Raw genomic sequence first — 133,735 nt, forward strand, 5'->3', positions numbered from 1 at the left:
TTACATTGGATCACTTCCATCATGGAAGGGGCAGCATTTTGTCCTTAGTGGAATAGACACTTAGTGTGGATATGGATTTGTCTTTCCTGCATGTAATGCTTCTGCCAAAACCACCAACCAATGACCTATAAAACGCCTTATCCACAGTCATGGTATTCCACAAAGCACTGCTACTGACCAAGAAAATCATTTCACAAGCCAAAGAAGTATGTCAGTGGGCTAATGTTCATGGAATTCACTGGTCTTACAATGTTCTTCAACATCCTGAAGCAGCTGGCTTGATAGAATGGTGGGATTGTCATTTGAAGATACAGTTACAGTGACAGCTAAGTGACAGTACCTTGCAGGGCTGGGACAAGGTTCTCAGGAAGGTTATGGATGCTCTGAATCAGTGTCCAATATGTGATAGTTTTTCTTATTGGCAAAATATATAGGTCTAGGAATCAAGGGGTGGAAATGGGAATGGCACCACTCCACATTACCCCTAGTGACCCACTAGCAAAATTTTTACTTTCTGTTCCTGTGACTTTATGCTTTGTTGACTTGGAGGTCTTAGTTCCAGAGGGAAGGATACTTCCACCAAGAGATAAAACAATGATTTCATTGACCTGAAAGTTACGATTGCAATCCAGCTACTTTGGGCTCCTCATGCCTCTGAGTCAACAGACCAAGAAGGAAGTTATGATATTGCCTAGGGTGACTAATCCAGACTGCCAAGGGGAAATTGGACTACTACTCCACAATAGAGGTAGAGAACAGTACCTCTGGAATACAGAAGATCCCTTAGGGTGTCTCTTAGTACTACCATGCTGATATGGTTTGGCTGTGTCACCACCCAAATCTCATCTTGAATTCCCACATGTTATGGGAGGGACCCAGTGGGAGGTAAGTGAATCATGGGGCAAGTCTTTCCCATGCTGTTCTCATGATAGTGAATAAGTCTCATGAGATCTGATGGTTTTGAAAAGAGAAATTCTGCTGCACAAGCTCTCTTTGCCTGCTGCCATCCATGTAAGACATGACTTGCTCCTCCTTGCCTTCTGCCATGATTGTAAGGCTTCCCCAGCCATGTGGAACTGTAAGTCCAATTAAACCTCTTTCTTTTGTAAATTGCCCAGTCTTAGGTATGTCTTTATCAGCAGCATGAAAACAGAATACAATAAATTAGTACCCGTAGAGCGGGGCATTGCTGAAAATATACCCAAAAATGTGGAAGCTACTTTAGAACTGGGTAACAAGCTGAGGTTGGAACAGTTTGGAGGACTCAGAAGAAGATAGGAAAATGTGGGAAAGCCTGGGACTCCCTAGAGACTTGTTGAATGGCTTTGGCCAAAATTCTGATAATGATATGGACAATGAAATCCAGGCTGAGGTGGTCTCAGATGGAGATGAACTTGTTGGGAACTGGAGCAAAGGTGACTCTTATGTTTTAGCAAAGAGACTGGTGGCATTTTGCCTCTGCCCTAGAGATTGGTGGAACTTTGAGCTTGAGAGAGATGATTTAGGGTATCTGATGAAAGAAATTTCTTTTTTTTTTTTTCAGACGGAGTCTAGCTCTGTTGCCCAGGTTGGAGTGCAGTGGCGCAATCTCGGCTTGCTGCCAGCTCCGCCTCCCGGGTTCACACCATTGTCCTGCCTCAGCCTCCAAGTAGCTGGGACTACAGACGCCCGCCACCATGCCCGGTTAATTTTTTGTATTTTTAGTAGAGACAGGGTTTCAGCGTGTTAGCCAGGATGGTCTCGATCTCCTGACCTTGTGATCCACCCGCCTCGGCCTCCCAAAGTGCTGGGATTACAGGCGTGAGCCACTGCGCCCAGCCGATGGAAGAAATTTCTAGGCAACAAAGCATTCAAGAGGTGAGTTGGGTACTGTTAAAGGCATTCAATTTTAAAAGGTAAACACAGCATAAAAGTTCTAAAAATTTGCAGCCTAACAATGCGATAGAAAAGAAAATCCCATTTTCTGAGGAGAAATTCAAGCCAGCTGCAGAGATTTGCATAATTAATGAGGAGCCGAATGTTTATCCCCAAGATAGTGGGGAAAATATCTTCAGGGAATGTTAGAGGTCTTCATGACAGCCCCTTCCATCCCAGGCTCAGAGGCCTAGGAGGAAAAGATGGTTTCGTGGGCCAGACCCAGAGTTCCCATGCTGTGTGCAGCCTAGGGACTTGGTGCCCTGCGTTCCAGCCACTCCAGCCACGGCTGAAAGTGGCCAATGTAGAGCTTGGGCTGTGGCTTCAGAGGTTGTAAGCCCCAAGCCTTGGCACAGCTACCCAAATAATACAAATTGAGGGAAACCCTTTTCTTTCCCAACTATACCTACTTTATAAGATTGTCGGAAGACTTAAGTTTGTTGAAGTACAGTATTAATTTGAGGGGAAATCTATAGGAGAAGAGGCATCAGGTTTCTTTAGTAGAATAAAATGAGTTGTAAATTCAAGTAAAACGAAAATGGAATAGAATATAGAGGAGCAGGCCAAACAGATCGAGAGGGTAATTATACAAGTTATGCATTCTTGGAGCACAAAAACGAAGTCAAGAACACAGCAGGAGCCTGATCAAGTGTATTTAGTCTCAGTAAAGTGTACCCTGCACTTACGGTCACGCTACCCATGGTTCCTATCTAATGGTATTGGTATTACAATAACAAAACCCTTATGCAGATACAGAGGACAGATAATAGAAATAGAGCTATACAAGGTCTATGAAACTTCTTGGAGAAAAGTCTGGAATGGTTTTCTGAAAAGGATTTGTGAGGTACACACAAGTGAATTCATGAAGGAAAGAATTTGAATTATTTATAAAGGGTGAAATTGAGCCTGCTTACTGGAGCAAACTGGGTGCAATAAGGCATCTTGGTCTTTCACCAGCTCTGGGCTGTCAGGGTAAGGAATCATACCTTTGCAATCTCATGTCTTCTTACCTATTTTGCTCATTATCAGGAATGAGTGAATGAAGCCGTAGCAAAAAAGGTCAGGTGCTCACCCCCTGATTTGGAATCCGAGCCTTCACAGCAGCCCAGCCTCACACGCAAAGTAGGGGCTCAGGAAAGTAATCACCTTTGTCATCCCTTGATCTCCTTCCACAAATAAAGCACTCCCTCCCCTCAAATCCCCAGAGATTTTATCTACCATCGTGTCACAAATACCACTACTAGTGGGATAACAAGATAACATTGGATCTACGTTTCTACCCTTCCTCTCTCCTTGCTCATGAATGCCAACATCTGTTTCCAATTTCTGCCAGAATCTGTCCTCATTAAACTCAGCTGCCTACTCACTATGTGTCATCATCTCTATTCAGCCAGTTTTAAACTTTGAAGCATCCTTTACTTATCTTCTCCAACATGGAGTCATCAAACTTGTAGCCACTTTCTTCAAGATAATGTATATATTTGTCTGTCTACATTTTCATAGCTACCACCACTACTGAAGCTCTGTCATCATTTTACTTCTTGATTTTCTAGTAGGAGCTTAACTGATTCTCTACTCCAATGCTCCCTCACTCCAAATGGTCTACAACAGCATCGACAGGTGGTTCTTCCTAAAAAATTGCTTGACACGTTCCACCTGCCTACCTCACATTATTTTTTTTTTAAGTTGTAAACATCAGAATCCTTGCCCTAATCACCGAGGTCCTCCTCACTCTGATCCCAGCCTTCCTATCCACACTCCATAACAGACCTTTAATGTCTTACATAAATCCTCCCTATATTAGTTTTCTATTGCTGTTGTAACAAGTTATAGCAAACATAATGACTTAAAACAACACAAGTTTATCGTCTTACAGTTCTCTAGGTCAAATGTCCAGCGCAGTTCTTGTTGGGCTAAAATCAAGGTATCAGCAAGACTGTGCTCTTTTCTGGGTGCTCTAGAAAAGAATCTGTTTTCTTGCCTTTTCCAGCTTCTGTAAACCACTCACATTCCTTGGCTTGTGCCTCCCTTCCTCCATCTTCATGGCCAGGAACTTTGCATCTCTCTGAGCCTTCTTCCGTGGTCACAACTCACTCCAGCTCTAACTCAGCTTCTCTGATTTTATGCCCCACTCGTGTGATTAGATTGGGCCCACCTGGATAACGCAGGCTCATTTTCCAGTCTCCTCATCTCAAGGTCCTTAATCTGCAAAGGCCCTTTTGCCAATACATAACATATTCACAGGCGGACATAGGTGGGTGAGTGGTGGGTAGCATTATTTTGTCTACGACACTCCCCTTCCTTCAAACCGCTCTATGAATTTTCTAACCATGCCACTCTGCTACCACCTTTGCTATGACTTCTTTCCATTTGACCGTCTCACTCCTACCGCTTTATTTTTTCACCACACCAAGTTTTCCTGATCACGTCCTTCTCTCAAAGGAATATATATCCAAGATCTAATGTCTTATTATTCTCATTGTATACATGCACACACACTGACATACACACATCCCCTGTGTGTTCAACTCTTTATTTCCCTGGGATATTCCAGAGCAATTAATTCCATGATGATGAAGATGATGATAATGACACAGGCCTTTGATGGAACTTAAGACAGAATCATTGCAAAGCTTCCATAGAAATAGGCTTAAAGGCAAATGACTGCTACAGTATTTAATGGAATCAACTAATAATCATTTTTTGTTTTAATATCTCTGTATTTAATTTTTTAATATAAATTTTTTTTAACCACTAATCAAGATTCTACTTTAGGACGAAATCTGAGAGCATTTCTATTTCCTAACAAATTGTCTACTAGCTTTTAAACACATGATGCTTTAATAAAGATTAGTGCAGTGCTGCAAATAAACAGGATTCATATAATCTCACCAGGTGTAATCAATGTGGAAAGACTAAGGAAGAAAAACACAAAGCCAAATTCATAACTGTCCTGGAGCCTTAAACTGCTCACAGGGGAAACCATTACCCAAGGTGAGCATCACACTGGCATAATGGCTGAGTGGGATGGGAAAGCTGATTTCCCTACTCATACAGTTACGCTGCTAACTTGTTAGATGCTGAAACAATTTCTGTATCGTATTTGTCCCTAATAAGTATGAAACAATTTAGGCCCTACATAAAGCAGGCTACACGTATTCCCATGCTGCCAGATCACTAAGCTGAATTTCTTCCCTAAGAAGGACATAATTAAACTCCATGAAAATAATCTTCCTGAGAATAATAAGATAGAGGGCCAGTGTATATTCAGTAGGTCTGAGTTGATGTACTATTGCACTGCTAGCCAAAGATATCAGTATATTTAATGATATGACATTCCTCCAAGAGTTCAAGGATGAAGGAGGATGTGAACAATGAATAGATTAAGATGCAGCTGCATGTTATTACCATCATAAGTCAATTAGATTATGTTTGGATATTTGGAAAATAATAATCCCATTATTCTTTGAAAGTACATTAGTGTCAATAGAAATAATAAAGACTGAGAGATCGTGGAGACATCAAACAATAGAATAAACAATTGTAAATCTATTGGATGCCTTGACAATATGCGGGAAATGAGCTACATGTCTTCTGCAGGTCTCTCTTAATACAGGGCTCACTCCTGTGAAGTATAAAACTAGTTTTTCAAGCAGACAGAGGGAACACACCAAGATTCCTGGTCTTGAAAGGTTTACTGTGTGGCAGAAAAGATCAGACGTGTACATATAGCCGAATGTGAATATATGCAATAAAAATGTTATGAAGTGTGAAGAGAGCACAGAGAAAGTAGAAATTTCTTTCTCCAGGGATCTAGAGCACATTTTTTGAAAAATATAGCTTTCAAGTTGTATCTTAAGAAATGAGTGGAATTTAGGGAGAACAGGGTGTAAGACAGGGAATTTAAAAACTGATTCTGGCCAGGCATGGTGGCGCACACCTGTAATTTCAGCACTTTAGGAGGCTGAAGCAGGTGGATTGCTTGAGCCCAGGAGTTCAAGACCAGCCTGGACAAGATGGCGAAATGCTGTCTCTACAAAATACAAGAAAAAAATTAGGTAGGTGTGGTGGCATGTGCCTGCAGTCTCAGCAACCCGGGGGGCTGAGGTGGGAAGATGGCTTGAGCCCAGGGAGGTTGAGGCTGCAGTGAACCATGATTGCATCACTGCATTCCAGCCTGGGTGACAGAGTGAGACCCTGTCTCAAAAAACAAATAAATAAAAATAAAAAACCGATTCTAAAATTCATATAGAAATGCAAAGGATGCCAAATAGTCAAAACAAAAATAAACAGTAAGAACACCATTAGAAGAATTGGCTGGGTATGGCGGCTCATGTCTGTATTCCCAGCACTTTGGGAGGCCAAGGCAAGTGGATCACTTGGGGCCCACTTGGGGCCAGGAGTTCGAGATCAGCCTGGCCAACATGGCAAAACCCCATCCCTACTAAAAATATAAAAATTTGCTGGGCATGGGGGCATGCGCCTGTAATCCCAGCTCTCAGAAGGCTGAGGCAGGAGAATCACTTGGACCCGAGAGGTGGAGTTTGTAATGAGCCAAGATCCCACCACTGTACCCCCCCGGGCAACAGAGCAAGAATCTGTCTCAAAAAAATAAAAAAAAAAAAAAAAGAGAAGAAGACATACACTGACTGTATTAATCCATTTGCATTAGTACAAAGGAATACCTGAGAGTAGGTAATTTATAAAGAAGAGAGGTTTGTTTGGCTCACAGTTAAGTTATTCAGGCTGCACAAGTGTGGCACCAGCATCTGCTCAGCTTGTGTTGAGGCCTCAGGGAGTTTTCACTCATGGAGAAAGCACAGGGGGAGCAGGTGCATCACATGGTGAGAGAGGGAGCAAGAAGGAGAGGAGGAGGTGCCAGGCTCCTTTAAATATCCAGCTCTCGTGTGAATTCTTAGAGAACCCACTCATTACTGTGAGGACAGCCATTCGTGAGGAATCTGCCCTGATGACCCAAACACCTTCCACTAGGCCCACCTCCAACATTGGAGGTTACATTTCAGCATGAGATTTGGAGGGGGCAAATATCCAAACTATATTACTACCTGATTTCAAGACTTCGAAAGCTATAATAATCAAGAAGTGTGGAATGAGTGTCAAACAGGTGAATAGAATGTCCAGAATTGTAAAAAAATAAAAAATAAAAAAATAAAGCCAACACATATATAGGCAACTGATTTTCAGTAAAGTTGCAGAGGCAATACACTGGAGAAAGGATCTTTTCACCAAACCGTGCTGGAATGATTAGATATCCATAAGCAAAAAAAAAAAAGGACCTTTTTTCCATTTTTGATCTCTGATTAAAAAGATCATGGTGATCTCACACCATGTTTAAGAAAAAAACTCAAAATGAATCATAAACCTTAATGAAAATCTGAAACTATAAAACTTCTAGAAAAAAAAAGCATAGGATTATACCTTTATGACCTTGGGTTTGGCAAACATTTCTTTCATATGACACCAAAAGCATGATATCTTTTTAAAAAATTATGGATTAGAGTTCACCAAAATGAAGAATTTCTGTCCTTTGAAGACACTGTTAAGGATATGAAAAGACAACCCACAAACTGAGAGAAACTATTTGCAGATCCTATATCTGTTAAATAACTTATATTTACAGAATATAAAGAACTCTGAAAACAGTAATAAAACAAATTCCCTAATAAAACAATGGGACAAAGACTTGAAAAGGCACTTCGCTAAAGATATACTGATGAAAAATAAGCATACGAAAAAATGCTGAATACCATTAGAGAAATGCAATTGAAAAATGAGATACTACTACACGTGCATGCTAGGATGAATAAAATTTAAAAGACTGATGTTACAATATGTCGGAAAGGAAGTGGAGCAACCAGAATTCACATACGCTATGAGAAAGTTAAAATTGTACAACCATTTGGGAAAACTGTTTAGCAATTTCTTAAAAAGACAAACGCCTATCTACCATATGACCCAGAAATCCCTCTTCTAAGAACTTAAACAAATAGAAGCACATGTTCACACAAAGACTTATAAATGAATATTTACAGCAAATATTCATAGAAAATATTTATTTACAATAGCCAAAATTATAAGTAACCCAAATATCCATCAACAAATAAATAGATAAGCAAATTATGGTATGTGCAGCCACACAATGAAACACTACTCAGCAATGAAAAGGAATGAACTATTGATACACACAACGACGTGGATGAATCTCAAAATAATTATGCTGAATGAAAGAAGCCAGGCAAAACAGAGTATGTACTGCATGATTTCACTTATATAAATACCATGAAAATATGGACTGATCTATTGCAACGGAAAGCAGATCTGTAGTTTCAGAGAAAGGGATGGGAGGGAGGGATTATAAAAGGGCATCGTAATTTTTATGGATGATGGACATGTTTATTATCTTGATTGTGGTGATGATTTCTTGAGTGTATACTGTGTCAAAATGTATTAAATTGTGCACTTCAAATATGTAAAAATTATTTTGTCAATTATACCTCAAAGTTATTTTAAAAATGCAACTCCGTCCTGACCCACCTCAATGCCTGATTCGAGTGAGATAATCAGCCTCTAGCTCTATCTACCTAACAGAGGAAAGAAGAACACATCTCTCATGGAAGATAATTTCCCATGTTGTATCAATGGATTTTTCATATACAATGTCTGCCAAATAATAAAAAATGTCTAGAAATGTGAAATGTCAAGACCATATGATTAATAATATAAGAATAAGAGACATTAAACAATAGATGCAAATCCACAGATTATTTAGGCATTCGAGTTAGTAGAGTCTTTTTATAAAAACTATAAACTAATTAGTTGCAATATTTTAAGAGCATAGAGGAAATGATGGACAAAATAGATGAAAAGACAAAGATTTTCACCAGAGAAATATACTACATACATGTTTAAGAAGAATCAAACAGGTATTCTAAAACTGAATAAAAAACATGTTTCCAGTTCTGGAAACACAGTGAACTGAGATAATTCGAATCCCTCTTAAATAAAACTTTTAGTAATGTTGGATAAAATACAACAACAAAAGTAACATAGAGCTAAGCATGAAGGAAAGTGAAGTTTCCAGGTGACAAAGAGGAAACTGAAAGCCACAATCGTAAGCTTATGAGCTGACAACAGTGCCCTGAAAGGAGTGGGCTCGTATCTATTCACGAAAAGGGCTCATCCCAGATGTAATGACTCTTGGCTTACTAAGACCACCCTGCCCTGCCCCACCACACACACACATAAAAGTTATTGGAAGGGCTGCTTCTGTGATGGGCAGGAGAGTAGGACATAGATCACGTAGAGCTTTCAGGTCATCATAAGGAATGTGGCTTTTTCACTGCACGAAATGGGAAGCCATTGAAGGATTTTGAACAGAGAAGTAACCTGAATTATGATATTTAAAGGCTCACTTAGACCTCTCTGTTGAAAGTTCTCATAGTAGGCTTACAAAAATTAATTTAGGACAGGGGCGGCTTAGTGCCTAATAAATGTCACCAATTAGGCACCTTAGTGCCTAATAAATGTTATTGTTTGTAATGCATGCTGCTGGTGCCCACACAGGGTCCTTTACTAGCCAATGCCTGTTCCCAGCTGCTAGGGATGTTAACCAGCACCCTCTTCTCTCAAGAATTACCCTTGATCAAAGCAGAAGGCATCTTACCCTGACTGGCTTGGGGCAACAAAAGATCATGCCCCTGCCTCAGGATGGGACTGATTCTGTAGTGCAATTTGTGCCCCAGAACTTCCTGTGAGATCAGAATGTGGCCAGTCTGCAGCTGAGATAACATTCTTGGTGGCTTTTCCCCTGCTCTAACTGCTTCCATCGTTCCCCTTCTTATAGCTCACCTACAATAAATCTTTTCAGGCTTTTATGGAACACAACCTATGACACTGTTGTTATCATAATTATCTCTGAATTTATTATTTCTTTAATGCAAGTCATTCGCATACATTTCACTTGAAGTCAAAGGCTGGTGCTTTCAAACTCACACTGGTAGGTCATAGGGTCCGTGGGTACTCTATGGGCCAACTTGTACTACACTTACTTACACTTGACACTATTCTGCTATCTAATGAGGTGTTTTTGGAATGAAGTCTAACAACATTTGTGTTAAATTTTTAACATTTGTCTTTATTAATTTGATCATAAATGTATACCCAAGGTTATCTGGGTAGGTTCAGATTCCCATTATTCATTTTAAAAGCCATCCATAGCCACACGGTCCCTCACATCCCAATTCTACCCCTGAAGTAACATTGCAAACTCGGTTAAAATCTCCTATACATTCAACATCTGTATCCTAGACGAGGGATGGGGAAAAATAGAGTTTCTCTGTTTATATAGAGGAAGAGGCAAAACATGAGGAAGAAAAACTTGGCTCCATAGAGAACAGATGGAAAGGATCCTAGAAATGTAAATAACTCTCTCTCCAGTATCTCTGGATTTTATGAACTATTTTTCCTTAAAATGTACACACATTCTTCCCAAGGCAGGCATATTTCTCTGGAGACCTCTCACTAGGTATACAGTTGTAAATGAACTTCCCAAGGATTGTTCTTAGCTGAGGATCCCAAGTTTTCTGCAAAATTCATTCAAAAGCTCCAACTCCATAGAAAGACAAGAATATTTTCTCTGTGCCACTCACACACATCTGCCTCAAGAATCAGCACAAGCTGCCAGCTCAACACCTCTGATCACAGGCTGCCTGAAGTCGCCTCTCTCAATATATCTACAAGCCTGACCTAGACATAAAGACTTTCTATTTCTACTACACATCTTTTCTGGGTGACAGGATGGATTATTGTTCTACCAATAATAGACAATTTTTCAGTAGGTAGTAAAATAGCTCACATACACAATATATATTTGGCAAAGTCTTGGCAGCTTTCAGAAGGGAAAAAATCCATTGACTTTAACCTGAGGTGGTTGTACATCTCTAAAAGAGAAAATCAGGCATTTAAAAAATCACCTTCATTCTTTTCACAACTTCTTCAAAGTTGCCTCTTTTTCAAAAATCCCCAGTGACTTATACAATCTACTCTTTGATCATTTTAGGTTTGGGAGGCAGTTTCCAAAGGCCTCTCGGGTTTCTGCATGTATAGTGAGCAGGAGAAAACTGACAGCCTTTGTCTCAGCTGTCTATTCAGTAGTGTTTGCAAAGTGAACAGCCTTGGAAGAGGGAGCTAGTGTCTCCCTCTGGAGCACAGAGCAGGTTTATTTACTATCCAGCATAACGAAGATAATATCTCCTTCTGAGGTAAAGGCCAGGGAGGTTTGCTTGCAACCCATTGTCAAAACACAGGGTTCCCCTGAGCTCAGGGTTCCTCAGCCATGATACCAACCCACTGTGTGCACAGCATCTCCTCGAGCCCTTTCATCTCCACACTGTGAGACCTGGAGGCAAGAGGAACTATTTTAATTTCTATTGCTGTTGTAAAAAAACAAAACACAACTAACAATGTGGAGTTGGCAATGGGCAGTGGCTGGTAGAATATTGAAGAACATGATATAAACTGACTAGATTGCCTTGAGTAGACTGTTAGTAGGAATATGGATGTCAACAGCTCTAAGTGATGACTCAGAGGGAAGTGCTGAGCAGGACAGAAAAAAAATTTTACCTGGCTGGGCGCGGTGGCTCACGTCTGTAATCCCAGCACTTTGGGAGGCTGAGGCAGGCAGATCACGAGGTCAAGAGATCAAGACCATCCTAGCCAGGAGGTGAAACCCCATCTCTACTAAAAATACAAAAATTAGCCGGGCATGGTGGCGCACACCTGCAGTCCCAGCTACTTGGGAGGCTGAGGCAGGAGAATCGTTTGAACCCAGGAGGCAGGGGTTACAGTGAGCCGAGATCGTGCCACTGCACTCCAGCCTGGCAACAGAGCGAGACTCCATCTCAAAAAAAAAAAAAAAAAAATTATCTTATGAACTACCTAAATCATCACGAACGGACTATTGGTAGAAATATGGACATTATTGGTAGAAATATGACATTAAAGGTATGTCTGTGATATGGACATTAAAATGGAAATGAGGAACATGTTTTTGGAAACTGGAGAAAAGGAGATCCTTGTTACATAGCAGCAGAAAGCTTAGGTGAATTGTGCCCTGCAATTATGTAGAAAGCAAAATCTGTAAATAATAAAGTTGAATATTTAGCTGAGAGGATTTCCAAGCAAAATGTTAAAGATGAGGCCTGGTTTCTTCTTGCTGCTGATAGTAAAATGCAAGAGGAAAGATAAATTGAAGGAAGAACTTTAAGTGAAGAGGAATCAGGATTGATGATTTGGGAAATTCTCAGCCAATTACATTGCAAAAACACTAAAATTAGGAGACTCATCATCAGGAAAGCATGCTCTGGAGAGAAAGCCAAGGACCGTAACTACGCAACCTTTGCTATTGTCTCAAAAGAAACAAAAAGAGTATTAAATCACACAGGGGGCTCTCTCTGAAAAAATTAGGAGTGTGACTCATGGATCATTTTATCCATTTAGTACAAACTAGGAATAGAGATAGGGTTATTCAGGAGTGATCCACAGAAGAGCCTCTTGCCTAATGTAGTAAGTTTCTGTGATATATCCAGGAGACACCCTAGTTCTTGAAAATGTTATACCAGCAGAAACACTGCCAACTGTGAGACAGCCAGGCTGGTCGGTTTCCTGTTTTGGAGTGGTTTAGAGAAAAAGAACAAAAGCTCCTTACTCAAGTTGTAGCTTACCTAACTTCCGGCCAATCAGCAATAAAAGATCCAAGAAGCTGTTAACCACAGGTTCCTGCTTTAAGGGATTAGGGACTTCCCTGAGGCCCCATATGCAAACTTGGACTTAAACTTCAACTCATAGCTACCCCTTCCGCATTTTAATGCTAAAAGTCACTACCAGGGGTGGAGATTTAAAATGTAATGTGACATGCGATGTACGAAGAAGCATGCGAAGCCACTGCCCAAGCGCTAGAGAAACTCCTCCTATACATGCCCTGATTAAACACTTACCTATGGAAAGGCCCTGTAAAACTAACTCACATACTACCCTCAGGGAGCAGCCTGCCCTTTTCCTTGTGCAGCGCTGACTTCCTTGTGTACAAGCTAAAATAAAGCTTTCTCTTTCTCTTTGCTGTTATGTCTGGTGATCTGTATTTCCATCCTGGAAGATTACAAGAACCCAGGGTGCTGATTACATCTCATGGCACTCCAGATAGAACCCTCATTTTAGGGTCCTGTGGGAGCAAATGGTACAGCCCAGAGGACAGAGATGGCTGACCAGGCACAAACCAAGGCAGCTGCACCATTGTTTCAGCCCTGGTGCCTTGGTGAGTCAAGTTCCTACATAGGATAAGTCCCCATTCCCTTTTTCTTTCTCTCTCTATTTTTCTTCCCCTATTCTCTCTCTTTCTCTTTGCTCCTATGTTTGGTGATCACTCTTGATGTCTATACTGGAAGATTACAAGAACCCAGGGCACTGAGAACAACTTTAACTGAAATGGACAGAGTGAGGGCAAGACAAATGAAGGCTATCAGACTCCCAAAATTCTACATGCAGAAAAAAAGGCTGATAAAACTACTCAGCTACAAACACATTGTACCTTTCAAGTAGAAGAACAGATGATTCCAAGAGTGGAGCTTCAGGCCCAGAGGATGTAGCCAGAAGTCATGAAAGACTATTTCCAGGACTTGCAGCTTAACAGTTTTCCCAGTTTGAAGGATTTGTTATTTTTGGGGACTGATGATTCATTGTTTTCCTTCCATTTTCTCCTTTTTGGAATGGGAATACAGTTGATCCTTGAACAACATAGGGTTGAACTGCACATGCCCACTTGTATGCAGATTTTTTTTCAACCAAATGGGGATTGAAAATACAGTATCCTTGGGATGCAAAACCCACATATATGGAGAGTGAACTTTTCATATACACGGGTTCTGCAGGACCTACCGTGGAACTTAAGTATGCTAGGATTTTGGTGTATACAGGGCGCCTGGAACCAATCCCCTGCATATACTGAAAGACAACTATATTAGTAACTAGTATCTTATGTCGGTCACATCATTGTATTTTGGGAGAAAATAAGTTATTTTCTAGTTTTACAGGTCCACAGATGGAGTTTTTCCCTAGAATGAATCATACCCAGGATCTCACTAATACTGAAATTAGATGGTTAAGATAATAAGGTTTGAGACTTTTAAGCTGATAAGATTTAGGTAATACATGTGACTTTGAATTGATTCTATAGTGAATTGAGACTGTGGAGTATATTGGGATGGGGTGTATGTATTGTGCATATAGAATGGATATAAACCTTTGGGGCCAAAGGTAAGACTAGCAGGCTAATGGTTCCCCAAACACATCCACATCCTAATCCCTGAAACCTGTCAATATGTTGCCTTATGTGGCAAAAGGCACACACTTTACAGATGTGATTAAATGAAGGATCTCAAGATGGGGAGATCATCTTAGGTAACCCAATGTAATCACAAAGGTCCTTATAAGAGAGAAGCAGGATGGTTAAAGACAGAGACGGAAAGTGGAAGAAGAGGAGCCACAGAGTGGGAGCAACCCCTGGAAGATAGAAAACGCAAGAAAACTGATTAATCCTGAGAGCCTCCAGATGGAATGCTGCTGGGCTAACACCTTGATTTTAGCCCACTGAAACTGAGTTTAGACTTCTCTACTCCAGAACTGTAAGACAATAAATCTGTGTTGCTCTAAGTCACTAAATTTGTGGTAATTCGTTACAACAGCAGTAGGAAACAAACTCAAGAACCAACATGAGCATGAAGCATATGTGGCCTGCTGTGTTGTAATGAAGACTTTTTTCTCTGACCCAAGACTCTTGTGTCTTCAGGCAGCATCCACGAGACTATGGCAAGCTGACTTGCAGAAGTGGCAAAATCTTGGACCATTCACAGTTCTTAACATTTAGTTCATAAAAATGATGATATAGTCATGGGTATTTGTCTGACCTTTAAATATCTTTCAATCTTCTGATCAATAAATCTACTTCTAAATAAGATACCAATTAAGTAGCTGCGAACTTTAATAATAGCCCATGATTTATATTTCATTAAATGAATTATGAATAATCATACTCATATTAGAAGTTAAACTCTGGCCAGGCACAGTGGCTCATGCCTGTAATCTCAGCACTTTGGGAGGCCAAGGCAGGCAGACCACTTGAGGTCAAGAGTTCGAGACCAGCCTGGCCAACATATAGTGAAATCCCATCTCTACTAAAAAATACAAAAATTAGCTAGGCGTGGTGGCACGTGCCTGTAGTCCCAGCAACTTGGGAAGCTGAGGCAGAAGAATCACTTGAACCCAGGAGGGGAGGCTGCAGTGAGCCATCCAGCCTGGGCGACAGAGCAAGACTCCGTCTCTCAAAAACAAACAAACAAAAAAGTTAACAAACTCAGCATTCTTTAATACTCTTGCTCTCTTGCATAAAAAGCTCATGAAAATAGCATCTATTTGTAAAAATATGTTAAAGTACCTTTAATTACAAACAAAAATTCCATACTTTGTTTTACTATTCAGAGTCTTAAAGAATGATATTTTCTTTAAAATACATCATAGAAAAAGGATTTCTTTTAGCGAAATAATCCCTAAATGAAATCTCACTCATGACTCAGATCACCAGAATCCCAAAGATGGCAGAGTCGGCACTGCCTACTCCAAGAAGTTAGGAGACATTATAAACATGGTACAACTTTTTGGGAAATAAAAAATTGGATGTTTGAAAATAAAGAACCAGAGAAAATTTCTGTGCAGTCAAATGCATTTATTTTGTAGCTTAAGCAAGACACAGGTGGTGAACAAATTCATAACGAAAATGCCACCCAGAGATTAACAGCTTGCCATGCATGCAACTGTGTGCACAAAATCAAGTTGTTTTAATACCAGCGTGCAGCTTTGATTCCTCATGAAATTAAAGCTGTGTTGCTCACATGTTTACATAACTCAGGCCACCCTGAATATCTGCTAGTGGGGAATTTACAACCCACTGACCATCTCAGCTGAAAGCCAGATGACTATCACCTACACATCTGCCAAGGTAATAGCATGGCAAATAGTATTTTTCTTGTTCTGTAGCCAATGGCACAGATACACCAACACAGAGATACCCAGAAGGCACCTCCTCTCACTCAGCTGACAAGCTTCCTAACATTTCTTGGGGACAAGAGTACCATGCATATACTATGAATTGGTACTTATTCTGAGGCAGGGGATGGCTGTCCCCAGATTAGAGCATGGGTGGTTGGAAGTTCTCAGAAGAGCTTTTTCAGCACAACCCACCAGAAACACTGGCCACCGTGACTGTGTAAGATGAGTCTCCTGGCATTCTGGTAGACACCCAGATCCCCTGACTAAAGCTTGGCTCAATTAGGGTTGAGTGGAAGGTACAGAGATTTGGGAGAGCCTACAAGAGATACGAGGCAGTACCCTAGTTTATACTGTTTTATGTATAGCTCAGCCTCATCTGAAGGCAAAGTCATAAATTCCCAAAATATTAGAGGTGGGATGGATCACTCCAGACCTGTCAACCTACAGTTAAAAATGGGGCAGCCCAGAGAGGTAAAGCAACTCGCTAAAGGTAGAGCATACTAGTGGCAGGGCCAGATTAGAACATGGTAGGCTAATTCTCACCCAAGAATGCTGACAATAAGTGTTTGGCCAAATTTTTCAACAATCAAGACGGGCTAGTATAAATCAGAGCTGTCCAATCTTTTGGCTTCCCTGTGCCACACTGAAAGAAGAGTTGTCTTGGGCCACACATAAAATACACTAACACTAACAATAGCTGATGAGCTTTAAAAAGAAATGATAAAAAAAAGAAAAATCTCATGTTTTAAGAAAGTTTAAAATTTGTATTGGGCCACATTCAAAGCTGTCCTGGGACACATGCCACTGGTTGGACAAGCTTGGTGTAAATACTTTAATACATACCCCCAAAGCTCCAAATGTATTAAAAAGAAAAACAAAACAAAACAAAAAACCACTCAGCTTAATCAGCTCAGCTCTCTTCTAAAGGCGTCTCTTCTCTGTCTCTCTGTCTCTATCTCTGTGTCTCTCTCTCCCCCAAACACACACAACTTTGGTGGATGTAGATTTCTTGCGACATAAAGACAGAATCCACATCTTCAGGAAGACGCTTTACAGAGCATGTTTCTCAATCCAAGTCTTTATGTGAGGTCTGGGAAAGTGGCTTAGTTTCCAGAACAATAGGTGGTTCAGAAATCAGAAGATCATCCTCCCCAAAGGAGTTCTGGTCTGTGTTCACAAAGTTGGGGATGTCAAACTTCATGAGCCTGTTCAGCTCCTCCTCTGGCTTCTCACTGCTTCTGATGGCTTCCTGGAGTTGGACATCACTGTCAAGGGCTGTGGTCTGGTGAAAAGCTTTGGCTCTGTCCAAGCGTTCCACCTCATTGATGTAGCAGTGAAAGAGAGACCTGGACTCCTCGTTGCCTTGGCGAGAAAATACCTTATCTGGCTCCAGAGGTCTTCCAAAGTCTGACACAAAGCTGTTCATTCTGAATCTCTTCTCTGAGGACTCTGCATTGCTATTTTAAAAAAGAAAATAAAAGATTGCTTAACTCCAGCCCATTCACCTGCAGAATCACGGTCTTCTGCACGTAGGGCAGGCCACCACATTTCCACTAAGCACCTGTTGAGTGTAAGCCCCTTGCATGGCATGCAGACAAACATGAGAAATAAGAGAAATCCCTTCTGAGTATGTACGGATAAACCCAAGGCAAAGGCTTCAAGATGAGGGCCCCCAGATCATCCTGAAAACAGACACCTTGCTGAGGAATTCCCCAATATTCTGCAGACACACCAGTATTTTTCAGTGGAATTCTTGGACCATTTGCATCATAATTACTCGAAGTGCCTCTTAAAATGCAGATTCCTGGGTCACAGACCCTCAGAATCTGTGAATGTAGGCTCAGTAATAAGCATTTTCATATATTCTCTAAGGATCATTACTCATACCGAAGTTTAGAACCACTGGCCTAAAAACAATAATACTATCTCATAGGGGTACATTAAATATTTGCCAAAATGCTATAATATCCATTTTTCTCACTTGATTCTCACGGGTAACCAATACAGTCACTTAGGGCAAGAATTATGATGTGCATTTTACAAACGTATGAACTCAGGCAAGGAGCAGTCAAATTGCCCACTTAGTCACACAATCAGTTTGTGATATGAGTGGGAATAAAACCCAGATCCCTAATCCCTTGTTTCCTTTAATGTGGAACAAATAAGCAGTTCAAGGGTAATAAATGAGTCAATGAGTGAATAAAATAACTCTCAATTAGTCCCACAAGTGCATGAAAGAAAGAGCCCAGGTAAGCTGAGAACCTGATACTCCATCTACTTTAATCACCATCCTTTCCAGACTTAAAGAAGAATTGCCCATGCACAGGTAGTGACTCCTTAAGGGCACACATCATGACTGAACGTGTTTTCAAGTCCAGAACAGAACCGGACAAAAATCAAGCTCTGGAGTCTGTGCTTAACAGATGTGTAATCCTCTCAGTGTTCCCAGTTCTTAAATCTCTTCCTTCCCATCCTATCACTCAGGAAAAAGCACTTATGACCAAATTCTGTAAGAATTTGGGCAGAGGAGAAAAAAAACAAAAAACGAAAAACACAGGTCTGGAAAACCTGATCATGTATCACTAAACTCCAAATTGTTAAAATCACCTGGATTTCAGAGGTCAGCAACCCTAGGTGGTTTGTAATCCAGCTAGCTGAAGGAATTTTAATATCAGATCTGTCTCCTAGCAAGGTTACCTGGGTGACATCAAGCAAGAAATCCTTTCAGAAACCTGCATTTTTCCTTTTAATAATAAGCCGGGTTAACAATTTTCATTGCCCACTAAACAAACATGTTGTGAAGGTCAAGGGTTTATGCAAGAATCCAATATTCTACTATGTCAGGTATTCAGAATTCAGAGAAAATCATTTTAGAGAGACCGAAGATTTATGCTTTAGTGCAAATTTACATGGTCTTCTTTGTCTTTCTGTAAATGAGTTTCCCCCAATTGTCATTTCACTCAGGTTTCAAAGATATTTGAGAACAGGGATGAGTGTGCCAGCAACCTGTGACCTGCTAAACTAAAATGTCACCTAGGAAAAAGAGTGGCTTAAAGCTGTGAAAGGAAAATATCTTGGACCCCCAAATCACTAAGCTAAAGGGAAAAGTCAAGCTGGGAGCTGCTTAGGGCAAACCTGCCTCCTATTCTATTCAAAGTCACCCCTCTGCTCACTGAGATAAATGCATATCTGATTGCCTCCTTTGGAGAGGCCAATCAGAAACTCAAAAGAATACAACCATTTGTCTCTTATCTACTTATGACCTGGAAGTCCCCTCCCTGCTTCGAGTAGTCCCGCCTTTCCAGACTGAACCAGAGCTCATCTTACATACGTTGATTGATGTCTCATGTCTCCCTAAAATGGATAAAATCAAACTGTGCTCTAACCCACCTTGGGCACATGTCTTCAGGACCTCCTGAGGCTGAGTCATGGGCGTGTGTCCTCAACCTTGGCAAAATAAACTTTCTAAATTAACTGAGACCTGTCTCAGATTTTGGGGGTTCAAAAAGCATTTGGAGAAAGCATAATTAAGATTGCTGGGGCGCACACCATTCCTCAATTCCAAGGCTAAGAAGCTCTGAGAAATAGCTTTTCTGCCTGCCTGTGGCACCAGCTGAGTGCAACAGCAGAAGCCCAGCTGTGTGTGGCTGCTCTTCCATAACACAGCTATGTTTCCTGGAATTAAAGTCCATTACTCACCCTTGCTGGAGAACTAAGGCACAAGAGACCAAGATAATTTTGTCCCTCCCCAGGACAGTGCCAAGGCAGTAGACATTAAAGCCCCTCTGAGGTGCCTTTCCTGCCCCCTGAGGCTACCCTGTGCTCCCATGGCCACCCCCTCCCCTCTAGATTCCTCCCGATGATCCCTTGGTATGGCAACAGTACGACGTGTCTGATTCTCCCTTCCTGAGAAGAGCAAAAAGTTCATCTTTGTACTCTTAGAGTCCAGTAAATATTAAACACTCAATACACTGGACTTTTATTTGTCTCTTCTTTCCTTGACTGATAAACAAAAGGACCTGTATGTTGTGAAAGTTGTCAGAATAAATATGGAGTCACTTATGTTATTAAAACATATCCTGATGAATACAGCTGGGGAAGGCCATGAAGTGGGAACTCTCACTCACAAATATCTGATACCAAGAGCCATCATGAAAGACTGCAAAAACCATAACCTTGCACAAAAAAATACTTCTATAAGGACATCTGCCCAGCAACTGCCTGTCCAACCTGGAACTGGCACCACCCGTATTGTTCCTTGTAGCTAAGGATAACTCTCTCCAAACAACAATGTAATCCTCCTTACTTTTCCTTTAAAAACCTTTGTCTTCTTTTACTTCCCAGAATATGCACATAAGTTATACGGCATGAGTATTTTCATTGCAATGACCCATTACCATGGAAACATCATTTTCTTTTAGAGAACCTCTCAGTGTTTGTTATTTAGGTTGACATAAATGGTCTCCAGAAGTGGAACCTGAAGCAAGATCACTTTTGGAAGGAATCAGTGATTCTTGGAATCTGCAGGCTGTGCTCACCTTGAGCCCACTGAGCTCTCTGCTTCCATGGCTCACCTGTTCTGCCCTGGTGAGTCTTCACTCAGGCTAAGCCCCTTCTTCCTGATAGAGGCTTTTTGACTTTATCTGAGATTTGGTTTGGTTCTAAGCCTACCTTAAATGAAGAACGCTGCATCTCTCTTGGAACAATAAAATTCTGTTTTTGGCAAGCCCTTCCTGAGAAGTGTCCTTGTGGAAAGTACTCCGGTTTCTACAGAATTTATAATCTGTCTTGGAGACATGTCTTTTCTGGTGAGTTCATTTTTGTTTCTTTCTGCATGCCTAGTTTAATATTTTGTTTGATCTGCATGCCTGGGTTAAAATTTCTGTGAACACTCCGATTTGGGTTTGGTTATGCATGTGTGTAAATGATTTGGCTCTTCACCCTTGCTTGTTTCTGAAAATCTTTCAAGAGCAAAAATAAACATCCTAAGTGGTGGATGCAGGATGGCTAATTAAAAGCCACTATGTCGGTTGCCGCTGTATAAGACACCAGTCTAAACTCCTGACATTTTCCTGACAAGATTTAAAGAATTTTCTTTGCACACCAGTACAAACTCCTGACGTACCACTGATATGATTTATGGGATTTTCTTTGCTTGTAAGAAATTAATAAGAAATGAAGGGGCCGGGTGCAGTGTCTCATGCCTGTAATCCCAGCACTTTGGGAGGCCGAGGCAGGTGGATCACGAGCTCAGGAGATGGAGACCATCCTGGCCAACACGGTGAAACCCCGTCTCTACTAAAAATACAAAAAATTAGCCGGGCACAGTGGCAGGTGCCTGTAGTCCCAGCTACTTGGGAGGCTGAGGCAGGAGAATGGCCTGAACCCGGGAGGCGGAGCTTGCAGTGAGCCGAGATCGCGCCACTGCACTCCAGCCTGGGGACAGAGTGAGACTCTGTCTCAAAAAAAAAAAAAAAAAGAAAGAAAGAAAAAAAGAGATGAAATGAGATTCTCAAATACCAAGGCATGCCAGGTCTTCTGGGACTCCAGCTGACTACATGGCTTTTCCTGGTGCACACAAACTCAATGGGCATCATGGAGATCATAAACTCCCCAAGCCTGTTTATCTTAGAGATGAAATAGAAACTGCAAATATAGAGTTAATACATAGAGCCTTCTAGGCTCTCTCTCCTCTATTTCATTTTTCTGCCTATTTGGAATCTGCAGACTTTTCTGCTGGTGTTAAGACAAACTCACTGCTTATGGCATTCCAGTCAAAATGCAAAAAACAGCTTTACAGATTACAACAGGTTCATGAAAACCAACAATTTAGATACCTTCGGAAATGTAAATCTAGGTTTGTCTGACTAAAAAGTGCTTTGGGTAATGGAACACTTAATTAAAGGACTGGTATTCTAAAAGCAAATAACTACATAAATGTTTACAAAAGTTAGCCTCTCAGATCAAACAAGTCAAAATCTTGAGCTCAGAGGAATACTATATCTTTGTCTGGCATAAAAATTGCTTTATCTGCTATGGAGGGACTAGAAAAGGCTGGAAAAAAAACCTGTTAAAATGCTTCCTCACCCACATTGACTAGTCAAGCAAACCAGACCAGCAAACAAAAGATTGTTACTAAAAATTCAAGGCCACTTGAAGGTTTTATTTTTCTTATACAATTTAGCCAGTCCTGGCTAAAATATAAATATTAAAAATATACCCTAAACTCATTTGAAACTGAAGTAAAGGATAAGAGAGGTTTATTATTATTATTATTATCAAACTGCTATGAAAATTTCCTTATCCAAAATTTTAGTTCACAGCCTTAATAAGATTATCTATTGGGGCAAATAAACATTAGCCATGTGAACAGGTCCCATTTGTCGGAAATATAATTTGAGTTCAACTGTCCTTTTACAAACTGAGTTTGTATTACTACATTACACTGTCTTATGACTAAAATACCCAGATGAAAACTAGAGAATCTGCTTCTATGTATTTGTATGGTCTGTATGTTTTAATGTTGTGTGTATATAATATTTTTCTACTAAAATATATTAAAGAGATCTGATTAATAAATTTAAAAGGGAAGAAAAGCACTTAAATTGAGTACTGTAACAAAAATATAGTAACTAACCCATGTGTTTTTAATTCACATTACTTAAATAATTTTTTGATAAATAAGCTGGTTTTAAGTTTGTTGATAAAATAAAAATAGAGAGGTCTTCAAAATTGTCAGCATACATTTTTGCCTGGGTTTACTGTTCATCAAGATTGTACTAGATGTTTTAAGGTGATAAAATTATAAACTCACCCTAAAAACAGAATAAATTTGTTTCTGTAATTCTTTGATATGTACGACTAATTTGATATGTACGGCTTAATAAAAGCAGCTGTATCTTCTGAGTTATTGGCAAAATACCCATATATTTAACTTTAAGGTTCTTACTTAGGTGAACACCTGATATTCGCAGGCTATAAAAATGATTAACAGGGAAATAACTTAAAATGATGACTAGCTTTGTCTAATATCTCAGTTTCTATGAGTAATCCAGGTATAATTGTTAAAAGTAAACAGGCCAGGCATGGTGGCTATTGGGAATAACGCTCAAAATCCTAAGGAGATTGAACACTCAAACAAGGGATTTTTAGCAAAGCAATTTTACTTTTGTGTAGAGGGATGTTTTTTTGTTTTGTTTTTTTGCCAGTCGCCATGAGAGCACACTTGAACAAAGGGGCACGAAAGCCTTTATTTCTGAAGCAAGTCCTGTCCCTGTACTCTTTTTCTATTGGCCGGGGTCAGGTCGCACAATCTGAATTAATCTCGGTTGGTTAGACGTTTGAACTTTTTTTAGATAAGGTGGGCACGTAAGGGAGAGAGGGGAAAAGGGGAAGGGGTGTCTGTGATGAGCTAGAGGGCTAGTCTTTTTTTTAAATAAGGAAAGGAATGTGAGCTCGTACTGAAAAGCCTGGTACTGTGGCATGTCCTGGCATGTAACAAAGGCAGAAAGGAAAAAAAGAGAAAAAGGAGAAAGGGGTGGGGGAGTGGGTACTATGAATTAAAGAATAAAGGATTGATCAGGCTATTTGAAGAGAAATCTCATCATATCTCACAGTGGCTCACATCTGTGATCTCAGCACTGTGGAAGGCCAAGGCAGGAGGATTATTTGAGCTCAGAAGTTCGAGATCAGCCTGGGCAACATGGCAAAAGCCCTTCTCTACTGGTAAGCAGGAGACAGAGACATGGAGAAAGTTACAAGTAAGAAGATGCACTTCCGGTAAGGAAGGTTAAAAAGAAAAGAGAATAATTTCCTATAAGAAAGAATCTGTGTAGTAAGTTTTTGTTCTAAAGTAAAATGACTGGTCATTTAAGAAGGAGGAAGAATAGGACAAAACTAAAGGCTTAAGCATGTTACTGAAGATTTGAGCAGGTCATGAAAGGTTCATGAAGGCTATAATTAGATGGGAATTATCTATAAGCCTTGCTAAAGATTGAGCTTTAATATTAAAAGTACACTAATATGAGAGAGAAAAAGTTATATTTCTAGAGAAAAACTACAACACTCTTGTTATTAGATTGTTAGCCCTGTGCATTATTTTCAAGTTCTTGTTATCTGCCTATAGAATAGCTGGATCCTGAATTATTCTAGATTCTTTCAATCCAACTCTCACCATGGAATTACTAAAAATGCAAACTGTTCTGTTTCTGAAGCCCTATAACCTTAAACTTGGTGAATTTTAAGGGACAAGTCTAATGTCTAATGTATCGGTCACACAGAGAGTTCACCAAAGCACCTGTATTAATCTGTTTTCACACTGCTATAAAGAACTACCTGAGTCTGGGTAATTATAAAGAAAAGAGGTTTAACTGACACATAGTTCTGCATGGCTAGGGAGGTCTCAGGAAACTTACAATTATAGTGGAAGGCAGAGGGAAAGCAAGGCACATCTTACATGGCAGCAAGAGAGGGGGAACCCACCACATACTTTTATTTATTTATTTATTTATTTATTCATTCATTTATTTTTAAGATGGAGTCTTGTTGTGTCACCCAAGCTGGAGTGCAGTGGCTTGATCTTGGCTCACTGCAACCTCTGCCTCCCAGGTTTAACTGATCCTCCTGCCTCAGCCTCCCAAGTAACTAGGATTACAAGCATGTGTCACCACCCTTGGCTAATTTTTGTATTTTTAGTAGAGAAAGGATTTCAGCATGTTGGCCATGCTGGCCTTGAACTCCTGACCTCAAATTATCCATCTGCCTGGGCCTCCCAAAGTGCTGGGATCACAGGCGTGAGCCACTGTGCCCGGCCAAGGAATCACCACAGACTTTTAAGCCATCACATCTTGTGAGAACTCACTATCACAAGAACAGCATAGGGGAAACTGCCCCATGATCCAATCACCTCCTACCAGGTTCCTCCCATGACACATGGGGATTACAATTTGAGAAGAGATATGGGTAGGGACACAGAGTCAAACCATATCGGCACCTTATGCCATAAACAGTCACATTCAAACTGCAAACCAGGATGAGAAGTTGACAGCTTCATGGCAGTAGACAGTTTTTCCCAAGACATCAGAAAAAGACTCCATATCATAATGAGACTTTGATCCCTCTTAATGCCTACCTTTTTCATTTCACAGGATAATGGTGCACTTGAAATTTCACTATCAATACCTTTGGCTGGTAACTTTAAAAAACCTGACCTAAGAGATCCTTTAGTGCACCTAATGGGTGACTTTGTCAACATCCCTAATACAACTGTTGTTCTCTGTCTGCTCTACTTTAATTCAACCCACCCTTGGGATGCCAGGTAACAAAATCGCTCTATATTATCTATTGCTTAAATAAGTGAATATATGTGCTATTGCCAATACTACATACTGTACCTAGATACAGTCCTCTGGGAGAATTGAGACCCATATATACAAAATAAGAAAACAGGTCACATAGTTAAAACAAGTCTCACCTAATCCCCTGTGTTCATTTGATTTATTCAACTGGTCGTCTTTAAGCCCAGGTTCATGCCTCAAAACTGTTAGGCAAACTGAGATTATCATATTACTGTTAATTTTACTTTCTACTTTTCTTTGTAAACTTTGTACCTGTTACTTGTTAAAATTCTTACAACTCCTAACAGAATAATGCTGGACCAGCACTTTGAAGTGATAGCCAACACCTACAAAACAGACACAATTGAACTTAAATATGGACTTCAGGTAGACTTAGCCTGAGAGCCTCTCCCTCCAAACTTCCTTTGTTGCTCAAATGTGGCTAAAAGGCTTTTGACACTGATTCCTAGTCACCAATAACTTCCTTCTAATGTAGGACTAGATTAAACCAAACCAGTACAGGTAAATCCCAGCACCAAGGGACAATCAAAATTTAACTATGGGATGATTCATCAGTGATGCCTTTTGAGAAAGATCTTCATCAAACAAGGGAAATGTGAAAGTTGTCAGAATCAAAATGAAGTCACTTATGTTAAAAACCCTGGCAATAGGGCACGGTGGCTCATGCCTGTAATCCCAGCACTTTGGGAGGCTGAGGCGGGCGGATCACGAGGTCAGGAGATCGAGACCATCCTGGCTAAAACGGTGAAACCCTGTCTCTACTAAAAATACAAAAAATTAGCCAGATGTGGTGGCAGGTAACTGTTGTCCCAGCTACTTGGGAGGCTGAGGCAGAAGAATGGCGTGAACCCGGGAGGCGGAGCTTGCAGTGAGCAAAGACCATGCCACTGCACTCCAGCCTGGGTGACCAAGCAAGACTCCATCTCAAAAGAAAAATCAAACAAACAAACAAAAAAACCCTGGCAATAGAGCTGGGGAAGGTTATGAAAGGAGGGTCCTCATGCATGAGTGCCTGTTAATAAGAATCATCACAAAAGACTCTGCAAAAGCCATAACCTTGCACAAAGGCCATCTCAGTCTTACAACAAAAAGAATACTTCTGCAAGGACATCTGCCCAGCAACTATCTGTCCAACCTTGACTGACGCCACCTTTGTTATTAATCCTTGTAGCCGACGATAATTATCTTGAAATAACTGTGTAATCCTCCTCACTTTTTCTTTCAATATCTTTATCTTCCTTTACCTCCTAGAATACATACATAGTTTACTATATGAGTATGCCCATTGCAGTGCCCTATTACCAAATAAAAATCATTTTCTTTCAGAGAGCCTCTGTTTGTTAATTTGGGTTGACAATGTGAAAAACTCATCATGGACACCCCTTGCTTCGATTCAGTTACTATTCTTATCATCACTGGGTAAAGTTCACATACCATATATGTCACTGTGAAATGCATAAATCTTAAGTACCAAATATGATGAATGTTTATTAATGAACACACCCATGTAACTACCACCCCAATCAACATAAAGGACATTTATTTCCTTCATTCCAGAAAGTTTTATTCCATTCAATTTCTACCCCCTTTAGGTAACACTGCTCTGATTTGTATTTCCACAGGCTAGGTTAGCCTGTTCTTGAAATTTATATAAATGGAATCATATAATATATGGCTTTTTGTGCTTGGGTTCTTTTGCTCAATGTTTTTGAAATTTATCTATATTGTTGCATATGACAATAGTTTGTCCTTTTTCTTACTAATGCCCATTGTATGAACATACTACAATCTATTTATTCATTCTCCTGCTGAAGGACATTTGGGTTGTTTCTAGCTTGGGACCATGTGAGTAAAGCTACTTTGAATGTTGTTGAGAAGTCTCTTTGTGGATATGTTTCTACTGCTCTTGAATAAATACCTAAGAATAGAATTGAGTCATGTAGTAGATCTATGCTTAACTTTATGAGAAACTGCAAAGAGTTTTCCAAAGTAGTTGTACCATTTTACACTCCACCACAATGAGTGAGAATTAGTTTTTCCACCTCTGTTGTAGTCCCTTTCATGTTGCTACAAAAGCATACCTGAGACTGAGTAGTTTACAAATAAAAGAAGTGTATGTAGCTGAGAAGTTCAAGGGTATGCCCCTGGCTTCTGGTTAGGGCTTTCATGCTGCATCACAACACTACAAAGAAGGTTAAAGGAGAAGCAGACCCATAAAAAGGAAGGAAAATCTGAGGAGTGTCCTGGCATTATAGCAGCCTGCTCTTGAGGGAACTAATCCATTCCCAAGAGAGCTAATCCAGCCTTGAGAAAGCAAGAACTCACTACTGTGAGAATAGCACCAAGCCATTCACAAGGGATCCACCCCTATAACCCGAACACCTTCCATTAGGCCCCACCCCCCAAAACTGCCACACTGGGGATCAAATTTCAACATGAGCTTTGGTGGGGGCAAACAAGCTATCCAAGCCATAGCAACCTGCTTCTCAACATTCGGTGTTGTCAATCATGTTAATGTTAGACATTCCAATGGGAGTGAAATGACATGTCATTGTGACTTTAATGTGCATTTCTCTGATGTGTAATAACATCTGAGCATCTCTTACTGTGCTTATTGGCTATTGGTTTATCTTCTTTTGTGAAGTATCTGTAGGAGTCTATTTAAAAACTGAGTTGTTTGGTTTTTGTTCTTGACTTGTGGAAGTTTTATAATATATGCAGAATATGAGTTGTCAGTTATGTGTATTGCATATATTTTCTCTTGATCTGTGACTTGGCATTTTCATTTTCTCAAAGATGTCTTTTGATGAGCAGAAGTTTTAATTAGTTGTTTATCAAGTTTTTTCCTTTATGTTTATGCTTTTTACATCTTCTCTAAGACACAATTGCCTACCCTAACATCATGAAGATATTCTCCTATGCTTTCTTCTAACTATGTTGGCCAATATGATACATTACCAATATGTGGCTATTTAAATTTAAATTAAGTAACATTCAAAATTTGGTTTCTCAGTCATATTACCCATATTGCAAATGCTCAGTAACCACATGTGGCCAGTGGCACCTAACTGGACAGCACAGACACATTTCCATCATCACAGAAAGTTCTACTGGCCAGTGCAGTTCTAGGAGCTTTTACTTTGAAGACACACTCCGTATTGAGATGAGGTAATCTCATTCATTTTTTTTTTCGTATGTTTAACCAGTTAGACCACCACTGCCATTTAAAAATATTTTTCTTTCAATTGACCTTATACAAAAATCACTGTATTACTACATGCTAGTAATGAAAAGGTAAACTCCATTCACAATAACATCAAAAAAATAGAATAGTTAACAATAAATTTAACCAAGAATGTTCAAGACCTGTACTCTGAAATTTTCAAAACATTACAAAGGGAAATTGAAGAAGACCTAAGTATATGGAGACATAGATCATGCTTGTGAATTGGAAGATTTCAGGTAGAAAATCATACAACCATAGACATAAGCTAGGCAGTTTCCTTCTTTCAAGAGCCAAAAGCCCTTCAGTTTCTATCTGCTTATGTTCATTCTCTAATGCCTTCCAATAATTTTTCAGGGTTTGTCAAGATTTTATCATTGTTAGAAGCTCTCCTGTGTCATCCTAACTGTGTCATCCTACAACTGTTTATGTTGCTAGAATCCTGAAACCATTTTTTTACTTATTTGTTTTGAGAATTTGTAGTCATCATTTTCTGCTTATTATAAGAAAGGCTATTGGACTTAACCTATTGACTGCAACATCACAGAACTCTACCAGCCAAAATAAAGACTGTTCAGACTGTTCCGATCCTTAGCCTTTTCTTCTTCTCACCACAGGTTAAGTCATATATTCTGTGTACCTGTAAAAGTCTTTCTACCTACACAGAGTGCATCTAACACAAGGACCCACCTAGTCCTTTAATACCCAAAGTGTAACTGTCATTTCCTCCCCAGGACACCCACATGCTCACAAACTTTCATCAACTCCCCAACTCCTCTGACACTCCAGGCCCCTGGTCTCATATCATCTGGCCTTTCCAGTGTTCTCTCCCGCCAGTCCCCTTGCTAATCCTACAGTCTAGCCACAAAGGATGTGACAGGCCCCCAGTGTACTCAGGACTGCCACTCTTTGTGCCTTCGTTTGTGCTGTTCTTCCTACCTGATAGGCCCTTCCACCAGTCTGTCTGTCAAAATCAAAAAGCTTCTTCACTGTCAACTCCAATGTCACTGACTCCATGGAGACACTCTGATCTCCCAATGGGAAGAAATCTGTCCCTCCTCTGTGCTCTTGCCATATTTTACTAACCTGCTCTTACAGGTTGCATCCTTTTCTGCCTTGTGTCAGGGCTATTTTGTGTATGGTCTTTCTCTCCTATATACTGATGTGCTGTATTTGGTTCATCTTTGCATCCCTGGAAGAGCCTTGCACTACTTAGACCTCAGTGAGCACTTTATGAAATACCATGTACTGAACAGCTATATCTGTGGGCTTGTCCAAAGCCCTGATTCCTATGAGAGGCACAGCTACTCTGATGTTAGTGAGGTGCTCCTACCTCTGTGACCCTGAAGACAAATCAAGACAGAAGGATAGACTCCTTCCACCTCCATTTGCAGACGGACAACACAAGTAATGCTCTGGATTATTCCACTAGCAATTTTCCAGATTTTTTATGAGTTTTTACAAATGAAATACCTGCTGCTGTGCCAATGGTCTTAGCATGCTGACCACTGTCTTCAGTTTGCCCCACTCACGAAAAGTTGTGGGCAGATCAGCCTGTGGGCACCTGATATTTCCAGCAGTCGCTTCCAGTGGGCTTTTAAAGATATATATGCCTGGCCAGGCACAGTGGCTCACGTTTGTAATCCCAGCACTTCGGGAGGCCGAGGCAGGTGGATTACTTGAGGCCAAGAGTTTGAGACCAGCCTGGGCAACGTGGTGAAATGCTGTCTCTACTAAAAATACAAAAATTAGGCTGGGTGCAGTGGCTCACACCTGTAATCCCAGCACACTGGGAGGCAGAGGTAGTTGGATCACCTGAAGGTAGGAGTTCCAGACCAGCTTGGCCAACATGGAGAAAAATACAAAAATACAAAACTAAAAATAAAAATACAAAAACTAAAAATACAAAACTCAGCTGGGCATGGTTTGGGCACCTGTAATCCTAGCTACTCAGGAGGCTGAGGCAGGAGAATCACTTGAACCCAGGTGGTGGAGGTTGCAGTGAGCTAAGATCATGCCACTGCACTTCAGCCAGGGTGACAGAGTGAGACTCTGTCTCAAAAAAAAAAAAATTAGCTGGGTGTAGTGGCACACACCTGTAGTCCCAGTTACTCAGGAGGCTGAAGTGGGAGGATCACCTGAGCTTGGGCAGTTGAGGCTAGCAGTGAGCCGAGATAGCGCCACTGCACTCCAACCTGGGTGACAGAGTGAGACCCCAACTCAAAAGAAAAAAAAAAATAACTCCTGAACAAAAGTTATAGACTGAACCAGACACATAAAATAGATCTTCTACCCTTTCATAGCAGTAGATACCTCAGAATGACAGGGCTTCCTCAGGAATCACTCACTACATCTGCATTTTGCCATCTAGTTCCTGTGGCCCTGGTCAATATCAAAACTTTTGAACAATGACATTTCCCTGCTGTTAGTCTTTACTTCCACGTACTCATTCTTTAATGAGTGCCATATTAAGGTAAATTGCTATTCAAGATAGAATATAATTCCCATTTTTACAGGGTCCTGAGCAATCCTGCACCAGCCCCTAAGTGAAGAACAGCCCCACCTGGATGAGATGCACTTAACAAAGGCTACAAAAGGAGGGTATGTGAGGCACGTAATGTCTGGGGTTTGATAATTTTTCCAGAAGTCCAAAGTATTCTACATAACAATGTGACCCAAACTTTTCCCATTACTCTCTATCTGGCAGATTTATGATAATGGGGCCATAAGGCTTTAACAAGACAGCATGCAGAGTAAATGGTTCCTTAGCTCAGAAAGCAGGAGGAAATGCTTCTTTTATCTTCACTGTCCTTAAAAAATCCAGATAAGAGATCCCCTGCCTGCCCCACCATACAAAAGCAAATATTCCATGGAAAAAATAATCCCCATCAAAGCTGCTTCTTAGGCCTAAAAGCTTTTAAGAAGGGTGATGTCAGCTTTATAACAGTCTTTCTTCCTCTGCAGTCTACCTTCTCAGTGCTCACCAATACCTGCCTCTTTCCTTCTGGATACACAGAAGACTACCCTTCCCAGCCCCGGGCAGTCAGGTGGGTGTGGCTAGTTCTGACTAATGAGCTGTGGGAGGAAGGGATGTGTGCTGCTTCCGGCTGAAGAATGGAGGGGCAACCTTGAGATCTCCAAGTGTTTTCTTACCCATGTCACAGCAACCTAGGAGGCCGCGTGGTGGGGAAAGGGCAGCTGCAAGTGGAGATGTTTCTGTCTGCCCCTTGCCAACCTTAGCAGACATGGAGTTTAAGCAAGAAATAAACCTTTGTTGTGTTATACCAAGATTTGAGGATTAATTTCTTACTGTCTGACAGCCTAGCCTAGCACATATTTCCCCCCTTAACAGAAGCCACTAAGTAGTTAGTGATTCCAGAAGTTCTCATTCTAGCATGATCCCAGGTTAAACAATTCAGGGGAAAAAAATACCCATTTTATTGCAGTGTGATTGGCCCTGTGCAGTTAAGTGGATCTCAACTCCTGTCATCCAGTACTTTAAAGGAAAGTCCAGCCAGGATGGCGGATAAACATTCTCTCTCAGGTAAACTGTGATTGGTTCCTGGTGGCTGCCTGGAGATCTGTTTTGAAAATGATTCTCAGGCAAAAGTCTTGGCTACACAGGGAAGATGATGCAGTCCATTGCTGATGTCTGTTGTGGGCACGGACACAGGGAGTCAGGGGACAGGTGGTGTTATCTGTCATCCTGTGTCTTACTACTATCAAAGGGAAGCTCACACACTTCCATGTGTCAGCAATGATGAGATCCTAGGGAGCCATTTGGCCCTGGTCTGAGCCGTCTCCAGGGAGAAAAATATTAAATTCAGTGGTAGATCCAAGCACCAGTCCATTCTGAGCTTCCAGACTTACTCAGGTATATTAACCATGCTGTTGGAATCACGTTCCAAAAGGATGTTGTTGATGTTCTACTTTAGGAAGTAACTGTCTTAGTGACAAACCACCCAGAGAGCTGGATATGTAAAGCAATCAGAATTCAAAGGTGTTGGTCCTTCTGACCCATCACCAGGATTCTCTACCTAGCTGCCATTCTAGATTCATCTTACTGTTTCACTTTCAGACACAGCCAAGGTGAAGCTGGGATAGAATGAGGCAACATTTTGAAAGCGTAGATATAATGCTTAGGGTCTGGGTATCCCATGGGAGAATGGGTTCCTTTTTCTTCTCCGTCCTACTCTTTACCTAGACTCTTCAGCTCACACAGTGACTCATCTTTACTGAGGGATGCTCTGAGCCCAGCTTTTGCAAGAAGCTCCACTGTCTGCTCACTTCTGTGTTTACAACAGGGATGTCCAATCTTTTGGCTTCCCTGGACCACATTGGAAGAAGAATAATTGTCTTGGGCCACACATAAAATACACTAACACTAATGATAGCTGATAAGAAACACACACACACACACACACACACACAAATATCTCATAATGTTTTAAGCTAATTTACGAATTTGTGTTGGACTGCATTCAAAGCTATCCTGGGCCGCAGGTTGGACAATAATCCCAGGAGGCAGACACTTCCTTATTTATATATAAGGAGTCTCAAGCACAGAGATGTTAAGAATCCAGGCCAAAGTCTCAATAAGTAAACCTGGAAATGTTTGAGTCCAGAGCCCCGTGCTTGGCACAGTATGTGACAAAAACAAAGTAATCATCATGGCGGATGGGAGGCAGGACTAGATTGCAACTCCAACTTGGATGGACAGAGCAGTGCGCAGAGGCTCACATTGTGAATTTTAGCTCCAGATTGACTGCAAGAACAAACCAGCAATCCCAAGAGGACCCACAGACCCTCTGAAGGAAGCAGATTGCTCCTGCAGGACCCAGGAGAAACCCCAAATATTGTGGGTGCCCCAACTGCAGAAGTGGGAAAGGGAGAGCCTCCTCTCCTGAACACACACCCCCACTAGAGAAACTGAAGGTCTCTTTGTGGGAGAAGTTTCCAACCGTACCTGAAGCTAAGTCAATTTAGAGAGCCGAGTGAAATACAGGGGTAGAGGAAGAAGAAGAAAGGCCCTGGGCGCTCGCTGGGTCCACAAGCAGGCCATTCCTTCCTGGCACCATAGGAATCTATCGGCAGGGCGGCCAGAGGAGCCAGGGGATCAGGGGGAGAAACACCACAGGGAGAAGGAAATCTCCAGCTGAACTTTGTAACAATTTGAATGGGGCAAGAAGCCTCCTGGCCAGAACTCGGGGAAGGACACGAAACCAGTGTGCAGACTCCATAGGTGGGGAATGAACCAAGCCCTTTTCTTTCGCAGCTGGGAGGAGGGTAGCCTGGGGCAAGTTCTCAAGCCCGGCTGCCCATTGCCTGGAAACAGATTAGGGGCTGTTAGTGGGGACATGGTGGGAATGAGACTGGCCCTTTGATTTGTATGGGAGGTGGGTGAGTCCTGTGACTGCTGGCTTTTCTCCACTTCCCTGACAATCTGCATGACTCAGCAGAGGCAGCCATAATCCTCCTAGATACACAACTCCACTGACCTGGGAGCCTCACCCCCATCTCCCACAGCAGCTGCAGCAAGACCCACCCAAGGAGAGACTGTGCTCAGACACGCCTAGCCTTGCCCCAACCCGATGGTCTTTCCCTATTCACCATGGTAGCTAAAGACAAAGGACATATACTCCTGGGAGTTCTAGGGCCTTGCCTACCACCTGTTTCTCCCCAAACTACCACAGCTGATGCTCTCTGGAAAGGAACATGACCCGGCAGGAGGCCAACCAGCACAAAAATAGAGCATTAAACCACCAAAGCTAAAAACCCTCACAGAGTCCACTGCACCTCCCTACCACCTCCACTGGAACAGGCACTGGTATCCACGGCTGAGAGACCCATACACGATTCACGTCACAGTATTCTGTGCAGACAACCCCCAGTACCAGCCCAGAGCCAGGCAGACTTACTGGGTGGTTAGACCCAGAAGAGAGACAACAATCACTGCAGTTCTGCTTATAGGAAGCCACATCCATAGGGAAAGGGGGAGAGTACTACATCAAGGGAACACTACATGGGACAAAAGTATATGAACAACAGCCTTCAGCCCTAGACCTTCCCTCTGACAGAGGCTACCCAAATGAGAAGAAACCAGAAAACTAACTCTGGTAATATGACAAAACAAGGCTCTTTAACACCCCCTAAAAATCATACTAGTTCACCAGCAATGGATGCAAACCAAGAAGAAATTCCTGATTTACCTGAAAAAGAATTCAGGAGGTTAGTTATGAAGCTAATCAGGGAGGCACCAAAGAAAGGCAAAGCCCAATACTAGAAATCTAAAAAAACGATGCAAGAAGTAAAGAGAGAAATATTCAAGGAAATAGTTTAAAGAAAAAAACAAAACTTCAGGAAACATTGGACACACTTATAGAAATGGAAAATGCTCTGGAAAGTCTCAGCAATAGAATTGAACAAGTAGAAGAAAGAAATTCGGAGCTCAAAGACAAGGTCTTCAAATTAACCTAATCCAACACATTGAAAAAGAATAAGAAAATATGAAAGAAGCCTCCAAGAAGTCTGGGATTATGTTAAACAATCAAACCTAAGGATAATTGGTGTTCCTGAGGAAGAAGAGGATTCTAAAAGCTTGGAAAACATATTTGGGGAAATAATCAAGGAAAACTTCCCCGGCCTTGCTAGAGACCTAGACATCCAAATACAGGAAGCACAAAGAACACCTAGGAAATTCATCGCAAAAAGACCATTGCCTAGACACACTGTCATCAGGTTATCCAAAGTTAAGACAAAGGAAAGAATCTTAAGAGCTGTGAGACAGAGGCATCAGGTAACCTATAAAGGAAAAACCTATCAGATTAACAACAGATTTCTCAGCAGAAAACTACTAGCTAGAAGGGATTGGGGCCCTATCTTCAGCCTCCGCAAACCAAACAATTATCAGCCAAGAATTATTTATCCAGTGAAACTAAGCATCATATATGAAGGAAAGACACAGTCTTTTTCAGACAAACAAATGCTGAGAGAATTCGCCACTACCGAGCTACCACTACAAGAACTGCTAAAAGGAGCTTTAAGTCTTGAAACAAATCCTGGAAACACATCAGAACAGAACCTCTTTAAAGCATAAATCACACAGGACCTATGAAACAAAAATACAAGTTAAAAAGCAAAAACAATAAAACCAAAGTACATAGGCAACAAAGAGCACCATGAATGCAATGGTACCTCTTATCTCGATACTAACATTGAATGTAAATGGCCCAAACACTCCACTTAAAAAAATACAGAACCACAGAATGGATAAGAACCCACCAACCAACTACCTGCTGTCTTCAGGAGACTCACCTAACATATAAGGACTCACATAAACTTAAAGTAAAGGGGTGGAAAAAGGCATTTCATGCAAACGGACACCAAAAGCAAGCAGGGGTAGCTATTCTTGTATCAGACAAAACAAACTTTAAAGCAACAGCAGTTAAAAGAGACAAAGAGGGATATTATGTAATGGTAAAGGCCTTGTCCAACAGGAAAATATCACAATCCTAAACATATATGCACCTAACACTGGAGCTCCCAAATTTATAAAACAATTACTTATAGAACTAAGTGGGGGACTTCAATCCTCCATGGAGAACACTAGGCAGGTCACCAGACAGAAAGCCAACAAAGAAGCAATGGATTTAAACAATGGATTTAAACAAATGGACTTTACAGATAGATTCAGAACATTTCATCCAACAACCACAGAATACACATTCTATTCAACAGTGGATGGAACTTTCTCCAAGATAGACCTTATGATAGGTCATAAGACAAGCCTCAATAAATTTAAGAAAACTGAAATTATATCAGGCACTCTTTCAGATCACAGTAGAATAACACTAGAAATCAACTCCAAAAGGAACCTTCAAAACCATGCAAATACATGGAAATTAAATCACCTGCTCTTGAATGAGCACTGGATCAAAAATGAAATCAAGATAGAAATTTAAAATTCTTCAAACTGAAACACAATAATGACATAACCTATCAAAACTTCTGGGATACAGCAAAGGCAGTGCTAAGAGGAAAGTTCATAACCCTAAACACCTACATCGAAAGACTGAAAGAGCACAAACTGACAGTCTAAGGTCACATCTCAAGGAACTAGAGAAAAAAGAACAAACCAAACCCAAACCCAGCAGAAAAAACGTAATAACCAAGATCATCAGAGCAGAACTAAATGAAATTGAAACAAAAAAAATACAAAAGATAAATGAAACATAAAGCTGGCTCTTTGAAAAGATAAATAAAATTGATAAACCATTAGCAAGATTAACCAAGAAGAGAGAAAATCCAAATAACCTCATTAAAAAATGAAACAGAAGTTATTACAAATGACACCACTGAAATACAAAAGATCATTCAAGGCTACTATGAACCTTTATGCACATAAACTAGAAAACCTAGAAGAGATGGATAAATTCCTGGAAAAATACAACCCTCCTAGCTTAAATCAGGAAGAACTAGATATCCTGAACAGAACAATAACAAGCAGTGAGATTAAAATGGTAATTTAAAAATTACCAATAAAAAAAGTCCAGGACCAGACAGATTCACAGCAGAATTCTACCAGACATTCAAAGAAGAATTCGTACCAATCCTTTTGACACTATTCCACAAGATGGAGAAAGAAGGAACCCTCCTTAATTTATTCTACGAAGCCAGCATCACCCCAATACTAAAACCAGGAAAGGACATAACCAAAAAAGAAAACTACAGACCGAAATCCTTGATGAACATAGATGCTAAAATCCTTAACAAAATACTAGCTGAGTCCAACAACATATCAAAAAGATAATCCACCATCATCAAGTGGGTTTCATACCAGGGATGCAGCGATGGTTTAACATATGCAAGTCAACAAATGTGATACACCACATTAACAGAATAAAAAACAAAAATACATGATCATCTCAATAGATGCAGAAAGTGCATTTGACAAAATCCAGCATCTCTTTATGATTAAAACTCAGCAAAATCGGCATACAAGGGGCATACAATGTAACAAAAGCCATCTATGACAAACCCACAGCCAACATAATACTGAGTGGGGAGAAGCTGAAAAGTTCCCTCCAAGAACTGGAACAACACAAGGATGCCTACTCTCACCACTCCTCTTCAACATAGTACTGGAAGTCCTAGCCAGAGCAATCAGACAAGAGAAAGAAATAAAGGGCATCCAAATCAGTAACGAGGAAGTCACACTGTCAGTGTTTGCTGATGATATGATCATCAGCAAACCCTAAAGGCTCCTCCAGAAAGCTCCTAGAACTGATAAAAGAATTCAGCAGGCCGGGCGCAGTGGCTCATGCCTGTAATCCTAGCACTTTCGGAGGCTGAGGTGGGTGGATTGCCTGAGCTCAGGAGTTCAAGACTAGCCTGGGCAACACAATGAAACCGTGTCTCTACTAAAATACAAAAAATTAGCCAGGCATGATAGTGTGCTCCTGTAGTCCCAGTTACTCAGGAGGCTGAGGCAGGAGAATTGCTAGAACCTAGGAGGCAGAGGTTGCAGTGAACCAAGATCATGCCACTGAACTCCAGCCTGGGTGACAGAGTGAGACTCCGTCTCAAAAACAAAAAAAAGAATTCAGCAAAGTTTCCAGATACAAGATTAATGTACACAAATCAGTAGCTCTTCTATACACCAACAGCGACCAAGCAGAGAACCAAATCAAGAACTTAATCAGCTTTTACAATATCTGCAAACACACACACACACACACACACACACACACACACACACACAAAACAAAAAAACAAACTTAGGAATAACCTAACAAAGGAGTCGAAAGACCTCTCCAAGGAAAACTACAAAACACTGCTGAAAGAAATCACAGATAAAACAAACACATGAAAACACATCCCATGCTCATGGATGGATAAAATCAATATTGTAAAAATGACTATACTGCCAAATGCAATCTACAAATTCAGTGCAATCTCCATCAAAATACCACCATCGTTCTTCACAGAATTAGCAAAAATAATTCTAAAATTCATATGGAACAAAAAAAGAGCTTGCATAGCCAAAGCAACACTAAGCAAAAAGAACAAATCTGGAGGGATCATACTACCTGGTTTCAAACTATACTATAAGGCCATAGTCATCAAAACAGTGTGGTACTGGTATATAAATAGGCACGTAGGACAATGGAACAGAACAGAGAACCCAGAAATAAACCCACTTACAGTCAACTGATCTTCAAAAAAGCAAACAAAAACATGAAGTGGGGAAAGGACACTCTTTTCAACAAATGGCGCTGGGATAATTGGCTAGCCACAGGTAGAAGAATGAAACTGGATCCTTATCTCTCACCTTACACAAAAATCAACTCAAGATGGATTAAGAACTTAAATTTAAGACCTGAAACTGTAAAAATTCTAGAGGATAACATTGGAAAAACGCTTCTAGACATTGGCTTAGGCAAGGATTTCATGAGCAAGAACCCAAAAGCAAATGCAATAAAAACAAAGATAAATAGCTGGAACTTAATTAAATTAAAAAGCTTTTGCATAGCAAAAGGAACAGTCAGCAGAACAGACAATCCACAAAGTGGGAGAAAATCTTCACAATACATACATCTGACAAAGGACTAATATCCAGAATCTACAAAGAACTCAAACAAATCAGTAAGAAAAAAAAAAAAACAATTCCATCCAAAAGTGGGCTAAAAACATGAATAGACAATTCTCAAAAGAAGATACACAAATGGCCAACAGATATATGAAAAAATGCTTAACATCACTAATGATCAGGGAAATGCAAATCAAAGCCACAATGCGATATCACCTTACTCCTGCAAGAATGGCCATAATCAAAAAATCGAAAAACAGTAGATGTTAGCACGGATGTGGTGATCAGGGAACACTTCTACACTGCTGGTGTAGAATGTAAACTAGTACAGCCACTATGGGAAACAGTGTGGAGATTTCTTAAAGAACTAAAAGTAGATCTACCATTTGATCCAGCAATCCCACTAGTGGGTATCTACCCAGAGGAAAAGAAGTCATTATACGAAAAAGATGCTTGCAGACACATGCTTATAGCAGCACAATTCACAATTGCAAAATCGTGGAACCAACCCAAATGCCCATCAATCAACAAGTGGATAAAGAAACTGTGATATATACGGTGGGACACTACTCAGCCATAAAAAGGAATGAATTAACAGCATTTGCAGCAATCTGGATGGGATTGGAGACTGTTATTCTAAGTGAAGTAATTCAGAAATTGAAAAGCAAACATCATATGTTCTCACTGATATGTGGAAGCTAAACTATGAGGATACAAAGGCAGAAGAATGAAACAATGGACTGTGGGGACTTGAGGCGGGGAAGAAAAGGAGGGGGTGAGGGAGAAAAGACTACAAATATGGTATAGTATATACTGCTTGGGTGATAGGTGCACCAATATTTCACAAATCACCACTAAGGAACTTCCTTATGTAACCAAATACCACCTGTACCCCAATAACTTACGGAAAAAATAACAAATCTGGTTGCTTGCTAACACCTTCGGTTCAATAGAAGGAAGAGATTAAAAATTGCCAATCTGAGATAGTTGAGTGTAGTGGTTAATGACAGGAACTTCAGCACCGAAGAGACTTTAGTTTGAGGTTTGACTCTACATTTTTTCTTTAACTTGTGAAGCCTTAGGCAAGTGTCTCAGCCTCATCTTTCTTATCTGTAATATGGGAACACATGGAATTTACTTCATCTTCCTGTGAGGACTTGGTGAGATATAAAGTAATTAGTTGACCCTGGCATCAAAAAAATGGCTCTTATTATTTTCAATGTTGTATCATACTTCCCCTCACCCCCTAATTATCACAGGCAAACTTAAAATTAGTTGTTTTCTATTAACATTGGCTATATGGAAAAAAAAATGTCCACCTAAGAAGGAAATTCCTGCCAAACAAATGTCAAGTCTGTTAAGACCTAAAAGCCTTTATAACAGATTTATTTCAATGTTTTTCCACATGTTCTGATTCTTTCAGTTTTCTATTATGATACACTGCAACCAAATGCCATATCTTATACTGTGTCAGACTGTGTACAGAAGCATTTAAAATGTGGCCCTGAGGGAAGATCCATTATCTTCTTAAATGTTAAAAAAAGTTATTTTTCCTTAACCTTGTTAGAGGAATGCAGGGTTACAATGACCCCCGTTCTGTGATTAAGCATTGTTCAGAACAACCGTCAAAGACAAACTGTCTAGTAGCAAAAGGGAACTGCCGACTGGAAGGCTAAAAGGCAAGTCTCCACTACCCAGGGTTGCCATGACACCACACGGAAGTGAAGATTAGTCAGGGATCTCCAGAGAAAACAGAACCAACACAGTGTGTGTGTGTGTGTGTGTGTGTGTGTGTGTGTGTGTGTATAAAGAGAGAGTTTTATTTTAAGGAATTGCCTCATGTAACTTTGGGGGTCAGCAAGTCCAAAATATGTAGAGTGGGCTGGCAGGGTGAAGACAGTCCAAAGACAGTATCCTGGTAGAATCCCTTTTGGCTTGAGGAGGTCAGTCTTTGTTCTCTTAAGGCCTTCAACTGACTGGATGAGGCCCACTCACAGAATGGAGAGTAATCTGCTTAACCCAAAGAGTACTGATAAATGGTACTCTCAACTAAGAAATACCTTCACCGAAACATCTAGAATTGTTAACACATAAAATTAACCATCACCGGAAGTCACATTCTATTTTGTGCTAGTGTTCCTAGTCCTAAAATCTCCTGTCTTCTACATCACACACATCTATCTCAATAACCCACAAAACTCCATCGGTTCCTCTGAGGAAAAGGAAGATTAACAGGGTGTTATTATTCCCTGACCACTCTATGAGTTGTGCCTTAATCTGAGTTTATTCTAGGCTTTTCTTAACCCTCTTGTAACCCACACCATATTTTCAAATTCCCTGGGCCAACATAATAGAAGGGAAGCATGTGCGAATATTTACAATGACATGAAGAGAGAAAAAGGAAAGCTTGTGTCTTTTTAGTGGCTGTTAAATAGATTCTCAGCCATATGTCTCCAAATGCTTCAATAAAAATGATATTTTCCTTTCATTTAAAATATTTGTGTTTAAATTTTTTTTTTTTTTAAAAAGGGTCTTACTCTGTCATTTAGGCTACAGTGCAGCAGCACAATCACAGCTCACTGCAGCCTTGACTTCCTGGGTTCAAGTCATCCTCCCACCTTAGCCTCCTAAGTAGCTGGGACTACAGGTGTGCAAGACCATGCCCGGCTGATTTTTGTATATTTTGTAGAGCCAGGGTTTTGTCATGTTGCCCAGGCTGGTCTCGAACTCCTGAGCTCAAGCAATCCTCTCACTTCGACCTCCCGAACTGTTGGGATTACAGGCATAAGCCACCGTGCCTGGCTGTGTTTACATTTTTTTCTTCCTAGCCCCTGATATCTAGAAATAGCTGAGTGATAGCAAGAGCTGTTCCCTTTGCACAGGCATTTGTTATAGTTCAAGTGCAGGCTGAAGAGTGAACCTCAGATGCCGGAGGCTGTGATGAGGCACAACCATGAAAGAGAGCTGCTGCCAGGCTGTGAGGCAAAAATGAGATACTGAATATAAAAATGCCAGGATTCGGCCGGGCGCAGTGGCTCACGCCTGTAATCCCAGCACTTTGGGAGGCCGAGGCGGGCAGATCACGAGGTCAGGAGATCGAGACCAACCTGGCTAACACAGTGAAACTCCGTCTCTACTAAAAATACAAAAAATTAGCCGGGCGTGGTGGCGGGCGCCTGTAGACCCAGCTACTGGGGAGGCTGAGGCAGGAGAATGGCGTGAACCTGGGAGGCGAGCTTGCAGTGAGCCGAGATGGCGCCACTGCACTCCAGCCTGGGCGACAGAGCGAGACTCTGTCTCAAAAAACAAACAAACAAACAAACAAACAAAAAAACCAAACCAAACCAAAATACCAGGATTCCTGTGAAACTTCTATTCACTCTCCCAGGTCTCTCCCACCCTCCCCTGTCCTGCTGTGTGCTTGGGAAACTAGCCTTTGATGCAGCCTCTGTGGCTGCTGGTTGTGTTCAGCCAGTGGGGAGCAATGGTGAGAAATGGGAAGGAGGGAGAAGACTGAGGTCTTGGTCTTAACTTTGAGGCTCCTTCCCTGAGAGGTCACACTGGATTTGCTGTGTCCCTCAGCCCAAAGTCACAACTCCTCTCAGCAGACTCCCGGGTTCCAGTTGTGGCCCCACCCCTTGCTTCCTGGGATCTAGGACGGCTGCTTCTCAGTGTTGCCAGCCCCGCTGTCCTGAAGGAGCCTGCATAGTTGCCCTCTTCCCTGTGCATAACTTCTGAACAGCCCCTTTATCAAAAACCTTTTTTCTTTTTTTTTTTTTTTTAGACAGAGTCTGGCTCTGTTGCCCAGGCTGGAGTACGGTGGCGTGACCTTGGCTCACTGCACCCTCCACCTCCCAGGTTCAAGTGATTCTTGTGCCTTAGCCTCCCAGGTAGCTAGGATTATAGGTGCCCTCCATCACAACCGGCTAATTTTTTGTATTTTTAATAGAGACAGGGTTTCGCCATAGCGAAGCTGGTCTTGAACTCCTGGACTCAAGTGATCTGCCCGCCTCAGCCTCCCAAAGTGCTAGGATTACAGGCGTGAGCCACCATACCAGCCAAAAACTCTTTTAATTACTGTTGCCTGCTGGTGCTGACTAATAAGGTATTCAATATTCTCTATTTTCCCTTTTATTAAAAATTTGGTACAATATATATAAATCCTTTAAGATATTTCGGAAGTTTTACAAGCTATTACTGAACAAATACTTTTTGATGTTTCTCAATGTTCTTTAAGCACTCATGTAACACTTTCCTCCATCAATCCAAAGTCTAGTATCATCACAAGTCCTACCATGTTACGAGAATTACGTAAACCACAGTGTTTGCCTTTGTATCCTAGTTTTAAGAAAACTCTGTTAAGTTTATTAATCATTGTCAATAGTTAAATGGAGTTGAGTATCCAGGAACAACTATTACTCTGCTTCTTGAAATAATTTTTAAAACTAGTTTTCATCCTATTTTGCCATTGTCTCTTCCACTGCTTTTAATATGGTGAATCATCTAAATCCTTTTGGGAATATGAATAAAATACATTGTAATTAATAAACATTTCAATGTCAAAATCAGGCCCACATCATCATTAAGACTATAGGAAAGACCAAGAAACCCAGTTTCATAAAAGTCCACTTGAAAATAAGCCCAAGACGCAAGAAACAAAAAGCCAGGAGAACAGTTGCATCCCATCCACGGGCATCTGGGTCCAGACAGCAAATCCATAACCACCCCCCTTCTCTTCATCCACTGGAAGCACCTCCGGCCCTGGGTAGTAGTTTCTATTTCCTCAGTCTCCTGTGAGCCTTAAGAGACATTTAGGAACAGCCCAAACTTACTCTTGGTGTGGGGCTCCTGTCTTGGTCAGCAAGGTCAGCACAAAAAACATAAAAATCACGAAGACTGCAAGACCAACCCAAAATCCAATCACAATGGAATCTGAAAGACAGTTAATACTGGGATTAGTATTTCACAGTAGTTTAAAACTTGAACATTCAAGAATCAGAGCTTCTTGGAGAGGCTTTGGTACATGAAACATGAAAGGAAATCAATGGTCTGATCCGCAGTTGGCTGGAGATTGATAAGATGTAAAGGATGAGGAGGAGGGAGGAGTCTGCTCCGCCTCCAGGTTTCTGTCCCAGATAGCATGAAGGGATTTAGGCCTCATTGACTCATGCTTTCCATATCTCAAGGAAGGAACCCAGACCAGAGCATAGGTTATCTGGGACCCCAAGATTCCACTAATGTGTTTTGAGTTAGAAAATAAAATTTTTAGCAGACTACCAACTCAAGTTTTAAGTGCATTTGGATTCCTACTGTTAAAAGAAAAACTTTAGACAAATTAAATTTAACAGATCTTCACTGTGCAAGGAAAACAAAATTCTTGAACTGGGAAGCTCCCAGAATCAGAATAGATTCAGAGAGACTCTGGGCTGCCTCATGGTTGGTTAAGATTTAGGGACAGAAAAAGGCAAATGATGTACAGAAAAAAGAAGCAAGGTACGGAAACAGCTGGATTTGAACACCATTTGAACAGCTGTCTGCCTGGGAGTGCCTACAGTGCAGCTCCTGTGATTAGCTGAGACTGAGCTACTGTTACAGAAGCTTTCGCTAGGTGTTCAGTTTGCTTACCTAGTAAGCTAGGTCACAGCTCATACCTAAGAATGCAAGTATGCAAACATGGAGGCCTTCTTGGGCCAAATTTTAGTTTAACAACTCAATTGGTTAGCAGCTCAATTAGGTAGCAACTTTGCATTCTCACTTAACGTTCACCATGGATAATTCAGGCTTTCATTAATTCTTGCAGAGAACATACAGATGGCCTCTTGAGTGCTCTCTCTGCCTTCTGCCTTTCCCCGTGCTTTATTTCTGTACAAACCTGCTTTAATCACAGCCCTGATGATACTGCTCTTTCATGAAAAGCTCTCCAACAAAAACAGAACTGACCCACTTTTCCAGATTAAAAGAGATTCCATACGTAAAGCACTTTATACAAGGTCTGACATCTGAGAAAACAGTACACCACAGGTGCTGGCTACTATCATTAGAATTGTCCTTTTCTCCCAATTTACCTCACTTTAAAAGCCATGTGTTTCCAATCAAACTAGGGGACACTGTGTCCCTGTATTTACCTTAGCCACAGCTTCCTCACAGCCACACCTTACCAGGGCTCTTACCAATATCTGGCTGGAACGACTTTTCCCAACGTGGAGCTAATGAAAGTGTATCTATCCTTCCGAGTCCATCCACTACAGTATCTACTAAGCCTCAACTAATTTCCATAATTGATGTGTTCTCTCCCTCCTTTGAACCCAATAACATTTTTGTCTGTACTTCCCTCAACAGGGCTCTCCTTGGTCCTATCTTGGATAACAATCACAATTCTTTATCTCTAGGACCAGGGTTAGATTGGATTGTCTACAGAACTTGGTACTTGCACAGTAAAGCCTCAAATCTAGGACACAACAGAGTTGAATCATTCTACATTTTTTGGCCTATACTAAGAAGCTTATCTATGTGGAAATACAATGAGGACGCTTAGCGATTTTCTAAAAATAAGTGATTGGAGCTTAAATATTAAATGTGTTTAAATGCAAAGCTGTATTCTAATTAAATTATGTATATGTAGCACTTTTTCCAAAGTGAAGAAATCAGATTAACAATTTACTCTGCATAATTCATACTTTCATCCTACGTATACTGTTGCCTAGAGGTTAACAATGTGTGTTCAGCACTCTGAAAAACTAATGTGTCTAACTTTAAGTGCCAAAGAAATAGAAATTGTATACTTTGCCTTTTAATATAGTAGAAATGAGGTATAAAAAAAGACATAAGGGAAACCTTGATCTTAGAATTTTGGCCTCCAGAACTGTGAGAGAATAAATTTCCAGTTATTTGTTATGACAGCACTAGGAAACTAATACAACTTGTTTAACATAAATTTAAATTTAAATTTATGTGTTAATTTCCTCAAATCCCACTTCTATAATCTTGTCTAATACAGCTAATTTATAACAACAACAACAAAAAAAGACATAAGGGCCAGGCGCAGTGGCTCACGCCTGTAATCCCAGCACTTTGGGAGGCCAAGGCGGGCGGATCACGAGGTCAGGAGATCAAAACCACCCTGGCTAAGACAGTGAAACCCCGTCTCTACTAAAAATAAAAAAAAAAAAATAGCCGGGCATGGTGGCAGACGCCTGTAGTCCCAGCTACTCGGGAGGCTGAGGCAGGAGAATGGCATGAACCCGGGAGGCGGAGCTTGCAGTGAGCAGAGATCGCACCACTGCGTTCCAGCCTGGGCGACAGAGCAAGACTCCGTCTCAAAAAAAAAAAAGACGTAAGGACAAATACCAAACACCACATGTACTGAGGTACAACTAACCTCAAATAATTAAATCTCAACTATCTGGGCATAGACTGTGAAGAAACATCATACAGATAAATAACAGTTCCCTACACTGTACTTTATCAACTGCCTGCATAGCAAAAGCAAATTCTAAAATTATACACCAATGCTATATTTAAGTCTTCGGTTTAGAATTGAATCATGTTGATTGACATTTTTCAAATCTGTGTACTAGGAAGGTGTTCTGCTAAGGACAGCTTTCACACTGCAAATGGTGGACTGACTCCCAGAGGTGGAGGAAAGCGTGCCCTCAACCCAGCCCAGTCCCCCTTCCCTCTGCCCTTCTAAGTGCCCCCAGGGAGCTAATCAAAAAGCAGCAATAATGTGAAGCATAGGAGGGCTACGGCCTTCAGAGAAGGCAGGTGGCGGCAGAGTTGGGGAGAGGCAGGCTGTGGGTAGAATCTGAGAATCCTCATGATCCAACAGCATTTCCAAACATTTCCTTAATAATGCGGCATCTATGTTTTTCATGGCAATATGCTTTAAGTAGCTCTGCTTATTCACATTCCCCTTTGAACAAAATTTAGCTTCCTCAGGTTATTTCCACTAATTTCCCCCAACCTCATCTTCTGCCCTATGACCCATCCCCAGGGGATTTTCTCACCCTGAGCCTCTTACGAGAAACATCAGAGATCCCCATCTCATCCCAGAAATATCCAAACTCTCCTGAAGTTTTATTCACATGTAAGTTTCATGGGCATAGGCACTACAGTAAGACGGGAAAAGTGGAGCCCCTTGTCTTCCCAAAAGCATCCTTTTCTGGGAAGTCAGAATAAAGCTTTATACAAAGCAAAGCTCCAATGAGGCTAGATGGTTAAGAAAGTCAAAAGAAGCCTTCCAAAGGAGTTTCCACCACAGCCAAGCTACCACACTCTGTCCTGTCTAGACACTGAGCCACTTGGAGACTACTGTTGTAAAGGGGTAGAACACTTGCCCAGGGGAATTGCAAATGGAATGTGTCAGAATAAAGTAACCCCCCTTAACCTAATCTTTAATGAATGGAATGGAACAAGAGAGCTGAAAGTTGACATGATTTTTTTCCTTCCCAATCTAGGGTAGGACCAGGTTAACTACTCCATCCGACTCGCCCTCCTCTCCACCTCTTGAGAATAAATGGTGAACTTTCCATTTTGTGGTTATATGAAAAACAAGGGTTAATACTTCACTTGAAAGAGAGGGTTCATGACACTTTCCTCACACCACTTTTTGTTCCTAAGGCAGTAGGGTCAATTCTGTGATATGAATTCCTGGCAAAGAGCCAACAGCGATGTTCCCACACTTGTCCCTACTGTCTTACTCCAAGCCTTTGCAAGCTCTAGCTCTGCTTCTCATCCTAATGACCTGGCTTCTTGCTGACTCATCCATGCACGGGTCTGGTATCTGCAAGGTGGCACATGAAAAAGCATGAATTTGGCCACCACTGATAGCTCAAATTAAGAGGATATTCCTTCAGTCTTTTCTCAACACAGCAGCCAGAGTGGTCCTGCTAAAATGTGATTGTCCACTCATTGACTCATCAGCTTTTGCTTCTGATGCTTTAAGAACACCTTGTCTCACCCAGCCACACCCTTCATAAATGACCCATTCCTCTCCTTCCCTTTATAGTGAGACACTTAAGAGATTTGTGTGTACATGCTGTCCCCAATTCCTCTCCTCTCATTTTTTCTTGAACCAATTCCATCAACCTTTTACCCCCAGCACTCCACTAAAACTGCTTTCCAAATCATTGCCAGTAACGTCTACATTATAAATCCAATGGTCGAATCTCATTCTTCAATTAACTTGACCTAATAGCAGCATTTGACACAGACTGTCTTTGCCACCCTTTTTTCAGTTGGCGTCCAGAAGACCACAATTGTCCAGTTTTCTTCCTACTTTCTGTACATTCCTCTCAGGCGCCTATGCTGCTATGCAACCCTCCAACTTCAAAACACAAGCGTGCCCAGGGCTCAGCGTTGGACTCTTCAGTTTTCTATCTACACTCACTTATCCAGCCTCTTGGCTTTGAACGCATACCATTTACATGCTGATGACTCTCAAGTCTACAGTTTCCCCCAACACCTCTCCTCCCTTGTCCTCCTGGATATGTGATAGGTGTCTCAATTTAACAGGTCCAAAAGGGAGCTCCTGGGGTTCCTCTCTGAAACCTCCTTCTCTCATACTCTTCACCCTCTCAGTTAAAGGCAATTCCATCCTGCCAGTTACTCAGGTCACAAATCTTCAAATCATTCTTGACTCTTCTTTCTCTTACACATACCGCCAATCCATTGACAAATCTTGCCAGATCCATCTTTTAAAAATATCCAGAATGTATGCATTTCTCACCACTTCACTCTCCCTATCTGACTCCAAGCCACCATCATCAGCTGCCTGCACTATGGCAAAGGCCTCCTGAATGGTCTCGGCTTCTAATCTCATGCCTTTCACTCCCCAGTTGCAGAATGATCTGTTGAAACCTAAGCCAGATGGCACTCCTCTGCTCCAGACCCTCAAGTGACTTCTCAGAGTTAAAAGGCCAAACAAAGTCCTTAGCATGACCTCTAAGGCCCCCCCACGTCCTTGTCCCCACAGCCTCTCTGACTTCGTTTCCTGCTGTTCTGCCTCTTATCACTCCCCTGGTACCACGCTGGCCTCCTTGCATGATCCAGTTCACTCCCGCCAAGGATCCTTTTCTGGGATGTTCTTCCCCCAGATATATTGTTGCTCAATCTCTCACTTCCTTCAGGACTTTTCTCAAATCTCTCCTTCTCAGTAAGGCTTTCGATGGCAATTCTATACTGTCACCTCCACACTCCACATCCCTTTACCCCCACTCTATTTATCCTTTTATATTGCCATCTGACATTATCTATTTAACTATTTATTGTCTGTCCCTCCCATTAGAATGCAAGCTCTATACGAGGAAATATTTTTGTCTTTTCAGTTCACTGTTGTCTCTCCAGTGCTTAAAATAGTATTGCACATAACAGGTGCTCAATAAATATATATTGAATGAATGAATAAATAAGTTTCCACTTTGTTGGTGCCAAATCTGTATCAGATACATGTCCACGTCTGATACGTGATAAGGTTTAATATTGGATTCAAAACTGATGGCAAAAGAATTCTCAAGGACCATCTGAGGTTGCTTCTCAGATGAAACACCCTTTGAAGGTAGGAATCTTAATTTCAGCAGAGGAACTTCATCTAAAGATGGAGCTATTGTTACCAAGTATGATCCATTACAGGTAAGGCAAGTAAAGATAACTGTTATGGTCCTTCCTGTCCGCAATGATTGCTTCCCCTTGAAATGTCCTGCTTCTGTTCTTTTGAATCTGCATCTAATTAGCTTTGCATTTTGCCCAGCAAAACAAGGAGTCATACTTGAAGGTCAGAATCACAGCATTTTTAAATGAAAGAGACTGTACCAGAGCACACATTTCAACAGTTGACTCGATCTTTTCACTTTCCTGTATATCTGGGGTTTTGTGTTTGTTTATTTTTTGTTCTCAATGTGTTACATATATTGTCAGGTTCCTGAAGCTAAAGGCTGCTACTTATCAGCTCTCTTATATCAGAACAGTAAGTGCTCAGGCATTTTTGTTTTATCTTGATGTGAATATTAAAATTAACAAAAGCAATTGTTATTAATGATATAGTAAGTAAAGTAAGGAAGGAAGGAATGAGTCACACCTCTGCCTATGTTTCTCAGGAAGTTTTCCAGCTATAATTATTTCTAGAATGTAATATCCTCAAAAAATAGTTTATTCAATTGTCTCTGGAAATGTACCAACCAAAATTACAGCAGCAGGCCTGTCTTCTGTGCCTCTTAAACTAAGGAAAAGAGACAGAAGCAAGCTGACACAAAAGTAAAGTTGATGTCACCAAGCAGTAAAAGCCCACATTTCAAGAAAATATGTGGCCATTTTCCCAGTCATTTTGATATCCACTATAATTCAGAACAAGCAATTGTCCTTACATAAAGGTTATCCTAGAAAAACAACATATTAAAGAATTTAAGTCAATTAAAGAAGGTGATTTCACACCCAACAGCCTTCTATCAGATAATCAGTGACAGCATACCTTGATGAATACCATGTGCTTTTTTTTCCACAAAGAAATACTGAGCAGATGTCAATAAAGGAATGAATGGAAGTATTTAATTATTACTACTCACTTAAGGGGTAAAGGACATATGGTTTAATTAATGATTTTTGCTAAAGGAACAAAAATAGAAAGCCCTTCTTGCAAAAGAGCACCAAGTTGGTGCAAGAGATCATGAATGCCAAGACAGGTCAGGATAGAAGCAGCCAGGAAATAATTAAAGGAACGAAAAGACTTTCTTTGCTACATTTGTTTCTCTGATTCTAAGCCCTCTTCTATTTCCTAATGTGTCCCACTAACCTGGACCAGTTAAGAACGTAAAAATTTTACAGTGCTGTGGATAATTCACTCTGACAAAAGTGAACATTTCAGGGATATTTACGGGGTTACCAAGACAGGATCTGAGACTGGGCAGCAGTTCCTGCCTACCATGTTAACTGTTAACTCTACCTAATGAAGCAAGGATGTTCCATGCTGGCCAGTCAGCATTCAGTTATGACTGGAGTTGAATAGCAACGTCTCACAGAATTACATTTTCTTGCTCTGTGCCGGACCCTTAATTACTCCAATAGCATGAAACACAATTGATGCCTAGAACACAGTGTTAGAAATGATCGCAGGCTATTCTGGTCCGTCATTATGAACACACATGGATACACTGCTCTCCACAGCTCCAGAAAACCAAGTGGGATGAAAAGATGCCGCTGTGCTACAAAAGAAGGTTCTTCAAATAACAATTCCAGATCCTATTTTTATACATATTTTTGATAGTTCAAGCATTCACAGTTTGGAGGAACTAAAATAGCAAATGCTTTTTTTAAAATTCTCAATCTCAGCTTGACATTGATTCATGTTCTCCTACTACGGGAATGTTTTAGTCTTTCATCAATTAGAATCACCAAGGCCCTCCTGGACCATTCCCGAGCAATCAGCCTATGTGTGGAGGTGAGATGTTTTGTAGGATTTGGGAGGTAGAGAACAGAGAGTTCTGTAAGAAGAAAGAATGTTCAGGAGAAGTTGTCCTTGGGGATTTCACAGGTTAAGAGAAATACAATTATGCATACAATGAGGAATTGTATAACACTTACATTTATGAGCCTTCAGTCCTTCAAAGGAAACTGGTCCAATCTCATAATATTCATATTCCCAGGTGTAATCAGAATTAGATGCCGATTGCTGGGAGGTTCTGTTAGAAATTAACCTCTGGGCAGACATCTCCAACCTGCACACATGGAGAAAGTCAAGGGCAGAACCTGTTAATTCATCCAGAGCTGCACAGTTACCTTAACTACTCTTGATCGCATTCAAGAGTTTGGCAGCAAACCCCTGGAGGAGGTCTTACCCCCTAGGCCAGGAGAGGTTCCTACCAGCTGTTCACGCCTTATATCATGTGGCCACTACTTCCTTTTCTCTCGCCGCTAGAGTGGAATAATGTATTTGAAGTCAGACACTGTATATTTTTTGTGAACTTAACCCGGTACCTGGCACATAACCAATGTTCAGTAACTGATGAAGGAAAGAAGGAAAGGAAGGAAAGAGTATGTGAAAATCTCTGAGCTTACAGCTTCAGGCTCAGCACCTATACCTGCAAGAGTATGTAAAGAGCCTGCTGAAACTAGTTCATTTCTGATACTAATTTGATGTGTTACCCAATCTCAGACTGACATTGATTTATGTTCCCCTATAAGGGAATTTTTTAGTCTTTCATCAATTAGAATCACCAAGGGCCTCCTGTACCATTCCCGAGCAATCAGCCTCTGCGTGGAGGCGAGATGTTTTGTGGGATTTGGGAGGTAGAGGACAGAGAGTTCTGTAAGAAGAAAGAATGTTCAGGAGAAGTAATCAAATTAGTATCAGAAATGAACTAGCTCAGTAGGTATCCATTGAACACCTACTATGCAACAATGGAGATAAGCAACCTAAGGTTTTGTTTGTTTGTTTGCTTTCCTTGCTTCCAGTGGGGTTGGAGGAAACTAAGTTTAATAAAATGGAGCGAATAAAGAAAAACAGGCAGCAAAAGTTGCATAGTGGATCTTACGGAAGATCCTCAACAGAAGTCCACAACTTGTCCAACTGCCTACTCCTGAAATTTATCATATTTTCAGGATTTCCCAAGTATCTTTGTTAACTGTGACTATTTTAGACCAAAAATTCCTAACTTCTTTGGGAGAAGATGGTTGCACTGCGCAGCATGGATGCCGAAGGTGATAAGTCAATGCAGCCTGTTTTCAATAACTGTGAGCACCTACTGTGTGCAAGACACTGCACACTGTGGGGTGGGCAGAGATGCCTGAGACAGATCAGTACTCCACAGACCTTCCCTTGTAATGGAGAAAGGAAGACAAAGTGACAAATAGCAGTAACATAAGGGAAAATCTGAATGAAATATCAGCGGAAACGAAGATTCACTAAGCAGTCAGCAGTCATCTTGAGCTTCAAGATTCTTGAAGCAGCCCCGCTTCAAGAGCTTTCTGAGGTTTCTTTCGCCCACATCCCTCCCCACTGCCTCCAGGGCTCAATCCTCAGGGAAGCTGAGGCAAAATCACCACCACTCTTCCGCCCCACTTCTGCATCACTCTCCCCTTTCCCTTGTCCCTTCTTTCCCATCTCAGACATGGACTCCACTGAAAAAGACCCCAATCCCACGTCATCATACTGTCCAAAGGATGGGCCCAAAAAGCCTAAAATATTTACTTTCTGGTCTTTTATAGAAAAAGTTTGCCAATCCCTGCTCTAGAGCCATGAAAAAAAAAAATCTGAGCTTCAGTTTTCCCACTAGTAACACGAAGATGATTATGGTACCCACTTCATGGAGTTGCTATAAAAATTAAATGTGATGTTGCATGAAAAATTAAGAAAAACATTAGCAGGCAGCACAACTATTATTAATTAGAAATGCTGATCTTGAACAGAAAAGCCTCTCTTTGTTCTTCAGACACACCCAACTCCCTGGTCAGCCAATTCTTATCAAATGCACCAAGTGTTAACTGATTGATTCAAGCAATCTACCTGCCTCACTCTCCAGAGTGTTGGGATTACAGCTGTGAGCCACGGTGCCTAGACAAATAAATAAAACTATGACAAAAAATTACTTCAAGGTGTTTAGATCATTTAAAAGTCAAAATGATCAACATTTACATCCTAGGATTCATGCTATTCTACCAACTCAAAAATAAAATAATCTTTCTCTCCCTGTTTTTCCTTTTTAAGGAAAATAAGATGAAGTCTGGCTTGATCATATCATTTTTAGTAGAAATCAACATTACAGCTACTATAATAGCAGAGCAGAGGGAGGCACTAAACTTCATCTGGAATAGAAAAATAGTGAAAAGTACTTAAAGGAATAAAGAAAATAAAGATGGAGGGTGTTGTCTATTCAGCACACCACAGAATCGAGAGCTGTTCTCCCATGGCCACACAGTTCTCAATGTCAGCACACAGTGGGGACCCCCATCTGTGGCTACCAGGGTCCACAGGACCAGTCAGAAAGCAGCAGTAACACCACCCTCATGGGGCCGGTCAGGAACTAGTCAATAAAATATGTCTGTGTAAGAGTTAACTGTAAGGAATATCAACCACCCACCCTACAATAGAGACATGCCTTCTTTTTCTCCCCCTTACACTATTCCCTTTCATCTAAACGAACTATTTAGGGACGGATTACTAAAGGGCATTACCAAAGGGTAATGAAAGTTACATGTGCAAAAGTCCTGAAGGTGGGAAGAGAGGAGCAAAGTTCTGACAAACACTGACAGACAAGAATGAGTGAATACCAGAGCCAGCCTACACGAGGTTTTCATTCTGCAGAATGAAATGTGACATCAGCTCTCCCCAAGCAGCCACCAGTTGCCTGAGTAGCCTTCAAACAAAAGGAGGGGCATTTGTCTCCACTGGCTCTTTCCTCTCACTTCTTGAATCCCAAAGATAGTTTTGGAGGACAGAACCTCTGACCTCTTCTTTAAAGCAGTCACCTAGTGCCCTTGAACAAGTCCATGAAGCATTATTTTTTCATGCAAGCCTCAAATTAATCAGCTTAGGCCATCAGATGCACAAAGACCAACAACAAACATAAGGCAGTGCTAGGGAAGTGTCCCCATTACCAAGCCCAGCAATGGCTCTCCAAGCTTTGCTGAAACATAAGCTGGGAACTGCCAGCATGTCCAAGTAGCAGCCCCCACAGTCTGCTATTCCCGCCACAGTGTGCATGATCTCAGCCATCTACGTGGTGAGGGAGGCAGCCTGGCCCTGAGCCTCACTCCCTGGGGTGCTGACAGGCCGGCAGCTGCTCTCTCTTGAACACAACAGCAGGAAGCGGCAGCTCCACGGGCAGCTGCTCTCTGTATGGCTGCCACTCCTGAGAACCACCCTCTCTGCACTGAGATTTTCTTAATGTCAGATTTCTTTATAACATTAGAGTCACGAAAAATAACCTCTTTGACAGGAAACATATCCTAAACAAGCCTCCAGGAGCATGAGAGAGAGACTAAATTGCTCTTTTGAACAGCTGAAAGCATCATTGCCAACAAAAGCAAAAATGAAGATTAGGACTGCATCCCAAAGCTAGCCCTGAAAGGAAGCTTACCTTTTCCAGGTGTGCACAGGGTAGTGTGGCCCAGGCCAGCCCATTGTCGGAGAAGAGGGGAGATCACAAACCCAAACAGAGAAAGCGTGGTGAGCAGGCCCAGACACCTCTCATTAAACCATCACCCCTTCTCCAACCCACATTCCCATCACTTTCATCCCTTCTTCGGACTATCCAATCTTTCCTGCTCCAATCCAGGTTCCCATACCACTCCTGGGCACTCTCTTTTCCTCCCTGCCCCCCTTTCTTTGAGACAAGGTCTTACTCTATTGCCCACGTAGGAATGCAATGGTATGATCACAGTTCACTGCAGCACTGACCTCCCTGGCTGAAATGATCCTCCTGCCCCAGCCTCCCAAAGTGCTGGGATTACATGCATGAGCCACCACACCTGGCCTCTTTTCCTTCTTTTATTTTGAGGCAAGTCTTGCTCTGTCACCCAGGCTGGAGTGCAGTAGTGCGATCTCGGCTCACTGCCACCTCTGCCTCCTGAGTTCAAGTGATTCTTCTGCCTCAGCCTCCCAAGAAACTGGGACTCCAGGCACAGGCCACCAGATCCAGCTAATTTTTGTATTTTTGGTGTAGACAGGGTTTTGCCATGTTGGCCAGGCTGGTCTACAAACTCCTGACCTCAGGTGATCTGCCTGCCTGGGCCTCCTAAAGTGCTGGGATTACAGGTGGAGTCACCGTGCCCAGCCCTCTCTACCTTCTTAAAAATGGATCAAGCAATTCTCTCCACCTCCCTGAATTTGAGGAGATGTACTCAGACACAGAACTTCTCAAAGAGTGAATAAATGTCTTTGTGTCAATATCCCTGGTGGATTACGATGGTATGCATGTTAAGGGGGCTGCTTCTTTGGAGTTAGACTCTTTTTTTTTCCATGTTAAGGGGTAAACATCAGCAGATGAGTTTTACAAGTGACCACCAACCCAGGCACAGGACTAGCACATTAAGAAGACATCCAAAAGGTGCCAAAAACCCTGAAAAATGAGCATGCCCCCACACAAACATGCACACAACTGACAGCACAGCTACTAAGGCATTCCACGAAACTGCCAGCCAGTGCCACAGATCCAAAGACCTATGCTGACCAGTTTGTACAGGGGAAGACCTAATGGCCAGTCAGATGATCAAAGTTCCCAATTGCAATGACTCTCTCACCTTCCTCTTCAATCCGCAAACTCCAAAAGTAGGCATGCCACCCAGGACCACCAACCTCTGTTCTGGCCCAGGCCAGAAAGGTCTTGTCAGTTACCTGTTCTTATCCTTCTTCCTCTTACTTCCAGGAAGACTGTCCCCCGCACAGCATAGAGAAGTCACCCTTGTGACTCATAACCCTCTCTCTCCTCCAGCAAAGACACTTGAGAAACCAAAGATAACGCTCAGCCACGCTGCACTTTGGTGGCTGATGAGCCCAAGATGGGAACTTCAGAAGCGCAACTTTAGAAGCTTAATTTCCTCCTTGCACAGAACAATGGTGCACCCAGCTTACCTGTGTCTAGGTGGGTAGGGCCACACAGGAAATGAGAGACTTCGAGGTTATGAATCACACTCTGAGCCAGCTGGATCTTCTTAAAGCATCTCTATAAGGCAATGCCTCCCAGCAAGGGATCATGGTTGACCCTCTCAATCAAAGCCGCCACAGTGTCCTCCCAGGGCAGTACTTTAAAAACGGTAACATGGTGTTATTCTCAAGTTTATTTCTCCTTTTTATAGAGTCTGCGTGAACCGCCACCTTCTACTGGCACTTCCCACTTAATTCCCAGGTCTGCTGATTCTTTTACTGTGAATCCATTTTAAGTCAGTGATGTCTTTCATGGGGCGTGGATTTTTCTCTCCTCCAATTAAAGAAAAAAGGTCATGCTTCCAGGACTTTGTAGTCTTCTCCTCCTCACGACTATTTTGACTCGAGTATGACTCTTACTTTTGAAGTCTAATGATCTGGCTACTCAATTCAGTCTAGAGACATTACACACACGTACACACCCACACGAACGCACGCACGCTGGGCTCTTCCTTTTCAAATGGACATACTTCCCACATTTCTCTACACTGCCAAGTTTTATGCCATTCTCTAGTGTTTCCTAGAAAGTACTCAATTACCCAGCAGCCCTCAAAAAATGGCGACTGACAGCTAACAGAGAATTCCGGATGTATCTATTTCCTGCCTATCCCTGCTTCTCCTGTGCACATCAGCAACTTGTTTCCGGCAGCAAGACAGCGAACAAAAAGCGTTCCCAAGCCTGAAGACTTCTTCCATCTTAACATAAAAATCAATGCCAATAGAAGATCAACTTCCAAAAACAGAAATGGGACTTAATATTTTACACTGATAGATATTCAGTCACCACCTGAAATAAAGAATTGCTTAATTAAGAAGTGGGCACCCTTCTTTCACCAGCTGGTGTCTCAAAGGGGACAAGCAGTTTGGATTCATAAATCTACATCTTCCTGTTATGCCCTGGGCACCTATATAGTAGTAAACAGGCTAGTAAGTTTTGTTTTTTTTTTTTTTCTGAGACAGAGTCTCCCTCTGTTGCCCAGGCTGAAGTGCAGTGGTGTAATCTCGGCTCACTGCAACCTCCGCCTCCTGGGTTCAAGCGATTCTCCTGCCTCAGCCTCCCTAGAAGCTTGGATTACAGGTGTGCACCACCATGTCTGGCTAAGTTTTGTGCTTTTAGTAGAGAAAGGGTTTCACCACGTTGGCAAGGGTGGTCTCAAACTCCTGACCTCAGGCGATCCGACTGCCTCTGCCTCCCAAAGTGCTGGGATTACAGACATGAGCCACCACACCCAGCCAGAAGTAATTTTTAAAGTGAGTGTTTCCTGGCTCTGTAGTACTCCACAGACTAGTCCCATTCTAATAGACTTCAGCTGGACATAAAGAATTTCATGCTACACACCGAGGAAAGAAGCTGTGAAGTCTCCATGTGGAGAAAATTTCCAGAGAAGAGAAGAGGCATGGCCCTGAGACGCGACTGCACCTCTGCCCCTGGCTCTACAGATTCAGGGAGCTGAATTTTCAGTTTTTCAGAGATAAAAAAGCCCTTATGGAGTCAGTCATGCTAATCAAGCATAGCAGAATGATTTATAACGAGCATATCCATTTGCTGAATAAGGAAAACAATGGCCAAGCTGAGCACAGCACATGTTTTACATGGTCTGGGAAACAAAATTTAAGATCAGAAGATTAGCTGGTGAATGTAGAATCAAGACAAGGGAGTTATAATAATACGACAAAACAGGACCCTAATGCTCCACCCCACTACACGTGTGCCAATGTGTTAGACCGCCATCCTGTATTCCAGGGTCAATGTCCTGCTGCCACCACAACATGCTATCATGGTTAAGTTGGGGTCCCCATCACAGGAAAGGCATAGGCTTAACTCTTGCCTTTCCTAGACCTTGCTTTTCTTGGTCTGTACTTCAAAAAATTCTAGGCAAGTTGAGGGCATCAGGAGAATACCAAGCCAGCCACTTTTATTACAGTTAGGTTTTCTGGGTTCCCATGACTATTTTATTTTTGCTCTATTTCTAAACTGTTAGGAAAAGCATGCTTTAAATTACTAGTGTCAAGTCAAAGAATCAACTATCAAATAAAATGCTTCATAATGAGATACCACTTCACACCCTATTAAGATGGCAATTATCAAAAATCAGAAAATAAGTGTTGGTGAGGGTATAGAGAAACTGGAACCCTTGTGCACTGCTGGTAAGAAGGTAAAAAGGTACAGCCACTGTGGAAGGCAGTATAGCAGTTTCTTAAAAATTTAAACATAGAATAACCATATGATATAGCAGTTCTAATTCTGGATATATATACAAAAGAACTGAAAGCAGAGACTTGAACAGATATTTATACACACCTATGTTCATAACAGTATTATTTACAATAGCCAAAAGGTCAAAACAACCCAAGTGTTAATCACAGATGAATGATAAACAAAATGCTGTATATACAATGCAATATTAAGCCTTAAAAAGCAATGAAGTTCTGAAACATGCCACAACATTGATGAACGTTGAAAACATTATGCTAAATGAAATAAGCCAGTTACAAAGGGACAAATATTGCATGATTCTACATATATGAGGGTACCTAGAATAGCCAGATTCCTAGAGAGAGCAAGTATTGGGTTGGTGCAAACCTAATTGTGGTTTTTGCAAATACTTTTAATGGCAAAAACCATGATTACTTTTGCACCAACCTAATAGAATGGTGGTTATCAGAAGCTAAGGGTGGGGAAATGGGAAATCGTTATTTACCAGTAAAAGAGTTTCAGTTTGAGATAATGAAAAAGTTCTGGAAATGGATAGTTGTAATGGTTGTACAACAATGTAAATATATTTAATGCCACTGAACTGTGCATTCAAAAATGGTACATTTTATATTATGCATTTTTAACCAAAATACAAAAAAGTTCTAATATTGTTTATAATTTTTTTTTTAGGCTAGGCTTGGTGTATCATGCCTGTAATCCCAGGACTTTGGGAAGCCAAGGCAGGTGGATTGCTTTGAGTCCAGGAGTTCGAGACCAGCCTGGCCAACCTGGCAAAACCCCGTCTCTACTAAAAATACAAAAATTAGCTGGGCATGGTGGTGCATGCCTGTAATCCTAGCTACTTGAGAGGCTGAGGCACAAGAATTGCTTGAACCTGGGAGGCAGAGACTGCAGTGAGCTGAGATCATGCCACTGCACTCCAGCTTGGGTGACAGAGCAAAATGCTGTCTCAAAAATAAATAAATTAATTAATTAAATAATACAAATAATTTTTAAAAAATAAGAAGAAGCAGTGCTTCCAAATCACAGCACTTGAGGGGAGGGTAATGAGAACTCTCTAAAGCAAAAGAGAACCCCAGAGGATGACAGAGGGTGCTGAGACATCTGAGCACCCCTCCCTGTGTGGATCCTTCCTCCCTGGTCCACCTTCAAGGATCCAGCTTTGCTCTTTTCAGCAGCCCTGTGGGGATTGCCTTTCAAGTAAAAGGAACATTCCCTCTAAGCTGTGAGGAATCACCCCTTTCAACCCCTGAGAGAGTCATAGACAGGTGGGAGAAAATGTGGGCTTTGCCAACTCATGGTCCTCTCACCCTGACCAGTCCTGGAAACACACCAGCCACTTTCCAAATTCTCCGTTTTTTTTTTTTTTGAGATGGAGTCTCGCTCTGTTGCCCAGGCTGGAGTGCAGTGGCGTGATCTCAGCTCACTGCAACCTCCACCTCCTGGGTTCAAGTGATTCTCCTGCCTCAGCCTCCTGAATAGCTGAGACTACAGGCATGTGCCACCACACCTGACTAATTTTTTCTACTTTTAGCAGAGATGGGGTTTCACCGTGTTAGCCAGGATGGTCTCCGTTTCCCGACCTCGTGATCTGCCTGCCTTGGCCTCCCAAAGTGCTGGGATTACAGACATGAGCCACTGCACCCAGCCAAATTCTCCTTTTTATAAGCTTTACCTTCTGTTGTACCTGTCATTAGCCCACTTCATTTCAGAAGTCCACTACAAATTATCATTCCAAAGCTTTCAGGTCCTTCTCATGGATTACATTGAAAATTAGCAGCTTCCCAACAACAAAAAGGAAGCACCTTAGTTTCATTAAACTGGTTCCATCCAGTCTCTGGGGAATGTTTTCTAGAGACCAGCCCGTTTTCATGGACCTGGAATACAGAGTTGCCAGCATTTTTATTTTGCAAAGTAAGGAAAATTTTAAAAAAACAACTATTATTAACAATTATCATTTTGTAGACAGTTATCTTAAACACCCTCCAAGTAGAGAAGATATAATTTCACAATAAAGGCAGTCCTCTGCAAGACAGGAGGGCTAGCAGTCTGACATCAATATTTTCACAGCAAGCAGACACTTCCATGGCGGTTCGCATGACACTCCTCTGTCTACTGCATTCACATGAGAGCTACCTATTATGGCTGAAATACTCACCCCCTTTACAAACAAAGGAAAAGAACTGGAAGGGATGTAGTGAAAGTCCTTCCAGATCTATGATTCTGTAACTTAACAAAATACCAAGCTGCTTTTCACTTGTATCACAAACTCAGTGGTCTGTATCTATTTGTATTATGGGTGTGTATGTGTGTTCACATGCATATGAAAGCACACACACACACATGAACATACACATTGTGTGTGTCTGTATATACTTTTTTTTTTTTTTTTGAGACAGAGTCTCGCTCCTCACACAGGCTGGAGTGCAGTGGCGTGATCTCGGCTCAATGCAACCTCTGCCTTCTGGTTTCAAGCCATTCTCATGCTTCCACCTCCTGAGTACCTGGGATTACAGACGTGCACTACCACGCCCAGCTAATTTTTGTATTTTTAGGAGAGACGGGGTTTCACCACGTTGGCCAGGCTGGTCTCAAACTCCTGGCCTCAAGCAATCCGCCCACCCTGGCCTCCCAAAGTGCTAGAATCACAGGTGTAAGCCACTGTGTCCAGCCTGTGTGTATACTTTTTTTTTTTTTTCAGGCTTCTTCATCTTTAATGAAGGGTGACGGCTGGGGGGCAGGTCATTCGTGGAGGTGGCTCCAGAACACAGAGGTCTTGGGGGCAGCCTTGCCTACTCCAGGGCCTTCATCAGGGTTTCAGTGCAGATTTGGATCTCTGCCCTTGCAGCCTCATCAGCTGTACCTGACAGCTCCACCAACACCTTATTCAAGTTCATCTTGGCTGCCCGACGTCCGGCATGTCCAGAGTCACTGCCATCATTCATTGTGTATAAAGTCATTCCTTAGCATCTGTGGGGACTTGGTTCCAGGACCTCTCAGACACCAAAATCCAGAGATTCTCAAGTCCCTAGTATAAAATGGTGTAGTATTTGCATAGAACCTATGCACAGCCTCTGGTAGACTTTAAATAATCTCTAGATTACTTATAATACCTAATACAATATAAATGCTATGTAAATAGTTGCTATCCTGTATTATTAAGGGAATAAATTACAAGGAAAAAAAGTCTGTGCATGTTCAGAATCCTTTTTTTGTTCAAATCTAGTCAACTATCCTTTTCTTGTTTAAATATTTTCCAACCACAATTGGCTAAATCCATGGATGTGGAACCCACAGGTGTGGAGCCCTGACTGTACCACAATGTGAATACGGTGCTGTATGCACTGAATTGTGTCCCCACACCCAACATCCATATGGTGAAGCCCTAGCACCCAGTATCTCAGAATGTGACTGTATTTGGACATAGGGCCTTTAAAGGAGTAATTAAGTTAAAATGAGGCCCTCATTCATTCTGAAGAATATCTTCATAAGAAGAGGAAATTAGGACACACAGAGAAAGGCATCAGGGGAGCCCATGTACAGAGGAACAACTGTGTGAAGAGGCAGCAAGAGGGCAGTGGCTACAAGCCAAGGAGAGAGGCCTGGAACAGAGCTTCCCTTATGGCCATCGGAGGAAACCTACATGTGACCAGCACCTTGATCTTGGACTTCCAGTCCCCAGAACTGTGAGAAAATAAATTCCTTTGGGAGACCAAAGCAGGTGGATCACCTGAGGTCGGGAGTTCAAGACCAGCCTGACCAGCATGGAGAAACCCCGTCTCTACTAAGAATACAAAAATTAGCCAGGTGTGGTGGCGCATGCCTTTAATCCCAGCTACTTGGGAGGCTGAGGCAGGAGAATCACTTGAACTTGGGAGGTGGAGGTTGCAGTGAGCCCAGATCGTGCCATTGCACTCCAGCCAGGGCAACAAGAGCAAAACTCTGCCTCAAAAACAGAAAACAGAAAATAAACTCCTGCAGGTTAAGCTACCCAGTCGGTGGTATTTTGTTGTGGCAGCCCGAGGAAATTAATATAGGTGCTGAAACTAATTTGGGGAAAACAATGTTCTCTTTGGTGAACTAATTAAACTGTCCTAGGAAGTCCATTAAAAATGACTTACTTTGTACCAATCACTCTAACTAAAAATAAATACATTTTTGAAAAGAAAACATTGACAAAATGTCATTAATCTATCCCACTACATGCCGTCTTCAGCAAACACATCTACTAAGTTCTCGTAAATATGCCCTTCACAGAGAAAGAGCGCTAGTTTTGAACATACTAAAATTATTATGAGTCCATTCAGATCAACAAGGATATTTTAAACACTGTTACTTAACTATGAAAGATTTAGTAGAGGTCAAAAAGTCAAGGACTGCGGACTGTGGGCTGTGCTCTTAAAGAATTCAGGCTTGTATTTCAAACTATCCTCTCCCACACAATGAACTTCATTCTTTCAAATACACCCACCCACCCACTCACCCCACACCCCTCCCCTCACACACACCACACACACACACACACAGGTTAAGGGACAACACAAAAGCCTGAAGACATAGACAGTAGAAACAACAGGGCCATTAAAAAAGGGAGGGCTTATGATGGTACAGGAACCTGCAGCAGGGGAACCCTCAAATGATCCTCTGAGCTTTTGCCCATTCAGTTCCACCTGCAAGCTGGACTTCCTCTCCCTCCTCTCCAGATTCCTGTCTACCCTTGAGAGTAGGGATCAGATACTACCTCCTCCAAGGAGATCTCTCCAACTATTTCACTACATGAGGATCTCTCTCTTCTCTCAAATCCCATTACGTGGATTATCTGAATCTCTCATTTTAGTAGCAAGAAAATATACATCAGACTCCCCAAAGACTAGACTTGGCCTCTCACTGAGTCCTCATACTGTTTTATACAGCTGCTATTCTAAAATGGCCTGACTAGGTGAATTAAAACTTTAAAGATTTTAAACTTTCAAATTAGACCATTTTAAGAATACCAGGGAATCAACCACTGTTTAAATTCTAATTAGTGGAGTTTTTGAAACATTCATTGTCCATATCATTATCAGTATTTTTGTCAAAGCCGTTCAGCAAGTCTCTAGGAAGTTCCAAACTTTCCCACATTTTCCTGTCTTCTTCTGAGCCCTCTACCTCTCCAGGAAATTCCAAACTTGCCCACATTTTCCCGTCTTCTTCTGAGCCTTCCAAAGTGTTCCAACTTCTGCCCATTACCCAGTTCCAAAGTCGCTTCCACATTTTCTGGTATCTTTAATAGCAGCTCCCCACTACCTCAGTACCAATTTACAGTGTTAGTCCATTCTCATGCTGCTAATAAAGACATACCTGAGACTGGGTAATTTACAAAGGAAAGAGGTTTAATTGACTCACAGTTCTGCAGGACTAGGGAGGCCTCAGGAAACTTACAATCATGGCAGAAGGGGAAGCAAACACATCCTTCTTTACACAGCGGCAGCAAGGAGAAGTCAGAGTGAAGAGAGGGAAAGCCTCTTATGAAACCATCAGATCTCATGAAAACTCATGGAGGCAACCGATCCCCTGATTCAATTACCTCCCAGTGGGTCCCTCCCACGACACATGGGGATTATGGGAATTCAGTTCAAGATGAGATTTAGGTGGGGACACAGCCAAACCAGATCACACTGGTAGGAATATGATGTAGGTTTTATATGATATAGTTGATCTTAAATTTGTTTCTTTCTCTCTCTTCTTTCTTTTTTTCCCCACAGAAGATAGAATTATATTTCCTGAAATAATCTATACAAAGGTTTGTAGAAATATAGAAAACGTTTACAACCACATTCTCTCACTCAGCTCCTAATTTTTCTCTCTTGTTAAACCAGGCAACTTCAAAACTAATCCTTAAGAAACCCCTCCCTCAGCCCGCTCTGCCTTCCAGTGATTGTTGTTTTTGCTATTACCAAGGACATGCAAGAGGAAAACAAATGCAGCTTGCAGGAGAATTATTTGAAGCTTACAAACTATTTTCACTTGAAGGGTTATGAAATTTTACTAATGATCTCTAGTGAGGCAAAAATTACACAGGTCTTGATAACAGAAACATGAGCAACAACTAAACTCAGATTTTAACATATATAATTTTAGCATCTCATAAAGATAGTCTCAACTTCTGCTTTTTTACCTCATATCTCAACAATACTATAAGGGACTGCAGAATCATGATTGCAAGGAAAATGCATACTTTCCCCCTCTCCAATAGGACTAAGCACTTCTCATACTCCAGTCAAGAAAAAAAATCACTTTGTACCCTGACATGAAGCAAAAATAACATGATCATCCTGCCTGAAAGTTGGTCTCCAAAATAAAATTTCAAACACATCTCACTCCCTTAAAGAAACCATTTTTTCCCTTGATTGTTTGCTATGCTGATGTCTGTAAACAAGTCACGACTTTTAGGAATAGATAATTGTGTGAGAAAGTTGTTTTCAGTCATGAACAACAGACTAATGTAAATGGAGAACTTTGGTAATTTGGTGGAATATTTTCTTTCAAGTATTTATTGTGATTTTATTTGATGAGCCAGTCTTATAAAGCCTGACTCCCTTGCACTCTGGGGAAGTAAACATTTTCTTTCCTTTTCTAACTGCTTCTGCCTCTAAGTCTTCCTTTGTCAAAAGTAAATGTAACAATAAACACAGATTGCTACTCTACTTAATTTTAACCCAAGCATATATTACCTACTCTGAGCTAGCACAACTTGTGGGGCCTGCTCAAATGTCAACTGTATTTTGGTTTTCTATTGCTCCTTAGAATATACTCAAGGGATTCATCTTCCCTGCCCTCAAACAAATACTTGAGTAGATCCCACAATGTTTCTGCTCATGTAACAACTTCAAAGTCCCAAAGAGGCCAGTCACAGTGGCTCACACCTGTAATCCCAGCACTTTGGGATGTGGAGGCAAGAGGATCACTTGAGCCCAGGAATGCAAGACCAGCCTGGGCAACATAGCAAAACCACGTCTCTACAAAAAAAATTTTTTTAATTAGCTGGGCAGGTGTTCTGTGCCTGTAGTCCCAGCTACTTGAGAGACTGAGATGGGAGGATCACTTAAGCCCAGGAGGTTGAGGCTGCAGTGAGCTGTGATCATGCCACTGCACTCCAGCCTGGGCAACAGACAGAGTGAGACTTTGTCTCCAATGAATAAATAAATAAATAAATAAAAAATATAAAAGCCTAAAAGAATTAAAATGTCTAATCTTTGGAAACAAAAGAAACTCTAACCCATTATAACACGAATTTGCCCTATTTCTGCAATGTCCTGCTGCATGCTGGTCTCATGCTGGGGTTGGGGGAAGGTAAACTTCTTTTCTATTTCTCCACCATCCACTCAACTGCTAGCTAGTTTCACATCACTCCAAGATCAAAGCAGGAGGACAGGACTGAATTAACTGTCTTCATACCTCACATGGGTGTGTTAGTAATACTCACCTTCCTTCAGCTGGCTGCTCATTCCTACTTCTGCTGCCAGGTGCCCTCGCCCTTAGGCCAGCCCTTCCTCCCATGTGGCCCCATCTGGCTCCCAGGTCATCTTCAGACATCCTTTGCCCTCTGGGAAGGTGAGTGATCCAGCCACCTAGGCCCCTGTGTGAGTCCCAAATGCAAGAAGCACATGGACAGCTCAACTCACTCTCAAATGGCCGCATTGAGAGATGACAACGTGCCAGCAGCCCTCGCTCGCTCTCAGCACCTCCTCGGCAGTGTCCACTCTGGCCACGTTTGAGGAGCCCTTCAGCCCACCGCTGCACTGTGGGAGCCCCTCTCTGGGCTGGCCGAGGCTGGAGCCAGCTCCCTCTGCTTGCGGGGAGGTGTGGAGGGAGAGACACGGGCGGAAACCTGGGCTGCATGCGGTGCTCCCGGGCCAGCATGAGTTCTGGGTGGGCGCAGGCTCACCGGGCCCCACCATCCCTGGGCAGTGAGGGGCTTAGCACCCAGGCCAGCAGCTGCAGAGGGGGCGCCGGGTCCCCCAGCACTGCCAGCCCACCTGCGCCACACTCAAATTCTCACCGGGCCTCAGCCACCTCCCCGTGGGGCAGGGCTCAGGACCTGCAGCCCACCATGCCAGAGCCCAGCCTCCCACCCCCCACCCTGTGGTGGGCTCCCACGCTGCCCGAGCCTCCCCGATGGGCGCCGCCCCCTGCTCCATGGTGCCCGGTCCCATCAACCGCCCAAGGGCTGAGGAGTGCAGGCTTGTGGCACGGGACTGGCAGGCAGCTCTGCCCGTGGCCCTGGCATGGGATCCACTAGGCAAAGCCAGCTGGGCTCCTGAATCAGGTAGAGACTTGGAGAACTTTTATGTCTAGCTGGAGGATTGTAAATGCACCAATCAGCACTCTGTGTCTAGCTCAGGGTTCGTGGATGCACCAATCAGCACTCTATGTCTAGCTCAAGGTTTGTAAATGCACCAATCAACACCCAGTGTCTAGCTCAAAGTTTGTAAACGCACCAATCAGTGCTCTGTGTCTAGTTAATCTAGTGGGGACTTGGAGAACTTTTTTGTCTAGCTAGAGGATTGTAAATACAACAATCAGCACTCTGTGTCTAGCTCAGGGATTGTAAATGCACTATTCAGCACCCTGTCAAAACAGACCAATCAGCTCTCTGTGAAACGGACCAATCAGTTCTCTGTAAAATGGACCAACCAGCAGGATGTGGGTGGGGTCAGATAAGGGAATAAAAGCAGGTTACCGGAGCCAGCACTGGCAACGCACTCTGTCCCCTTCCACATTGTGGAAGGTTTGCTCTTTCGCTCTTTGCAATAAATTTTGCTGCTGCTCACTCTTTGGGTCTGCACTGCCTTTATGAGCTGGAACACTCACCGTGAAGGTCTGCAGCTTCACTCCTGAAGCCAGTGAGACCACAAACCCACCAGAAGGAAGAAACTCCAAACACGTCCGAACATCAGAAGGAACAAACTTGGGACACACCATCTTTAAGAACTGCAACACTCACCGCGAGGGTCCGCGGCTTCATTCTTGAAGTCAGTGAGACCAAGAACCCACCAATTTCGGACACACCATCACTAGCTTTGGGATGAAGGAAGTAAATCTATTCAACAAAGCCTCCTTGCTCAACCCTCATATTATTTTTCATTTTGTTTATTTAAACATTTGTTCATATTCCTTTGCATGATGAACCCTCATACTCTTGAAGTAACCAGTGGGTTCAAGAGTTATGGAGAGGTTCTCAAATATCTACCTTGATATTTCATTTAGGAACAAAAGCCAAAATAAGAAAAATTAAAAAAAAAAAAAGACTAGACAGAAAATGACACAATGAGGCATTATCTGGTAATCTTCCAAATATCATAGTTTGGTATAATAATAGTTCCTTAAATATATTACACAAACATCATAAGAATATTTTCTTCCAATATTTTTTGTACTCCAAGTAACGAAAACATTCCCCTTGAAAGCTAAAAAGGACAGATGTGATATTTTCTTTATAAATTTGAACTAATTTAATATGTTTGATAAAAGTTATCTATGAACTGTGGCTATCAAAAAAAGGTCACAGATAAATAATTCAGAGATGAATTCTGATTGGCAAAATACCTCAGCATCTAGGGGCCCACAGAAATGGGGAGGAGGAAGCGAACACCTTTCCAGAATATGTTGATGACATAATCTGCAAGGTAAAAGAAGATGACCCCCACTGTGACCAGAGTGGGGCTAGCTCAGAAGGCTGAAAGGGGGCAGCTAGCGATGGGTATGAACGCTCACGCAGAGGCAGCACGATCGGCAACGCAGAACAGGACACATGCATCACCAGCGCGCGCTTCACAAACAGTACTTTCCCTTGCTCGTGCAATGCACTCTGGTATCTTATCTTTCTTTCTCTTGGCTTTCATGTTTTAAAAAACCGCTATTTGCAACTCACTAAACTGATCATTAGCGTAATGAGTCATAGCCCACATGTGAAGACGATGGATACAGCATACCCTGATCTATAGCCCAGTAGATTGCTAGAAAAGGGAAGGGAGTTGGTTTGGCATAAGTCTTTGTAAATTCTTCCCTAGGTAGTTTTGAGCTATCTTAAAGAATTTGTTCTAGAATGTTGCCAGGATTCAATGTTTCCCTCTTTTGAAAAGTCTCCTGGGTCCGTTCTCATCTCTTATACCTGCGCAAAGATGACTGTAACCGCTTTCACTACTCTAGGACGTCTGCCATTTGGGCTTTGAACAATCCAGTCCAGTTTTGGGCTTCGAGACCCTCTTTAAAGGGTTTAAGCTGGTCTTCTCATTTTGAAAAGAAAGATACAGACACGAAGCAACTCTTCCTTTTCCTATCACCTGTTAATATCATCTATTCTTCCATAAACACTGGATGATCTTCCTTATAAGAACAAAACTCCTCGTGGGTACCCCAGCTCATAGTGGCCTCTGGCCTTCCTAACCTTATCCTTGCAGGCCCACGTCACTCTCCTGCATCTGCTCTTGGCTGTGTACCCCATGCAATGTACCTAAAGGAAACTAGACTCACAGTCCTAGCTTCCAGACCCCTACTCCCCACTGTTACTTAACTGGGGGAGTCACCTTGGAAAACGTATTTAATATCGCAATCTAATTTTCTCCACCTGCAAACTGAAAATACCACTGTTTACTTTTGGGGTTTTCGTAAGAATTAATTTATGCATGAGAGTTCCCTTCTCTCGTCTCCCTGGACACATTCCCTCAAGCTTCCTTTGCCTTCAAAACGCCAGAGTGTTTCACTGTTGTCAAACTAAATGCAGAGTAGTGGCTGAGATTCCGTGCCATCTAACATGCTGTGGAAACCACAACGCCTCCAAACAGGTTTCTGCAGAGACTACTCTTTGCCTTCCTCAATTAATTACACAGAAAGGATGGGAAAGGCACCGGGCACGGCACGGGGCGCGGGGCGGGCGGGGGAGGGGGGCGGGTTGCGGGGTGGGGCGGCGGGGAAAGCGTAAAACCCCTATTTCCCTCTAATCAGTAACATGACCTGCGCGCAGGATCCCCAGTCCAAACAAAATGAATGAGCAACTGTCAAGCCAGGGATCATCTGAGAACCCTGCCCAATGCATGGGGGCGCGCCCGGGGTCAGGAGCCAGCACGTTTCCCCAGCCCAGGGGGGCTTTCTCCGTTGCAAGGCACCAAGGCGGCAGGAGGGCCGCAGCAAGGAAAGTTTTCTCACCTGCGGGAAAGCGTGTGCCTCGGCAGCTGGGGCCCAGCGGAGGGGAGGAAGCCCACCCAAGCCCCGAGCGCCGCCGCTTCCAGGCTTTTCGGACGCCCAGCGGCGTCCATACGCACATCAGCGGGCTGCCGGGGAGGCTTTAAACTTGGTGCTCTCCACGGGGTCCGCACTCTTCCCGTGGGCGTCCTCCCACCCCAGTTCTCCTCCTCCCACCCCATTCTCCAGCCCCTCTAAACTAAAGACTGCCCCCAAACCCAAGCAAGCCCTGCCTTGACCAAAGCTGCACGCGCCCCGCACCCAGTGCCCGGGCTTTGCTCGGCCCTGGGCGCCCTGTCCCGCCAGTGGTTACCGGCTGGCTCGCCCCGGCCCGCGGGCTCGGCCCTGGTTCCGGCTCCTGGCTCCTCCGAGGTGCGCGAGCGCCGCCGCCGCCGCCTCCCACCGCCCAGGGCCAGGCGAGTAGCTAGTGGATCCGAAGTGCGGCGGAGACGCGCGCTCCCGACCCGCAGCGGAGGCGGCGCGGGGCGCTGGAGCCGGGGCTGCAGCGCGGGAGCCGCCTCCCCAGCGCGAGGCCGCCTTGGCCAAGAGGAGGCGAGCTTTGCAGATGCCTTTCCTGCTCACGTTGCCCCTCCGAGTCCGGGTCAGAGCCTGAGTCAGAGAATTCTTTGCCATCCCTGGCTCTGCAGGGGGTCCCTCGGGTCAACTTTGGGTAACAGGAGGAGCTCATTAGCTGAGCGAGAGGGAGTGGAGTAGCATGAATCAAGGTTTATGAAAAATCGGCAGCATTGAGTTCAAGTTCAGTAAGGCCAGAGCACCCCCATAATGTGCTGCTTAAATTACTACGTCGATTTTAGTTTCTCTTCCTGCCCACTGGTCCAGGTGTCAAAGGGCAGTCAGACGTTCAAACGGGGTCCCAGAGGGCTAGCACTGGGCCGGGAGTAGTTTCAGCATAGCAGGGCTGGCTCATCTCTTCCTCCCTTGAGTCCATATTGCACGCCAGGCATTGATCTGGGAATACAGATGCTTGGTGCTTGCATTCTACTAAAGAGACAGGCATAAACACAACAAATAACTAAAACACATAGTATGTGAGATAGTGATGAAGTGCGGTGGACAAAAAAGAAGGGAGGAAACGGGATAATGTTTGGAGGTAGGGGGTGCATTTTTAAATGGGATGGTCGAAGATGGCCTCACAGTGGAGTAAAGATCTAAAGGAGATGAGACAGAAAGAAGTCACGCTGGTGTCTGGAGAGAAGGCACTTGCTGTGTGGCAGGCACTGAGATGTTCTTTACTGCACTAGTCATTTCTTTTACTACTCTCCATATGCCATATTAGACAGGTATTACCACCATTTCCATTTTACTGATGAGAAACTGTAACTTAGGAAGGTTCAAGGAACTGCCCAAAGTCATATGCTAGTCAATAGAGGAGCTTGCCTTCAAGGTCAAGAAGCCTGGTGCCCCAGAACCATAGTTTAACCACCATTATACAGTAGCAGGGGAAATGCAGCACCCATGCAGGCTGGTGGCAGTGTGGTGAACTCAAGCTGGTGCCTCATCCACAAGCAGTTTGATTCTAAATAACATAATTTGACAGTCTATGATAAGATTTGTTAGTCATTCCCCAAGTGTCCACACCAGTTCCAGTTGCTCATTCCTGTTCACAGGGATGTGATTCCTCACCCCTGCAGTAGAGCCTCTGCCGAGCGTCTTCAGGGCATTGTGAAAAAGAGTGACAGAACTGCTGCTTCTGAGGGGCTACAGCGTGAACAGGCCAGTTTCTGCCTTAGCTGTTGGCATCAGGTGGCCTTGTTCTGGGCAGAGTGTCAATGGCTCCAGACAGAAAACCAGGGCACACTGTACTTTGTGAAAAAGGCAGGTCACTAACCCTTAGTTTCAGAAGCGGAAACTGCAGCATCTGGTGAAACAATGACATCAATAGGATGGCCAAGCCCACATTTCTCTCCTAGGTATCTCCACCTCCTCATGGTCGCATTCATTCCCGTCTTCCTTCCTCCACTGTCAGCAAAAATCTTTTGACCTTTCCTTTGTAGGAAAGGCCATTTCAAACACCACTTCTCCCAAAAAGCCTTCCTCACTGTCTCAGCTACAAACGAACTCTCTTATGGTACCTGACATTTCCTACTTTGTTTTAAAATTTAGCCTATACCGTATACCTTAACTCCTCCATAGGCCAAATATTAATTTATATTTAATTTCTCCACAGGTCCTAGCATAATGTTTTCTACCCAGTAGACATTCAACGAGTATATTTTTACTGTTGTTGTTAATAAATTAATCTGCAAGAATACAGCTTCGTTGTCTTTTAATTTTGTCTTTTCATTCCAAGATAACTCACAGAAATTTAGTGACAGGACTGAGTTATATGTAGCTATAGCTGTTGTTCATCAATATAAGTTGACAATGGTTTGTCTTGAGGTAAATTCCATTTGCCTTGAGATTAGAAAACGGAGGCTTTAGAGTAATTTCCCTTAGGTCACAATACTAGTCCTCAAGAGAGCTAGGATTTAAACCCAGCACTGCTTGGCTCCAAAATGAGCTCACCACAAGCTCGTGCTTCTCTTCTTTCAGTCGTTCATTCAGGAATGCATTCATTTGATCTTCCAACAGATATTTGCAAACATTGACTGTGCTCAGCTCTGTCCTAGACACCAGGAAAATAGCAAGGATTAAAATACAGTCCTTGTCCTCAAAATGCCCACAGTCCTGTAGAAAGGACAAAGGTAAGGAAATAATAAAAACTTCGTGTTATAAACCTTTTAGACTCATGGAGGTCCTAGAGGAGCACTCGGTTTAACTTAGCTTATAGGAAGTAGGAGATGACAGTAAGGATTCTCTAAGAAGATAGAATGTAGTTTTAATTTTGAAGTTTTTTACAATGCTAATGAGGAAAGCATATGGTAGACAGAGGAAAGAGCGCCTGCAAAAACACACGCGTGGAAGGATACGATGCATTCAGAGAATGGCTTTGCTGATTCAAGAGGGCTGCAGCATGGTGATAGCAGAGCTGACATGAGGCTGGAAAGGTAAGCAGGGCCAAATCACAAGAGGTGCACAGAGTAGCTTTATGAAGTTCGTCATCCGCTTAATATATATAAAAACCATGGCTGTCTATGTATGTCAACTTTCCAGGATAGAGGTTATCTAACTTTAGTCAAATTCTCAAAGAGGCTGAGTGACCCAGGGCTAGGAAGTGGGGAAGTCACTTTCCTTTCCCACAGCCTTCCATAGGTCCATGGACTACAGGAAATCCCAAGCAATTGTAACATCAACCAGGATATGCTGGATACCTGGATTGGGGTGGGTGCAAGGCTTGCCCCTGCCAAATCACCTCCAAACATGCAGTGGCACTGACATCCCTGGACAAGGATGGCTGGACCCTGGTCCTCCCAGCACCTGCACCCATGTGCCTTCTAAGTGTGGAAGGAAGGGGTTGCTGGGTGGCCAGAAGGCCAGGAGGCAGGGAGGCACCTAACAATGTGTCCTGGGAAGGTGGCAGAAAGCAGGACCACAGAGAGCCACGACTCTAAGCCCTAAGCACATGCTTCATTGCCTCATCTGACTTCAATTGCTGCGATGGGCTGAATGGTGTCCCCCAAAATTCATATGTCCTAAGCCTCGGTACCTCAGAATGTGACTGTATTTGGCGATCGGGCCTTGAAAAAGGTGATTAGGTTCAATGAGATCATATGGGTGGGCCCTACTCCAATCTGACTGATGTTATAAGAAGAGACTAGCACACACAGAGAGACACCAAGGGGCATATGGGTACAGAAGGACTCCGATATGAAGAGGCAGCAAGGGGGTGGCTATCTGCAAGGTGGGGAGAGAGGCCTGGAACAGAGCCTTTCCTGACAGCCCTCAGAGGAAGCCTACCCTGCTGGCACTTCGCTTTTGGCCTTCATTTCCAGAATTGCAAGAAAATAAATTTCTATTGGTCAAGCCACCCAGTCTGTGGTACATGGTTATGGCAGCCCGAGCAGACCGATAGACTGATAGACCCATTCAAATTTCAAAGAATTTTAAGAATTCCAAGATGGTGACCACAGAGCATTAAATCCCCAGGGAGGGGCCCTTCTAAGCATGGTGTCCTGTGCCACTGCACCAGCCATATGCGCATGAAGCTAGGCCTTGGGAGTTGGGAAATGGAGATCTGAAGACAGCCTGGGGTTCATCAGTGAGGTGGTGTGATTAAAGCTGGGGGATGGGTGAGATTGCTTCTTAGAAACACAAAGTGAGAAGAGAAGAGGGCTGATGTCAGAAAGAGCAACTAGGACATAGAGGTGAACAAGAAAAGGTGGACCCCGTTGGAGAAATGGATAACAATGTCTAACGCCCAAGGACATGTAATTAGGAACCAAACCCCACGGGCCCTGGCACTGAGGTCATGTGGTAGGCGTTGGGGCCCAGTTGCTGCTGGTTAAAGAACAGGTAGTGCAATTACAGGCTACTCTTCTAAGCAGGCTTGGGAGGAAAGAGGAGAATGGGGCTGCTGAGGGCCCTTGTGCAGATTTCTGGGAGGCAGGAGGTCAGGAGGCCTAATATCCAGCCCATGCCCAGTCGCCAAAGCTCAATCAGCCTGCTGGAAGGGCCAGTGGAAGGCCTTCTAACCAAGATTCCAACTGGCCTAGGCCTGATAACGAAGCTGGAGCTGGAGCTTTTCCTGTGTGTGTGTGTGTGTGTGTGTGTGTGTATGTGTGTGTGTGTGTATATATATATATATATATTTTTTTTTTAATCTGAATCCTCTCCCTAGCTCCATGAGAGAAGCAACTGTTCTGCCTCCATGCAGCCTCCAGAACAGTGGCACATGGTAGGCACAGGAAACAAATGTTGAATAAACCAACGGGATACAGAGTCAAGGGAAAGGTTGTGCTTGTTTTGTTTTGTCTTTATTCATTTGCTTCAGATGAGAGACATAAACATGTTTCTGGATTGAGAACAAGGACCCCAAAGGAAGAGATAAGTTGAAGATAAGAGTTGAGAAAGGAAATAATTGATGAATAAGATAATAAAGAGTAAGAGAATAAATCAAGAGAAATTCTGCAGAGGGAAAAAAACCTGAATTATTCTTCGGGAAATGTAATAATTTAGTCATTCAATGATGAGTATCTTGCATTTCCTGGGCCCTTCTGGGGTTAGGGAACTGAAGGGTTGGAGGGTCAGGGTGGATACAAAAGAAAACCTAAGATATATTCCCTTCCATTTGTTCAAGGTGACACCATCTAGTTAAGAAGTATTTTATGGAAAAAATACACAGCAATGAAACACAGCAAGAATGTTCCCAGAAGTCTCAGTAATAAAGAAAGATTTGAAAACAGAGTGAACTGAGAAAATGCCCAGAGGCATCACAGCAGAGGTGGAGAGGAGATAGGGAAAAGGAAGTAGAGAGAAAAAAAGGGAACATGAGCTCTGGTCTCTTGGCAATGGGCCGGCTGGCAGCTCTCAGCATCAGGAAAATGGGGGCTCAGTGTTGACTCAAGACCTGGGAAGCTCCATTTATTTTCCAATTGATTAGGACCAATGCCAGCAGTCAGGCTCAGCAGGAAGCAGTAAAATCAAGACTTGTCTCAGAGAAGGACACATCCCTGAGAGTGAATGTGTCTGGGCACGGAAAACCTGGTTCTTTTATAATGAGTCCAACAACAAGGTAGGACCAACTGAAGAAAGTGATGAGAAAGAAAAATTGACATTGTTTTCAGAAGTTAAAGTACATACTATGACACAGTTACCTCTCTAACTTGCTTGTTTCCTTTAGAGACGAGGATAATCTATCATCCAATCAAATCAAAGGCAAAACCGCACACACACACAGGAACCCAGGAATTCTACTAGCTAAAGCCAACCCAGGGAGCAGCAAGTACAACTCATATCAAGGATACAGTTTCCCCCTTTTCCTCAATTAAGTTTCAGAAAATAAATAGGAGGAGTGAGGGTTCAGAAACCCCAAGGCTTCCAAGATGTGAGGAGTGCACGCTGCAAATGGTCATGTACTCATCATGAATTGCTCCCATCTCATTAATGGCAATAATTCTCTGCCCATTTCTTTCTTAGGTGATTTGAGGGTTTATTGCATATTATAAACTTTCTTACTCTTTGGCATAAATGGGATTTCATTTGCTTTGTCTTGGTTTTATACTGTTGCTCTTTGCAAATCAGCACAATTATTCCTGAAAATATGTGCACTGCTTTCACTTGCCAATCATTCCTTTTTATTCCAGGGAACACATGCCAGGGCACCGCACACCCCTGCAGGCTCATACATACAGGACCTCAGCCCCTACCTCCCGGTAATATTCATTTTTTCTTTCCCTTCCAATGTTTAATCATTTACTTGAAGCTTCCCTCTTACTGCTAATCCTATTGTTTTGTTCCTCCAGTAGAACTGCACAGACTTCCACCCACATAACGTGGCACTAGGCAGACAAAACATCTGATATATTTTAGTTCATGCTTGGCATTCATTCAAGAAGACGAAGCTGTGAGCCATGCTGAAATGCCAACTAAAATTCATTTTGCACTACCAGAGAGAGAGAGAGAGAGAGGGAGAGAGAGAGAGAGAGATGGCGCACCGAGGAGAAACTGTAGCCTCATGGTGATCACGTGCAGCCCTAGGCTCTAACACTCGCAAATTTCTTTCCCTCAAAATTGAATGGGTGCATTTTGAAGTGAAATCCTGTTGGCTTCTTGTTTACTATCACACAATCATGAGGAAGCTTCAGTTTATTGGCACAGAGCTCAGCCACTCTCAGGCAGCAAATGCAAAAGAGACACTAGCTTGTCCTGGTGCCTTGCTCCTTGTTATTCCTTCAGTTGTGCCACAGCCAATACAAGGCATGACAGAATTATTCCGAAATAGAGAAACACGTTGAGCCTAGACATTCACTGTTACAGCGGTGTGGGTGGAGTCCACACATACTCATGCCCCTTCTCTTTCCCACATGCCCGCACACCTGTCTATGCAGTGAGGGGAAGATGAGGTCTTGCAGCCCTGGGTGGCTTCATCTGCCCATGAGGGTCACTTTTCTTGGTTCTTTTCCCTCAAAGATATCCTGTGATCACTATGTGCTGAAAGCAGTCAGCATTCTTCTGCCTCTGCTCAAATGATCTCTAATACTATTCTTAACATTTCTGGTCCCGCCAAAATTCATGCCCACTTTGTAGAAACTGACCCAATGTGAAGAAGATGAATAACAAAAAGGAGGGGTGTGTGTGTGTGTGTGTGTGCACGTGCGCGTGTGTGTGCATGTGCGTGTGTGTGTGTATCTGGGTATGCGTGTCTGTGTATAAAATCTCAGAAAGAAATGTTGAAATAAATATGAAACATTTTTTTATTATTTTAAAGGTAATATCAGCACTTTTTGGAAAACAAAATAGAAGCAAAAGTCATCTATAACTTAACTACTGTAAAACCACCAACGATAGCATTTTGTACTTTTATTTATTTTTAAATTTTTTTATTTTTAATTTTTATGGATACATAATAGTTACAAATATTTATGGGGTACATGTGATATTTGGTACCAGTGTGTCAATATGTACTGATCAAAGCAGGGTAATTGGGATATCCATCACCTAAAGCATTTAACATTTCTCTGTGTTAGGAATATTCTAATTCTACTTTTTAGTTATTTTGAAATATACAATAAGCTATTGTAAACTATAGTTGCCCTATTGGGTTACTGAGCACTAGATCTTTTTTTTTTTAATCTAACTGTTATTTTTGTGCCCATTAACCAACTCCTCTCTATCCTCTCTCCCCACTACCCTTCCCAGTGTCTGGTAACCATCATTCTGCTATCTCCATGAGTTGAATTTTTTTTTTTTAGCTCCTATATGTGAGTGAGAGAATGAGATATTTGTCTTTCTGTATCAGGCTTATTTTACTTAACATATTGCATTTACTTTTAGACTGTTGTAAAACATGGCTGTTTACATAGTAACCATATGGTGTATTAGTCCATTCTTAAACTGCTATAAAGACATACCTGAGACTGGGTAATTTGTAAAGAAAAGAGGTTTAATCAGCTCATGGTTCTGTGGTCTGTTCAGGCTTCTGTTTCTGGGGAAGCCTCAGGAAACTTACAATCATGGTAGAAGGTGAAAAGGAAGCAAGCACATTTTCACACGGCCAGCAAGAGAGGGAGAGGAGGGGTGGGGTGCTACATACTTTCAAACAACCAGATCTTGTGAGAACTCTATCACAAGAAAGTCAAGGGGGAAATTCGCCCCTATGATTCAGTCACCTCCCACCTCCCACTGGTAATTACAATTCAACATGAAATTTGGGTGGGGACACACAGCCAAACCATATCATATGGTACCTTTAAATGAGTATATTGATTTTCCCACATAATTCCATTATAATGTAGGCATTTTCTATATTATTACATAACTTTATAAGCATTGACTCTTTTTTGAGAGGGTGGTCTTGCTATGTTACCTAAGTTGACCTTAAATTCCTGGGTTCAAGTGACCCTCCCACCTCAGCCTCCTGAGTAGCCAGTACTACAGGCAGGCACCACTGCACCTGAATCCAAACATCAACTGTTAATGGCTGAGTAGACACCATAATTTATTTAAGTATCTCATTATTAATAGACATTTAGGTGGACTCCAGATTTTTTTCTACTATAACTATTGCTGCACTGATATTTATATTTATCTTATATAAAGGCAGATATGATAAAATACACAGCTATATTACAGATATTACAAAATACAGTTATTCGCTCTGGACCTTAATATTCATTTCACATTTGCAGAAATTTTTCAGATGTCTACCAATAGGTGGGTCCAGCGATATCCAGCTTTGCAGACAAGGGTCCCCTGCGGGTAACAGCAGACACATACCAATACAATTTTTTGTTTAAAAACCCTAAATTTCTCATTTTATTATCAAGAAATGTAATTATTAAATGCCTTACGTTTAGAAGTGAGAAATCATCCATTTAGCGTGGACAGGATAAATCTGAGGGCAGGGAGAGGTGATAACTGTCTCCAAATGTCTGAAGGCCCAGAAGCCCAGGGAGACTTGCTCTGTGGCCCCAGGTGGAGGCAGGTTCAGCTGAGTGAGGGGAACTTCTGCCAGGTGGTCCAGAGAGTTCCCTCTTGGTGGCTGTGATCTGGAACAGGCTGGATAAGCACCTGGCAAGGGCAGAGCCAAGGTGTCCATCAACCTGCAGGGCTGGAGTAAGCTCCCTGCCAGCCCTGAGAAACAGTGACTCTAGAAGTTATATAAAATGAGTGTTCTCTGGCCGGGCATGGTGCTTCGGGCCTGTAATCCCAGCACTTTGGGAGGCTGAGGCAGGTGGATCACCTGAGTTCGGGAATTCAAGACCAGCCTGACCAACATGGAGAAACCGCATCTCTACTAAAAATACAAAATTAGCCAGGCTTGGTGGTGCATGCCTGTAATCCCAGCTACTAGGGAGGCTGAGGCAGGAGAATCGCTTGAACCTGGGAGGCAGAGGTTGCGGTGAGCCAAGATCGTGCCATTGCACTCCAGCCTGGGCAACAAGAGCAAAACTCCATCTCAGAAAAAAAAAAAAAATAGTGTTCTTCTTTTGTAAAATAGAATATAATTGATTACCATAATCTTGAATAGTTTAAAGTGAAAAGGTAGTTCCTTTATTACGATGTGCATTCATTCAATAAATTTGTATTGTGAACTCATCATGCTTCAGGCATTGTTTTAGATGCTAGGGCTCCAAGAGTGAACTAACAGACAAAAATCCACGCCTCTACAGAGCTTACAAATGCGTAGCACAGTTTTCAAAATGTTTCACGTTTTCTTATTTGACCCCATGATGATTGCTGAGGTATGTAGAGCAGCTATTTTCCCTGCTATGAATGAAGAAACTCAGGCTTAGAAAGATTCAGCGACCTCCCCAGGAGCACACAGAGAGTTGTGGGGGAAGAATGAAAACTCATCCCATCTGGGCAGGATGGCTCCCAGCACTCTGGTAGGCTGAGGCTGGATGATCACTTGGGCTCAAGAGTTCAAGATCAGCCTGGACAACATAGTAAGATCTTGACTCCAAAAAATTTAAAAATTAGCAGGGCATGGTGGCATGCACCTGTAGTCCCAGCTACTCCAGAGGATGAGGTAGGAGGGCTGTTTGAGCCCAGGAATTTTAGGCTGCATTGAGCTGTGATTGCACCACGTACTCCAGCCTGGGCAACAGAGCAATACTCTGTCTCAAAGACAAATAAATAAATAAATATGAAAACTCAGCCCTGGTAGCGCCTGCTCTGGTGCTCTGCACCTGCCATGTTACCTCACCTGGGGTCCCTGCATGTGGAGAGGAGCTCATATTCCTGCAGTCCCACCTCAGACTTCTGGAGTGGACAACATATCCTGAGTTTCCTAAAAATTACCACATATTTTATGTTACAAAGAGACGAAGCCGCAGAAGGAAGCAGTGCTCTTTACAAGCCTAATATATTTTAATTTTTAAGTCATGAAGTTCTCCAAAGGCTGACATTACCTCTTACTCTTTTTTTTTTTTGGAGCCAGAGTCTCGCTCTGTCGCCCAGGCTGGAGTGCCGTGGCGCGATCTCAGCTCACTGCAAGCCCCGCCTCCCAGGTTCATGCCATTCTCCTGCCTCAGCCTCCCGAGTAGCTGGGACTACAGGCGCCCACCACCACGCCCGGCTAATTTTTTTTGTATTTTTAGTAGAGACGGGGTTTCACCGTGTTAGCCAGGATGGTCTCGATCTCCTGACCTCGTGATCTGCCCGCCTCGGCCTCCCAAAGTGCTGGGATTACAGGCATGAGCCACCGCGCCCGGCCCTCTTACTCATTTTTGAAAACCCCAAGTCTGGCACATAACACGTGCTTTATCAGTGTTTGTTAATGGACAACCACAACTCACAAAAAAAAAAAAAACCACTATTCTTATATTGTGTTTTTAAAGTATGTTGATCTTATGAAGTTACAGTACCTTAGAAATGGGAAGTGCTGGTGTTTCATACAACGTCCAAGAAACTAGAAGGGTAAAGTACAGATCTGTGTATTGATAACAGAAATGTTTGGCAAAATGTGCAGGACTGGCAGGGCGTGGTGACTCACACCTACAATCCCAGAACTTTGGGAGGCTGAGGTGGGAAGACAGCTTGAGGCCAGGAGTTCGAGCCCAGCCTGGGTAACACAGCAAGACCCTGTCTCTACCAAAAAAAAAAAATTTTTTTTTTTTTAATTAGCCGAACCTAGGGGCACAGACCTCTAGTCCTAGCTGCTTAGGAGGCTCAGGTGGGAGGATTGTTTGAGCCCAGGAATTCAAGGCTGCAGTGAACCATGATTATGCCACCACACTTCAGCCTGGGTGACAGAGTGACACCTTGTCTTTAAAATAAAAATAATAAAAACATGTAGCACTGATGCCTTAGGGAAATAAGAGTCTGGTTTAATCTTCATTTTAAAGCATCGCTTATTTTGAGAGCTGCATGATTATTTTAGTGCACTTCAGTATGTTCTGCTTAATTAAATTCTGGCCTTTAGTTTTCCAGTACTTTACCAAGTTCTCCATTATAATCACTGGATTGTATTTACCCAGACGTAAAGTAATCGTGTGACATCACAGATGTCCCCTGCACTTGGAAATTGAGAAAGATAAACATATCTCTCCATGGAAGGTTTCTAGCAGGTTTCCCTCTATTTAAAGGGAAAAGTTAATGAAAAAATGGCAGCATACTCCCTCCTTATGTTCTCATTAATTGAGAACAAAGCCATGTTAAACCTAAAGTAGAAGATGGGATATATCTATACATATACATACATACATATCGTTTTAGTCCATTTGCGGCTATAACAAAATACGATTAACTGGATGGCTTATAAACAATACAGATCTGGCTGGGCGCGGTGGCTCAAGCTTGTAATCCCAGCACTTTGGGAGGCCGAGGCGGGCGAATCACGAGGTCAGGAGATCGAGACCACGGTGAAACCCCGTCTCTACTAAAAATACAAAAAATTAGCCGGGCGTGGTGGCGGGCGCCTGTAGTCCCAGCTACTCGGGAGGCTGAGGCAGGAGAATGGCGTGAACCCGGGAGGTGGAGCTTGCAGTGAGCCGAGATTGCACCACTGCACTCCAGCCTGGGCGACAGAGCGAGACTCTGTCTCAAAAAAAAAAAAAAAAAAAAAAAAAAAAATTAATTACAAGTGCAACTATAAGTTATTTAAAATTATAAATTATATTTCTAGATTTGACATTGTGAAATGCTAAGATTCCCTGATGCAGCAGTTATATTCTCAGGAGCCCCTTATCCAGTCTGCCAATTCCTCCTTTTAGAACTTTTGTAATACACATATATTGGCCACTAAGTAATTGAATTGTAATTCAATCAGCATTGCTATTGCTGGGTGGCAGAGAGAGATTCAGCAGTTACATAGGTGTTATGTCATGGTGGGGTGCACTGGGGGATTCTCACTGGGGAAGAATTCTTTCCTCCAAAGATCCTAAAGAGACAAAGTTGGCCACATCCATAGCACCCTGGAAGGGAACAAACCCTCCCTTGAAAATCAACTGACAAAAATTTAGTACATAAACTCTATAATTGGAGAAGTTTTTTTTAAAAAAGGACAGTGTCTCAGTGATAAAGGCCTTGAGCAAAAGGCAGAAATTAATTCAGTATGGATTGTGAGGACAAGAGCCACAGAGACACATATGTGAATCCAGGCTGCTCTGTAACCAAGACAACTTTCTTTGTAAAGTTATCATTATCCATTTAGTGAAGACAAAGCGGCAATTGGTACCAGGATGCAGCTTGCAATCTTTGAAGTCTGTATTTCTAAAGGACCGATGTATTCTTCTTAGGAAGAAAGGACTATCATTTCTTTCTGTCATCTTCATAAATTTCTAGGTACACATCTGGAGAAGGTGGGAACTTCCTGATCAGAATGAGCCAGCTAGGTAAGCAGACCCCTGAAGAGATGCTCACACCTTCTTTACGAGGGCTCTGCTCTCTGCACTTACCTTCATTCAGCAGCAAGGGGCAAGTGTTTTGGAGAGTGACCATTTCATCAAACAAACATCTTTCTGTTGACTGTAAGCTCTGTTATTGCCTCTCAGAAGAACGCCTGAGCTCCAACCCGAAGGGTCAGTGCTACAGCCCTGAGTATTGCTTACGGTTATCATTTCCTTTTCATATTCTCCAAGCAGAGCCCCAATATTTTTTATAAGACTTCATCCATTTAATAATTTTTACTGAAATATATCCAGTATGAACAACAAATGAAGAATGTGCCAACCAGTGTGCTAGGGCACTCTTATCCAAAAAGGATCTATCCCCATGGAGGATCTTGGTGTCCCAAATAGTGTGAAAGGATGCTCTTGGCACTGCTACAGATGGATGACTGCAAAGGCCTGTTTAAGGAAAAAGTCTGTTTAAGGAAAAGCTATAGGGGCCTCTGTGTTCAGTGGCCCTGGCACACTTCACTTTCAGGATTCAATTAAACAAGTCCTAGGGCACTGTGAGCCATTAGGTTTGCTACTCAGGGGTAATAGCAGGAGATTAGAAAGGGAGGTAGGAAGGGAGATCTGAACAGTGTTCTGGGGTCATGGCAAAGCAGCAGCCAGAGTTATGTGCCAAGATAACATTCTGAGATGCTGCCTTCAGGAAGGCAAAGTAAGGCTGGCCAAACCCAGTACTAAAGGGCAATGAAGTATGTGAAGAAAGCCCCAGGCTTCATGCTGATAGAGCTGCCCAATTTACTTTCTAAATAGGCCAAGTTTTTCCGCCCCTAGAAAAATCAGTTGTCCATAACAAAATCTGATTAAATTATCAGTGTTTTATGATCAGTATGGGGATTTAGAACTACACATAGGTAAAATGTGTTGCTAAATGGGATGTGTTAACAGACAAAAAGACCTTGAAAGAAAAAGCATTTGTGGGCTCAGAAATTGTTTTATGTCAGCTGGGCGCAGTGGTTCACGCCTGTAATCCCAGCACTTCGGGAGGCCTAGGTGGGCGGATCACCTGAGGTCAGGAGGTTGAGACCAGCCTGGCCAACAAGGTTAAATTTTGTGTAAAAAACACAAAAATTAGCCGGATATGGTGGCAGGAGCCTGTAATCCCACCTACTTGGGAGGCTGAGACAGGAGAATTGCTTCAACCCAGGAGGCGGAGGTTGCAGTGAGCCAAGATGGCACCACTGCACTCCAGCCTGTGCAACAAGAGTAAAACTCCTCTCAAAAAAAAAAAAAAGAAAAGAAAAAGAAATTATTTTATGTCATTCCCATTTAAGAAGATCTAAAGAATATTTCCAAAGGAAAAGGAAATAACAATAGAAGGGATTTTTGTTCATTTTGTTTTTTATTCTTACTTTCATCCTTTTGCCAAGTCAAATTTTAAAGACTATCAGAAAAATCATAACAAATTGAAGCAAATTCTGACCGCAGTTCTAAATATATATATTTAGGCTCAAGTGACCCACCTCAGCCACCTAAGTCGCTGGGAGTACAGGCACATGCCACCACGCCCTGCTAATTTTTGTATTTTTTGTAGAGACAGGGTTTCATCATGTTGCTCAGGCTGGTCTCAAACTCCTGAGCTCAAGTGATCCACCCTCCTCAGCCTCCCAAAGTGCTGGGATTACAGGCATGAACCACTGCTCCCAGCCAGAGGAGGTATTTTAAAAATCCATTCTCATGGATGTATAAGGACTTTAATTCAACACTCAATAAATATTTCCTTTCCAACCCCAGTGGACACACAGATAAGGATTGGGAAGGAAAAATCTACAATCAATTGATGACATAGGCTTTGACTAATTTAGGTCTTGGGATTTGGAAGACCAGATAGTTTACTTAGACTCCAACTAAAGAATGTCCATGGCTCTCCCAACATCACCCAATGTGATAGTTCCTTTAGATTACACTTTATCTGTAACATGACACTTTTATATCCTAGCAGAAAAGTGCATTTCTGAGCTCATACTTGTTTTTACTAACCTGCCTATTCCTAAGCAGCCAGTGCATTACCCCCATAGCTCCATGTATCTCTTTAGATCTGAATGTGAGGCCCCTAGAACAAAAAAAAAATGAAAAAAATTTCAATAATGATTTTTGATGCTGTTATTCAAAGTACTAGTATGTCTTTCGAAAAGAGCTACAAGGATATTAGGGATTAGGGATTCACAAGGGAACACATTATAGAAATGATAAAAACTTGAAAAAACATTGTTGTAAAGCTCTTTGTCATGTAATTTTTGACTCCTATGATTGCTGAGGATAACCTGGCTTGTTCTAAGCCACTCACCTTGCCATGCCCAGGTAATATAAATTATTTCCTTCTAAGGCAATTGTATTTAACCTGATAAATAGCAAGTGACTCTGAAGTCTGGGAAAATTCAAAGTTCACTGCCTTATTTCCTGATGCCCAGAAATACAAGTTCCCAGCTCTGGCTCTCCCAATGAACAAAGGAAAAGGAAATAACAATAGAAGTGTTTTTTGTTTGTTTCATTTTGTTTTGTTTTTTATTCTTACCTTCAATCTTTTGCCAGGTTAAATTTTAAAAACTTTGCCACAAAAATCACAACAGATTGAAGGAAATTCTGCCCACGGTTATAAATGATTAAAAAACCGATCTAGTTTTTTTGTTTCTGAAGAGAACATATCAAAGTTTTGTGTATTTGTGTTCTCTCTCTAAGCCTAAGACTTGGAAAATACGAGTTAATAATAATATATAATACTTTTTCAACTCTGTCCTCCATCTGTCCCTTTCTTTAAAGAGGCATTAAAAAGGTACCCCAGTAATCCCAGCAATCCCAGCACTTTGGGAGGCCGAGGCAGGCGGATCAAGAGGTCAGGAGATTCAGACCATCCTGGCTAACACGGTGAAACTCCGTCTATACTAAAAATACAAAAAATTAGTGGACGTGGTTACAGGAGCCTGTAGTCCCAGCTACTCGGGAGGCTGAGGCAGGAGAATGGCCTGAACCCGGGAGGCAGAGTTTGCAGTGAGCCGAGATCGCGCCACTGCCACTCCAGCCTGGGCGACAGAGTGAGACTCTGTCTCAAAAAAAAAAAGGCATCCTTTTCTATAAATTATACCTGAACCTATTTTTCTGTGAACTATTTATGTCCTTTGCCCGTTTTTCTATACCTTTTTTTCCCCAGGCTGGAGTGCAATGGTGCAATCTCAGCTCACTGCAACCTCTGCCTCCTGGGTTCAAGCGATTCTCTTGCCTCAGCCTCCTGAATAGCTGGGATTACAGGCGCCCACAATCATGCCCAGCTAATTTTTGTGTTTTTAGTAGAGACGGGGTTTCACCATGTTGGTCAGGCTGGTCTAAAATTCCTGACCTCGTGATCCACCCACCTTGTCCTCCCAAAGTGCTGGGATTACACCGCGCCCAGCCTAACACTTTTTTGTTTTTGAAACCAGCATTCATCCCCGCTTCCTAATTAAGTCCTCTATTACATCATGAAAGTTGGAAGCTGGAAATTACGATTTAATAGACTTCCTTTCTTCCCTCTGGATGCAATTTACATTGTATGAGTAGAAGGCATGCCTGCAAGATTTTGGAAGGTGTCGAATTTCCTTTGCCTGTTTCTTTATTATTTCTCCCGAATTCTTTTCAACTTTTAACAGAAATAAATTTCTTTTCATTGTAATATTTCACTGTAATCTTTTGATTACAGTGTCTAGTCTATTTCATTTATGCTCCTTCCAATTATGCTTGCTTGCTTGCTTGCTTGCTTGCTTTCTTTCTTTCTTTCTTTCTTTCTTTCTTTCTTTCTTTCTTTCTTTCTTTCTTTCTTTTTTTTGTTGCCCAGGCTGGAGTGCAATGGTGCAATCTCAGCTCACCACAACCTCCGCCTCCCAGGTTCAAGCCATTCTCCTGCCTTAGCCTCCTGAGTAGCTGGGATTACAGGCATGTGTCACCATGCCTGGCTAATTTTTTGTACTTTTAGTAGAGACGGGGTTTCTCCACGTTGGTCAGGCTGGTCTTGAACTCCCGACCTCAGGTGATCTGCCCGCCTCAGCCTCCCAAAGTGCTGGGATTACAGGCGTGAACCACCGCGCCCGGCCAATTATGCCTTATCTTTATGAATTTTTTTTCTTCTAGTACTCTGCTGGTTTCACCAGCTCACCAGTTTTTATCTCTTTCTGTTGCTTTGCCATCTTGTCCATGAGTTCTTGCATTTTTGCTTTCTGGCCTTCACTTTGAGTGGCAACTACTTACTAATTTTTTAAGTCCATGAATAGCTTCCTCTCCTTGTTATTTCTCTTCATTTAATCAATGAAATTTCATGTTTCACTTATATATTTTTCTGTCAGAACAGAGCTTTATTATGCAGGCAATCCCTACAACATGCAGCAGTACATGAAAATAGATGGGATAAGAAGGCTTCTTTTTTTTCTTTCTTTCTTTTTTTTTTTTTTTTGAGACAGGATCTTGCTCCGTTGCCCAGGTTTGGAGTGCAGTGGTATGATCTCGGCTCACCACAGCCTCCCTCCTGGGCTCAAGTGATCTTCCCATCTCAGCCTCCTGAGTAGCTGGTACTGTAGGCATGTGACACCACACTTACCTAATTTTTAAAAAAATTTTGGTAGAGACAAAGTCTCTCTATGTTGCTCAGGCTGGTCTTGAACTCCTGAACTCAAGTTATCCTTCTGCCTAGGCCTCCCAAAGTGCTGGGATTACAGGCGTGAACAACCGCACCTGGCCAAGGAGGTTTCCTTGCTAATGGAAAGATAGGGTTTGACAAATATTAATAAAAAATAAGCTTATGCTTTATGGGATTTTTATTATTGAGAACTTATATATGAAAGAGGATTGTAATATATGAAAGCAATATGAAAGGTGCCCTTGTAGTGATGTAAGGATTGTGGCCTTTGGAGAGAACTTACATCAGCACATTCAGTGTGGTTATAGGATAGCTGGGGACCTGTGAGGCCTGAATTCTGAGGTCACACCAATGCAAGTTCCTGCATCTATGCCCAGGGAAAGATGCAGTGATATTTATGGATAAGATGGATCCATGAACTCTTGATATCCTTTTTTAAACAAATCTTAACATAAACTTTATAACCATACTTAGCTCATATTTAGTTATTCACTGAAATGCTTGGGAAAGGAATATGTTACCTCGACACCTACCATGAAAGGAAGTATCCTCGTGGAGGTGCCAGGTATTCCTCTACAGATATCTCATACTTTATGTGATCTACTCAACAGCTTAAAAAGCTGTGGACATCTCCAGCTAATGATACACATGCTCAAGTATTTTGGGGCATGTGTACTGATGTCTGTAATTTACTTTTCTAACTGAAGTTGAAAGCATGATTGATGGCATGGTATGGCTCTAAGAGCATGAAGAAATGAGTGGCGCTGATACAGATAAGAGGAAGAGATTACTTATGGTCATTTTGACTTTTGAAGTCCTGTCTATGAGACTTCATAATTGTGATCAGTGCATTGGTTTCCTAGGGCTGCCATGACAAAGTCCGGCAAACTTGGTGGCTTAAAACAACAGAAATGTATTCTCTCACATTTCTGGAAGCTAGAAGTCCAAAATTAAATTGTCTCTCTGAGGGAGAGTCTGTTCCATGCCTGTCTCCAAATGTTCAGTGGTTGCCAGCAACCCTTGGCATCCCCTGGTTTGTAGATGCATCACTCTAGTATCTACCTCCCTTGTTACACGGTGTTCTTCACTGTGTGTCTGTGTCTCTGTTCTTTATTCTTATAAGGATGTTAGTCCTATTGGATAAGCAGTCTATGCTACTTCAGGGTAGATGAACTCAAGATAGTGTTACACAAGAAGCCAAAATGGAGCAAGCGGCTTTTAAAGAGATCCATCAGGACAGTGCCACTTGACCTTATTAAAACAATCCATTTGAGTTGCTACACTTGAACAGTCTCCAGAAATCTCCTATTTGAAGTCGACTTCTAGCATCCAGACTTACTATGTATGATAAGAGACCAAAATTTAGCATGTTGGAGTTTATGCAACTCAAGTATTGGATGCCCAAGTAGGGGATCAGTGCTGGATACCCGACTCAAACTTGGACAACTCCCTGGGGAATTTCACAACAAGATTGCTTGGAAGGTAGTTTTTTGGATTTTGAAATAGTAATAGGAGAATGGTCTTTACAGCATTTCCACTGAGAGTGGCTCTCTTTGGTATTGTTCCCATCATCCCGAAAGGGGTCCTGGCCAGGAGCACCTTATATTGGAATTCAAGTTAGAATAGCCCAACCTTTTAATTAAGCAAGTCAATCAGGCAGCTTTGAGAAGAAGACAGGGTAGAGAGGAATCATCCAGCTGTTGTGACTGACTCCTCCATTTTTACCTTCTGGAATTAAATATACTAAGCCCTTAATCTGGGAGTATGTAAATGCCATGAAATCGACAATTACATAGCAATTGCTTTCACTTCTACAGTTTTCCTCAGTACTTTATAATGAAAAGTTTTAAGCACACAGCAAAGTTGGACGAATTTTAGAGTGACTATCACCTAGGTTCTGCCATTAACATTTCAGTATACTTGCTTTCTCATATATCTATCCATTGGTTCAACCCTCTGTTCACCTATCAACCCATCTTATTTTTATGTACTTCAAAGTAAATTACAGACATCAGTACACATCCCCCAAAATACTTGAGCATGCGTATCATTAGTTGGAGATGTCCACAGCTTTTTAAGACTGTCCCTCCCCACCCCCCCAAAAAAGTGTTCAACATGAATGTAAAATATATGAAAAGCTCGTAAGATGCCAAAAAGGTATAGAAAAATGGGCAAAGGATATAAATAGTTCACAGAAAAATAGGCACAGGTATGATTTACAGAAAAGGATGCTTTTTTTTTTTGGAGCCAGTGTCTTGCTCTGTCACCCAGGCTGGAGTGCAGTGGCGCGATCTCAGCTCACTGCAAGCTCCGCCTCCCGAGTTCAGGCCATTCTCCTGCCTCAGCCTCCCGAGTAGCTGGGACTACAGGTGCCCGCCACCACGCCCGGCTAATTTTTTGTATTTTTAGTAGAGACGGGGTTTCACCATGTTAGCCAGGACGGTCTCCATGTCCTGACCTCTTGATCCGCCCGCCTCGGCCTCCCAAAGTGCTGGGATTACAGGCGTGAGCCACTGCGCCTGGCCCAGAAAAGGATGCCTTTTTAAGGCCTCTTTAAAGAAAGGGGCAGATGGAGGACAGAGTTGAAAGAATATTATATATTATTATTATTGGTAGAAAGGATATTTTATGGTTGAATTATATAAATATATTGCCTAGTCAAAAATAAATAATTTTATCTAAGAAGACTAGAGGAGGAAGAGAAATTGACAGAAGTTTGGTGAAATCCTACAAAGGCAGATCAAAGGCTTGAGAATCAACGTTATGAGGAGTGAGGAGTCTGTATTATTCGAGTCAGAAAAGGGAAAGTTGAGAGCTGACAAAATAGAACTTCGATGCACAAGATAAGTGCTAGCCATGTGCCATCTTCCCTGAAAACAGAAGGCAGAAAGATAAAATAAGAATGATTGAGCTTGAATATTTATTTAATACTCTAAATGTGGAACTAGGTTAGCAAAAGAATATACAGGACTTGCCTTCTCTGAATCCAGCCACTTCTCCTTACTCTGTGGGGTGTTTGACAACACCTATTGCCATGAAATATAGAACTCCAAGTTCACTTGCTTTAATACCCTGCACTGACTTTTGTCGGAGTCCAGTTGCTTTAGAACAGAGTACAAAGCCCTTCAAACTCTGCACCTGCCTGTCTTTTAACCTAGGGGGTATTGATAGGCTCTTTTTGCTTTCTTCTTTTTGCACAATGCAGACTCACTTTGGGCTGGCATAACTTCCCATTTTCAAAACCTATGGTGCATTTTCATGTCTCTGTGCCTTCACTGATGCTGGTCTCACTCCATAGAATATCCTTCTACTTATCTACCTAGAGATTCCCCCTCACTCTGGAGACCCAGCAAGGAACACCTCTGTGAAACATTTTTGGAACCCTTCCTAATTGCCACATAATTTGTTGTGCCCTCCTATGCCTTCCCATGCCATCTGCCCATATCTCTGTGCTATTGGAATAGAGGCTTGGTACTCCATTAAATTTTCACAGATGTCAGGTGTTAATTATTTTCTTATCTTTAGAAATCAATATGGTGGCCCACTGCTAGCATAGTACCTGGCCTCAAGTTGTGGCGACTGCATGAAGAATGAGGTGTAAGCAACATGGTTGGGAATGAGAAAATCCAGACTCTTACTCTGTGCTTATGTATTTCAAATACATTCAGAAAATAAAATGATTACTAGTCTGTTCTCCTATGTTTACATCTTCAGAGACAGGATCCAAGGCAATCTCTGGAGTGTACTGAATAGATCCTAAGTACGTAAGAATATATTCAATCTCAAAAGATGCACAATGGCCCTGTTAGCAATTGTATAGTAACTGTAGAGCGCGGGATATTAATGTGAAAAAGCGTGCTTTGAAAATGAAGCACCATCAATTCATCATACTTAAAGATGACAATTTGGGCATGTATTCCTGATTACACATGTATTTAAAACTTCCGAACTTAATTTGCTACTCATTCATTTTAGCATTTTGGTTTATTTCCTCAAGAAGAAAAAACCCACAAATGTTTCTACTTTGACCACGTCAACAGTGACTTCCCCATCTCCAGTCATAAAACACACAGGAATGGGACCTCTTTATGAACGCTTGGTTTTGGAACAGGATCTTCTGTTTTTTAGAAAAAAATGCCAGAAAAATATTTTTTAATTTATGCTTCATCAAAAATTTTCTATTATCAAATTTAATCTCAGGTTTATATTTCATATCCAAAGACTTTTTCAAACATGTGAGTCCTTATGAAACCATTTCTTTTATTGTAATTGGGAATTTTCAGGAAATTGAACCAACCAGAAATATCTATGCCTTCTTGCATTCCCACTTCACATCGAATCTATATAAGTTGAATGAAACTCCTCTGAAGTTAGGCCAAGCTGGGATGAAGTTCCAGTCCAGTCATAACTGTTGGACCTGCAGCAAGTACTCATCCTTGCAAAACCTTTGTTTTCTCACCATAAAAGAGGAATAACAATGATGTGCCCTACAGAGTTTTGAATTATGGATAACATAGAAATCAGCAGTACACAGTACCTGGCACATAATAGGTTCTCAGTAAGTTTCATTTATTTATATCATGGTTCCATCTGCCAATTAATATTTTCTTTGCCCTATTGCTGTTTCTTTAGTCTGGATCACCCTTATGCATTCCTACCCTTACCTGACCAGGCAAACTCATCTGGGAACTTATACACTAGTGTTAACTCCCCTGAGAAAACTTCCTGATTCCCTCCCACCTTTCCAGGCCAGGTAGTCACCCTTGCATGTTTCCCTTAACATTCGGGGGTTACTGCTGTCATTGCCCCTCTTACACTGCATCAAGATGGTTATTTACTTATCTGTCTCCCCTACTTTGGTATAAGTTTCTTGTAAAGAGAGCTTGGGTCTTGATCTGTTTTATTTTTATAGCTTTATTTCTAGCACCATATCTGCATTTAGAAGGGAAATAATTATAAGGGCTCCTAAAATACTTTAGTCCAGACAATTAAAATTAAAAGACACTATAGGTGTTAAAGAGATACCTGCAGACATTATTCACAATAGCCAAGACACATGCTATAGTTTCAATGTTTAAAATTTGTATGTTGAAATGTAATCACCAATGTGACAGTCACCTGTAGTCCCAGCTACTCGGGAGGCTGAGGCAGGAGAATGGTGTGAACCTGGGAGGTGGAGCTTACAGTGAGCCAAGACCACGCCACTGCACTCCAGCCTGGGCGACAGAGCGAGACTCCATCTCAAAAAAAAAAAAAAAAAGGTGAGGCCTTTAAGAGGTGATTAAGAAGTCAAGAGGGCAGAGCTCTCACCAATGGGATTAATGACTTGATAAAAGAGGTGCTAGGGAGCAGCTTTCCTCTCCTTTGCCCTCATGTCCTTTTCATCATGTAAAGACACAGCATTCATTCCCTCTGGAGGATGCAGCAACAAGGCACCATCTTGGAAGCAGAGAGCAGCCATCACGAATGTCTTGATCTTGGACTTGTGGCATTTTATTATAGCAGCAAAAATGGATTAAGAAAACATGGAAGTAACCTAAATGTCCACTGACAGATAAATGGGCAAAGAAAATGTGATCTACATACACAATGAAATATTATTCAGGCTTAAAAAGTAAAATCCTATGATTTATAAAAACATGAATGAACCTGAAGGACATTATGCTAAGTGAAATAAGGCAGATACAGAAGGCCACATACTACATCATATCACTAGCTGATGAATCTAAAATAGTAAAACTCATAGAAGCAGAGCTCTTTATTCATTCATCTGTCAATGGACGTTGGGTTGCTTTTGTGTTGTCTTAGTCCATTTGTGCTCCTATAATAAAATATCATGGTCTGGGCGATTTGTAAACAATAGAAATTTATTTTTCACAGTTCGGGAGGATGGGAAGTCCAAGATCAAGGCAGTGGATCCAAGAATGGTGGTTGTTAGTTGCTGAGAGAGGAGGGGAAACAGGGAGGTATTGGTTAAAGGGTACAAAGTTTTGTTTATATAAGATGAAATCCTAGAGATCTGCTATCCAGCACAGTGCCAATAGTTAATAATACTGTATTTTATACTTAAAAATTTGCTAAAAGACTAGATCTTATGTTAAGTGTTCAGGTCACACACACAAATAATTATAAATAAAAATAATAGGAGGACACTTTTGGAGGTAAGGTATAGATTTATGGCATAGACTGTAGTCATGGGCATAGGCTCATCTCCAAACTCATCAAGTTGTATATATTAAATGTGTATCGCTTTTTGTATGTCAATAATAACTCAAAAAAACTGAGAGAGAAAATTTGTAACATTCCAAATATTTTATATTTTTAAAATCTTGAGGTAGTCATAACCTTTCTCAAAAAAGAAAAGGGTCATGCTTTTTTGTTAATCCAAAGAACCTCAGATTCTGGGTGTATTGTTTTCACGTAAGTAAAATAAAATGGTAACTCTGCCAGAAGCAAATTCAAGTATCAAATGAACAATGCCCATAACGTGTATCCATGATGTCCAAAGTCCGTAACAACGTCTCAACAAATATATAGATGAAGAAATAATGGGTGAGAGATCTTTAGTTTTAGGTGAAATTTGGGAGAAAGTTTTGAAAAGTTCAGTGATGAGTGTTTCTAAGCTGATTCTGTGTAATTCTTTGATGAACTATGTTTGAGAGTGGAGTAGTACTGATTCCAGAAATGGGGCTGGGATGTGCAAGAGTTCTCAGTATCGCCCCTTTCAAATCTCTCTTCGCACGCAAATGTTTCACCACTTAAGATTAATTAACAAAATCATCTTTCAAAATGGGAAATACCACTGGGGGATAAAGGGAGAAGTAAAACAATAATTTAAATCCTGTAATAATTAGTGTTACACTTAGCTAAGGTCAGAGTCAATCTTACTAGAGGAGAGAAAATCTGAGGCTGAAAGCTCAGACCTGTACGCTCATTCTTTACACTTTTGCTGCAAAATGGTATATCCAGATTTTGTAATTGCCAGAATCTAGAGAGGTGCTTCACTTCAAAATTCAGGAAAATCTGGCTTTCAAACCAAAGGCATGCAGAAGCCTAAAAGAACTTATATATATATATATATATTTAACAGCAAGTACACAGAGAAAACATTTTTATTTATAATTACTCTCTATTATCTAAGGAAGGAAGATTCTAGTAAATGAAAGATTTGATTTGCCATGAACAAATGAAGTCACTAACTGGCTGTCTTTTATAGACGGTTTTAAGAAATGAATGTGGGGAGCCCCAGCTGGAGAAGTCTGTACCACATCCTATAGTTCTATCTAAAAATGGAGATATAGAAGGAGGAAAGGCTGGAGAAAGGAGGTGGAAGTTAAGCAGAGACTCAGCTCCCTGCTGTAATGAAAGACAAGATAATATATTGTCTTCACATGGGGAAGAGGTAAAAGGCTCCGAGCTCTGTGAAATAAACCAACTCCTCCCACCAAGCCTCCAGTGAAATATCCATTTCTCATCAATGCTTGATGGAGAGGCTTTTTGTGGGGGGGAATAAGGAGACCCTCTGAGCTCTGAATGAGATAAGACAAAAACTGTCCATAGCTCCCTGCATCGGTCTCACACAATAATTTTAGTATTTTGGTTTGGTTTAAACCCCAAAGTGGACAAACCAATTTCACTATCAACAGAGAAAAAAAAAAAAAAGACAAACTAACCCCAACCACCATGGGCTGTACATACTGCAAGGTTTTGCTTTTGGTAACTGGTCAAAAAGAGGGTTAATTTGAGTTAATAATGATGAAACTCTTTAGAAATCTTTGAAATAGAGTTTAACCTGCCATGCTGTCACAATCTAAACTGGAACAGCTATACTGACAGAGTTGTAAATATTTCCCTTTGAAATCACAACAGTCCAGTATAGGCTGCCTCTAGTAAAATCCTCCCTCCTGGCTGATTAAGTCAGTTGCTATGGTAACAGAGTTAGCCGCAGCAAGTACCAGAAAATCATTTTTCATCCCCAGCATGATGCCTCCCCTTTTCACGAAGTAATGTCAACACTCAGACAGGCAAAATAACAGAAAAGAAAAGCCCTAATTGTGGACACTCTGGAAGTCACAATCTCTTACTGGCTCCACTAATCCAGATCCCCCACATCACCCCATCACCTGATGCTTACCCAGAAAATTGTTTTAATTCATCCTGCCCTGCATCCTATTACAAATCTCCCTTCTCTTTGGACTGGTTTTTATAGTTACAGTGTCATTCTATAGTCCTCCACAGATGTTCACAGGCAGCCAGGAGTCAGATCAGTCTCAATATCCTTCCTAGGGTCCCATTCATCCACACTCCAATTACAAACACATTCTGCAGGATCCTTCCCTGAGAAGGTAAATGTGCCATCATCCCCTCCAAAGTGACTCTGCATCCTAAGTTTCTTATTTCATCCCATGATGGGGCTACTTTCCTAAATATCCCTGATTCATAATTCTGGTGTAACTTTACTTCCCCATCTCTTCTGTTCCACAGGTCCCACCAGCTGCTAAGTTATTCAGATACTTCTTTGTCATGTTCCTTGATTTCAATCCTTCCTCTGCCCTCCCTCACAACTTTTCAAATTCAGAAACTGCTTAACCTATACTTTGTGACCAACCTCCCTGTTGGCATCATACTCTCTCATTTTCCCTCACTCTCTTATTTTAATATTGAGATCCAAAAATATTTTTCTTTTCTCAGTGTTGAAAAAGAGAGCATTCCTTGTAGGACAAAACCTGCCCATATTGAGGAAATGAATGGTCAAATAAGCTACTTTGGGGCAAAAGCTCGGTCTGAAGGGCCTAAAATTAGGTGGAACTGATGCTACAGTAGGGGAGGGGAAGAATTTGTCTGTTACAACAGCAAATGAGGAAGGAAGTGGGAGACAGAAAGATGGGAACTCCAAACCTTTAGTGAAGTGAGCGGAGTCACAAAATGTCTAGTTAAAGTGGGTTTTATTTTTTTTCTTTAGTGTATTTTGTAGGTTTTGAGTGTGTGAATGTGTGGCAACTAGTAAAATTGCTGTGTTTATCACCCGGATTGGTATGGGCGAGACTTGGGCAGCCAGTTCTGTTAGGCAGACAATGGAGTTAAGAAAAATGTATGAAGAAGTCAGATATTCTCAAAATCTTATAAGGGCTCTGGATTCTCATTTGCCACGTGTTCAAGTATTTGATGTATGTTTACATAAATCCCTGAGGAATAGAAGACCCCTGCTGATGCCTAGCTTCCCTTTTAGTGAATTTATGTAATTTTATAGGCTGCTTTTAATCCTTTCTGGCCTAAGTGAGATCATAAAAGTAAGCAAATAAAGAATTTTAAAATAATGTGGAAAAGGGCACTGCTTATAAATTGTGATTATAACCTTATCAAAACTATTCATTGGGGAAAAATAACTTAAAAGGAAATATGTCAAAATGATCAACTATGTTTGGTAGTGGGATTATGAGTAACTTTTTTTTCAAACATTCTGTAATATGGTTAAATTACTTTAGTTTTAAATTTTAAAAAGGTAACTATGAAGGCTATTTAACAACATGAGGAGTTGATCATGATAGAATGTTAAGATTAAAAATTATAACAAAAGTAGTACTTCAGTATGTCTGCAATAACATGAAATAAAAATGCATGTAGATAGGAGGTGGAAGGGATCTTAAAAGTTGTCACAGTTTGATTTTTTTCTAGGAGGCAGATTCTAAGACAGAGTTGGATTCAGGATGTTTATCAGGAAATACCCTTAGGATCAAGACCTGTAGAAAGAAGGAAGAGGAATCAGGAATGGGCAGAGAGGGGAGTCTAGAGGAACTGTCCCATTAGAGTTGTCCCACATTAGGCCAGAATACCTGGTCTGCATACTCCCACTCAGTCATTGGATGTTGGCCACTGAGGAAGAAGGTGAGCTTGGGAGAGTCAGTTCTCTCCGTCCAGGGGCTGCCAGCTGAAAGGTGTCTCATAACAACACTCTTAGGAGCTAAGGCAACAGGTCCTTCCCTGAAGGTCGATCTGACTCACACATGTCCATATTCAGGACAAAATAAAAACATTTTATATAGAATGGTAGGCTAAAATGTCAAATTTTTTTGTAAAAATCATTTTTAATATTGCTACATCATCTTTTTATAGCTATAAAATGAGGATTTTCAGCTGAGGCAGGTGAATTGCTTGAATCCGGGAGGTGGAAGTTGCAGTGAACTGAGATTATGCTTCTGCACTCCAGCTTGGCAAGAGAGCAAGACTCCGTCTCAAAAAAAAAAAAAAAAAAAAAAGAGGATTTTCATAGTATTACTCTCATAGCACTGTTGTGAAGATTAAAAAGATAATCACTGTAAAGCACAATGCTTGACAAAAAGTGTACAATATGATTACTGTTCATTGTTTTAACATTTGCCAAGTTATACTACCCTGAGGAGTCAGTGCTCTTCTTGTAACTAGTCAGTGCCAAATCACTTTTTTTTTTTTGCACCTGCCCCTTATATTTCTGCTTCCTGGCATTGAAAATGATGTAAGGATGTAATGCGGGAATTGTGCTATCTTGTGAACATACAATGACAACCAAGGGGACAATAGGCCAAAACTGAGAATGGTGAAGCAAGGGAAGAAAGATCTATGATTGGCATCTTGAAGGTACCAAAAAACCATTATGCCATCTATACCATTCTAGACTACTCATTAAATAAATAATAAATACCCTTATGATTTAAGCTACTCTTAGTTGGGCTTTGTTACTTAAAGCCAAAAACATTCCTAACTAATATGTAGGGAAACAGAAATAGATGAAAGATTGGGAGGAAAAAGTGCATAACATTTATAAGCTGGCATGAGCTCTGTAAATTAGTAGAATTGTATGAATATGGGAACATCCTAAATGTCACTTAATGATAAGGTTACTTCTGACTATATCTGTTTCAAGTTTATCCATGATTTAATTTTCTGAATACCTCCCTTCCCATGATACAAAACAAATTAATCCCCACTTTTCCTTTAAGCCATATAGAGATGTGTGGGAAAAAGAAAGGATGTTAATGAGATTTTCTGTTTACTGGTATACACCAGTGTGGCCATTAACAACAAAAAAACAACAACAACCCTTCATTTAGTAAAATGCAGCTGCTAGAACTTTTGTAAAAAGACCTGCATCCTGACAATTCCCAATTGTACCTATAGTAAGTAGTTCCTAAATGTGAGCCATTTATCCTCTTTATTATTCAGCAGGTATGGTGCCTGTGGAGTTGGAAAGACACTTTAATTTCCATTTCTTAGGAAAGCTGTATGGACATAACACACCTGATGACTGGTATAGCTCACAGGGGGAAGACATTTAGGAACCACGGGCAAAAGCCACTTTCCAGAATATTCCCAATAAATGTGAAGTGGAGAAAAGAGTAGACTTTAGTGCACCCCAAATTTTTATTCTTCACCCTCACTAAGTGTTGCTGCTTATCCAAGGTAAATTTCAAATTTTTCTATTGTCCACCTCATATATTTAAAAAGCTACAGAAATAATTTCCTGAGTTATTATTTTTGAAGAGTTTCAAGAACTGTCAAGTTTTGAATTGGAACACTATGAAAAATGAGACTGAGTGTCTGAGATGGCTTTTAAGAATAAGGTGAATCTGTTCCAAAAGAGGTGGATAAAATGATCTACACCCAGGTCTACTGATCATGGGCACTAATACACATAGGGAAGATGGCAATTATTTAGCAAGATATTTCCCCAGGTTGGTGGCACTTTTTTTTATTTACTTATACCCCAAATCCTGTTCTGTTATGGCTCTTAACTTTAAGTGGATGACTGCACGTGTGTCCCAGTGAGATGATTTCTCAGTTCATGGTTGAATTCCACAGGACTAACAGAAAAGCTCCCTGCCACTCTCTGCTGGAGTTGTGCTTCTCTTCCAGATCGCAACACTTTCCAGCTCTGACACACTGGTATATCCTTCCATATCTGTCTCTTGGCTGCTCACAAGCTTGAGCATTTATCTTTAACCCATCAAAAGTCATGCAGAAGCCATGCATATAATGCCTGTGTAGCCTGACTCTACTCTCAGGATCTGTTTGCTGCTTTATCTCAGCACATTAGGTGAATCCTGAACTGTGAGGACAGGCACTGAAGCAGCTGGCAAGTCAGGTGCCACAAAGCCCCCATTGGGACCAAGTGCCTATATGCCCAACCAGCTCTCACTTCTTTTGTTCATGCTTTCCTCAAGCCCTCTGCTCATCAGAAACGACTCAGAAATACCCAGCATGAAACACAAGTTAAGCAAGCAAAGTCCTTTGCTTCAGGGTGCCTACAGGGCCCTAAATCAGACTAAGTGATGAGAGGTCCCAAAAAGGCCGACATAGCACAATAATGAAACTCTAAACAGATGCATCAAATGTATAATGGACTGGGGAGTTACTTTTTAACCTCAAGCCAAAGAAACTGGCATAGAAAGGACCAATTTTAATGGATGAGAAAAAGAAATACTTGGCAGAGGGATTAAATTATTCCCTCTTATTCATACATTGCATGACTTGGTAGCAGAAACAAAGCTACTGAAAATTTTCTCCTAGATTAGAGACTATTCCTAGAGATCTCTTTTTAGTTTAAATAAGGGTAACACAATGTTGGGCAGTGTTTTCCAAAACGTAGGATGAGAGCCCTTTTGCCCAGAATTACCAGGGGAGCGCTTGTTTAAAACCCAATTGTTCTGACACCATCCTAGACCTTAATCAGAATCTCTGGGGGATAGGAATGCTAGGAGTGTGTATTTTAACCAGACCCCAGATGATTATTACGTGTCCTCAAATTTGAGACCTATAGATTTAGGGAAATGAAATTTTACTAACATCATCTCTGTTTCCCAAATGTGCCTAGAGCCCTGAGGCTCTTGTTAAATAGAGTCCTGGGCCACTCCTCTGGAGATGCAGTTTCAGTAGGTCTGAGTCAAGGCCCTGGAATCTGTATGTTCCATAAAAGCCCCAGGTGATTGTTATGATGGGCAAGTTTGGGTAATTCTGATACAAGATGATTGCTTAGAGCATATCTCAGTTATACTTCATAAAAATAAAACTGACATTTATCAAGTCCTTACAACTAAACACTCTGTTGAATGTTTTACTGTGTTAGCTCACCTCAAACCAATCTTATGAGGTAGGTAGTTTTATGACACTTATTTTTTAGAACAGGAAGATAAAACTTTGCAAAAGTAACTCTAGGTCACATATCTAGTAAGTAGTGGAGACAGAATTTGAACTCAAGGCCCAGGAATCTAGGATTCCTGTTCATTCCCATGGGACTATCCTGTGTATCTTTATATATCAGACAACTGCCAGAACTGAGTCACTCTACCTTAGATTTTCTACTGTATTTATACCTGTCGATTTTCATTTTCTTGGTTTTGCAATTTTTTGAAACAAGGCTTAATACTCCAGGTCATAAAGCCTATTCCTCTTTGTTTTACGAAGTGTTTTTCTAACCAAAGCCTTATTTTTCGATTTTTATTAAAAAATTTTTTTTCTGTGTACAATATAATACCAAATTCACTTCTTTGTGGGACCACTGGAAGTTTCTGTACTATTAGCTTCTCCTTCAGTGACCTCGTTGACTCTGCTTCTATGTCACAGCACAGAACTCAGGATTATGACTGCCAAGGGACTAAAATGGATGCCACAAAATCTCCCTCTTAGCAGCTGGAACAAAAAAGCTTTGATCTTAGGTGTTCCTGATGTTTTTTTAAACTATGTCTATTGTTTGCACATAAATCTGAGTCAGACTGATCTCCTGAGCCATGAACTAATTTTGAAATCTGTTGAAGTTTGTAAAAAAACAATTCTCAGAAATCAACTTTCTGTGTATACACATTGCCTGGGACTGTGCTACTTCAGTGAATGGGTTGTGTCAGGGTTAGAGAGGGACATAGAGAGGTCTCAGTGGGAGGAGAAGGGAGTGGGTAAAGGGTGAAATTTTCCGTTATTCCAACTCTGAAGAAGAACATCATCCTCATTAACAGCTCATAGGAAATGAAACATATCTAAACTGCAGGGATTATGGTTTAAACAGGAAAAAGAAAGGTTTGTAACTGATCCAATTAGAGATTATTTGACGTCTCAGCCAACACAACATGATGGGACTAACTCAAATGTATAATAATTACATATGTCTATGGAACAAGCTGCAGACAAAGGTTATGGGCTTTCAGGGCACAAGCTCTCTCAGATAACCCTTGCAGTGTCTGAACAGAATGTACACTAACCAGAAAGGAAGATCGATGAATCCTTTTAGGCAGGTGACTATTCCCAACTATACATGATTTGTAACATAATCCAGAAATGTGTATTCCCAGTCTGAATTTATTTTTCCTACCTTCCTCTGTTTTGCTCTTATGAGTAATTCCTGCTCTTAGAGAAGGCTCTTCTCACCCTTTTTCTGATAACCTTTGATATTTCTATGTAGGTAGAAGGATACCTCATGACAGTTATATTTGAATGGCAATTGTTTTACTTGTCCTAGATGGGGAAATTTGTGTTCCCCAGGTAGGATGGTCTGTCTCAAGATACAGCCAGATGTGACCCAATGTGGAGAATGAAGCCCATCTGTGAAGAGTCAGAACTTGGGTCCAAAGAGCTGTACAATCGGGTAGGCAGGTCTGGGGAAAGGGGCTTCCCACACCCCGACTCAACCTGAAGTCTAACAGGCTTCTAAAGGCCAGCCACGCCATGCTGTCCTTATATACTTTTACATTTATTTAATAAACATCTATAAAGAGCTTACTGTGTGCAAGGCACCATTCTAATCACTTTACAAAGACTCACCCATGGAATTCTCATGATAACCCCTTGAGAGTAATGCTCTTATGATCTCCACCACACAGAGGAGGGGAACAAAGGCATTTGCTCAAAGTCAGCCAGCCAGGAAGTAGTAGAGCCAGGCTAGGAGGTAGGTTCCTGAGTCCACTCTCTTCTTTAGCCGTATCCTGTGCTGTTCCCAAGAAAAGCCTAACATGAGATAATGGGCCATGTCATGTCAGTGAAGAGTCAGACAGGAGCAAGTGGCACTCAGAAGTCCAGGCTAAACGGGGCATAAAGAAAGTCTAAGGAAAGGTGGCCAGGCGTGGTGGCTCATGTCTGTAATCCCAGTACATTGGCAGGCCAAGGCAGGCGGATCACCTGAGGTCAGGAGTTTGAGACCAGCCGGGCCAACATGGTGAAACCCTGTCTCTACCAAAAATACAAAAATTAGCTGGGTGTGGTGGCGGGCGTCTGTAATCCCAGCAGCTCGGGAGGCTGGGGCAGGAGAATTGCTTGAACCCAGTATGCGGAGGTTGCAGTGAGCCGAGATTACGCTACTGCACTCCAGCCTGTGCAAGAAGAATGAAACAAGGAAAGGAAAGGAAAGGGAAAGGGAAAGGAGAAAGGAAGAAAGGAAGAAAGAAAGAAAGTCCAACTAAAGGTAGGAACAGCACTTAGGCTATCAGGGTCAGAATAGCCTGGGGTCGGGAAGGAGGCTCTGAACCAGGGGTGGTTGCCTGGTGGGGCATATATATTCAAAGGATCATTCTTGTTTCTGATTTGTCATAAAATATGCATATGGCTAAACATACTCTTTTGATTAAAAAATCCATTCATTCACCTATTTACTCATTTATTCACTCATGTGCTCATCATTTATCTGTCAGTCATCCAACAAACATTTACTGAGTATGTCTTACGCGTCAAGAACTTTGCTGAATGCCAGGGGAGAAAATAATAAACCATAGACCATACACTACAATTTTAAGATTTAATAATATCCCTAACTGAAAGTACAAGTTCCTTCTGAGAAGCCCAGTGAATAATTTACATTCAAACTTGTTTAAAAATGAACGAATGCTAGATTGTAAGTTAGAAAGGAATACGTTTGTCCATGATCTAGTAGTAATGCACGTTCAATGTGGATCTTCACCATTTTAATTGAATAAGTCAGTGTTTCCCTATTGCTAAACTGATATTAAAAATAAAAAATAACAGGAGATGAAAATATAAATTTTGACTTCAAATTCCTTAAAAAGAAAAAAGAAAACTATAGGTACTATTTGAACCATACATTTAAACTCCAAATCAACATTATTGCTTAAGCAATTGTTCTTTTATGAAAAAGGATACATTGATTTTTATGTCATTAGTAGGGTATAGCTTTTTAATAGACAAGGTAAATAAGTAGGCAATTTAAATCAAGGTGTCCATTAAATAAATTGGGTAAATTAGGATTTACTTTAGATTTGTGGTTCTCAAATATTTTGGTCACAACACCATTTTCCAAGTCTTAAAAATCATTCAGGACTCTAAAGAGCTTTCATTTCTGGGGATTATATTTATCAGCAGTTATGATATCAGAAATAAAACCGAATTTTAAAAATATTTGATTGATTCAAAAGAACAATAAGCCAATTGCATGTTGACCTAATTAACATATTTACGACAAATGTGTTTTCTAAAACAAAAACATTTAGTGATAAGCGTGGCATTGTTTTACATCTTTAACATCTCTTGACTGTCAGCTGGATTCTCATGTTTGTTTTTGCTTTCAATCTGTTACAATATGCTATTCGGGTTGAAAAAATTCAAACTTCACAGAGACATATAGTTGAAAAGGAGACAAGCATTTAGGTAGCCTTTTATAACTGTGGATAGCCTTCTTTGACATAACATCAAATTTCAACAGGCAGTAGTTTCTGAAAGGTAAGCTTCATTGTGGGATGTGAAATGATTAACAGTGAACTTTTGGTACTCTGTAACATTAAAATCCACGGGTCTATCTTGCACTTTGAATAGATCTTTACCCATGTATATTTTTTACAAGATTACATATTGGTAAATATAAATTCAAATATTGATATCAAAAAGTAAATGATATTAAAAAAATCACATTTTTGACTGGGCACAGTGGCTCACACCTGTAATCCCAGCACTTTGGGAGGCTGAGGCAGGCAGATCATTTGAGTTTGAGACAGCCAGGCCAAGATGGTGAAAACCCGTCTCTACTAAAAATATAAAATTAGCCGGGTGTGGTGGTGGGCACCTGTAATCCCAGCTACTGGGGAGGCTGAGGCAGGAGAATTGCTTGAACCTGGGAGGTGGAGGTTGCAGTGAGCTGAGATCACTCCACTGCACTCTAGCCTGGGTAACAAAGCAAGACTCCGTCTCAACAACAACAAAAAAATCACATTTATGAATACCCATAAATCTCATAAAAATGTCTTCAAGCATTGTGAAGCGGACAAATTCACAGTGGAAGATAAAAGTTTTCCAAAATTCTAATCTCTTACAAGTTGAAACTTTATTATTAGCACAAAACACAAAATCAGCAACATTAGCAAAAAATGTTAGTCCTGGCAGTGACAGGCTACTTTGTTAATTTTCCAGAAAATATCTGCCAAAATACCCCACTGAATAACCACAGTTTGTATTTTCTTTGTTCATTCAAGTAAAAATGGTGTCCTGTAAATAAAGCAGCTAGCTCAGCTTGCAACCCAAATTGATTTTCCTGAGACAACCATCTTCCTTCAGGATGCAGCAGAAGTGAAATTCACTGAGTTGCTGTAATATTGGAAATTGTTCCTGCTGTAACATCTTTTATTTACTTTTCATCCAGCAGGCATTCAGCAATATTTGACTTTAAAATTGTAAAAGCTCTCTCAGTTATTGGTTATGCTCTTATGGTTAATGCAATATGACTATTTATCCTAGAAGATGCTTCAGGGAGTTTTCATTTCTAGTTCAAAAATTTGTAACAAATCATTTTTGGCATTTAAAGAGCTCATCAAGTCTACAATTAAAATATTCAATTTTCCTTCTTTAAACTATGAGTCATTGCCCTCAAAACTGACCACAACTTAACTGACACACTATATCATCTGAAATTTTTCTTTTTCATAAGACCCACTATGGCAAATTATTAACATCTAAAAAGTGAGGGAAACATAGTTTTCATCATTTGTTTGTTTCATTTAAAGTTTTGCATGATTTCTTTAGAAAGTCAGAATTCTCTGTTACGTCAGTTTTCACATTTTTCGGTATCTTTAGACACAGATGGTACAACTGTGGGTTGAGAAAGCAAGTCTTCTAATTTCCCTTTTGTAGACCAATAATCTTTCCTTAAATACAAGAAAAATATACTATAATTTAAAAATTCTGTATTAAAGATTATCGGACTGTAAAGTAAGTTTTAGATATAATTTAAAACATAAAAGTTTTCATAAGATTTAAAAATTGTTATAAAATTGCATGCATAATATGATCCCATTTATACAGAATTATGTGTGTGTGTATATAAACATAGAAAATTTATGCTGAACGTTCACTGACATGTTCATGGTGATAATCTCTGAGAGGTGGGAATTTAGCCATTTTTGCTTTCTTCCTTTATACCTTGAGTATTGCCTAGGTTTTCACATGTATTATTTAGAGCATTTTAAAAGACATTTTCCTTGTTTGTTGCAGGGAGGGAAGCCTGTTCCCTACGGTGAGCAGTCATTGTGCAAATACCTTGGCGGATGTTATAACTGCCCTAATGCATGCCGCCTTGTGATGTGATGTGGTCAGGATGAGTGCGACTAGTCAGATGATTTGATAAGTTTGTGTGGAAGTGATTTGGGAGAGAAAATTGTCCATGCTAATCAGAGTCTGCAAACGTGGATGTGAATGCCAAAACATGAATATTCTAATTTAACTTATTAAGAGAACTATAACTGTCATAGCCTGCTGGATTATCAACTCATTGTCTTCCAAATCACAGAACTGATTAGAGAAAACAAACTTTAGAGTTACAGAATGCCAGAATTGGAAAAGAACTTAGAGATCATCTGGCTTACTTCTATCATATTACAGATGAGAAAACTGGGCCCCAGGAAGAAGAAGTATGTCTTCCAGGTCGCGTGGAAATTTAAAACTCTGTGTGTGTGTGTGTGTGTGTGTGTGTGTGTGTGTGTGTGTGTGTGGTGAGGAGCAGCGTCATTTGGGAGGCCTGACACCAAGTCCACATTGGAGCCATGATTTATCAGCCTTGGAGGAATAGTGACCCACCCCTGACTCTCCATGTCTCCCTTATCGACATCTCCAAAATTTTCTGTAAGCTTCCTGTCACAATTTCCAAGATAGCTGCTTATCCTGGTGTCATTACATTTTACTATATAAGTTTCCTGTTTCCTTCAGAGGGGCCACTTCATTCTCACATATGCTATCTAAACCTTAAGGCAGATGGAACAGCAATGTACGCTGTGTTCATGCTTATTAGTATCAACTGCAGACTAAATCTTATGTGCAGACTCCAGGGATCAGTCTCTGTTGAACACATTCTCTATTCTTTTAGTGTATTTACTGTAAGGATCATTAGACAGAGCAGCAGTAGCCTGTGGACTGTGAGCAATGGACTGGGAGAAAATGAAGGTTGACACTCAAAAGTCTATTGAAGGTACATTCATTGCCCCCAAAATTGCTTAAACCTACAAAATGTAACGCCAGGTTCAACTGAATGTGGCTGCTTAGCAATCTCAAAATCATTTTGGAAACAGTTGGGGTACACATTCGGATTGTTCAGAGAAACAGAACTACTAGGGGGGTAAAGAGAAGAGGAGAGAGAGAGACAGACTGCACACCTGGCTTTTTCACGTTCTTGTATTTGCTCCCCAGTCTGTCCTCAGCCCTGACCATCAAAATCCTACTTCCTGACGAAGCAGCTCAAATACCAAATCCATCCAAAATCTTTACAAATGTTCAAATCTAAAATAACATGTTATTCATCTGTGTTTCCCAGAAGAATAGGTTTCTTAATGATTCTACAAAACAAAAACGAAAAACATTCTCCCTTATACATAGGTCTTTTAAAATGCATTCTTCTGGATGTAAGCATCCTGAGGACAGGGAGCATCCCTACATCTTCACAGCACAGGCACTCACATATTCAGTTCACTGCAGAGCTAGAGAAACAGGGAAGTGGAACAATTTCTCAAGGTCACCCCACAGGACAAGAATACTTAGAGATAAGGCAAAGTCTTGTTGTAATTATCTACCCCCCTACTACTCCTGCACTGTGCCGTCTGGGGTCACCTCATCCCCACCTGTACATCCAGGCTGTATGATTCTGGCCTTAGCTGAATGAATATAAGGGGTGCAAAATCAATTTATTAGCTCAGCCTGAGTTCAGCTAACTTTGCTCTTGCCTTGGACTCATAAGTCCAGACCTTGAAGGGCTAGATTTTCTGCCCTTCAGCACACGCCCTCATAGCTGAGGTGAAACAATTATGAGCTTATAAGAGTTTCACGAGACCACGGCCTTGGGTAGGGACTGAAGCTGTGGGCTCAGGAGTCAAGAGATCTGCATATGAGTTCTAAATGTTACTCCCACCAGCTAAGGAACTTGGTTAATTACGCAACTTCCCCTAGCATCTATTTCGCCATCTGCAAAGTAAGAATTATTAATACAATGCAGTTTGTAAGGTTTAGTGAGGAAGACATGAGATGCAGTTTGTGAAAGTGCTTTACAACATTGCTACAGATCTCAGTTATTCTTGAGATCAGGTCCCCCATGGACTTCTCACTCCAGCCCTTCTGCCCCAGAAACACTTTAAATGAGGGGCCTGGTCCCAATACACCAACCTTTCAACTAGGGCCAGATTAAGACCTTTATATAAACTAATGTTAAGTGTAAGGAATTATAACACAACATTCTTATATTTCCTAGGACAATAGCTTTGAGGATATTTTTGAAACAGAACATTCTTTCAATAGGATACTCAAGGCCCCTGTTTTGCTGCCCCAGGCACATTGTGGCATCAGCCTAGTGGTGAGCCAGCATGGCCTTCCTCTCGCTTTCATGACCTGAGGCCTGGCTTTCTCCTGACTGAATCAGCTGAAGCCCTCATCCCTGACTACCCTGGTCTGACTCACTTGTTCTAGAAATGATGAGGTAGGAGAAAAGATCAGCAAATGGCATGGTCTAGATGGAAACAGAGTTCTTACCTTGACATCAGTCATTTGAGAGAGGGCAAGCCAGTCAGGTGAGATGAGAGCAGATGGCTCATACTTGGAGTAACTCTGGTTGAGTGAGGCAGAACTGTTTTCTCTAGGTGAGATCTGAGAGTTGGGTATGCATCTTCTGTGCCAGAAGGCACGATCAGCTATTCCAATTCAGAAAAGTTATGTTTTGCTACTTACCCTTCCTCTCCTGTGTTGCCTCTTTTCTCATGACTGGAGCATTTTAGCAGATGGGAACACTGGATCCTCCAGGTACCTGGCCTTACTGCCTTTATAGACATCCGCCAATCCCTTCACTCCTTAAGTTATGGCCTTAACTCCTCTTACCCACTGATATGGTTTGGCTCTGTCTCCACCCAAATTTCACCTTGAATTGTAATAATTGCCACTGTCAAAGCCAGGACCAGGTGGAGATAATTGAATCATGGTGGAAGTTCTTCCTGTGCTATTCTTGTGATAGTGAGTCCTCACAAGATACGATAGTTTTATAAGGGGCCTCCCCCTTCGCTCGACACTCATTCTTTCTCCTGCCACCCTGTGAGGAGGTGCCTTCTGCCATGGTTGTAAGTTTCCTGAGGCCTCCTCAGCCATGTGGAACTTTATAAATTGCCCAGTCTCAGGTATGCCCTTATAGCAGCATGAGAACAGATTAATATACCCATTTATGCCCAGTCTGAAAGAGCTTTCAAATAACCTTGGCTCAAGGTAAAGCTAATCTTTATAACTTAAGCTTCAGTTTCTCCTCCAGGAATCCTGTTATGATTCCTTAATATGGAGTGAGGGTTCTGTCTCCACCTCTCATATCACTTTTTGCATATTTCTTATGTAGCATTAGATGCACTGTAATTGCTAGTCTATTTATTTGCATGCCTAATTAAACTAAGGACTTTTTCATTAAAATAAAAGATTCCATTATACTGAGGGATGGAACTATTACCCCAGAGTAGGCTCAGAGGACATCAGGAATTCTAAGTCACCAAAGAGATCAAACTGATGGGTGACAATACAGACATATATACACAAGCTCTTCCAAATACTTCCATATTACTTAGGTGCTTGCCAATCCTGGAGAAAGGGAAATCCATATTATCCGTAGGTCTTGACTACATGTGGACAGGGGGGTTCATCAGCATGGCAAAGTGCCAAATGCTAAAAGAAATCGGCCCATGGACTATGACGTAGAAATAAATTATGTAGATAGTCGTTGCTTTCTTATTTTCTTTTCACTTGCCTGCCATGCTGTGATTTAGCATTTATGAGCTCTGCAGTGAATCAGTGTTTTAAGAAAATAGATCCTTTTTCTCTTGACTCTAAGGTTACATAGAAATTTGTTATGCAATAAAAACAACATTAACATTCTCTGAAAATATTCCCGTGGAACATACCTTCTAGGGCTCTCCAAAAGCTCCAAAGAAGTGTTTCAAAATTTTTCCTTTAAAGAACAACTTGAGTCTAGCACCTCTCAGAGGAAATGCCAGCCTCAATTTTTCTTGGCTTAATTTCATTTCAAAAATAGTACACTTTCTTCTTCCTCCTCTCAAGCTCTGCTCCCTAGTCCTAGGAATAAAAGGAGTCCCAGCAAAGCAGCTGCATTTCATAGATAATAAAGGTAAGAGCAAAAGTAATGATATTGAAGACAAAAGTACATTAGAGAGAAACGACAAAACCAGTGACTAATTCTTTAAAAAATGCTAATAACTAAAACTTTGAAAGTACTGATGAATGAGAGGAGAGGGAGAGAGAGAGCAGGTAAATAGTAGAAATAAAAAAATGACTTTAACTACATATATAGAAAGAATACCAAGAATAAAATAATTTGAACAAATTTTTTGCCAATAAATTAGAGAAGTTAGATAAACCATTTTCTAGGTAACATGCTAGCAAAAATAATTCAAAGAAAAAAATCACAGAACCAAACAGACTTAAAAATATTAAAGACAATCTATAAAGGAATTTTAAAAACTGCCCATGGGTTCGGGAAAGAGTGCTGAAACAGTTTTACAAGTGAGATCTACCAACTGTTAATGGACCAGATTCCTGTCATGTAGGAATTATACCTTAGATTCTTATGCTGCAATGTCATAGATATGTGTCTCTCACCTTCATTAGGCCTCATCTTCCATCTATCAAGGTATAAATTTATCCATGTATAAGGCTGGCTTATACATTCTGTCCTAGAAATGTGTTCTAGATCTTCTCTAGGACAAGGAGGGACCTTCTACTCTATGGTGGAACACACAGATCCTAGAAGAGACCACGTTTGGGGATTTTTCCCCTGCTAACAAACAAACAAACAAGAGAAACAGGAGAAAAAAACCCAAAACCTGGTCTGTTCTAGGATCTGTGTGTTTCCTTAAAGTCTTAGTTTGATTATGTCACAGGTAGTGTGAGTGACTCCATTTTGGTTTGTTCTGCTCTGTTGGGGCCTTGTGCATGAGTTCAGTCGAAAACAATGGCCTCCCATAATTTTGTTAAAAAACTCCCCTTTTTGGTCAGGTTCTCACTTACGTGAGAGTGTGACCAAAACTTAGGGCTTTTGTGTCACTCTTAGTTACCATCATTTTGGGTTTCTGGTCTCAGCATGTCATTCACAGGTTACAGTGCCCTCATGGTCACACATTTCTTTCAACTCTTGTCATTCCAGTTGGAGAGATCATTTGACTTTCTAGAGATGGCTGCATGCAAAAATTTAAATCTTTTGAGAGAATACAGCATACCAGGGAGACTACTATTATGAATATCAGGAGCATAACATGAATAGTTACCCAAGATCCCCACAGACCAAACCACCTAAAATTAAATAGATCAAAGAATAAGCTAGATAAAGGGTCTGCCTGCTTAACTAAGCAGTCTCTTCATTAATCCCCTACAGCTGAATCTCTGTAATATCTGATGTGATGTATTTCTCCACAAGTGCCAGCAGCTGCACAGATACTTCTCTGTTTAGCCAGTAAGTAATCTACAGCAATTCTATTATTTAGCATAATTTTCACAAGAGAATTTAAAGTCTGTTTTGCAACCATAGCCTTTACAATAGAATCTGCTATAGAGCTTATTATGAGGGATACATTTCTAATCATTGTCTCTTTTACCCCAAACCATGGGGGAAAAGGACCTAATAAATAATGCCTTTCTAGAAGAGTGAGGACCTCTTGGCATTGTTCTCTTTAACCCATGATGTGGGTTAAGAAGAGTGAACCAATGTGTTGTTTCTGACTGATTATGAGGCCACATATGTATCTTTAAAATTTCTTACCTTCATTGGGCCTCATCTTCCATCTATCAAGGTATAAGCTTATCCATGTATAAGGCTGGCTTCAAAATCCTTCACAAATAAAAGTATACACAATTAGTGCACACAACAGACCTCCTTTTCACTTCTATTGTTCATAGAAGCATAAGCAAGGGAAAAAATAGTCAAAGATGAGAGTCTCATGATAGTAGAGAAGTCTTGATGCATGATCTTGGGAAAAAGCTGTTCATATCAAGGATGCAATCTTCTTCTGGGGAGAAACTTCCTTGATTAGCTTTCCCTTAAGGGTTCCAATGGGTATAGTTTCAAGGGTGTGGATGAACCCGTCTCAGCTGTGAAATTATTAGCCCAAGGTTCAAGGTCCTGAAGTTTTGCTGCAGTGTGGATGCCAAGGGCATTCTTTCTCTGAGGTTCTCAGAAGATCCGATCTTCAGGTTCTAAATTATGAAGGGGTTGATGGTCCTCAGTAAGTGAACAATGAAATGCTTTCTTTACCTGGTGAAAATACATGGTGGTATAATAATCTACTGTTATAACGTCAGCCCTCTTGCATGGGAAAGCTTTTATACAACCAGAAAACATGCACTGAAAATTTCAACTCAATGAAATCCCTCTATAAATGTCTGAATGGCCCGTCAAGTAGCCAAATGTACCCAAAGCTTTGTCTTCCAAGGAATATGGGTTTCACAAACCAAACATTGGTCATAAACTATTTTAGCAATTTAGAAATCACCACACCAATATATATTTAATTTGGATCATTTTATGTTTTCCATGATGAGTCACACAATGCAGAACTTTTAATAACAAAAGTTTTGAGGACTCAGAAAGGACAAGGCAGCCCTCGTGGTTCTCTGTGAGCCCATGCTTAATGTTGGACTTATGTTCTCTTGAATACCAGTTGTTTATCCAATTTAGGTGCATAGCACTGATAACTAATGGATTATCATAGGTAATTTGACTTAGACCACGGAGTTCATTTAAACTGTATATCTAAACAAGTTCAGTATTGGTTGATTTAGCATGAAAGTCTGGCAAAGTATTTTCTTGGTATTCAATTAATTTTTGTTCTACCTGGGTTAGTGATTTTATAAACCAGTCAGTCTTTTCATTAAAGTTATAGGAATTCTTACCTGTATTCAAGAGTGCTTTTCAGGGTCCTTTCCATCCTTTCATAAACCTCCTAAAATATATCATATTCTAGGATTTTCAGTGCTTGTGAAGTTTTCAGAAACTGCATCAGAATTAAGCAATTAACTGTGGAAATGACTTTAAACAGTCATAAAAACAAAATTGACATGGAAATTTGGTTATTTCTGTGATCTACAATAACTAACATAATACCTGATATGGTTTGGCTCTGTGTCCCCACCCTAATCTCATCTTGAATTGTACTCCAATAATTCCCATGTGTTGTGGGAGGGTCTCAGTGGGAGATAACTGAATCATGGGGGTGGTTTCCCCCATACTATTGTCATGGTAGTGAATAAGTCTCACAAGATCTGATGGTTTTATCTGGGGTTTCCACTTTTGCATCTTCCTCATTCTCTGTTTGCCTGCTGCCATCCATGTAAGACAGGACTTGCTCCTTCTTGCCTTCCACCATGATTGTGAGGCTTCCCCAGCCATGTGGAGCTGTAAGTCCAATGAAACCTCTTTCTTTTGTAAATTGCCCAGTCTCAGGTATGTCTTTATCAGCAGCTTGAAAATGGACTAACATAATAACCATAATTATGATTGATAGTATATATTTAGTCATATTAGAATTTTAGAAATCCCATACAATTTTGGAACATATATTAACATTCACTAAAATATAACCTGAAGAAAAGTAAACATTATTTTTTATTTTGACAATACTTCCCATGTAACTTAACAGGTCAAATAATCCTGTTTACCTATCTTTTGGATGCTTCAGGGGCCCTCTGTATTATCCCAAAGTTAGAGGTTGGAAAAGACAATTTTGAAGCTGAAATTTGATTTTGGGAAGCCTGTCAAATATATTAAAGATTTCAAACACTTGATATAATAAAATAGAATTCCAGGTCACCATAAGTCATTTATTTTGCCAAAATAATGACTCAAAAACTTTAAAAAGGCAAAAACTTTTACTTATTGATAGAGGGAACATTTAGCTTTCCAATCTGTCTCTTGTCTTTCCCTTCTTTTTCCTGTAGTTTATTTAAAAGGCAAGCAAAAATCTTTCATTATCCTTTAATATTAGATGAAAATCTTGTTCAAGAGAGAAAGCCAAATTTCACCCTTGCATTAGTGTACTCTTAATGTCAACCCCAATCTTTAATAAAACTTTACAGACAAATCTGTCCAAACTTAATCAGTTTTTTTTACAATAGCTGCAAAGAAAATTAAATACCTAGGAACTAATTTAACCAAAGAAGTGAAATATTTCCACAATAAAAATTATAAAACACTGGTGAATGAAATTGAAGAGGTCACATAGAAAAATGGAGAGATACTCATTGTTCATAGATTGGAAGAACCAATTATATTTAAATGTCCATACTACCCAAACCAATCTAGAGATTCAATGTAATCCTTATCAAAATACCAATGACATTCCTCACAAAACAAAAGAAACAATCTGAAAAATTTTAAGGAACTGCAAAAGATCCAGGATAGCCAAAACTATTCCGAGCAAAAAGAACAAAACTGTAGGAATCACTTTACCAATTCAAATTATACTACAGAGCTATAGTAACCAAAACAGCATGGTACTGGCATAGAAACAGACACATAAACCAGTGAAGCAGAATAGAGAACCCTGAAACAAATCTATACATCTTTAGTGAACTTGTTTTTGACAAAGTCTCCAAAAGCATACATTGAGGAAAGGACGGTCTCAATAAATGGTGCTGGGGAAACTAGATATCCATATGTGGAAGAATGAAAGTAAACACTTATCTCTTGCCATATACAAAAATAAAATGATTAAAGATTTAAATATAAAACCTTATACAAAGAAACTCGTACAAGAAAACACTGGAGAAAATCTCCAGGACATTGATCTGGGGAAAAATTTTCTTAAGTAATGCCCACAAGCACAGACAACCAAAGCAAAAATGGACAAATGGAATCACATCAAGTTAAAAAGGTTCTGCAGAGTGAAGGAAACAATAAAATGAAGAGACAACCCACACAATGGGAGAACATATTTACAAAGCCCATTTGACAAGGGATTAATAACCAGAATATATAACAAGCACAAACAACTCAATAGAAAAAGAATCTAATAATCTGATTTAAAAATGGACAAAATATTTGAATAGACATTTTTCAAAAGACGACATGCTAATAGCAAACAGTTATATGAAATGGTGCTCAACATCACTGATCATCAGAGAAGCGCAAATCAAAACTGCAATGAGATATCATCTCACCCCAGTTAAAATGGCTTTTATCCAAAAGACAGACAATAACAAATGCCATTGAAGATATGGAGAAAAGGGAACCCTTGTACACTGCTGGTGGGAATGTAAATTACTAAAACTACTAGAAAATAGTTTAGAGGTTCCTTACACAACTAAAAATAGAGCTACCATATGATCCAACAATCCCACTACTAGTAATATCCCCCCAAAAATGAAATCAGGATATTAAAGAGATATCTGCACTCCCATGTTTATTAAAGCACTATTTGCAATAGCCAAGATTTGGAAGCAACTTAAGTGTCCATCAGCAGACAAATGGACAAAGAAAATGTGGTAAATGTACATGATGGAGTAATATTCAGCCATAAAAAAGAAGACCCTGTCATTTGCAACAATACAGATGGAACTGGAGGTCATTATGTTAAGTGAAATAAGCCAGACACAGAAAGACAAACTTTGCACGTTCTCACTTATTTGTGAGAGCTAAAAATTAAAACAATTGCACTCCTGGAGATAGAAGAAGGATGGTTACCATAGGTTGGGAAGGGTGGTGGGAAGATTGGAAGGAAGTGAGGATGGTTAATGGGTACAAAAAATAGAAAAAAACGAGTAAGACCTAGTGTTTTATAGCACAATAGGGTTACTACAGTCAATAATAATTATACATTTAAAAATAACTAAGAGTATAATTAAATTGTTTGTAACACAAAGGATAAATGCTGGAGGTGATAGATATTCCATTTACCCTGAGGGGATGATTACATATTGTATGCCTGTATCAAAATATCTTATATATCCCATAAATATATACACCTACTATGTACCCATAAAAATTAAAAATTAAAAAAAGAAAAGCACTATGTAAATATTAGCCATTATTATTTAAGATTTAATGGTCAAGAGAACAAAAAATAGAAGATTTAGGTGTGAACACACCCCCAAGAATGTTGCTCTACATCTCACAGAACACCTCGTGCACAAATGTAAGGCCTTCCTCTGCAGCCCAAGCTTGTATGCTGGGGCCTGAGGGAACTGGTAGTTATCTGAGAGAATCATTCTGGCACAATAGGACAGAGCTCCACGGTTTTATTACTGAGTGCACAGGTGGCACTTTCTCATAGTACTTTTGAATCTGTACTCTTCCTGAAACTACGCTGAGTGCAGGAAACCCTGTCCTTGCTTTCCTTTGCCACTTCCTAACTAGGTGAGGGAGAGCGTACTTCCTTCTAATGGTTTATTGTGCAGAATTTCCACCTTACAGTTTAGAATAATAAATTCAATATTTTAAAATACGACAAGTATGTATATTAAAAAATACCACAAAATATACAAAATGTAACAAAACCTAGCTGTTATGTAATGATTTTCTGTGATTTTTTTCCTCAAGTAGGTGGCTATTCTGAGAACTGCCTGTGACAATTCTTGTATAAATAAAATAACTTGCTCAGAATGTGGAAACCCTCAGCCTAACAAACACTTGGATGTATTTTAGTAAAAATTTCAGGCTTTTCCTTTACACATGTTTAAAGAGCAATTGCAGAGCACAAATAACTGCTTTTCTCAGCATGTTCTAAATGAGGAAATAGAATTGTAATGCAGCATTGTCTCTCTCTCTCTCCAATTTCATCTCCATTTACTCTTCTTGCTTATTTTAAGGACATCTACACAGGCTGACTCTGTAGATGTAGACACTACAATAAAAACAGTCCCCTTGCTGTTCCAATTACCATGGCCTAAGAGGGCTAATTAGAAAATCCTGTGTCAGAACATAAACTCTGAATTTGAAAAAGAAAGTTGCCAACACATTTTTAGCTTTATCTCCAAGTTCCTAGTTGATATAAAGCTGTGAAAGAAAAATAAGAACTTGGGACCCCAATTCATTATGCCAAAAGGAACAAATGAACCTGAAAGCTGAGTCATGCAAGAAGCTGCCTTTCCTTTTGTTCCTAAGCAGATAGCTAGAGATAAAAAGTTAAATAATTCCAGAGGTAGCTTATCTTACGTAAAGTGCCAATTTATTGAGCATGAGATGAATACATAATTGCCTATTCCCATGCCAGCTTCTCTTCTATTACAACATGAGGATTACTATACCCTACCCCTCTCCCCTCCAGCCTACATTTTCCCTTTAAATATCGAAGCCCTCAAATTTATCTATGGAGAAAGACTCAGGCCACAGACTGTTCCTGTGGGTCCATGTTATTTTCTTCCAGGCATGTCTTTAACCTTGGCAAAATGAACTTCTGAATTGATTGAGACCTGTTTCAGATACTCTTTGGTTTATAAACTGGTGGCCAATGGAAGAGACGAGGTGGCCTGATCTTTGACAAATCTATCCGTGCTTGGTACCAGCTTGGCCTATCTTTATTGCTCAAACCAATAATACAATTTGCTGAGGTCTGGGAGGTCCCTTCAGAGAATCATTGCTCTCCCCAAATTTGGTTGAGGTCTGAGGTTCATTTTGCTTTATAACTCCTTTCCTGGAGTTTTACTCACTTCCAACAACGAAGATTAGTTTTCCTGTTTCCATGATGATGGAGGGCCAGCAACTCCTTTCTGGAGGTTCTGCTCCCTTCCAAAAGAGAAAGCGAGTTTGAGTTTTTTCCTGCTTCATAGATGGTAGACAGCAGTGTTCAGCCTGAGCCTCATTCCTAGGTAAGTAGCTCAATTGGAGTTTTGTCTTGAAAAAAATTCTCCTTAGTGACTGAAAGTTAAAGTTAAGATTGACAAGTAACTGGTCTTAATTTCTCCTTACCATTAAAAGTTCTCAGTAATCATATTTGTTTTGTTATTTTGGTTTTCTTCCATCAGATTGGATTAACTCTACCTGACTTGGTCAAATTTGAATGACAATTCCAAATTATGGGGAACAAGGCCTCTGGATTCACTAAAATTCCATGCAGCTGCAAAAAAGAAAAAAAAAGGCACGCATTTGGTTTCTCTGTTCACTTCCTTTCTTTAAAAATTGTCCTCTCATTTACTTTTCTTCTACTCTGTCTGTTATAAAGTTGTGGTGCCTCAAAAGAAATAGCACTCAAATATAATATTTTCTTTTTAATTCTCAGCAAGGCAAGGTACTTCTATAGAAGAGTGGAGCAATGGTGAGCACACACTTGGACAAGGGAGGGGAAGGGGTTCTTATCCCTGATGCACGTGGCCCCTGCTGCTGTGTTGTTCCCCTATTGGCTAGGGTTAGACTGCACAGGATAAACTATTTCCAATTGGCTAATTTAAAGAGAGTGATGGGGTGAGTGGTTTGGCAGGAAAAATGGTTATGCAGGGTGGAGAATGAGTCAGGGTGGAGCAGGTAGCAGGTAATTGGAATGAGTCAGGGTGGAGCAGGTAAACGGAGTGAGTCGGGATGGTACCGGTGATTGAAATAAGTCAGGGTTGAGCAGGTAATCGAAAAAGATTGCTTTATGAGGAAGTTAAGTTTCAAAGTAGAAGGCAAAGAATTGAACATACTGCCATATTGATTCTTTGAAAAGAAATTTAGAACTCATATCTAACATCTCCTTCTCCTTTTGCCATCTTCAGTACCAAGTGAAAAAAAAATAGAGAAGACTTCTAATGACTTAGACCCCTTAAAGAACTCAGAATTAAGGTGCCACTCACCCCATTTTGAGCTGTTCTGCTTTCGCTGTGGAGTTTCAAGAGTCGTGCGCTGATTCTTCTCAGGTCTAAAGCTCTGCTTTCTTGTATTGCATTACCCGATTTCTTTGGCTTTTGGGAATACCAGAGATCACCTTGTACGGTGAGAGTATTTGCCTTTGGCGTGTGTAATGCTGCATGAGAGCTATAATGTTAGGGGTGGCTGAGGGCAGTTTACAGGAAATGGTCATTACTATAGGAGAGACTACTCTTTGTTTTTAATGTTTAGATAAGAAAATCCTGCATACTTTCTTCACCCCATTGCTTAAAGGCCTCCACCCTAAAGCCAGTAATCTAATTAAGCAGCTAAGTTGAAAATACCACCTTTAAAGGAAATTTCCATTTTGTAAGGGCATATCTGTCTCTGCACCTAAGCCATTAGCAACTTTAACTAGGGGTAAGACAATAGCTTAAAGTTTACATAACGAAATTGGTCTTTGTTTAGATCTAATTCTGTGCCTTTGAGTTGTACATTTTCTACCTTGTTTCATGTAATTCATATCTTTGGAGATGCAAATTTAGAATTACCTAGTTAGCAATTATTTAGGACATGGAACAGATCATGAAGAGGTTAATAGTCTAAAGTAGGGAAGAGAGAATTTTTGAACACAGGCAAATGAAAAATTTTAAATCTATAAGATCTGCCTCTGAGTCTGTTATGTCTGTATGTTCATATGTGTCATGTGAAAATATCTCAGTACCAATTATATGAAAGACATCTAATTAGTTGGCTTAAAGAAAAGAAAACATTTGTTAGACTAATAGAAGCTAGCTCAGAGGCTTTTCAGTTCACATGACTTTAGTCATCTTTGGTAAGATTAATTTGGTTAATTTAGTCTCAAAATTTTCTCTAGCAATTTAAAATCTTAAGGTCATGTTATGTTAAATTAAGTAATCCTATGTTTTCCCTGGGAATTAGGGTGACTGAGAGTTAGAATAGTAGGAGAATAAGATGTGGTTTTGGGGAAGTTTGTAAAAAAAACAATGAGGATGTGATTTTTGCTTAAGAAAAGGTACTTTTTTTTCCAATTTAAAAGACCTTCCTACTGGTGTTGAGACAAAAACCACTATTTGCATCCAACCATTTGTGGTAAACTGGTAAGTTTGTATTAATATCTCATGGGTAGAGTTCTGAAGTAAAAGCTATAGGATCTTTATTTGTACAAGTATGTATATGTACTTAGATGTGTTTATCTGTACATATGTGTATGCATGCTTAGGTGAGTTAAGGTGTACATACATGTGTTTTGTTACGTTTTGTGGCCACAAGGTACCAAATTGGATTAGAAATAAAGGACTACTCAGGAATTAAGTAAATGAGCCAAAATGCTTTGCAAGTTCATGTGACATAAGTAAATTGCTAATAAACAAGCTGGCTTTAAAGTTATTGGTAAAATAAAATTAGAAATGTCTTCAGAATTGTCAGCCTACATTACCGTTTAGATTTATTAGCTAGGAAGTTTTCTATTTATCTCTGCTTAATATTATGAGGTGTCAAGATTTAGCATGAGTTATAAAGCTGTAAATGTAGCCCAAAAGAGAATTTTATCTTGTGTAATTTTTTGATAAATAAGAAATTTAATACTATTGTGAGAGAGAAGAGAGAAAGAAATCAACTAGGCAGATAGTTAGGGCGAGAGTCCTCAGTAGAATTCCCTTCCAACAAAAAGCAGCTTCTCTTCTAACAAAAAGCAGCCCAACAAGTCATTTCTCTTTTAGCAAAGAGCAGCCTGAAAGATCAGGCTGCAAACAAAGATAAGGAAGGCAAGTTCTAACACCGAATGGGACCTCGTATGTGATCAACAAGTTTTGCTGATATATATCGAGCCCCAGTAGAGCACATTCCTCTCCCTTCTTGGAAATGCTCAGACAAGGAGGCTTGCACAGGGTAAGTGCCTGCAGCAGCACTGATAAGAAGAGTGACCCTGGACCAGGCACATCTACCACAGAGGGTTCTGACCCTCTCCTCTTTTTTTTTTTGCCCCACACATATGCAGTAGGAAGAGATAAGCAAGATGGAGTAACTCAGACTAAGGAGCCCACATATGCACTAGAAAGGTTGGGGTGAAGACTGTCAGAAATTTGTGCCATATGCAAATGATACACCTAATCCTGATTTTTTTGTGTGTGTGCAGTATATAAATGAAACACACCTCCCCACCAGTTTGTCGATAAAAACCTTTGCATTTCACTGTAAAATGGCAACCCATTTTTCTAGGACCCCTCTTGGTGCCAGAGAGCTTTCTTCCTTTTGCTTATTAAAATTCTGCCCTAACTTCACCTTTGGAGTGTACGGGTCCTTGATTTCCTCAGCCATGAGACCAAAAACTTTGGGTGACACCCCAGACAACAAGGCTGGTTTCAATTGGTTTAACTAAAACAACTAAATCTTGAATTATTGGAAACTACCCCTAGGGAAATAACTTTAAATGATTATCATAGTTTTCATAACGAATCTAGGTAAACTATTAAGAAATTAATTGATTAGGTAAGTATAATGGAATAAATGCTTATAAAAAACTTGTCATATAATTTCGAATCTAAAGTTAAATTAATAATAAATATTAATTAAATGGGTCATTTCCAATGCTTTAAAAAATTTTAGGAAAACATTTTTCTAAAAAATAATGTGTCCTTATTAAAAAAATAATTTTTGTCTACTTCAAAGGTTATTTATAAAACAAGGTAAAGGAACCACTAAGTAAGAGAGATGACAAGAAAGTTGTAAATATAAAGAGGTATTTTTGGTTAAGAAATATTAAAAGGAATATAATTTTATATGAGAAACAATTTTGTAGTATAAATTTTTTGCCCTAAAATAAAATGTCTGGTTATTTAAGAAAAAAGAATGTTTAGGATAAAACAGGAAGTCCAAGCATGTCATAAATGGTTTGTGTAAACTGTAATAGGATTTGTCAAAAGAGAATTTATGAAAAAAACCTATGTGATCAAGTTGGCTATAATTAAAAGGAAATTGATTTACTCTTAATAAAAGATATTAAAAGGTACTGATTTACTTTTAATAAAATTACAAGAGATTTTAATTTTTTAAACCCAAAAGTTCTTTTATTGCATCTCACTGTGTTTAGCTTTGTTTACCCTTTGAGAAGGCCTGAGATAATAACTTTCTTCTTCAACTCTTTCATCAGGTCCTGTAACCTTTTTTCCTTAGGTTCTAACTGATGTTGTGGCCTGATGCTAAAAACGTTTTATCTTAAAGTTCTAAAGGAAATGTTTTCTTCTAACATAACATTCTGGGCTCTTGACTTTATGAAATCAAAAACTTTCACTTATGACCCAGGATACACTCTTCCTAAGTCTAACTAATTCCAGTACCATCTTCATTCATTTTGACTTGCAGATTATCCAAACAGACTCCCCATAATGAAAAGCAATCACACTGCAGAAGTTCTTTTTTTTTCTTTTTGGTAACCAGCCTAACAGACTTCATGTTTTATTGAAATAATTCCTATGTCATTGTTAGTAAATTTTTTATTTGCCTAGAAAATTGAGATTAAAAAATGTTTATTACATTCATATAACTTTCTATATTGCTTTTAAAGTCCTCATGCTGTTAAGTTATAGGGCTTTGACTCCTAGATATAAAAAGGACACAAAGTCCTGCTAAATCTTAAACAGTGACAGCAGTTAAATTATCATCTTCAGACTTGGGAGAAGATGACAATCAAATAAAGTACATTCGTGAGACACAGCGCCATAAATGAAAACTATTCAACTCCTCTAGGCCCAGGGAGTATCACAGAAGTGGTGGGTGTGTGAGATTGTAAGGGCTGATTTTGAGAGACAACATTAGTTCAGAGTTTCTCTATGAATTAAACATTAATATCAAAGGCACACTGACAAAAGATCAGCTTCGGTGGAGCCAAGATGGCCGAAAAGGAAGAGCTCCGGTCTAGAGCTCCTAGCGTGAGTGACGCAGAAGACGGGTGATTTCTGCATTTCCATCTGAGGTACCAGGTTCATCTCACTAGGAAGTGCCAAACAGCGGGTGCAGGACAGTCAGTGCAGTGCACCGTGCACTAGCCGAAGCAGGGCGAGGCATTGCTTTACTCAGGAAGCGCGAGGGGTCAGGGAGTTCCCTTTCCTAGTAAAAGAAAGGGGTGACAGAAGGCACCTGGAAAGCCAGGTCACTGCCACCCTAATACTGCACTTTTCCAACAGGCTTGGAAAACGGCACACCAGGAGATCGTGTCCCGCACCTGGCTTGGAGGGTCCTACGCCCACGGAGTCTCGTTATTTGCTAGCACAGCAGTCTGAGATCAAACTGCAAGGTGGCAGCGAGGCTGGGGCAGGGGCGCCTGACATTGCCCAGGCTTGCTTAGGTAAACAAAGCAGCCAGGAAGCTCGAACTGGGTGGACTCCACCACAGCTCAAGGAGGCCTGCCTGCCTCTGTAGGCTCCACCTCCAGGGGCAGGGCACAAACAAAAAGTCAGCAGTAACCTCTGCAGACTTAAATGTCCCTGTCTGACAGCTTTGAAGAGAGTAGTGCTTCTCCCAGCACACAGCTGGAGATCTGAGAATGGGCAGACTGCCTCCTAAAGTGAGACCCTGACCCCCGAGCAGCCTAACTGGGAGGCAACCCCCAGTAGGGACAGAACGACACCTCACTCGGCCGGGTACTCCTCTGAGACAAAACTTCCAGAGGAACGATCAGACAGCAGCATTTGCCGTTCATGAAAATCCGCTGTTCTGCAGCCACTGCTGCTGACACCCAGCCAAACAGGGTCTGGAGTGGACCTCTAGCAAACTCCAACAGACCTGCAGCTGAGGGTCCAGTCTGTTAGAAGGAAAACTAACAAATAGAAAGGACACCCGCACCAAAAACACAATTGTACATCACCATCTTCAAAGACCAAAAGTAGAAAAAACTACAAAGATGGGGAGAAAACAGAGCAGAAAAGCTGGAAACTCTAAAAAGCAGAGTACCTCTCCTCCTCCAAAGGAATGCAGTTCCTCACCAGCAACGGAACAAAGCTGGACGGAGAATGACTTTGACGAGTTGAGAGAAGAAGGCTTCAGATGATCAAACTACTCCAAGCTACAGGAGGATATTCAAACCAATAGCAAAGAAGTTAAAAATTTTGAAAAAAAATTAGACAAATGTTTAACTAAAATAACCAATGCAGAGAAGTGCTTAAAGGAGCTGATGGAGCTGAAAGCCAAGTTTTGAGAACTACCTGAAGACTGCAGAAGCCTCAGTAGCTGATGCAATCAACTGGAAGAAAGGGTATCAGTGATAGAAGACAAAATGAATAAAATGAAGTGAGAAGGGAAGTTCACAGAAAAAAGAATAAAAAGAAACGAACAAAGCCTCCAAGAAATTTGGGACTATGTGAAAAGACCAAATCTACGTCTGATTGGTGTACCTGAAAGTGACAGGGAGAATGGAACCAAGTTGGAAAACACTCTGCAAGATATTATCCAGGAGAACTTCCCCAATCTAGCAAGGCAGGCCAACATTTGGATTCAGGAAATACAGAGAACGCCACAAAGATACACCTCGAGAAGAGCAACTCCAAGACACGTAATTGTCAGATTCACCAAAGTTGAAATGAAGGAAAAAATGTTAAGGGCAGCCAGAGAGAAAGGTCGGGTTACCCACAAAGGGAAGCCCATCAGACTAACAGCTGATCTCTCTGCAGAAACTCTACAAGCCAGAAGAGAGTGGGGGCCAATATTCAACATTCTTAAAGAAAAGAATTTTCAACCCAGAACTTCATATCCAGCCAAACTAAGCTTCATAAGTGAAGGAGGAATAAAATACTTTACAGACAAGCAAATGCTGAGTGATTTTGTCACCGCCAGGCCTGCCTTACAAGAGCTCCTGAAAGAAGCACAAAACATGGAAAGGAACAACTGGTACCAGCCACTGCAAAAACATGCCAAATTGTAAAGACTATCGAGGCTAGGAAGAAACTGCATCAGCTAACGAGCAAAATAACCAGCTAACATCATAATGACAGGATCAAATTCACACATAACAATATTAACTTTAAATGTAAATGGGCTAAATGCTCCAATTAAAAGACATAGACTGGCAAATTGAATAAGGAGTCAAGACCCATCAGTGTGCTGTATTCAGGAAACCCATCTCACGTGCAGAGACACACATGGACTCAAAATAAAGGGATGGAGGAAGATCTATCAAGCAAATGGAAAACAAAAAAAGGCAGGGGTTGCAATCCTAGTCTCTGATAAAATAGACTTTGAACCAACAAAGATCAAGAGACAAAGAAGGCCATTACATAATGGTAAAGGGATCAATTCAACAAGAAGAGCTAACTATCCTAAATATATATGCACCCAATACAGGAGCACCCAGATTCATAAAGCAAGTCCTGAGTGACCTACAAAGAGACTTAGCCTCCCACACAATAATAATGGGAGATTTTAACACCACACTGTCAACATTAGACAGATCAACAAGATAGAAAGTTAACAAGGATATCCAGGAATTGAACTCAGCTCTGCACCAAGTAGACCTAATAGACATCTACAGAACTCTCCACCCCAAATCAACAGAATATACATTTTTTTCAGCACCACACCACACCTATTCCAAAATTGACCACATAGTTGGAAGTAAAGCTCTCCTCAGCAAATGTAAAAGAACAGAAATGATAACAAACTGTCTCTCAGACCACAGTGCAATCAAACTAGAACTCAGGATTAAGAAACTCACTCAAAACCGCTCAACTACATGGAAACTGAACAACCTGCTCCTGAATGACTACTGGGTACATAACGAAATGAAGGCAGAAATAAAGATGTTCTTTGAAACCAACGAGAACAAAGACACAACATACCAGAATCTCTGGGACACATTCAAAGCAGTGTGTAGATGGAAATTTATAGCACTAAATGCCCACAAGAGAAAGCAGGAAAGATCCAAAATTGACACCCTAACATCACAATTAAAAGAACTAGAAAAGCAAGAGCAAACACATTCAAAAGCTAGCAGAAGGCTAGAAATAACTAAAATCAGAGCAGAACTGAAGGAAATAGAGACGCAAAAAACCCTTCAAAAAATTACTGAATCCAGGAGCTGGTTTTTTGAAAAGATCAACAAAATTGATAGACCGTGAGCAAGACTAATAAAGAAGAAAAGAGAGAAGAATGAAATAGACGCAATAAAAAATGATAAAGAGGATATCACCACCGATCCCACAGAAATACAATCTACCATCAGAGAATACGACAAACACCTCTACAAAAATAAACTAGAAAACCTAGAAGAAATGGATAAATTGCTCGACAAATACACCCTCCCAAGACTAAATCAGGAACAAGTTGAATCTCTGAATTGACCAATAACAGGCTCTGAAATTGTGGCAATTATCAATAGCTTACCAACCAAAAAGAGTCCAGGACCTGATGGATGCACAGCCGAATTCTACCAGAGGTACCAGGAGGAACTGGTACCATTCCTTCTGAAACTATTCCAATCAATAGAAAAAGAGGGAATCCTCCCTAACACATTTTATGAGGCCTGCATCGTCCTGATACCAAAGCCTGGCAGAGACACAACCAAAAAAGAGAATTTCAGACCAATATCCCTGATGAACATTGATGCAAAAATCCTCAATAAAATACTGGCAAATCAAATCCAGCAGCACATCAAAAAGCTTATCCACCATGACCAAGTGGGTTTCATCCCTGGGACGCAAGGCTGGTTCAACATATGCAAATCAATAAATGTAATCGCATATAAACAGAACCAAAGACAAAAACCACATGATTATCTCAATAGATGCAGAAAAGGCCTTTGACAAAATTTGACAACCTTCATGCTAAAAACTCTCAATAAATTAGGTATTGATGGCACGTATCTCAAAATAATAAGAGCTATCTATGACAAACCCACAGCCAATATCATACTGAATGGGCAAAAACTGGAAGCATTCCCTTTGAAACCTGGCACAAGACAGGGATGCCCTCTCTCACCACTCCTATTCAACATAGTGTTGGAAGTTCTGGCCAGGGCAATCAGGCAGGAGAAGGAAATACGGAGTATTCAATTAGGAAAAGAGGAAGTCAAACTGTCCCTGTTTGCAGATGACATGATTGTATATCTAGAAAACCCCATTTTCTCAGCCCAAAATCTCCTCAAGCTGATAAGCAACTTCAGCAAAGTCTCAGGATACAAAATCAATGTACAAAAATCACAAGCATTCTTGTACACCAATCACAGACAAACAGAGAGCCAAATCATGAGTGAACTCCCACTCACAATTGCTTCAAAGAGAATAAAATACCTAGGAATCCAACTTACAACAGAGGTGAAGGACCTCTTCAAGGAGAACTACAAACCACTGCTCAATGAAATAAAAGAGGACACAAACAAATGGAAGAACATTCCATACTCATGGGTTGGAAGAATCAGTATCGTGAAAATGGCCATACTGCCCAAGGTAATTTATAGATTCAATGCCATCCCCATCAAGCTACCAATGACTTTCTTCACAGAATTGGAAAAAACTACTTTAAAGTTCATATGGAACCAAAAAAGAGCCTGCATCGCCAAGTCAATCCTAAGCCAAAAGAACAAAGCTGGAGGCATCATGCTACCTGACTTCAAACTATACTACAAGGCTACAGTAACCAAAACAGCATGGTACTGGTACCACAACAGAGACATAGATCAATGGAACAGAACAGAGCCCTCAGAAATAATGCTGCATATCTACAACTATCTGATCTTTGACAAACCTGACAAAAACAAGAAATGGGGAAAGGATTCCCTATTTAATAAATGGTGCTGGGAAAACTGGCTAGCCATATGTAGAAAGCTGAAACTGGATCCCTTCCTTACACCTTATACAAAAATTAATTCAAGATGGATTAAAGACTTACATGTTAGACCTAAAACCATAAAAACCCTAGAAGAAAACCTAGGCAATACCATTCAGGACATAGGCATGGGCAAGGACTTCATGTCTGAAACACCAAAAGCAATGGCAACAAAAGCCAAAATTGACAAATGGGATCTAATTAAACTAAAGAGCTCCTGCACAGCAAAAGAAATTACCATCAGAGTGAACAGGCAACCTACAGAATGGGAGAAAAATTTTGTAACCTACTCAGCTGACAAAGGGCTAATATCCAGAATCTACAATGGACTAAAACAAATTTACAAGAAAAAAACAAACAACCCCACCAAAAAGTGGGCGAAGGACATGAAGAGACACTTCTCAAAAGAAGACATTTATGCAGCCAAAAAACACATGAAAAAATGCTCATCATCACTGGTCATCAGAGAAATGCAAATCAAAACCACAGTGAGATACCATCTCACACCAGTTAGAATGGCCATCATTAAAAAGTCAGGAAACAACAGGTGCTGGAGAGGATGTTCACTTTTACACTGTTGGTGGGACTGTAAACTAGTTCAACCATTGTGGAAGTCAGTGTGGCGATTCCTCAGGGATCTAGAACTAGAAATACCACTTGACCCAGCCATCCCATTACTGGGTATATACCCAAAGGACTATAAATCATGCTGCTATAAAGACACCTGCACACGTATGTTTATTGCGGCACTATTCACAATAGCAAAGACTTGGAACCAACCCAAATGTCCAATAACGATAGACTGGATTAAGAAAATGTGGCACATATATACCATGGAATACTATGCAGCCATAAAAAATGATGAGTTCATGTCCTTTGTAGGGACATGGATGAAACTGGAAACCATCATTCTCAGTAACCTATCGCAAGGACAACCAAACACCGCATGTTCTCACTCATAGATGGGAATTGAACAATGAGAACACATGGACACAAGAAGGGGAACATCACACTCTGGGGACTGTTTTGGGGTGGGGGGAGGGGGGAGGGACAGCATTAGGGGATATACCTAATGCTAAATGACGAGTTAATGGGTGCAGCACACCAACATGGCACATAGATACATATGTAACAAACCTGCACATTGTGCACACGTACCCTAAAACTTGAAGTATAATAATAATAATAATAAAAAAGAAAAAAAAAAAAAGATCAGCATCTGGGCACCTGTGTCAGATTAACAGGGTTTTCTTGGAGCATTAACTCACTTTTTAATAAAAAAAAGGTTATAAAAATGTTTATAGAAATTATATATTATGGTCAAGATGATTAAAGTTTAATAGTTTTTTTTATATGATTTGAGAGACAGATTTAAATGGCCTCATGCTGTCTTACTTAGGGCTTATAATTTGGAAAAGTAAGTCTCCTGTCTCTAAAAAGTTTTTGCTTTTCCCCAAATCTTTGAATTATTACTTTGGCTAAATGAATGAGTTATTTTACAATGACCTATGATCCTATTTTCTGATATCAAGTGTTTTAAACTTTTGTTTTTTGAAAAACTTTCCAAAATCACATTCTAAATTCAATCTTTTTGACCTCATTACTGTTTTGATATTAGGCCCCCTGAAGTCCAAAAGAGACATATTTGGCTTCTGTGGTATAATAAAATCATACAGGAATTATTGCCAAATATGAAATCGTGTTTAATATTCTTTAGATTATATTTATATAAACGTGCTTTTAGTAGGTGTTCCAAAATTATGAGATTTCTGCGATTCTGATATGTCTTAGTATATATTATCAGTAGTAATTATGATTGTTATGTAAAATTGACACAGAAATAACAAAATTTCCTTGTCAGTTGTATCTTTAACCATGGCTAAGACTTTTGTGATTCACAATTTTTGTCTTAGTTTGATCCTTTTATAGGGTGGTTTATAATCAGCTATAGAGCTCTGAGGAGTATTATTAAATATAGGTTTCTGATAAATTTAGAAATTATGCCATTGGGCCAGGAATGGTGGGTCACACCTGTAATCCCAGCACTTTGGGAGGCCAAGGCGGGTGGATCACCTGAGGTGAGGAGTTCGAGACCAGCCTGGCCAACATGGTGAAACCTTGTCTTTACTAAAAATACAAAAAATTAGCCATGCGTGGTGGTGGGCAGCTGTAATCCCACCTACTCAGGAGGCTGAGGCAGAAGAATCACTTGAACCCAGGAGGCGGAGGTTGCAGTGAGCCGAGATCAAGCCATTGCACTCCCATCTGGGCAACAAAAGTGAAATTCCATCTTAAAAAAAAAAAAAGATAAAAAAAGAAATTGTGCCATTGGAATAGAGTGAAAAACTTCCAGAACTTTTATGGAGAGCTGAATGTATTCATGAAGTTTACTGATCCAATATCAAGCAGAACAGGACTGAATAGAATACTGAAATACGATTTTATGACTTGTTTAAAATATTTGCTGATTCTTTTTGTCAGAGTCAAGAAAACTTTCTCTTCTTTTAAGCTATTTACAGCTTTTAAAAATTGAGCAAAGTATACTCTCATGAGCAAGATTTAAAACATAATTTCTTTCTACCTAATTTCTCCAAAATTTGGAAAGTATTCGTGAGTATTCTTAACTTATGGCAATACAGTTATTTGCATAAGTTCAATAAGAATTTATTTCATAACCAGACTCAATTGGAGACATGGTTATTTTATGAAGCTTTTGACTGGAATGACATAGTTTCAGATGGCCTTGAGAAAATGAGGCTGACTTATGGAATTGATAAGAGCCCCTTGGAAAAGCTGGCCTCACACCTTGTCCTTTACAGGGTTCTAACTTGTGGTAAGTAAGGAATGTCACTTTCTGACAGGTCCAGGAACCCCAAGTTTTCTTGGGACCTCAAAAAGAGAGGAATTAACCCAATTCATTCAGTTATCTGTGGGCACAGATAAATCCTTGGCTGAGCTTGAGACTTTTAAAAAGGTCTAATCTTAGATTTCTTATGGAAGCGTTTCCAGCAAAGCCATTTTTTTTTAAAGAGAGCCTATATGGCAAATGATGACTCTTGCTGCACTTTATGCAAATAATCAAGCCAAGTATAAAAAGACTAAAACTTATTTTACAAATAATTGGTACTACTCTCATTTTGTCTTTAATAAAATTGGGGAATTGGAGAGAGAAAAATTACATTTAAAAATAAACTATAGTACACCTATCATTAATACATTCTAGCCTTGTCCAGTGTTTTTCCATTTTTATTATTTTCTGCAATTTGGACTGAATCTTAAATTTTTTGTAGCTACAAATCTCCAAAATAATGTTTTCAATTTCTTTTCCTTTTCCCCCCATTTTCCCAGATTTGAAATCACTAAAAAAAATTAAACTGCACTTTTCTTAAAGCCCTGTGAACTGAAGCTAGACAACTTAAACTTCAATGGAAAATAACAGCAACATATTTATATACATAAACCATTTTCATACCTGCCTACTGATATATGGACTTCAGGGTAATATGGCCTATATCAGTTTCCTAGGATTGTTCTCCCTTTTTTGTTTCTCATTTCCTCCTTTTTTCTCTGTTCACTTTCTCCCTTACTCCCCCTAATTCTACTTCATGGGATGTGGGACTTCACAACCTACTAAAAATGAGCTTGCCTAACCACATGGGACCTATCCATCTAGGAATGAACTGACATAGTCATAAGAGATCAGGCAAAAGCCAAGACCACAGACTCAGTTCTTTTAAAATGCCTTCTCTCAAAGATTTTTAAAATGAAAGGGGGGATAAATGTGAAAGGAAAAGAAAAACTCGGACCCCAATTCACTATGCCAAAAGGAAAAAATTAAGCTGAAAGCTGTGTCATGCAAGATGCTACCTTTCCTTTTCTGTGTCATGCAAGATGCTACCTTTCCTTTTGTTCCTAAGCAAATAGCTACATATAAAAGGATAAATATCTCCAAATAGCTACTCTATGTTCACCTTATCTATGTAAAGTGCTGATTTACTGAGCATGCGATGAATACATAATTAACTATTCCCCTACCTGTTCCTTTTCTCTTGCAACGTGGGGATTACTATCCCTTCCCTTTTTCCTCTACAGCCCACTTTCCCCCTTTAAATATTGAAGGTTTTAAATTCATCTTTGGAGAAAGGCACAGACCACAGACTGTTGCTGTGACTTTGTGTTTTTTACTTCTGGGCATGTCCTTAACCTTGGCAAAATAAACTTACAAATTGATTGAGACCTGTCTCAGATACTTTTTGGGTTATAAAGCAATGAACAAAACGTACTACAACATGTAAGTGGTTTGTTTCTTCTAACCTAGCCAAGCTTATGCAATGTCTGTATGTTCTTTGCCTTCATGGCTAGAATTATGGCTTTCATGATTTAATGTGTATATTATTGGACCAAACTTGAAGGTGTCTCTTCATGGCCCTGTTTGTCATTAATTGCTTGCCTTTTAGGTCTATCTGCTCCAAAAGTTCTCCCCACTCTGCCATTGGAGTTCTTCCTTGTTTCAGTTATTCACACATCAACTTCACAGTTGCTGCATGTACTATTACTTATTTTACATTTTTATTTTGGTCAAACTTAAATTGACATACTTCTCTAAGCTTATTCTCGAACTAAGCACTAACAACTGCAAAAATGCACATAAGATTTATCACAAATTCGAAGAAAATGTTCACAAAACACATCTGACCAAGGTCTTGTATCCAGAATACATAAAGCTTACAACTCAATATGAAAACAACCCAATTAAAAATGGGCAAAAGATTAAATAGATGTCCTACAGAAGACAACACACCAATAGCCAATGAGCATGTGTTAACATGTTCAACTTGGTTAGACATCAGACAAGTGCAAAGTAAAACCAATGAAAATAGCTTTGCTCTTCCTCTAGGATCCTTGGAATGATATTCCTCCTTTCCTTATATTTTTGTATTACGCTAGAATAAATCCTATTTTGGATTTTTAAAATTTGCTCGGTTTTGAATGAGGAGTAACCTTGCCCTGATCTTCTCAACAGACAGGTATATAAACTGTCTTTGGCCCTATTCTTTGCCTGCTTGGGTGCTGTTCTAATTCCTTTTCAGATGTATACCTACATGGTTCATGTGCACAACTCCTAACTCAATTCCCAGTGTTTACTTGTTTTTTTCCTAGCATGGATTATCTAAGATATGATTTTCTCAAGCCTGGTTTTCTCACATTCTGAAAATAACTGAAAGCATGAATGTTGTAAAACCTTAGCATAAACTGCTAATAACCCTCTTGTTCCTGTTCCCCCTCAGAGAACTTTACTTATGGAAACTACACCTTCCAGGACTCATGTTGCTTCTGATAGTCTTCCACCTGGTTCATATACAATGATTTTGGGGAGTTAACAATCTTTAGGTGTAGAGTGAAGTACTAGTGGATAAGACAGAAACTGTGATTGCCTTAAAAATCAGTCTCACAAAGAAGAGTGAAATCGCCATTTTCTCCTTTGGAAAGATCTTGTGGCCTGGCACGGTGGCTCATGCCCATAATCCCAACACTTTGGGAGGCTGAGGCAGGCGGATCACCTGAGGTCAGGAGTTTGAGACCAGCCTCACCAACATGGTGAAATCTTGTCTCTGCTAAAATACAAAATTAGCTGGGCATCAAGGCGCGTGCCTGTAATCCCAGCTACTCAGGAGACTGAGGTAGAAGAATCACTTGAACCCAGTAGGCAGAGGTTGCAGTGAGCCGAGATTGTACCATTGCACTCCAGCCTGGGCAAAAAGAGTGAAACTCTAAGAAAAAAAAAAAAAAATAGGAAAGATCTTGTGTGGTCTGACT

The 133,735-nt window shown here is 40.9% G+C and overlaps 1 protein-coding gene across 5 annotated transcripts; it reads right to left on the reverse strand.

The window, feature by feature from the left end:
* Nucleotides 1–15,688: 15,688 nt before the first annotated feature.
* MRAP2 (melanocortin 2 receptor accessory protein 2) lies at nt 15,689–87,079 on the reverse strand. 5 transcript variants are annotated; one of them, XM_030798536.1, is made up of 6 exons: nt 85,209–85,994; nt 80,540–80,623; nt 79,182–79,401; nt 51,773–51,906; nt 44,032–44,131; nt 15,689–17,489 (listed from the first exon to the last, which is right to left on the reverse strand). In XM_030798536.1, the coding sequence occupies exons 4-6, from the start codon at nt 51,897–51,899 to the stop codon at nt 17,099–17,101; spliced, it is 618 nt and encodes a 205-aa protein (XP_030654396.1). In that variant the 5' UTR covers nt 51,900–51,906; nt 79,182–79,401; nt 80,540–80,623; nt 85,209–85,994; the 3' UTR covers nt 15,689–17,098. The 5 variants fall into 5 exon arrangements, with proteins under 5 accessions (XP_030654396.1, XP_030654394.1, XP_030654395.1 ...); XM_030798534.1 differs by lacking the exons at nt 79,182–79,401; nt 80,540–80,623; nt 85,209–85,994 and adding exons at nt 70,586–70,668; nt 87,074–87,079; XM_030798535.1 differs by lacking the exon at nt 80,540–80,623.
* Nucleotides 87,080–133,735: the final 46,656 nt, after the last annotated feature.

Source organism: Nomascus leucogenys, chromosome 18, assembly GCF_006542625.1.
Source record: "Nomascus leucogenys isolate Asia chromosome 18, Asia_NLE_v1, whole genome shotgun sequence".
Classification (NCBI taxonomy): domain Eukaryota; kingdom Metazoa; phylum Chordata; class Mammalia; order Primates; family Hylobatidae; genus Nomascus; species Nomascus leucogenys.

Excerpts from the sequence above, each read along its gene's own strand:
- MRAP2 (XM_030798533.1), bottom strand. The coding sequence starts at position 70,346 with ATGGACGCCGCTGGGCGTCCGAAAAGCCTGGAAGCGGCGGCGCTCGGG. Across the intron at positions 44,132-51,772 it reads AGGACTGAAGGCTCATAAAT|ATTCCATTGTGATTGGATTT; the intron begins GTAAGTGTTATA and ends ACTGTCTTTCAG. Across the intron at positions 17,490-44,031 it reads ACAGGAGCCCCACACCAAGA|CAATGCAGAGTCCTCAGAGA; the intron begins GTAAGTTTGGGC and ends TTTTTAAAATAG.